General features: G+C 33.6%; 4 protein-coding genes and 2 long non-coding RNA genes across 7 annotated transcripts; 1 reads left to right on the plus strand and 5 right to left on the minus strand.

Annotated features, from left to right (window-relative positions):
• Positions 1-1,665: 1,665 nt before the first annotated feature.
• On the minus strand, positions 1,666-45,900 carry LOC140450248 (uncharacterized). Its single transcript, XR_011951994.1, has 4 exons — positions 45,669-45,900; positions 44,693-44,790; positions 17,503-17,799; positions 1,666-8,185 (listed from the first exon to the last, which is right to left on the minus strand). It is a non-coding gene; the product is annotated as an uncharacterized lncRNA (long non-coding RNA).
• Positions 36,131-37,829, minus strand: LOC140449935 (uncharacterized). The gene is made up of 8 exons (XM_072543351.1): positions 37,810-37,829; positions 36,787-36,852; positions 36,665-36,730; positions 36,571-36,609; positions 36,491-36,517; positions 36,369-36,434; positions 36,275-36,313; positions 36,131-36,221 (listed from the first exon to the last, which is right to left on the minus strand). The coding sequence occupies exons 1-8, from the start codon at positions 37,827-37,829 to the stop codon at positions 36,131-36,133; spliced, it is 414 nt and encodes a 137-aa protein (XP_072399452.1).
• A 246-nt stretch (positions 45,901-46,146) lies between the features above and the next one.
• Positions 46,147-98,228, plus strand: LOC140450249 (uncharacterized). The gene is made up of 7 exons (XM_072543768.1): positions 46,147-46,363; positions 46,715-46,909; positions 51,542-51,710; positions 66,473-66,638; positions 79,106-80,419; positions 88,535-88,660; positions 97,795-98,228. The coding sequence occupies exons 1-7, from the start codon at positions 46,262-46,264 to the stop codon at positions 97,907-97,909; spliced, it is 2,187 nt and encodes a 728-aa protein (XP_072399869.1). The 5' UTR covers positions 46,147-46,261; the 3' UTR covers positions 97,910-98,228.
• On the minus strand, positions 55,675-59,459 carry LOC140450251 (uncharacterized). The gene is made up of 2 exons (XR_011951995.1): positions 59,176-59,459; positions 55,675-55,912 (listed from the first exon to the last, which is right to left on the minus strand). It is a non-coding gene; the product is annotated as an uncharacterized lncRNA (long non-coding RNA).
• A 10,162-nt stretch (positions 98,229-108,390) lies between the features above and the next one.
• On the minus strand, positions 108,391-124,172 carry LOC140450250 (uncharacterized). Of its 2 annotated transcripts, none has more exons than XM_072543770.1 (3): positions 123,876-124,172; positions 111,990-112,118; positions 108,391-108,569 (listed from the first exon to the last, which is right to left on the minus strand). In XM_072543770.1, exons 1-3 carry the CDS (start codon positions 124,115-124,117, stop codon positions 108,413-108,415), a joined length of 528 nt encoding a protein of 175 aa, XP_072399871.1. In that variant the 5' UTR covers positions 124,118-124,172; the 3' UTR covers positions 108,391-108,412. The 2 variants fall into 2 exon arrangements, with proteins under 2 accessions (XP_072399871.1, XP_072399870.1); XM_072543769.1 differs by having other exon boundaries at positions 111,990-112,121.
• Positions 124,173-128,834: 4,662 nt separating this feature from the next.
• Positions 128,835-140,898, minus strand: LOC140450252 (transmembrane protein 223). Its single transcript, XM_072543771.1, has 2 exons — positions 140,258-140,898; positions 128,835-129,189 (listed from the first exon to the last, which is right to left on the minus strand). Exons 1-2 carry the CDS (start codon positions 140,622-140,624, stop codon positions 128,891-128,893), a joined length of 666 nt encoding a protein of 221 aa, XP_072399872.1. The 5' UTR covers positions 140,625-140,898; the 3' UTR covers positions 128,835-128,890.
• Positions 140,899-144,179: the final 3,281 nt, after the last annotated feature.

The raw sequence follows: 144,179 nt of genomic DNA on the forward strand, positions 1-144,179 counted from the left end.
GGGTTCTGATCACTAATGGATCGAAAGTAGGATAAGAGCCAAATTTTAAACGTTTAAAATGGAAATAGTTTATAAACACGAACGATATAATGTAGAAGGACTTAAAAATACAAACAAAAATAGAGAATATAAACATCAAACTAGAAAACAGACTAAAACACAAATGAAGAGTGCAGTAACATCATGAAATAAGCAGCTGAAGAATTACTAGGCATGGAAAGTAAACAAAGAAGAACAAGAACGACTGACTGTTTTGACGAAGAATATAAGATTATAATAGAGAGAAAAACAGTAATTATGTGTTCATAATACGTCATACGCTAAATAAAAAATAAACTCTCTGCTACTGATACGCTTCTTGGTAAATTCTTGGACTCATTTTATTATTTCTTTGCTGGAGTATAGGAAAAATTTAAGGTGGGTATGCACCATGATACTATGAATAACAAGATAGGATCTTCCCGTAGCACAAAATCGGTCGTGTTCGCGCATGCCGTCATTGGAGAGCAGAATTTGAATTCTTGTTAAAGTTAAATGGGATTTTTATGCATTCTGTGATGAAATTATTCGATTAGCAAAATAATAATATTAAAAAAAGGTTTAATAATTACAATAATCGTACACAAAAGGATATCTCCAAACTATTTATTAAAGATTATTTATTGACACATACAAAAAACTGACATTACGAACGTGCCAGCTCTCCAATTACGTCACGACTTATGCGCAATATCTTATCTTCTTAATCATAGTATCATGGTATGCACTAGCAACAGTACGAAATGAGAGAAATATATTTAAAACGACATAGCAATATTAGTTGTCTAAAATACCTTCCCAAAGATTTTTATTAGTGGGAGAAATCGGCTAACATTCTTGACAAACTTATTGTTTTTATTTGACCCTCTTGTCTTTGTGTAAAGACAATCAAATTTGATTTAAACGGCAGCATCGCATTACAAAGAACTCACATTCGTTTGGTAGGCGAAACCACCAAACGAATAATCACATTTAAAGTTCGGTCACAGTATATTGCTTAAAAAGAATAATTCTTTTTAAGCAATATACTGTGGTTCGGTATAACGTTTTATTGTGGGCGTTGATGCAGAATGTGGAGGAGTGACTAAGGGGAAATATAATTTTGATCTCTGTCTAATAAGTGGAAACATAATGTTATTATCTCTCGCTAATTTTTTAATGCGAACTATAAATTTTTTTTTCGTATCTGTATGTGACAATGCAACTTTGCAAGTAAAAATAGAAGAAAGAACAGAAAAGATAAAATTACAGCATTTTCGCCCAAATTTGATTGTCTTAGCACAGTATAGATAACAACTATGTTGTTGTTGTCTATACTGTGGTCTTAGTATAAAGACGACAGCGTCAACTAAAACCAATAAGTTTGTCAACAACGTTAGCCGATTTCTCAAACTAATAAAAATCTTTGGGAAGATATTTTAGGCAGCTAATATTACTACGTCGTTTTAAATATGTTTCTCTTATTTCCTACCGTTGTAAGTGGATATCCATCTTAATTTTTTCCTATACAGTATATACTTAATGATTTTTGTATATCGGTCATTAAATCTATTGTTACTTAAGGCATTGAGGATTGCTTCAATCAAATCTATATAGGTATAATTGTATTTCTCATTCAGAACACCTTTAAAAAATCTTTATTTTCTAAGTTATACAATTACAAAACAACTAAAGTTAACAATTACTGTCGAATTCTAAACTAGGAATGAATACATAATTTTTTAAGTAGTCTTTATTTATTTCTAGATAACAACTTAGTCAATAGTTTTATTTGTCCGTCGTCTGGGTGGTTTCGTTTTATCATATGGTTCTTATCTGTGCATTATGGTTACATTTCTCCTCCTTGCTTAGGATTGAATTCCGTGCTCGGAATTTCGAGTTGTATCCCTGCTACTTGGTGTTGTGGAATTTTGCGTCCAAATACTTAATAGTTTGTAGATTCTTTTTTCTTGCGAATTACAACGTTTGCAATTATATTATGAGGGTGATACTGATGTGGGTCTGTGATGGGTTTTTGGAATTCCAAATTTTTCCAATGTGTTTTGGATGAAGTTTCGTTTGTATGATGTAAGGCAATTGTAGTTCTCGAATGATTTGTGGATTTATCATTTGTCCCATGATATATACTGTTTCGTCCGTGGCAATCACGCTAGAGTGGTTGACAGTTTTTTTTGCCGATTTAGGGGGTTTGCTATTCCTAGTAGAATTACGCGATTTGTCTCTAATGAAATTTTCTGTAACATGTGCAGTAAGGCATCCTTGTACATCTAGAATTTGGCATTTTAAGTACACACTGTTTTGGCAGATGATGATATTATCGTGTTGTTTACCAACCATGTGTTGTTTACGTAGTATTTTGCAGGTGGGATTATCATTGCTTGTTTATTGTTGGGTGTTGAATATATTTTGGAATATGGGTAACAATGGACATGGAGAATAGGAATATTTAGGATTATAAGCATATTTGTCTGAGTTATACATACTACTGAGTGTGAGGCTTTTAAGAGTTCATAGGGGTATTCTTCATTAAGTTAAGTATCTCATGTAATGTAAGAAGTTCGATATTTGGAATATTGGAGTGAGAAATTGTTATCGGCCTTATTAATTTTTTGATATATTCATTTATGCTTTGTAATTCTAACATTTCATTGATTATGGTTCATTGTCTGGAAACATGATCTAGTTCGTTTGATAATAGATCATTATTTTCATTCAGCTTTTTAAGGAGTATATAGAATATTTTGTTAAATGTTTCGCTAAAAGAGATTTGGTTATTATACTTTCGTTTTGTTTAAGTTGATTGCAACGAGGTGAGATTTGAGGAGTTCGAAGTCGTCGGAATTGCCGGTAATGTACTTGATGGTTGTACCTAAGAAGTTAAAAGGCCTCGCTTCTGTAATCTTTCTCGGGTGATTTTGTGTAAATTATCTTCTGCTTCTTTTAGTATGTGTGTAAATTGGTTTTTTAGAAGTTGTATCATAGATATGTTCGGTAAGACGTTGTTGATGTCGGTACTGTTGGTTAATCTTTGTTCGAGCTTGTCTAAGTTAATCTACAGTATGTGTTTGTGGCAATGAGTTATAATTTTTTATTTTCCTATTGGTTCTGTGTAGAGGCCGTTATTGGATATCTCTTGAATTTTGACTAGTGCTTGCCGATGTTGAAGGGTCATCCTGTAAAAAGGATTTTTTGTAGTGTTTTTCTTTGCATAAACTTTTTGTGTGATTGTAGGTATTTCTTCTGCGACTTGGTTGGCTTTTTCTAGGGCTTTGTATCTTTTTTCTTTTGTTTTTGTGTATATGTGGTCAATGAACGGAAGTAATTGGATAGGTAGGTTGAAGTGAATGAATCCACGTTTTTACCTTGTTTAAGCTCTGTTGCCTCTTCAAGGGTGAGTTTTTAATTTATTGGATGAACGTGAATCTGCATATTGCCGCTCTCCGGGACTAAGTGGAAGCTTTAAAGCAGAAGTGTCAGAAGAATTTCCTACATTTTGGACGCCGGTTGGACCAAGCCCGCCACTAAGTACAAGTTCTATTGGAAAAAAGGTCTTTTTCAGATTGTTGGCCTCTTTGTTTTGTTCGGTTAAACTTGTGGAGGATAGTTGTGGCTGTGTCTTCACCTAGGATCAGGTATAGTTGTACAATGAGATTGGGAAACCACAGAAAACCAATCTCCCCCTGTCCTTGTGATTTTGAGTGCGACTCTTAAGGAGTGGACGGGGTGCTCACTGTTTAGTGTTTTGTGTGTGTGGATGTGCGAATTTGTGTAGTTATTTGTTATGTGTTGTTGGCTTGTTTCTTTTTGGTGTTTGGATGTTTATGATTTGTGAACTTGGTGGAGGTAAAGTGTGTGTGTGTGTGCGGGTAAATGATAAGTGTATATATGAATGAGTGTGTGTGTGTAAATGAAAAGTATATATATGAATAATGAATGTGTATTGTGTTTTGTTTTTATGTGCGGAGTTGAGTGAAGGTTTGGTTTATGGAATTATTATAATAGGAGGTTGGTATGGCGTACCCATACAATGTATTGGACATTTGATTTAAATAGCGAATTGTGTCACACCTCTTTTCAGGGAAGACATTAAAATGGATCACGGATGTAAAGTGGATTAGGGATTTTATGTCCGAGGATAGGTCGTATGAGGGGATTCGTTTGGGAGTGTGTACGGCTTGTGTTTGTTTTGTGTTTTTTTGGTTGGATTCTTCGGTGTGGGCATTTGTAGGTCGAAGTCAAAGTTAATTTAATTTAAATAAGGTCCGTAGAGGATTGAAAATGGTGAATAATCGGTAGAGCTGTAAATATATTGATTGTACACAATAACGACTTGTGTAAAGGTGTCGACTAAGGAGTTTTGTGGATTTTGAAAACGTTCGACTGGGGAGTTGGATGAGGAATTATTAACTGTGGTTGTATGTGTTTCGATTTCATGCAGATTTAAGAATTCTTTGATGACTGAGGAATTAAATTCTTTTCTACTATCGAATACAATTTTCATGGGATGGTTATAATAGTAGTAGTAATAGATTGACACGGAGGCTTCGTCTGTTAGTTTGTAGGATTGTGCGTATTTTGAAAATGAGTCAACCAATGTTAGGTAATAAAACTCGTTGCATTATAGTATGTCTACATGTACAATGTTATAAGATTTCTGTCGTAATAGTGGGCCTAGCTGAGGTAATTTGTACTTGTACTGGTGTCGTTCGTATTTGTTCTGTAAACATATATCGCATTATTTATCGTCATAATCTTCTCATTTGAATCGCCATCTGTCTAGGCGGGATGTGGAATCTCTGATTTTTTAAATCCATACTAACGGGTTATGGTCAGTTTCGACTATAAAATGGGATCCGTAAATGTAAGGGCGAAAATGTTTGCATGACTCGATGAATGCGAGTAATTCACGTTCTGTTGTACGGTTATTTTGTTCGGCTATGTTTAGAGTACGGGAATGGTATGCAACGGCATGACCGTTTCGTGTTAAGACAGCGCTTAATGCGATATTGGAAGCGTAGGTTGTTAATGTGAATTGTTTCGTAAAGTCGGCATATTTTAACACTGGTGAATTTTGTGGTAGTTTCGTTCTTACTCATGTATCGTGTGAAAGGAGAAGTATTCTTTGCAAAATTTGGAATGAAACGTCGTAATATCCCACTAGTCCTAAGAAATATTTAATTTCTTTTAATGTTTTTGGACAGTGAGTATTCTATTATTGCTTTGAGTTTTGCAGGATTTTGTTTGACCCCTTGTGAGATAAAAACGTGGAATAGAAAGGTGATTTCTTTTGTTAAGAATTGTGATTTATTAAGTTGTTTCAAATAGCTCTCATGAAAATTTTGGGAAATTTGCGAGACGTGGATAAGTTGTTCTTGTAGTGACTTTGAGAATATGATTACGTCTTCATGTAAACGAAACGGAATTGGTGTAAGAAAGAGCGTAACCTATTGCCCATTCATTTTTGAAAATTTTGCTGGACTACACTTCAGACCGAAAGAGATTCTGAGAAATTCAAAATGATCATGAGGTACACTAAATGCTGTTTTTTTCTATAAAGTCAGGGTGGACATATATTTGATGGAATCCTCGGGCTATATCTGAAGTTATGAAGTATGTGGCTTTACTAAGTTTTATTTCTGATGTGAAGGTTAATTTATCTTTTTCGTCGTAAAATATTTCTTTATATTTATAGCATAGTTTTTTTTTTCTTCGAGGTCCAAGTGTTGTGTGCGCATTGTGCTGGATATTTTATTGTTGTTTAGATTTTCTACATGTATGTCTTTCATTTGAATTGGATAATGAAGAGTGATATTGTCGATGTAGCAATACTTTGCCTTGTTCTGTGCCAACGGGTTTTTAAAAGAAAGTGTTTGAAATGGTATGAGTCTAAATAAAAATTTACTAATAAAATGTCGAAGTATTTACTCCGGTCAACGATGCGTGCATCCATGAAATCAGGTATATTTAAATCTGAATATTTAGTCGTTTTTTTCATTTATTTGTAAATATGTTAGGGGTTGAAGAACTTTGAAGCTTTCGGTGAGATGATTGTGTCAGATCCTCCTGTATCTACGGGGATTTTAAGCCTACTTTTAAGTAATATAAAAAATGGGAGTCTTGGATGGTTTTTGATATTATTTAAATCAATTGGGGTGGAGGTTGTTTTTGCAATCAGGTGTTGTGAAAATTTCTTCTTGGGGAAATTCTTGGGTATTGTCAGTGTCATTGTAGTATTATATCTCTTAATGATTATAGTATTTTACTTTATGGTAATTTTCAAATGGTTCAGAGCAGTTCTGTGATTCAACGTTAAATTTTGAGTTAATCTAGTCGATGTTGTCATCAATATTGTGCTTCTGTTCCTACATTTCTACCACTTTCTACCACTCATTGGTCGAGGTATGTAAGTTTCTGGTGTTCGAGGTACATTCGCGTTTTGGTACTTATTCGTCGTGTTTTTGTAATAATTTGTGTTTGGAGGATATACATACAAGTTTTGACTTATTATTGGCTAAATTTATTGTTACTGTTGTTGTGTATAGAAGAATTTCGATTAAAATTTGCGTTACTATGTTGAGGAATTTGTCAGTTAAAAATTATGTTAGTATTGTACTCTAGTCGTCAGAGACGAAAATGCCACTGAACCACTAAAAATCATACAAACAAGCTCAATTTTGCTGAGAATGACAATTTTGGGACAAATTGGGATTTTAACGCTTTCTAATGAGGAATGCAAAGACAAAGATAATATTTTATATCGTTTTTGGAGGAATATGAACATCTGATTAGTCGTGTGTCTAAAGCATGTTTAAGCTCATTTAGTTTCAGTCAGTCTGTTTGATGTTGATTACCGGATCGTCGTTTTGTGTCAAAACATTTCAATGTACGCAGGCGCAACGTGTTTTTGGAATTCCCTTTTTGAAATCGCTCGAGTAGTCAACAAGAAGCACATGTGAAAACAGCGATATTTTGCTTGTTTATATTGTGTGTATCATGGAAGTGGACGCAGAAAAATTAATTGTACTGATTGAGGCTAGACTTCCTTTATATAACTATCAATTAAAAGATCATCACAATCGAGATTTGATAGAATCTCTTTGGAAAGAAATTTCAGAGGACATGGAAGCATCAGGTACGAAAAATATTAATAAACTTGACTATTATTAAATATATTAATATATCAGCAACAGCCTGATGTGTGCGGATATTAAATATTATTTTCATTTATTGGCTCATTTATAAAAGCAAATTTGTTTTGCCATGATACAGTGCCTTCTGGCGAATTAAAGTATTGTATAAATAAAGTGCATGTTGCTAGGGTGATGTTTGATTCTCTTCGCCAACTATGCGACTTGCTTTTCAGTCTTCCGTCAAGTGATAACAGTTTTTCGTAAATATCACGAACACTGCCCTCTCTTTCTCGAAGCATGTTATGAAGTATAATACACAGCAAGCTAATGTAACTATCACAGCTTTTTCTTGAGAAAGTAATATTGTGGTTTCAAATACACGAAATTTTTTAGTCCGTAATCCAACGGCACATTCAACTATTCGACGAGCTCGTAAGTGGCGGTAATTATATATTCGTTTATCAGGAGTTAAGTTGATTCTACTGAAAGGTCTCAATAAATTTTTTGACAGCGGATATGCTTCATCGCCGACGAAAACAAAAGGAAATATGTTATTATTGTTTAGGGATATTTTTCGGGGATGTGGAATGTTTAACTCATTCTTGTAAAATAATTTTCCAAAATTTGATACAGAGAATACTCCACTATCACTATTTCTGCCAAAATCACCAACATCCACAGCTATAAACTTCGCATCAGCATCTGCGACTGCTTGAAGAACAATGGAATTGAAATGTTTGTAATTATAGTACGTTGAACCAGCATTTATTGGGCATTGTATTCGAACGTGTGTCCCATCTATGGATCCTATGCAATTGGGGAAGTTCCACAGATGCTCAAATTTCTTTGTAACTTGTAGCCATTTATCTGTTGTCGGTTTCTTCATATAAATCGGAGACAGAATATCCCAAATCGCTCTGCACGTCTCCATTACTATTACTATATATATTACTATCGTTGCTCCAACTCGAAAATAATAATGAAATGACTGAAAGCGCTCACCTGTTGCCAGATATCTGAAAAAGACAATAATTTTAATTTCTTTTTCTTGAACTTTTAAATTATTTTTTTAAGTTCTCTTTTCTAGTGTTATTTTCAATTAAACATTATTTTAGTTGCACATTGTAAAACAAAGTGGACTTCATTGCGCAATTCATATGCTCGACACCTACGGGAACTGAAAAACACAGCCAGTGGCGCTGCTTCTTCCAAAAAGAAGTATCTTTGTGATCAATGTCTTTTTTATAAGATTTTATGGGTCAACACAAAAAAATGGCAAGTAATTACGATCAATCAGCAGTTATAGAAGTGAATACAAAAAATCATGATCTTAGTGAAAGTGTTGCTGATTTTGAGGATAGATAGATAGATGGTTTATTGGTAATAAATGAATACAAAAGTATTTTTTACAAGTCAAAGAAAAAAAATATATGTCAATATAGTTAATATACACATACAGTTCATCTAATTTACTTACCCTTGCACGTTATTATCATTGACCATCGAGTTAGAATCTATGGAGAAGCTATGAGCATATTAACGTATGTACTAAAAACGGCGTAGGTAGGCGTGGCTAACTGTGAAACCAATATGGCGGTGGGATCAGGGATGCACTCAATAATATTCAAACTACTAGAAAAATATGACTAGTTATTTAGAAGATTTAATCATAATCTAAAAAAGTGCAATACATTTTTAATAAACTATGATTTATTTATCCCGCGGTAAACACTAAAAACACGATATATTATACATAAAGATAAATTAATACAGTCAAATACTATTAATTTATTCTCTGAAGTACGGGCCATTACTTTGTTTACATATTTGTATACTAACATGTAGAACGTTATTCCTGAAGATTTTTTATTAACATTGCTTCTGCTACTGCAACTACGTTGAGAACAAGAAACCATTATTATGCACTATCACAATATACTATTACAGTTTCTATAAAAGTCTTATAAAACTAAAAATATTCGAAAAACAACCAACGTAAATAAACATATACGATCTGTCAAAAGTGGCAACACAATATGGCCGAAGTGAGGTCGTTTTTAGTCACGTGATGCCCTCTCTATAGATTCTAACTCGATGTCATTGACAGATCGAAGTTGACATAGTTGCCAAAGTATAAAAAAATCCTGAATCCATTTTAAATCAAATAGGTCACATAATTATTGCAAAAGTGGATTATACAACAAAACAAATTAATATTTAATGTAAATAAATAGAAACAAAACAAGAGTTAAAAACAATTTGATGTATGCCTCCTATAAAGATGTAAAATGGAATACTTAAACAAAAACAACACTTTTTTCATTACTTATTAACATTAGTCAACACCGCAACTGTCAAATAAGTGTTACCAATGTATGCCAAAATATCACTTGGTATCACCTTCGTTCGATTACAGTTACAGTGTGTTCCGAACAAATGTTCTTCGTAAAAACGCTTTATAATGCATTTATACAAATTAAATGAAACATATTATTGTGTATTTCTTTAAATATTATTTCTACGCGTATATAATTAAATATGTCTAGTGGCTGTTATGCCAGTGTACTCAGCAAAGTGATTTTAAAAAAGAACACACCTACCGCCTAAATATTTCGTGTTGGTATCATGTGACCTCACGGGCTATAACGCGGATGACGTGCAACAATAAGTAAATTAGATGAAGTATACGTAAATATAAATATAAAACATAGATACAGTGTTTTAACTTATACTATTGACAATTACAACAAATTAAAATCGGAAGTAAAATACTCCTCATATCTAAAAAAGGCATTCACTATAAGGTAACTCTTAATTTTTGCCTTAAACTGATGAAAATTAAGAGCTTTTATTCTAGCTGGCACTAAGTTGTAGAATTTTATGGCTAAATGTTGATGAGACCAATTCACAACGTTCTGTCATATCTACGCCTTCCATTAGGCCAGATTTAAATCCACCTAAGTAGATGTACAACATTTGGATCACTATAGAGATAGGGAAATCAATGTGTTAGAGAGAGAAGTACCTTTTAGTGAGTAAGATGATGCACATTATGTCGAAGGAATCTACTACCATAATTCAGCTATTGTCCGCTAGTTGGCGTTATGTTAAAATTAAAATATTAAATAAATAAATAAATTGTTAAAAAAATAAAATAACCAAAACAAAAAAGATTGTAGGTATGTAGTGCCTAAGAACGCTCTTCTTCTTTTTGTCAACTATCTATTCTTCTTCTTATTCTTTCCGCAACTGCCAATTCTTCTTCTTTGTCCGTAGAGTCATGGACAACAAAGATTGTAGGTATGTAGTGACATGGACAATAAAGGTTGTAGGTATGTAGTGCCTAAACGGCTTAACGTAGAGAGATATGAGAGGTATCATGTGACAAGTCGGCACCAGTAATTCGCCATTTTTACTTTAAAAATATTTCTGTAGTTTAACTATTATTCAAATTAATATAATTACAAATTTTCGATCATAATGTATGAGGGGTCATTGGAAAGGAGCAAAGCCAAGAGGTACAATCATGTAGAAGAATTAAACAAAGCGATGAACCATAAAGGCCTTAGATAGGTAATGCCTAAACAACTTAACGTACCGGGATGTGCAAGGTACCATGTGATAGGGGTAAATAAATAGATTTAGATACTATAGAAAAATTAAACATAACATCATGCCATAAAGGCTTTAGATATGTATCTACACGCTTATTGGTCCGATCGTTATGTATTAGGGGTCGTTCGAAAGGAGAGAAAGCGAGAGGTATAATCGTATAAAACAATTAAACATAGCAATGAACCATAAAGGCCTTAGGTATGTAGTACCTATACGACTTAAAATAGAGGGATGTGCGACGTATTATGTGATAGGGTTTAACGAATAGAATTGATTGATATAGAAAAATCTACCATAACATTGGCATTGACAAAGGCATTGAATACGTATCTAACGAATGTATTTAGATAGAAAAATAATCAAGGCGACTACAAAAAGGCACTATGAAAAAAAATAGATTAACTATATGACAAATTTTGATTTATTTACTTAAATTTGGAATCTGGCTCAGCACCAAATAAACAACTGATCGAATTCTAACATGCAACATACCAAATGAATGGGGAGGATATAACGAATATATCAGGATAAAAAAACAAATAAGGCGACTACCAAAATGACACTACATCCGTGTTTCGACTACCACTCCAAAGGTCACAAGCTAACGTACGTACACAAGCGTTAATATTGTAAATCGAAATTCATATTTAGGATAGGAGTGAAAAACCAAAGATTCTGGTTTAAAGAATATATTTTTACTAAATAAGTACAGACTTAAATATAAAACATTATTTTTTAATATCAATGCTACAGTAGCTACAGAATGCTAAATATAAAATACAGCTCGTTCCTTATTTTTACTCGGTAAATAAGCTATAATAATTCTAGCTATAATTCCGTTTCATCGCCGGCTAGGGTTTCGTATAAAAACCAAGGATATAGCTGAGCGAAAGATACATATTCCAGTCCCGCAAAGTACCGACATGCTAAAATAAGCTGTTGTTTGGTATGTACTAATACAGGATTGATGATTCCCATTCTGAAAATTTTTTAGAACAAGTCTGTAAAGAAAATCAATTCAAAATCACATCATATTTATACTGTATATTTGCAGTCACATATTTATGAATTTATATTATCTACAAAACAGCAATTTTTCAGCTAGATTGAAAATAATCACAAGAAAACTAAAATTTAACAATCCATGCTAAGAGACTCATAAAAAAACAAACAAAAATTTTAAATCAAAAGTCATAAAAAACGAGATATTAGAAAAGAACTAATATGTATGAATAAAACTAAAACAAAATGTGTGGTGAGGGACTCTAACCTGATGCAATGAGACTTGGGGTAAAAGAGAAACAAAAAATGTGTCTAAAACAGAAGGTCTGTAAGAGAAATAAGATCGTAAAATTTCAAAGCAAACATATAGTTTAGAATATTTCGACAGAGAAAATTACATATATACCTATAAACAAGTTACAAATATAAGCGAAAATGGAATGAGATATTACAAAAGAACTAGTATGTATGAAATAAACTAAAAAATGTGTCTTTATTGCGAGACTCTAACCTAATGCAACGGATAAGAAACAAAAAATATCTAAAAAGGTTTGTACGAAAAAACAATCACAAAATTTCAAAGCAAAAGTCTTTTAATTTAGAGTAATTCGACAGAGAAAATTTATACAAGTTACGAATATACATAAGCAACAATAGAACGAGATATTAGAAAAGAACTAGTATGTATGAATAAATCAAAAACAAATCTACTAAAACTAAAAAATGTGTCTCTGGTGCGGGGCTCGAACCTAATGCAACGAGACTCGGAATAATACAGAAACAGAAAAATGTGTCTAAAAAGAGGGTCTGTAAAAAAGAAAATGACATATATACGTATATACAAGTTACGAAAAAAACAAAAAAACCAAAAAAAAAAACAAAAGTAACTATGTATATACAAAACCCTAATACAACCAGTGTTGGCATATGGGTCGGAGACATGGACCATTTCCAAGGCAGATGAAAATCTCCTGCTTATATTTGAACGAAGGATCCTGAGAAGAATATTTGGTGGCATCTGTGAAAATGGTGTTTGGAGAAGGAGGTACAACTACGAGATATATCACAGATATAAACATATATTTGGTGGTAAAGACGTAGTATCCTTTATAAAAATAGGAAGACTAAGATGTGCAGGACATCTGGCAAGATCACAGCAGAACAACCCTCCTAGAAGAATCCTTATGTCACAACCTGTGGGAAGTAGAAGTAGGGGTAGACCAAAACTCAGATGGAGGGATGGTGTAGATGAGGATGGTAGACAAATAGGCGCAGCAAACTGGCAACAGTTGGCAATGGATATAACTGACTGGCGTAATAGACTTGGGAAGGTCGAGGCTCTTTTATAGGGCTGTAGCACCAATGATGATGATGATGACAAGTTACGAATGTAATAAAAAAATGCAAGACATTAGAAAAGATGTATAAATAAACCTAAAAAAATGTGTTTCTGATGCGGGATTCTAATCTGTTGCAACGAGACGCGAGATAAAACAGAGATAGAAAAATTAGTCTAAAAAGAAAGTCTTTAAGAGAAGAAACAACGCAAAATTTCAAAGCAAAAGTCTTTAGTCAAAGCAAAAATTTAGTTTAGAATAATTCGACAGAGAAAATACATATATACGTATAAACAAGTTACAAATATAAGCGAAAATAGAATGAGATATTAGAAAAGAACTAATATTGTCTTCGACGCTTGTGCCTAACCTCACGCGCAAAGTGAAGTTAGGGGCAAGTCAGCGTCATGTCAGCCTCAAATCAACATCGACTTATGTTCGAGTGATGTTATGTTCAAACTGTTTTTTATTTAGAAAATAAGATTGAATGGATGATATTAGAATATTAATTAAAATAGAAAAATGATCGTCGAGAGAAAAACCTGGAAAGAAATGAAAAACGTTAAAAAGGATTAAAAATCGTCTTAGTAACAGAAGTATTTTGCGAGTATACAGATGCCTTTGACAATATACCTATTTAATAATATCTTCCTACACGCGACGCAGAGGGATGTTCATTAGAATAACATCAGTAGATGAACAACACGGCCATGACTACCAACATAGGGAAAACAATGTGTTAGAGAGAGAAAGGCTGTCATGACTATAGGAATAGGGAAAACAATGGGTTAGAGAGAGACGTCGCATTTCGTGACGTATTTGCTGGCGACGTCCGAGCGCGTTGCCGGTGCGCGATCCTATTTTTAGGTGGGTCGTACGGTGCGCGAACCAGATGTGCGGTCGGTACCTTAATTTTTCACGCGATGCATCGGGATTCCGTAGATAAAATGGGCGCGGCTATTTGACAGGCGTCAATTGAAAGCGTTGGTGGGGGACAGAAGGCAACTGTTAATTCTTCTTCTGTCAACGTTTAATAGTAACTATCAATTCGTCTTCTTTTCCGTATGGTGCCTAACAGAACGTGACATTCGACGCAGGACGTGCCAGTCGACGCAGAACGAGACATTCGGCGTGAAATGGCACGTGAAATGACGTGAAATGTTACGTGAAATAACGTGAATATATGTAGCTAGCATAGAATTCAGTATAATTGAAATAGGCCTCATTGTAATCAATTTTGCTAAAATCCAACTGCATTCTCTCGTTCGGCCAATATTCTCCATTTAAGGATAATCTGATACTTTGAATATCAACATTGTCAAATAAGGTGGGATCAGCTGAATTCTTGTCACGTTTGTTGGTTTGAAAGAAAACAATGACATAACCTGGCCCTTCAACTGATGTGCTAGTTTTAACGGCCCAAACTTCACGTCTAGCGCCTTTGGTAATGGCAGGTAATTCATGTAATTCCCACTTTCTAAATGGAATAACTATAAGTTGATCTTGTTGAATGGATTTCATAAGTTCCAATTTAATATCATCATTGGGAAATAGGTGCTTGACTCTGAGCTCAATGTTAGTGATGTTAATCTTAACAGTTGTAACATGGCCTGGAGTTTTTTCTTTGACAATTATGCAATCGTTGTCGTTTCGAGCTCGAACTAGTCGTATTGTTTGACGACCACACGTAATCATTGGATAATCATTGACAATGTTGAATGTATGTTTAAGAGGTATCTGTATGTTGAATGAATGATCTGCAGCGTGTAGAATGCTGCTAAAAGCACCCACATTATTTGCTAGTTTGACGTCGCCAGTTCCATTTATTGCGAGCGATAATTTAATGCATAACAAGGTTTCGCTCATTGCAAAGAACGAGTCGACTTGATTGATGCTAAATTCTACAATGTCATTGCAGTTGAATGATTTGATGAATGGTGCATATGTTCGGTATTCGGCCTTTCGAATCGACTCGTTAAACATCGGCTTTCGATAAATATCAAATATTGGGGGCATTATGCTATTTAAACGTGATCGTTTTCCATACATAGTTGTCATGTTTTCAGTTTAAAACCAAGTGATTGTAAAAACAATTTGTTTGCAAACGTAAGATGTTGCCGCTTAGACGAGGACGTAAGATGTTGCCGCTTAGACGGCTGCATAACTAATGGTATACTGTGGGCAGTAGATTGCCTTATTACTAATCTCATTTCCCTCTTGATCTAAGTTCCAACACCAATGTGCTCTAAAAAAGAGGTTTAAATCTTTGTATGTAGGTATATTTAAAAAACCCTTAGAAGAGCTACATAAAAAAAACACAAACGTTTTCGGAATAATAACTCCATCATCAGGTTAAAAAGCAGGTTAACATGCCTGAGCCACCAAAATATTAGGGTACAACCCTTTACAAAAAATTAAAGTTACCAAAAAATGTACATATTGTTTAAAAGTGAGTGATGTTTAATATTTTATTAGATTTAACTTCAGGCAAAACATCACTCACTTTTAAACAACATGTACATTTTTTGGTAACTTTAATTTTTTGTAATATATATTTTTCTGCAGTGAAACCGTACACTAGAAATTAAATTTTTAGCACCATACCGCCCATTCCATGATCTGACTAGTTTTACTATTCGACGTTTCCGTCGAAGATTTTTTTAAAATTTAAATTACATGCCTGGTGGGTGAAATTTCTGAACGCTCCTGTAGAATGATCGTGATCTTTGACAACGATATCTGTAGAAGAAAAACATTTTTCACATATGTGACACACTGTAGCCCCACAAGTACTCGGTTTTTCCTCCATTGGTATAATTATCTTCATTTTTGAATAAATACTTTGAGCTAAATTTGGCATTTTATTAGCAAACCAATCCATGCAGTCAATGCCTATATAGCTCTTAAAAAAAGACAACTTTTCATCATAACTACATTTTACATAGTATCCGGCACTATACGGAATATGTTTTTGATATTTTTTAGTAGAATGAGATGTTTGGCGATCTGTAACTTTTTCTAGAATGCACTCAAAATCTGCATATATGACAAACGGCGTTGTTTGTTTATAAGTATAATTTTTAAAACTAACAGCTTCATATTTAGGAAATGACATTTTACAATTATTAATATCTGCACACATTTTTTCATGTTCAGACAATTTCCCTTCAGTTGAAAAATAATTTAAGCATCTATTACAAAGAAATAATTTGGTCTTTCTTTTATTTACTTGTCTAGAAATTAATCTAGAAAAGTTCGTAATGTGGCAGTAATGGTACTTAATTTCAGAATTATCATTATCTACTGGAGGTGCTTCATAATCGTTTAATTTAGGAAAATACTGATTTTGAATTAAAAGAAGATTTGCATGTTTGGAAACTACTGTTTTAGTTAATCTTGCTGGATATACTGCGAAAAATGACTTTTCATTATTTTCTATCAATTCTAAAGCATATACATTGACGGAGACATTATTTAATTTTTCAAATTTTGAAATTTGATGTAACGGCATTCGTGCCTCCAAGTCTTCTGTTTTTAATACTGTACTGTACCATGGATATGAGGACGTACGTTCTTTATGTACTTTAGCCAGATAGAGGGCACTAACTATTGCCCAATAAAAACATACCTGATCTGAATTTTTTACGTTAATACAAGCACGCTTTTTTTGAATAGACTCTGGGAGTTTAATATAAGATGAACCATTTCCAATTTCATATCGATTAATATTTACTTCTTAAGATACAATTTTATTTAATGCAAAACCCGAGTCCTTTTCCTGAAATTCGGATAAATTATTATTTATTTTATCTTTAACATTCTCAAAAAACCATCGCTCTGTATCGGTAGATACGTCTAGTATAGCATTTTTTGTATTAAAATAATTAAAAGTTAAAATTTCCTCCTCCCCAGATTTTTTAATAGTCTCCACAAAAACAAACATTAACTTTAACAACTTTATCTGCTTTTAAAATTTTTCTGACTTTATTTTTAAAAATAATATAACAATCATTTAGGAAATGTGCTAGGTCCTTATGATATAAATTAACTATAACTCCAGTTTTAATTCGATTATTAAACGCGGAAACAACATTTTCCCATTTAACTCTATGTTTTAGTTTGTTGTCTAGCTCCATACCTGCATGCCTATTGAAAATAATCTGTTTAAAATGCCCTACATGCGTTTGCAGTTTTCTAATTGTACCTATCGACAAATTGCGTTTTTTTATTACTTTATTGCAAGTTTTGATTTGTTTCGTTAAGCGTTTTACCCAAATTTCTTTGTCTTTAGCCGTGAATTTATCAAAAACTATCTTTCTGACTCTTTTGATGAATAACAATAAATTTTCACATTGCTTACCAATATCCATAATGCTTACCTCTCTCTCTTTCTCTCAGTATTTTCAATTAGAGGATTTTAAATGATGACATCGGTTGGTACTTGCTCCCGATGTCCACCTGGCCTTGAAAAACTAGGGAATATTTGCCGCTCGCAAACTCTCCGATGACGGCACTGTAGGTCTCTGTAACTCTTGGTGGTAAAACAACCACTTCTTCTCCCAAATCTAGCAGAACGACTTGACCAAATGTTGTCTTAACAATTCGGGCTTCCTTAATTGGCACCGGAATGTTGATAGGCAAGTCTTTCAGTTTCTTAACTGGTTTTCTCGCTGCAACTACAGATGACGAATTAATTTTTGTTAACTCCATCTGAAATGAAAGAATAATATACTAGCAGAGTAGAAAAGTTGCAAAATCAAAAAATAAACACCGAAAAGATTTACGACATGAATAAGAGGAAAATAAACAGTAAAACAAGAATAATTGGCAATTATTTAATGCAACTACAGATGCTGAATTGATTTTTATATAGAATACGAAAAACACAAAAAACATAAAAAGTAAAAAAGACTACTTCAAAATGCTAGCGTCTTTTTTGTAAACAGTTATTTATTGCAACTACAGATGCAGAATTTTTATCAAATTCGGAATGTTATAAACAGCAGAGCAGACAACATCTAGTTGTATTCAAAAAAGAAAAATCTTAAAAAATTTGTCACAGAATAATTACGAAAAACCCAAAAAAGATAAAAAGTAAAAAAGACTACTTTAGCCGCTATTTCCTGTGCACGCGGTATGTAAATGTTCTGCTAACATTTATTTTTCTTCGTTATTTTCAACGTTTTTACTTTAAATATTTCTTAATAATTTGTATAAATAACTTAATTAAAAATTTTGGGGATTAGTATAAATCAAGATGCTTGTCTGTTTACATGTCTTATTCTTGCTCTCTGTAACTGTGTGTGCAGAAAATAGCACCCTGGAGTATGCTAGTTCTTTTCTAATGCGTTTCGGATATCTAAATGCGTCAAGTAATGCTATTTCTAGTGTAGATATGGCCTCAGTTGAATTTCAAGAAAGATACAATCTTCCGGTGACCGGAACATTAAATAATGACACTATGAATATGATGAATAAGCCTCGATGTTCTGTTGACGACAATAACTATGCAATTCAAAGTGGAATAAATCGAAATTAAGTTGGTATTTTCCTCAAGCTATTAGTAATCCTATTTATATAAATCTTGCTGCAGAAGCTTTCGCTAGATGGGAGAAAATATCTAATTTAAAGTTTAAATGATTAATAATACCTTCTTCAAAGCCGGATATTACTATAACTGTGGTGCCAAATAATCATAATTTTCGAGCAAGTTGTCAAGGAACCTCTAAATATTCATTTAATTTTGATGGTCCTGGAAAAGTATTGGCTCACGCATACTATCCCAGCGCAAACGGTGGGTGTACCGAAATTTATTTTGATGCTAATGAACGGTGGTATATAGGAAATGGCAGAGCTCCTGATGGTGAAGCTAATTTTTTGGCTGTCCTAATGCATGAAATTGGTCATTCCCTCGGACTGACTGAATTAAGTACGCTTGGTATCAAGAAGATGTGACAAGTTTTGGTGATGATGATAAAAAGGCAATGAGCATGTTATATGGACAAACAGAAGCTCCCTCTTCGGGACCACCAACACCAGTTACGCAAGCGCAAACAACAATTTCGCAAACCAGGAGCTATATGCCGAAAACACCTGCACTAAAAAACGGGGCCTATTTGCTGAAAACACCTGCAATAAAAAACATATGTCTAATTCAGTATCCCGATTTTATGTCTCTAGCCACATCTCCACAGTTTCCAAATTATCGAATGTACGTTGGGTCTGACAAATATTTATGGAAGTTTGATTTAAATGGGATGCGTCTTCCAAAACATCCTGAATTAATTACCGATTATCTCCCTAAAGAGTTGAGGTCTATGCAAGTTTCACATATTTTTCAGAATTCCGAGGGACACCTAATAACTGTAAGCAATAATAGGTATTACGCTGCATCTTTGCCCAATTTAAAACTTCAAAAAAGTTTTACGTTAAACAAACAGCGGTCAAACATATTTATTGTACAATGATAATTCATACACTGAATTTAATGAAAGTGGAGATGTCTTAAACCGTGGTCCAATAAATTATCTGTTCCCCAGAATACCAGATAAAATAACATCAGCATTCAGGTACACGGATGGGTTTATTTACTTTTTTTCAAAACAATACCTATTATAAGTACAGCGAATACACACGTAAAGTTGTAGCAGCAGGAACGTTCAGTTGGTAACTTTTTGGGATACCCTTGCCCTGAAGACGGTCTATTAAAACAATTAAAAACTTTGTTAAACAAAATTGTAATTATATACGAATGAAGATTGCTGTGTTCCTTCTTAGTGATAGTTCTTTTAATAAAAAAATTACTTTGTTTATATTGTTGTTTTATTTAAATTCCAAAATTCAAATGGTCAGCCGCGCCCTTCTTATCTACGGAATCCCGATGCATCGCGTGAAAAATTAAGGTACCGACCGCACATCTGGTTCGCGCACCGTACGACCCACCTAAAAATAGGATCGCGCACCGGCGACGCGCTCGGACGTCGCCAGCAAATACGTCACGAAATGCGACGTCTCTCTCTAACCCATTGTTTTCCCTATTCTTATAGTCATGACAGCCTCTCTCTCTCTCTAACACATTGTTTTTCCTATGTTGGTAGTCATGGCCGTGTTGTTCATCTACTAACATCTGTGATGTATTATTTGATCGACTTTAAATTCGATGTTGATTGAAATCGAATTTGATTTAGGAAATAAGATTAAATCGATGATATTGGAATATTCATTTTCGAGTTCATTTAGTATTAAAATTAAAACGGAAAATTGTTCGTCGATGGTTTGTTTAAATTCTAGTTTAAAATGGTTAATTTTGAATTGTTCCACATATTTTTGCAGTTTGGAAAAGTTTTCGTCAATTATTGCCCTGTTATTATTTAAGTCTGTAATTGTTTTATTGAAATTAGTGATTATCAACTGAACAACTTGAATTTTTTATTTAAAAAAGATCAATCATTTGTTTTTCTTCATTATTTACCTTTATCATTGCTTTGTCATAAAATTTAGCATCATTATTATCCAGTGTTCCGAATAACGTTTTGAAAGCGGAGCTTATAATATTCAGTAGTCCTCTTTTGGAATCTGTTATGTCCAATGAGCGAAGACTTAGCTTTCTTTCAAGCTAGCCAATATTATTTGAATTATAAGTTTTAAGTTAGTTTTATAAATAGATGGATGTGTATCTGAAGGATTTTTTGAACCATTTTTCTGTAAGTGGTTTCGAGAAATGATAATTTTTTCTCCAAATATAATTAGGTCTAATTAATTTATTGTATCCCATGATTTTTCATAGAAATAAACAGGTTGTAAATACTCATAATATATACCTGAAGATTTCGTAATAGGTGTATTCACGTATAAAAGACGTGTCCAAGATGAGGATTGAAGCAACTAAGCTGACACAAATGCTGATTTTAAGAGATTAAAATGAACTACTTTGCGGCTTTTTTTTCTATTTTATCTATTACTTTATACGGTCCTTTGGGATGCAAACTTAATTTTCCTAGATTTTCCTATCTGTTTTTTATTTATTAAGGAGATAAACATTATCACCAACATTGTGTTCTATTTCTTTAATTTTTCCACCGTAGTATTCTTTGTTTTATATATCTTTAAGGCTGATTAAATTTTATCCTGCTAATTGGTGTGACTTGTGATTTAGAATTAACTGCATCTATATAATCGTCATAGGTGTAGAGAAATTTAGGATTTTGGGTGATAGAGCTTGGAAGGTTAGTTTTGTTACCAACGAGAAGTTCAAATGGAGAGAATTTGATTGAAGAATGTATTGTCGTATTAAAAGAAAACGTTGCGCAATTAATCCAATCATCCCAACTGGCCTGACTGTCTTTGATATAGTGCTTTAGATAGTCTACTAAGGTAGCATGATATCTTTCCAGTGCATCATTAGACTGTGGGTGATAAACGCTACAGTTTAGTTTCTTTATCTTAAAGAATTTTGCTACATTTTTAAAACGATTGGAGATAAAGTCTGATCCTTGATCTGATACGATAGATTCTGGAATACTAAATGTACAAATGAATTTTTCTATAAACCCTCGTCTTAAAGTCTCAGATTCGTGGTTCAGGAAAGGGAATGCACAAGAACATTTTGTAAGATCGTCTTGAAGAGTTAGGATAAAAGATTACCTTTTTCGAAAATGACTAAGGGACCTACAATGTTTAGAAATATTTTTTCGAAAGGGAATGAACTTGTAGTGATAATTTCCATCAGATGTTTCATTTTTTTTTCTACTGGTTTATACTTTTGACATAAGTTACAATTTAGTATTTTTTCTTTAATTCTCTTATTTGTACGATTATATATTCTCAATTATCTGAAATAGGATTAGAATGATTTTCTTGTAGGATTTTGTCCATCGAAAGAGTCTGGAAGATGGATCTTTTGCATTAAATATATCTTCCTACAAACGTCGTAGATGGATGCTGATTAGAGTAATATCTGGGATGTATTATTAACAAGATTAATGTTGATTGAAATCTAATTTGATTTAGAGAATAAGATTGAGTCGATAATATTAGAATATTAATTTTCGAATTTATTTAGCATTAAAGTTAAAATGGAAAATTGATCTTCGAGAGAAAAGCCATGAAAGGTTTTTTTTGTAAGATTTTGTACATCAAAAAAGTCTAGAAGATGGATTTTTGCATTAAATTTCATAATATACATATAGCGGCAGAGAAAAGCCATGAAGAGAGAAGAAAAAAAACGTTTAAGAGTGTTAAAATCGTCCTAGTAACAGAGATATTTGCATGTACACAGATAACTTTAACAATAATTTTTTTTAAATATCTTTCTACATACTTTATGATCAATGGTGATTGAAATCTAATTCGATTTATTGAATGGATTATATTAGGATATTAAAAAGGGTTTTGCTACATTTTTTAAAAGATTGGAGATAAAGTCTGATCCTTGATCTGATACGATAGATTCTGGAATACTAAATGTACAAATGAATTTTTCTGTGAACCCTCGGCTTATAGTCTCAGATTCATGGTTCAGAATAGAAAATGCACAAGAAAGTTTTGTAAGATTGTCTTGATACGATAAAACATTACCTTTTTCGGAAATGAGAAAGGGACCTACAACGTTTAGAAATATTTTTTCGAAAGGAAATATGTACTTGTAGTGATAATTTCTATCGGATGTTTAATATTATCATTTTTTTTTTTCAGTACCAGTTTAATCTTTTCATTTTAGTTGTAATTTTGTAATTTTTCTTTAATTCTCTTATATGTACGATTAAATCCTCAATGACCTGAAATAGGATTAGAATGATTTTCTTGTAGAATTTTAACCATCAAAAGAGTCAGGATGATGGATCTTTTGCAAATATCATAATACATATAGAGGCAGAGAAAAGCCATAACAAGCGATGAAAAAACGTTTAAGAGTGTTAAAAATCTTCCTAGTATCAGAAATATTTACGTGTATACGGTTGCCTTTAACAATAAACCTATTTAATATATCTTCCTATAACCGTCGCAGGTGGCTTTTAATTAGAATATCATTTGTGATGTATTATTTAATCCACTTTTTACGATCGATGGTGATTGAAATCTAATTTGATATAGAGAATACGACTCAATCGATGATATTAGAATATTAATTTTCGAATTCATTTAGCATTAAAGTTAAAACGGGAAGTCGTTCGTCGATGGTTTGTTTAAGTTATAGAGTGAAATGATTAATTTTTTTGCATTTGGAAAAGTTTTCGTCGAATATTATCTTGTTATTATTCAAGTCTGTAACTTGAATTAACTGTTTGTTAATAAAAGTCTGTAACTTTTATTGAAATATGAATTAATCAATTAATGTTTCACTGCATACGTTTTAATTGCCTTTACCTGTCAATTATTGGGATATAAATTAATGTCAATACGAAAATAATGTGAGTGTTACGTACAAATGTACAGATATATACATATAATAGACATGCAATTTGGAAAAATAAGTATACACTAATAAAATAAAAATTAATTCATATTATCTACAAAATTTCCCTCAATATTGGGAATAATCACAAGAAAACTAATATTTAACGATCTATTAGTAGAATGTTAAGAAACTATTACTACTATTTAACGTTTGTCTCTGTAATACAAGAGATACCATTTATTTTTGCGACATCCGCAATATAAAAAAAAATTATGGTATATTACAATGTCCCCAGGGAAGTGTCTTAAAGGATTCTGGTATTAAATATCGTTTATAATCATAAGGACTTAGGGCTGTTTTTGTTTGCTCTATGCTAAATACTGAATATTGATATGGCCGAATACACCTTTGGTTTGTGCTTTTAATCTTATAGTATTTTAAACAATTTTCAAAATCTTCAAATGTGATTATACTTTTGACTACATTATATTTTACACCTTTTGCTTTTTTGGTTATACCTAAATTTCGAATATCACAATGAATTTGTTCTTTATTTAGCTGTTTCCGTGTTAAACGTTGTCTCTCTTTTTCTCTCTCCTCCTCAATTGTCTGTAATTTAAATGTGTACATTTTTGATCTTAGACCAATAAAATGCGTAATTATTTTTCCATTGGCTTCATCCTTCATTAGATCAGGGATTTTTTTATTTAATCGTTCTATCGTATATGGGTTATTTTCTGAATAGTCGGATGTATCAAATTTAGAGTTGTATGCCTTTAAAACCTCCTTATATGCATCTGAACACCGTAATTCATATACAAAACTGTCTGTATCCATGTACAATAACACACAATTTTTTTCTCCCATCGTTGGAAGCATGAAGGAATAATGAAAATCATACATGCATAATTTTAATATGTCTAGGATTGCTGCTTCTATAACAGAGGTTTATTAAAGCTCACTACTGATTTGGTTAGTTCGATGGCCACCAGATTTCACCAGATTTTCATTAAAGATAGTACGACTCTGAAACCGAATACTTGCAATTAAGTTTTTGGCTCCATATCTTCCATTACAATTTTTTACTAATTTTACAATTCTGTCTTCTTATATTCTCCATAGTCTTACCAAATACAGCATTGTTCATCATTTTATATAGATTTTTCTCGAAGCTACTCTTAGCTGCGGCCCGTAAGTTAGTATTGAACTCGATATAGGGTCGCAGCCATGCACATTGATTAAATTTTAAAACTTTGTGTATTTTAGTTAAAATTAATCCGTTAGATAAAGCTTGCTTTAGATTTCTATAGTGAATAATATATTTTGACTTATTAAAAAGAGTTGGCAATAATTTTGGTAGTTTTGAACCGGGAGGTATGCGGTGTACGGCAGCATATGGAAAATCTTTATGCTTGTCATGTAATTCATGTGGATACTTGTAAGTCAACTTGAAAGAAATAGCCCTCCTTCGCATCATTCGGTATTGACATAATATCAATATGACCCTCGGGAAGATTAGTGGATTTTGATGCGACACCAAATTTGTTAACATCTTCAATCCATTTAAATCATCCAAAAGGTAAATGCTCACTCATGGCCCAACCATAGAGATTATTTACATCTAAATACATAATGTACTTAGATGGTTGTGTGGGATCATATGTCGACATGTATTTATTGTTAGCTTCAGAAAATCGGTTGCTACACACAGATATTCCACCTCTTATGTCTTTTTCAATAAACAAAATCATATCCACATCTTTTAATATCTCTAATTTACATTTTGTATAAATTTTCATACAGTCCCATGTATATCCTGGTATGGTATAATACCACGCAGGATCTAAATGGTACGTATCCCGACATTTTTGTCTAAATTGTTCAAATACATCAGCAAGAAGCAAAATATCTGTTTTTAAATACAAATCGCTGTACTCTCCCAAATTTTTACACTTAAATGTAGACTAAACTCTCTGCGCATGAGCATACTTCTCTTCGCTAATATGTTCATCACATAATTTATTATAAAAATGACTAATTGTTGGTAAAGAAGTTTCCTCAAATTTTTCCAAACTATCGATATGATCATAACAAAATACTCCTTTACAAGTTAATAAACTAAATGTATCATCTAAACTATCAAATTCTTGTTTTAAAATCTTCTTTTCTGAAGTATCTAAAAGTAACTTTCTCAACTTTGGAAAATATTTATCCTGAATTAAAAGCAAATTTACGTCTACCAAGGTTTTTCTGTGTAATTCTAGCAGGCACTACTTCGTAAAATTGTTTTTCCTTAACTTGATTTAATTCCAAAGCATAAACATTCACTGATATGCTATTTATTTTTTCAAATTTTGTGATTGTGACTTAAAGGCATTGGAGAATCCAAGTCCTCCGTTTTCAAATCAGTACTAAGTAGAAAGGGAGACACTATACTCCACTTTGACCTTTGACCCCTGACGTCACAAACCCCATCTGCGCTCCGGTCACGCCCCGTGATGACGTCATGAACGCTAGCCGGCACGGCCAGTAATAATTGGTTATTTTTAATATGAATTAATGTACATACTATTTTTGTATTTCAACTATTTTTATTATCTACTACTGATAAGACAATTTTAATCCAAATTATTAAATTATTATTAAATAAAAAATTTCTACCATGTGTAGGACTCGAACCCGCGACCCATACATTGATGACTAGACGCCCAGACTACTACGCCAATCGGTCATTTGAAGTAGGTAGGCGTCAATAGGTATAAAAAAAACAAAGTCAAAGGTCGTGGTCATGACGAAGCAAACCGTGTACAAACCGCAGAGGATAATGCAAAAGCGAATAGTTTGACGATATGAATATTGCAATTATATTTTTTAAACTTGTGTGTTAAATATAAAAAGCCGCAAACATAAAGTACGATAAAGAGAAAGTATTTTTAACAAAAACAGTTTTTAGTTGTAAAGAATTATGTTTTGAATCGAGTATCTAACTCTTGACTTGAAAGTATTTACAAATTAGTAAAGATTAGGTTAAATATCAGTGTTGCAGAAGACCGCAAAAGTTCTGTGGTATTGTAAGCGTAATATAAACAAATAGTTCATATCCCTATATCCGAAATGCAATACTTTTATTTATGAAAAGCAGAAAAAATACATGAAATTGATAAAGTTGTAAGCAGGCTGTGATATCGCCAAAACCGCAAACTGTTATCTAGATGTAGAACAACAGCGAAGACTTCATCGTTTCATTTTAAATAATATTTTTCAAAGAAATGTGTGTGTTATATAGTACCTATAGTGTATAAATCAGAAAAATGTGACAAAATGTAAAAATTTTGTGAAAAAAAAAATATGTAAATATACATTTATATGCCTGTAAGGACCTACCAAGAACAAGGATTAACAGAAGAAAACAGAGGTAAGTAATAAGAACTATTATTTTTCAATGACTGACGCCTAAAATGATTCAAAAACGTAAGGATAGTAAAAGCGCTAACATGTTGTTTTATTTTGTAAAAATGTAGATTTAATACACATGGACAAAATGGAGGTTGTACCGGCAAAATATTTCAAAACGTGGTAAAATAATTAAGAGATTAAAACAGTTTTACTTTTGCTTACAAAGTATACCAAAGGGATAAAAAGCCCATAAAGTTCTAAATTGTCAAAAACTAAGGCGTAAAGACCGACAGGAATAGACGAAGTATACAGATGCTAAGGTAAGATATTGTTATTTTGCGTTAAGTATGCCTATTTTTTAACAAATACCGTAAATGTGCCTGGTTTTTTTGACAAGCATGTAAATAAAATGTCTACGAAGGTTTTTTTTGCAAAATGCCCAATATGCAGATGTCCCAAATGCCTAATGAACATACGCAACAAAGTCTTTGTATTTGTTGAATAAACAATTTTGTGTATCAAAAATTCTTAAATGTAACATAAAGAATACATGATTACCTAGAAAAAATATTACACAGTACAAGCATTGTACAAATTATGTAAACTTATAATTTTAGATGAGAAGCCGAACATGAAGCATCAGTGCCCTCTGTAATTAATATTTGGAAATCAACAACAACAACAATTGACAACGTTAGACGCTGGCTAAGTAAGGGTAAGCAAATGTTTGTAAATTTTCTGCTTTAAAGAAAAGAATATAAAAAATGTGTAAAATTTTATTGTTTTTATTTATAAGCAATTCCGGTTTAAGTATCAGAAGTCATAAGTTTGGACAATATGCAGACAAAATAATAAATTTATCGTTTTCACCGGTTAGATAACAATTTCCTGTTGTTTGTTTGAGAATTGTCGATCTTCTAATAGTATCAATTTATTTTACATAATAATTAAAAGAAATACCAAATGTTTAGTAATTGTTTTTACATTAAGAATAAAGAGATTATAAATAATAGATAAATAACAAAAATTATTATACAGGGTGGATAAAATGAAGATTTTACATATAGGTTTATCCAAAATGTTCTTGTACAGGGTGTTTATAAAACTTAAGTAATGTTACATCTCTTTCCATGGCCTACCCAGGAGGCAATACGTCAACATTATATGACATATTCGTGGATATATCAAAGAATATTGAAGTATTGGAGATGCTTACGGCCTCGTTAAGATTCCCCGCCATATGTCTCAATATACAGAGCATAGAAAAACATAAGACAGGCCTACGGTATTTGGGCCCATCCGTGCTTTGCTTATGTAGAAATCACATATAAGTAGTGTAAGGCCCAGTAAATATCTTTTAGTGATCGGTGCAGAGTATCTTTTAGGTATCAGGCAGCTAACGAACACATAGCTCCGGAGTTAACCAGATCGTTTCATTAAGTAGCCAGTGACTCATAACAGATATCTTTTGGTGATTTATCTGAGCATCTTTTAAGATTTTTTATTACACAGAGGTGTGGTCAGGGCTTAGTTCAAGGTAAGGCTCAGTAAATATCTTTTAGTGATCTGTGCAGAGTATCTTTTGGGTATCAGGCAGCTAACAAACACATAGCTCCGGAGTTAACCAGACCGGTTCATTAAGTAGCCAGTGACTTATAACAGATATCTTTTGGTGATTTATCTGAGCATCTTTTAAGATTTTTTATTATACAGAGGTGTGGTCAGACCTTAGTTCAACGGCTACTACTTTGGGGTAGTCTACCGCTGACTAAATAGTACTGACTCTTCGGAAGGTTATCAGGGATTAAAGCTAAAAGGATTTTACACTTAAATATGTAGATATTCTTCGTAAACAAAGCATGGATGTTGTCAAAATATAACCTATGCAAAAAAGTACAGTAGCTCTTAAATATTTTTTAAAAAATGGTAGATAGCATTTTTTAACATTGAAAATAAGATAACATTCTGAAATTTTTAATATTACCGATGTTTTTAAATTTAATGATAATTTTCAAAACAAATCATTTTACATAAAAAAAGTAATTAACGAGGCATTTTTAAGATTTGAATGTCGAATTTAGTGTCTTTAAGTTGTATGTAAGCATTGGAACTGGCTACATTTTCAATTTGTTCTAACATTTTTGCCATATTGACATCTGCACTAGTTGTTGTCGAAATAGGATGATTGAAATTGTCATTTAAAGCCACAATACGGATTCTGTCACCCTTTTTGTAACCAATTTGTTTTTTTATATCGTTAAGAGCAGAGTCTAATTTCTTTTTCAAAGAGTCTTGATTAAGACCACCACCTACATAGTTTCACAGCATAGTTGGAAAGTGCACTGATGAGCATTGAATTTTTTAATTTCTCGTTGATTTATAATATTTACAGACCACATTTTGATACGTGTGTACTCTACGAGTGTTCAACTGTGAATGAAGAGATTTTGACATGTGACACACTATTAACAGCAATCTAAGAGGCCTTGTAGCCTAGAGGCATGGTATCCATACACTCATCATTATGTACAATTTTTCGTTTTTTGTAGTCCATCTTGAATGTCTTCGATACCCTTTTTTTCGTCACTATGTCTTTAGTGTGGACATCGCGGCATATTTGGTCATATGTGAGCTTGATTTGTTTGGTGGGATCGTGTATGATATCATTCATCGCTGAGGTATTGAGTACTAGGCTGTTCTCGTAGTTTAAAGTAAAGCCTTTGATTTTAGTCACCTCTTTGCCCTCGACTGTTTTGTAGTAATAACTTTTTGGTCCAGTAGCCTGCCATTCTACAATATAATCATCTGACCCAAGCTCATCGCTCCAATCGCCCAACATTTCACCTGTTTCGACAGTGTTTAGGCCATCATCAATATAAACAACGGAGTCTGTGTCGAAATAAGCTACAGCCTCTCCTAACCTATCAATCATATCGTACAGTCTCAGACGAGCGTTACTTGTCGTAAATAAAGCCACAAAAATATTTGTAGATGTGGGGTCTTCTACAAATACGTCCTTGTAATCATATGAGACTTGGGCTATATGATCGTTAACAAATATCACATTAGTTATGTTAATCTTATCATCCATCAAGAGCTCATACCATCTTTTGAGGTCCACAACATACTCTGTCTGTTTCATATTCATTCTTTGCCCAAACTTGCCCCATAGACTATTCAAGCATAGTTTAGCGACTGCTCGTTTACCAAGATTTGGAGATATCTTCTCCAAGTCTAAGTCTATGCCCATTTGTTCTTTTACAACCCGAGCGTATTCTTCGTTTGAGGCATATGTATGTGGACTAGTTTCTAATTTTATTTTCATAAAATCTTTGATATAGGCCTTAAATAAATCCGTCGAAGTTTGTTCAACATTCCACACCTCGTACACTTTCAACATTTTATACCCCTTTTCTAGGGCTTTATTGATCTCTAGAGTCGTCCACGTACCTTTTAATGCGCGTTCTGAGTCATCATGATCACAATGTTCGCAATCTTCCAAGGCGCATTGATTACACAACGGAAACATTAATTTGTCAGTTTTGACAGGTAGGACTGGGTGATATAAGTTGGTAGGTGGTAGTATTTGACAATGTACTAGGCCAAACCACGAGGGGTTGTATGATTCAGGTGCATGTATTTTAACAGGGTGGCCAATGGGGTAGCGGTCATAATACTGTACAGTAGGGTAAAGCGATACAATATCTATATATCTAAGCTTTTTACCAGTCACATTTAGTTTTATGGCGTTTGTTCGTCCTCCAAAGAATGCTTCACGAGGCTTTAAGGATTCAACAATTTGAGGGCTCGGTGCATTTTTACATTCTTTTGATTTTAACCATTCACATTCCCACATTTCTACTAGTTTGTAACCAGCTTCTTTTATTTGTGCGGCTCTCCTCAGTGTTCGTTCGTACAAGTCGCTCATTGACTCATTGTTGACATGATTAATTGTGTTGGGTGCAAAACACTCGGGGTGGCCATGCCAGAAACAACCGTGGTACTGGTACACAGTATTTGTACAGGCATCATAGCCATCCACTTTTGCACCACAGATCGTAATTTCGCCTCCATTAAGAGCATGTTGTACGTCTGGAAACTGACTGAGCCACTTTATGGATGCTTCACTGTACGTATCCTTAAGATCCTGTTTTACAACCCCAATAGTATTTGGTTGCAGATATTTGGTCCTATATATAGCCGTACAAACACTAGCAATGGTCAGATATTGGAACGGGTCTATGTTAGCGATCCCCAAAAATTCTTTACGAAATTCCAAACAACCTCTTCGTAGAATATCTACATCTGAATCGCAGTAGTTATGTAGCTCCCTCTGAAAATCAAACTCATCGTTTTTATGGTCCTCATACCATTCGAGGAAAGCTGTACGTTGCTTCTCTTTCATGGTATTGGGACCATAATATTTAGGGCTTGGTAAAGCCCCAACATATTGCTGGTTCTCAGGCACATTAAAAAAATGTGGAAAATACCCCTTCTTCAACTCTGCCAATCCAAACGTTTTGGGGAATTCTGCCAGAGGACCGCTCACGAAATTCGAACTATCAATTATTTTTAATTTAATAGCAGGTACTTCTAGCAGCATCAGTTTTGACCCGTTGTAGATGGTGTACGGTTTTATCGTGTTTTATACACAGTATTTCAAAATAAAATACGAGTCGTAACTTTTCCCGTTATGGGCAATTGCTGTATAACCCCTGTGTTTCTCAGAAATTAACCATTTACAGAACTCATCATTGTCTTTGAAAACAAATTTATTACCATTAAAATCGTGGGCTATCACCAAGTTCGGTATGTGTATACCTGTGTCTTGCATTGCTTCGTAATCGAAAAATAAATATTTTTCTGTATATGTGCAACGGTTTATGGGTGTGTTAGAGAGGCCGTTGCATTGACATGGATATTTACATGTAACAGTTGTTTTATAATGCTTCCGACAACCCATATTTTCTTCATTACTACGATTATTACATACACACGGTACTTCGCAAATTCCTCCTTTGGCGGGTTTTTTCATCATATAGCAATGATGCGTAGCTATCTCTACGAAAGTGTTACAATTCCTGCACATCGAGTAGCCACACACATGCTCATTGGCTCTTTTACATACTTTATTGCACTTTTCACATTTAAATACTTCTTTGCACATTGCTTCGTGATTATGCAGGCATTCAATATTAAAGCAGAAGCGGTTACATAATTCGCAAAGGATCTTTGTGTGCGTCGACAAGTCGTTATACTGGCTGCTTGCAGATTGTACACAGAGGTGCTTTCTTGCACTTGTGCTTGCTTTGATAAGGTGTATCGCACTTTGTACAGTAAAAACGTGCGCCATACAACCCTTTTAACCTGTTGATTACGTCGAAGTGATTCCCATTTTTGTATAGATAAATTTTGTTTGTTTTTTCGGGACCCTCGTATATGATTGTGTTGAAATTTTCAGCGCAAATTATCTTTATTTGTACATCCAGTAGTTCTTCGACCTGTTTAAAATCATCCAAAATAAAGCCGTCGACATAGCAACCACCCAATAGACCACAAAGTTTTTCCGCCAAAACCGTCTGTAATGTTCGACCTATACGTATGTTATGAACATCACTTTTGATCAATTTGTGACCCAAAATCTCGTTTGTGATGTATGTAAGAGCCGTTACGATTGCTCTAGCCCCACAAAGATTATCAGTATTAACAATCCGTGTAATGCTCTTTTTGGTTCGACGGTCCTCTGACAAATTTATCATTCTACGACGACCGCTACCCCTAGGCATCTTGAAAATTTGAATATCGAATTTCGTGTCAGCCAAAAGAACAGTGTCGTTAGATGTCAATATGTTTTCAAGATGCTGTAATAAACTGTCCATATTGGTATCTGCACTAGTTGTTGTCGAAATAGGATGATTGAAATTGTCATTTAAAGCCACAATACGGATTCTGTCACCCTTTTTGTAACCAATTTGCTTCTTTGCATCAGCCATAGCATCCTCCAACAGAGCTTTCAAGTTCTCTTCGCCGCGGCTAGGAGAACCCCCTGTCGCAGAGAGTCGAAAACTATGTAGGTACGCACAAAATGTTGTTATGAACCTACGCGCTAAAACCTTCAATGACCAATTTTGAACCATTTCGAAAATTATCAAAATTAGAAACTTAAAAATCAAAAAAAAACTTTACAATTTTTCAAAAAAAACTAAAAATTCAAAATGTAATATCTATTTTTCAAAAAAAAATTGCACACTTACAGTAAAGGATGATAAGAGCAAGAGTTGATAAGAGAGAGAGCACGTCTTAACGTCAGAGCTGACTGATAAGAAATGAGAGTAAATCTTGTTGTGCGCCTTTTATACATTTTCACCCTAGGTCACGTGACACTTTATGATAAGGAAAAGGGTAATACTGTTTGAGAAAAAACAGGGGTGTTTATTTTCAATTTTACATAAAAACAGCTGTATAAAGTATTTAAAACATATCAGTTAGTCTTTTTACGAAATCCCGGTTGTAAATTATCTATATTTTCGAGTTGCGGCTTACACGCTATCATATTGTGATAAAGCAATTAAAACCGAGTTTATTCAAAATAATAAAAGTATGTACATTTATAATTAATTATTAGAACAAAACAAAATCTATTTTGCCAAAAACGACGATCATTTTTTCAGAAAATGATATTAAAATTTAGGGCGTTGTCCCGCTTCGGGAGAACTCGTAGCACTTCGGCTAGAAAATCTTTGCAAAATTAACAAGATCTTACCTGTCGACGAGAATTACGTCATCGCTACTTTTAGGCAAAGATAGTGCCGTGTGCATACTTGTTGTGTTTTATCAAGGTATTATGTCAAACGGTTAAGATAGGTGATGTCATTGATATTTTTAGGTAAAGATAATGACGCGGGCGCGGCGTTTTGGTTATGTAGAAAATAAAAAGGCATGCTAAATTCCATATTATTTTATTTGTTAAATTAATACATATTACATGATATTCTTGAAGGAAGGCATCGGTTAGTGGGATGATGAATTCTAAAGTATTCTGTTTCCTTAGTATCCACTAGGTGGAGACAATTAATGAATAAGCTCTAGATAGCGCAATTTACTTATTATGTCTTCTGCTTCTTTTCCATTTAGAGCATCGCTTTTCGAAAGAATTTTGAGGCCTTCTACAAGTATATTTGGATCGTTATTTTCGTTATAGAGGGTCCATATTTTGTTCAATTCCTCGTACAGCTGTCCACTTTCAGAACTTGGTCTCTGATTTGTTTTTGACTCGTTTTCGGCTGTGCTGCTTTCCAAATACTGTTTTGTTGTTTTCGCTTCAATGTTTTTATTTGAACTTTTCGTTACCCGTCCCATGCTTTTAGTTGATAAACAATGTCTTGACGAGGGTTTTCTTCTTCTTCTTTCTGTCTCAACATACATGGGTTTGATAATTTTCTTGAATTTTTCTGGGAACGCTTGATGTCTCAAATATCCTCGGGAATCTCGATGAATACATGTGACTTCTAATATTTTTTTATAGTTAATGCAATCGTTTGGCGTAAAGTCTTGTGGTTTCTTGTAAAATATTAAATTATATAATCCATTAGTAGCTTTATACTGATTATTGTTAACCCATATATGTTTAGGAGTAAATTTTATCTCCTTATCGCCCATTACCCATTTATTAGTTGTCCAAACATACTGTGGCCCATAACTTCGGTCGATATCTGTCGAATGATGCCAATATTTTTGAAGGCGTTCGGATCTCTCTTCATCCTTCTGCGGTGTATTGTTTTGATGTTCGCTAGTGTCTTCATGATTCTCCGATTGATGTACAGTTTTCTGATAATTGTCGCTAGTGTCTTCATGCTTATCCAATTGATGTGTAGTTTTCAGATAATTGTTTATTTCTGTAAGAGGTTCAGTTGTTAAAATTGTTTCGAGATGTTCTTGTTGATCACTCTGCATTCTTTTGAGAGCTTTGTACTTTGTTCCAATAATTTTAGCAAGCTGCTTAATACGTTGTTCTCTGTTCAACATCCTACGACTGAATGTCGATTCTGAAGTTAACAGCTCTATTTATAACCGTTGACTCGACGCTGACTTGACGCTGACTTGACGCTGACTCGACGCTGACATGACACTGACATGACGCTGACATGATGCCGTACGTAGCATTTGTGTCTGAGTATATGATGATTCGACGCTGAGTCAACGCTAACATGACACTAACTCGAAGCTTACTTTACGTAATACCTATTTGAGGCAGGCCGTTTCATTTATACGATCTTCAATGTATGGCGTGATGTTATTCAACTATTTATTAATCCTTCTTTTCACTTTCTCTCTGCTATCCTCTGCTAGCATGTCACTGTTGGCGTCTGCACTGTTAACTTGTCACTGATGGCGTCTGCTATGCTCCGGTACCCTCTGTGTGTCTCTGCTACCCTCTGCTATCATCTGTTATGCTCTGGTACCCTCTTCTACCCTCTGCTTGCATGTCGCTGATGGCGTCTGAACTGTTAGCGTGCCATTGATGGCGCCTGCTATGTTCTGCAAACCTCTGTTACACTCTGTGTGTCTCTGTGTAAGTCTGCATCCATCTGTTAGTATATAGACATGGGCCTATTAACACTTTATTTGATTCTCTTTTATGATTTTTCTTTTAAACAATACCATTCTTATCTGATATCCTTTACAAAATGACTGCGGTTTCTTGTTTGTTTCTACACAAAGATATAAATTTCGAATTTCGACCTGAAAATGTAACAGTCTTTGATATTCTTTTATCTTTATTGGTTGCTTGAACATGGCTGAGTGCGAGTTTCTTGTTCAAATTAACATTTTATCTGAAAATTTTCAATTCGTTACCATAAATCTGATTCAATTCACACAAGATCTTGACTTTGTGTTGATTACGTTCGCAATAAATAATTTCGTCTACAGTGGTGAGATATGGCTAGGTAATAATTATGGTGAGGGCGACTTGCTTCAATTGCAGTTTTCTATAGATGGACAGATATTTTACATCGAGAACTTGTATGTGAACGAGGGTGAAACGATGGAAGTATTCGTAGAAGATGGTTATTTTACCTTTGGCACTGTGTACATTGTTTTCACACCTACTACCAGTAATGCTATAATGATTCTCTAATGATTTAATGGTTCTATTATATGTAGTTTTTACTGTAAAAGTGTAAAATAATAAACACATGAAATTTTTAAAATTTTTATTTAAACGTCTTTTTTTTTTTTGGGGGTGGTGGCGTTGTTGTTTGATCCTCCTCATCCTCCTCTTCGTTACTGTCTAAACCATCAATCCTGAAACAAAAGCCACATTATATTATACATATTGCAACACGATTAATACTTACTCATACAAAGACTCCTCGCCTAAAATATCCAGGATAGCTCTGTAAATCAATAAAACAATAATTCTATATGTAATAAAATGTGGTATATACATACTCTTCAGCAGCTGCCTCCCCCTGCTCCTCGCCCTCCTTTAAAGTAACGTCTATTAATTTATCTATTCTGTAAACATAAATGTCTGTTAGTATAAATATCAGTATTCATTAAAATTTACTTACTCTTCGTTACATTCTAAACCATCAAGCCTGAAACAAAAGCCGCATTATATTATACATATTGCAACACGTTTAATACTTACTCATACAAAGGCTCCTCTCCAAAAATATCCAGGATGGCTCTGTAAATCAATAAAACAATAATTCTATATGTAATAAAATGTGGTATATACATACTCTTCAGCATCTGCCTCCCCCTGCTCCTCGCCCTCCTTTAAAGTACCGTCTATTAATTTATCTATTCTGTAAACATAAATGTCTGTTAGTATAAATATCAGTATTCATTAAAATTTACTTACTCTTCGTTTTCTTGAGGTCTTCCGCCACAATGAGGCTGTACCAGAACCCCATTTTTTGTGTAATAACTATAAAAATAATAAATAATAAACAATAATAACTAATAAAATAGAATTTATATATGTATATTATATGTATGTATATTATATAGTAACTTACTCTACTGTCTCTTGACAAAAACAAAATAAACATTTGCAGTTATTCGCTCCGTGCGTGACCATGGTAGGGGTACCTTGAAACGATGCCAGCGTGCGTAGCGGCGAAATATGACACAATTGGCCCTACCTTTTTACGCATAAATTTTATCAAAAATGTGTGCAAATACATGTTGCGTATTTAGTTGTGCTAATAATAGCAAAAATAGTAAGTGTAGTTTTTATAGGTTCCCAAAGATTACATATAAATTAGAGAAAAGAAAAAGATGGATCCGTGCTATTAATATGAAAAAGGAAATATCACGTAACCTCATTTTTATGCAATTGAAATATTTAAATAATTTACCTTAAATGATATTTTATAAGGCTTCAAGCTAACTGCAGAGTGCCTGATGACTTTAGCTTTTATATCACAACTTTTACTATTACTGTTTTTAATTATATGCTTTTTCACGTGAAAAACTTGATTTGCCAGTACTAGATTTTTAACTTTTCTTTTCCGTTTGGGCGTAAAAAGATATATTATGATGAATTTTGAGAAACCCAGTTTTTAATACTACATTTATTTTGTACATAAACTGAAAAAATATAGTTAAAAAGTTAATTATTAATAATTGTCAATTTCGCCTGTATTTAACAATGTCAAACATATGTCATTAATGTCATATGTTTAACCTGAAAATTGGTAGACTCCAAAACTGTCAGATGAAGGCGGTAGGTGTCGCGTCAGTCACGCACGGAGCGAATAGCAGAACATTTTGTATGGTTGTGAAACAGCTTGGTAGGCCTTATATACATTGGAGTAAACCACTAATATTTTTGTTATTGTGTATTTTACGAAAAACAATCTTGGTTTTGTATCGTCCTAACCATGCATTTGTTTGCTGCATTTTCCTATTATATGAAGATAAATCAATACTTTGATAAATAAGTGGTTAAGGTGTTACAAAAATCTTTTAAACAATTTTTCAAAGTGCGGGAACGTTTTCGTTATCGTTATTGTCCTTGCATTTGTTTGTTGCACTTTTCCGTATTATCTGCGGTGTGTATCAATACTTTGATAAATAATTGGTTAAGTCATTATAAAACTGTTTCAGTTATCACTATTGTTTTTCCGCTTTGGTAGGTTTAATCAATGCAGAAGCTTGCATAACCCGATCAACAACAGATTCTGTGGTTAGATATACGTTTTTAGAAAAACAAGTCTTAAGACCAAGCCTTGATACTACCCCACCATATACATACTATAAAAAGCCTGCTCGAGAGTATTGAGTACTATTTAGTGTCTACAACCTGAAGCACCAACACGATACCTCCAGGTATGTATATTCTAAGCAAAATAATATTTCTTTTTTTTTATTTTGTACATGACTTTTTATACGTGACTATGTCTACTTATAAATATTACTTAACCTCTTTACTGTTTACTACTAATTTAATGGAATTGATTGATGTTTTAAGCTTTCTGTTCTATACTTACTTCTTATTTACTTATTATTATTTATACACGTTTACTTAAAAATAAAAATTGATCTATTGTCATTAATGTCTTTACCCTTGTCATCTGTTTAATAGTGGAAACAGGTGTTTGTACTTCTGTTGGTAAATACTTTCGATAGTTATCCTTAGACTGCCTAACCTTTGTACATTTTCACAAGAATGTTGTTGTTGTACAATGAAATACGCGAACTAGGAATCTGTGATAGCTACTTTTGTTGTATACAATTTAGATCGGAGCCCTATGTAGTCAGTCATTATTCGGCCTTCATTCTCATCTTTCATCATACCCAACACCTTCTTGTTAACCTGAGGGATACCATAAATATTGTCTTTACGTTAGTCTGAGGTATCAAAATATCGATAACAAACCTTGTTTTGTGTTATGGTATAAACATGGTGCTTATCTGACTGTATTAGATTCTGTGTGGCCGTCTTTGTCGTAAAGTTATCTAAACACTCTACGTAGTTCTTGATGTAACTTAAATATACATTATGTAGTCCATAGTTGTAAACGTTGAGATCTGTGTGGAAAAGTCTAACGAAAGGTGGTGTCATGTGTAAGGAATTATGTCCTCGACCATCCATACAAATTATTAACAACCAAATACATCATTTACCGGTTTTCGTTGAAGCATAATTGTTCATATACTTACGGCGGATCTTGTGATCTTGCTCATCAGTATTAGACTTTTAGATATATCCACTTATTTTTAATCATTATATAGGGAAATTTTTATGGCCATATGTTGGTTATTATTTGCCTGAGCGACACTGTATATTCCTCGAACGCCGTTTACCTCTGTAATCCTTGACGGATAGTTTGTATTACGTTTTTCGTTTTTTTCTATACGACTAAATTATATAGATGTATCATAAAATAATAATAATATAAAATTATGTAGTAACTTAATCAGGCTCTTTTCTGTGGTTCTCCTGATTTGTTGTAATACTCTATGGTATTACCTGTACGAACCCGTATAAAACATCTCGAGGATTCATCGGTCAAGTTGTCATTAGATGTTGAATCTCCATATTTTACATACCCTAGGGTATAGCGGTTAAATATCTACGTATATTATTTTTAGCTGTTCAGCCTGAAGAATCGCAACGGCACCTTCCGTATTCTGGAGGCTTCAGACGTTGTTGTTGTTTCTGATAGCGGAAACCTCAGTACTCTATATATATATATATATATATATATATATATATATATATATATATATATATATATATATATATATATATATATATATATATATATTACAGTTTTGCTTTAGGTATATTCGGACCATACTTGGCTTTAGAAACTGCTAATACTTGGTTTTTTAATTAGACCCTATCAATACTTCCAAACGGTGCTTCATGGTGGGCTGTATTACCTTCTGTGTCACAGCTAAGTACTTTATTGCTGAACTGTTTACATACAAGTACATATTATACTGAATAGCTTTGTTTAACATTATTAAATACCTCCGTAAAACATATTTGTCGCTTATAGGAGGGTTTTTCGCTGGTTTCTTTACTTTCTCCTGTGAATATCAACTAACTATATTTAACCTATTTTTGTACGAGATGCTATAGTGCCGTTTTAAATGGCACGGTTGGTTGGTGCGAATACCTTTGTTCTGTTCCTTTACCAATGTTCTTTTTCCTTCTTTTCTGTCGTTTAATCAAAATATTCGAAACTATAAAACGTGGTGTTTTCGTTGATCCAGTAAGACGTTCAGAAACTCTGTCACAAGCGCCTGTAGACGTTATGTCAACTAATTACTTTTTGCAAAACGCACCTCGTTTCGCAATGAGTTGCGAAACATAAGAAAAGTGCCTGCTGAAGTTCGAGTCCATTGGTTACTTTGGTCGAAATGGGGTGATTGAAATTGTTATTGTGGGCAATTATTCGAATTTTATCGCCCTTTTTGTATCCGCTTTGTTTCTTTGCATCATTCAGTGCATTTTCCAACAAATTTTTCAAATTCTCTTCGCCGTGACTAAGAGAACCCCCTGTCGCAGAGAGTCGAAAACTATGTAGGTATGTGTGATTTTTTTACTTTCAGCTGTACCGTGACCATGCAATATCGTCGACCTTAAATACTGGCTTTAATTTTATGTTAATTGTTTTTAATCCTATATTTAACCTATTTTTGAACGAGATGTTGCAGTGTCGGTTTAACTGGCACGGGCGGTTGGTGGGAATACCTGTTTTTCTGTCTCCTTTACCAATGCTCCTTTGTTTCCACCTTCCTGACGATTGTAAATTTTTTCTGTAATCATTGAAGTTAGGACCTCTTATGTTTTTCCTGTGGTTCTTAGCGTTGTCTAAAACGTTATCTGTTGTCAAAAAGCGTTTCTCACAAATATGACACACAGTTGCTCCATTTGAGCTAGGCTTTTCAGAACCGATATAGCTGGCTATATATATTGAACAATATTTGCTTCGTAAATACTTCTTTGTTACTTTACTATTTTCTGTTCGTTTACTTCGTGTTGCATGAAGTGAAGAGGGTTATCACCATTTGTTTTACCTACTTCGTGTAGAATGGTATTACTTTCTATAGGTAGTGTTATGCTTATACTCTTTCTAATATGTAGCCCTGTTTTCATGTTTATAACTATTTTTGTGGCGGGTATTCTTTAAATATCATTGTACGAAATATTTGACCTTTAGCGATGCCTTTTGTTTTAGCGTCTATACAGAAATTGTACACTTATTTTGCTGGATATTTGTTACCTTATTTTACCTATTTTTGGTACGAGATGTTGCAGTGTCGGTTTAACTGGCACGGGTGGTTGGTGGGAATACCTGTTTTCCTGTCTCCTTTACCATTGCTCCTTTCTCCTTAACATCCTCGTATGTATATATTTTTTCAATATTGTTTATGTTCTTCTTTACTTAGCTGTTTAGAGAGTAGGCGAGATAGGCTTTTTATCACCCACATAGTGGTATCTAATTGGCCCTTCTACGTCGTTATATTTATCTTGAATTAATAATAAGTTTACATGTTTACCCTTCTTTTCTTTCGTTAAATATGCTGGGGAGGGTCTTAAAATGTTTATCTGTATTAAGGTAATATATGTTTATCGATATGTTATTCTGTTTTTCAAACATAGGAATCTGTTTGATGTTCAGCGGTGCCTGAATAGTTTTTAATTTCAATACATCAGAATAATGAGGATACTTGGATACTCTTTGTGCATGTTCTTTAATAGGACACAAAGCGATAAAAGCATGTCTGATCAAAATTATGTACACTAATGCATGCTTCGTTTCCTCTTAATCTGAGGAGGAAATTCGACGTGAGAGGAGCCAAGGTGCGGTGTAACATTCTCCCGTTTGTTCAAATTAACATTTTATCAGAAAACTTTCAATTCATCAACTTAAATTTGGTTCAATTCACACAAGATCTTGACTTTGTGTTGATTACGTTCGCAATAAATAATTTCGTCTACAATGGCGAGATATGGCTAGGTAATAATTATGGTGAGGGTGACTTGCTTCAATTGCAGTTTTCTATAGATGGACAGATATTTTACATCGAGAACTTGTATGTGAACGAGGGTGAAACGATGGAAGTATTCGTAGAAGATGGTTATTTTACCTTTGGTACTGTGTACATTGTTTTCACACCTACTACCAACATCTCATTGTATTCTATGCTTTGCAGTCTGCGCAGTAGGCATGAAGCCACCCTCCTTCTTCTGCTCACCTTTTAGTTGGTTTCTTAATGTTTTTATCTACCTTTGAAGAGGGCTTTTTGTACCTTGTTGTTTTCAGGACCGTCTTTAGCTTAAGGGCTTGGTTGTATGATTTTTTTTGTATTGCCATCCTGCGTTCAGTTTTGCAAACTAGCCAAAGTGCTACGCGTTCTCCCTAAGTGGGACAATGCCTTATATTTTAATATCTTTTTATGGAAAAATGATCGTGGTTGTTAGGGAAATAGATTTTGTTTTCTTTAAACAGTCCTGTAAAGCAGACAAACATATTTGGTATTTGTGAGAGGGTTTTCAACGGTTTTTTACTTTCAGCTGTACCATTACTAAGTATAATCATCGAATTTTAAATTTGATTCTTATACCGGTTTTTTGTTAATTGTTTTTGATCCTATATTTAACCTATTTTGTACGAGATGTTGTAGTGTCGGTTTAACTGGCACGGGTGGTTGGTGGGAATACCTATTTACCTGTTCCTTAACCACTGCTCCTTTTTCCCGCCTTCCTGTCGTGTATATTTTTTTCAGTAATATTTGACGGTTAGGGTCTATTATGTGTTTTCCTATATGACTAATGTGTGCAGCGTATAATAATAATAATAAAGAAATTATATAGTAAATCTATCGCCTCTTTCTTGGAATTCCTTTTTTGAGAAAATATTATTTTGCTTAGAATATACATACTGAGTCTTGCTCACAAGACGCTTCAGTTTTAGGCATGGAAAGGTGTGAATCGCCTGCCACTAATGGATTCCTTGCGCTGTGTTTGAAAATTTTAAACAGAGCACGGATCATGACCTGTTACTGGACCCATTGGCGTTGTGGCTGAATTTTTTAAACATACACACGGATGCATAGATCGTAAGTTTTTACCATTAAGTATATTTACTTTAGTTATTACTATTTATTTTGAACTCTTTATTAAATAACATGTCACCTATAATTTTCTACTTTTCATAAATAATTATTGCATTCCGAATATGTGCATTGGGTTATTATGAACTATTTGTTTATATTACGCTTACAATACCACAGAACTTTTGCAGTCTTCTGCAACACTGATATTTAACCTAATCTTTACTAATTTGTAAATACTTTCAAGTCAAGAGTTAGATACTCGATTCAAAACATAATTCTTTACAACTAAAAACTGTTTTTGTTAAAAATAGTTTCTCTTTATCGTACTTTATGTTTGCGGCTTTTTATATTTAACACACAAGTTTAAAAATATAATTGCAATATTGCAAACTATTCGCTTTTGCATTATCCTCTGCGGTTTGTACACGGTTTGCTTCGTCATGACCACGACCTTTGACTTTGTTTTTTTTATACCTATTGACGCCTACCTACTTCAAATGACCGATTGGTCTAGTAGTCTGAGCGTCTAGTCATCAACGTATGGGTCGCGGGTTCGAGTCCTACACATGGTAGAAATTTTTTATTTAATAATAATTTAATAATTTGGATTAAAATTGTCTTATCAGTAGTAGATAATAAAAATAGTTGAAATACAAAAATAGTATGTACATTAATTCATATTAAAAATAACCAATTATTACTGGCCGTGCCGGCTAGCGTTCATGACGTCATCACGGGGCGTGACCGGAGCGCAGATGGGGTTTGTGACGTCAGGGGTCAAAGGTCAAAGTGGAGTATAGTGTCTCCCTTTCTACTGTACTATAATATGGATATGACGATGTAAGTTCTTTATTTATTTTAGCTGGATAGAGAGAGCTTATTATCGACCAATAAAAGCAATTTTGATCACCAGTTTTGATATTTCATTATGCTCGATGCTTTTGAATTTGCTCAGGAAGTTTAATGTACGATGACCCGTTCCCAATTTCTACTTTATTATTGATATTAACCTCTAATGAAATTACTCTAAAGAGAGCGATACCTGAATCTTTTTCTGCAAATTCTGACAGCTTTTTTAAAATGTTATCTTTAACATTTTCACTAAACCAAATGTGTAAATCGATTGAATAACTATCTATAATGACATTTTTATTGTTAAAATATACCAAATCTAAACTCTCACTGTCGCCTTTTTTTTTAATAAATTCCCCGCACAAAGTAGTATTGACTTTAAGTATTCTATTAGATTTCAAACAGTTTTAATTTTTTGTTTAAATACGGTAAAAACATCATCCAAAAACGGTCCTACGTTCTTATGACATAAATTTATTATAACCTCTGACATTTTCCCATTTTACTCTATTCCGTAATTTTAAGTTTTCCGTAAGTCCTAGACCAACATGTCTATTAAAATTTAAAATTATTGTTCAAAAATGTTTAAAATGTCCTACGTTAGTTTGTAACTTTCTAACAGTCCCAATAGGTAGCTTTTTAGATTTAACGATGTTATTACATTTCCAAATATGTGCATTTACCCGTTTTAACCAAATTTTAGCATCCCTTTCACCAAATTTATCAAAAATTATCCTACGAAGTTTTTGAATCGCCACTACCAAATTATCTGACTGTCTAACAACTTTATTATGCATTTCTATATATGGCTTACAAGAAAAAACAAAATCACTTACCCTCTTTTTTTTATTCTTATAATTATTTTTCAATAATCTCGAATGATGCTGATAACCTGTGTCAGTTAGTCCTCTAAACACTATTGAGTATTTTTTTGCTAGAAAAGTCAGAGAGAAATGGAGTATACATATTTGTTACTCTTTCAGGAAGAAAAATAATGTTTTTCTCAAATTCCAGTAAAACCTGCGTTCCAAATCGGCCCTTTACTAACTTGGATGAAAATATTTTAAAAGGAGTATTTTAGACCAGATCTCCCAATTTTAATAATCTTGCCCCTGGTGAGGTAATCTGATACAAAGTGACTCGAGATAAAATAAAAACAAAATATTTACAAAGATCTGGAAGAGAAAAAAGATTGCAAAATTTTAAAGCAAAAGTCTCTTAGTTTATAGTGATTAGACAGAAAATTTATACAAATCACGAATATAAGCAAAAAACAGAATGAGATATTAGAAAAGAACTAACATATAAATAAAACAAAAAAAAAATCAAAATAAAATTGTTTCAAACAAAAACATTTTTGACTAAAACAGTTTTGCTCTTTCTGTGTGCGGCCACCCTAAGGAAATATGTTGTAACAAGTCATTTAAATGAGTAGTGATTCTTTGATAGTGTTCATCATGTGTGGTTTTTGGACTGTTGCAGTTAGTTATGACTAACTTGTATTCAGTGCTAATGCTTGAACATCAGTAGGATTTTGGCTTAGTAGAAATTCTATTAATGCATCGACTGATCTTATAAAGATAGACAAATGTATACTCAGGGAGAATAGCACACAAGCTGGAAATATCGCTATTTGAAATTGGCATTTTATCGTCTAGAATCAAGGAAATTTCTTTGATAATGGGAAGTATATTTAAAGGGTTTCTATCACGAAGATGATGTCTTTGAAAATAAGAAAGGATATTAGGTTCTATTTCAGCATACTCAGAAAATGGACTCATATAAAAATAAAATGTAGAAGGAAAGACTTACAGGAATACAAGCAGTGTCGCTGATCTATTCTGCATCGCTTGGGTCCGTGGATTCAATACCAATTACCAAATAACTAAAGTTGACAAGGAATTTCTGCAATTCTCTGTAGTATAATTTTATGGTATAATATATGTCTATTACAGCAGCTTGTGTTGTTATTTATTATGTTTATTGTTTATACTGTGCGTTTATTTTCGTTGCTGTTGCTTTATGGACTTGATATGCCCTGTGATGTGTTTGGCCTAAATTTTGATGACAGTTGACAAATGGACGAGCGGTCATGATTTTAGGTTTTCTTTTTATCAAATAGAATCTAGGTTTAAGTGAGTTTGGAAATATGTAAAATTAATTTATTTACTTTGTTTTATAATTAACTCTTAAACATATCAAATTTGACAATAAAATTTAACTTGATAGTTATATTTGAACTACCGAAGTTTATCTTTATCCGATTATTCAAAAAAGAAGAATCCGATTTGTCAAAACTTTTAAATATAACGGAAAAAGTGTTTATAGTTTATGTACAATAAATATAATATAAAAGTATTAAGATAAAGTAATTAAGTAGCAAATAATGAAATTGATTTAGGATTATGGAATCTAATGCAGAGTTTGTAAATGTTGCTATAAGGATCAAACCTAACAAATCGAATGGTGAAAGTCAATGTTTATGCATTATAAGCCAAGAACCACCAGTAAGTTTCATACTTAAACGTATTGGCAAAGAATATCTATATTCTTTGGTATTGGTCTGGTATTAATAATCTGCTATACATTAATATTTAGAATGATATTTATAAATACAATATTTTCATATACGTTTTTTTTTAAATTATGGAAATGTAGGGTATTTTTTAATTCCTACCAAAAATTATTTGTTTTTTTTTATATTTAGTTACAAAATCATAAAAATTGAGCTCTTTAGACTATGCAGGGAGTGATCTCTAACAAAAGATAGTAATAAAGGATTTCATGTTATGTAGTTTTAAAGAGTTTTTTTTTAAATTTACCTCTATATTGTTTAAAATCTATTTTTTTAATTTCAGGTTTTGTTATTGGTAGATCGCTCCCAAACATTTTCATTTGATAATATATTTTCTGAGGATGTCTCCCAAGAGACGGTTTACAATAAAACTGTGAAACCTTTAGTTCACTATGTTAAGAAAGGATATAATAGCACTGTTTTTGCCTATGGGCAAACTGGAACTGGGAAAACTTATACCATGGGAACTGAACCTAATGTAAATATAAAATGTGCATTAATAAATTAAATTATACTATATTAATAATTTATTTGTTATATCATGTGGTTATATCTTGTATGTTCTAGATGATTCTAATTTTATAAATTTCCTTTAAAGCTAAAAGAAATAAATTAGACTTACTCACAATCAACTTAATTTAACTAATTTTACCTTTTGGAATGGATTCACACAAGCAACACATTCATGATTCCTTTAAAGCATTGATTTTCACAGGTTTTTTTAACAAAAATTCACAGGTCAATACGGTTTCTTATTATATTAATAAGAATACAATTGTTAAAGGATATGAGATTGTTAATGTATACCACATACATCATATGGGACATTTAATGTCACTCAAATGCAATAAAATTTACATGATAAGATTTGTCTCGAAATTACAACCATTTCATGTCATTACACCAGCTATGAATTTTGATTAATAATGGCGTAAATTGTAATTGAAGTTAATGGAAATCCACTTTTGAAGTCCATAAAACTCTAATTCATAAATACTGTTAGTCTAATTGCTATTGAAAACAGCTTACCCAATGTGGGCTAAGCAGATTAGATGAACTATGTACTTTGGTAATGGTACCTTGACTAAATACCTGCAGATTGATTTATGAACTAACAATTAACAAAATCTCTTTTCTCACTCTAACCCAGTTACATATCCATTTGATTTTAGATTTATTCATATCAATTTACATTGTTATTAATCAAAATTCGGAGTTGATGCAATAATATGAAATGATTGTAATTTCAAGATAAATCTATTCATGTGAATTTTATTGCATTTGATTGACATTACAGAAAATGTGTGCGATCTCCTTTGCTATTCCTAACTATAGAATATAGGAATGAGTAGTTTAATGAACTGTAGAATATGTAGATCAGTCCTTGTATATTCAAAATATATTTAGTCAGCCAATTAAGCATGTCAGAATGTACAAAATAATTATTAAGGTTCATTTAAATTAAAAGAATAATTTATTTTATTTTTATATACATACCTAATGCACATTATATAATTTAGACTTTTTTCCAATGTAAAACTAACTTGTTTTATAAAAATGACAATCAGTTAGATTTGTCAAGTAAGTGTAGATTGTTTAAGTAACTTTGATACTCCAGTTGTTAGACGAAAATGACACTGAACCTCTAAAAATCATAGAAACAAGCTGTATTTTGCTGAGATTGTCAATTTTGGGACCTCAAAAATATACAAAAATGTTTGTCATTCCTACTTTTGGCCTTTCTCCTAAACCCTCCCCCCCCTATATGGTGCAAAAAACGGAAAACATTGATTTACTCATCGGTAAAAATTCGATATCTTTTGATTAGAGGGTCCTTTCAACAAAAATCAAGTACCATTTTAAAAGTGAAGAGTGTAGCTTTCATATGCAATTTTTACATTTTGCCACAAATGAAGTCAGTTTCTATAAATTTAGAAACTAAGAAAACTAACCGGTGTTGGTAACTAAGAAAAATGGTTCCACAAGGTTCTGTGTCGACCACAGAAGATTAAATAGTGTCACCAAGAAATACAGCTACCCACTGCCCCATATTGACGATACCCTTAGTGACTTGGCTGGATCAAAATGGTTTTCTACTGTGGATCTCAAAAGCAGCTATTGAAAAAAAAAAAATTTTTCTTTCAAAAGCAATTTGAAAGAAAATTTCACCATACTTAGGAACTCTCACCTACAAGTAAATGCCAAGAGCAAACTGTGTTTTTATTGTAAAATATTACGAAATTGGAACAGAAACGCAGAGGAAACTTCGATTGGGATGGTCGAAGCCCTCTGCAAATCACCTAGGAAGCAGATATGGGTTAATTCTTGCCAAGACCCAAACCTCCTTATGGTGACATGGCGCCCAACCAACAGTGAGCCTTGCGACCCAAGCTCACTTCGACGAGCTACGCTGAGCATCTTCCAGAACGAGAATGGTTCCAAGAGCTCAATACCAACCCACGCCGGCAGCTAACCTAGACCGTAGACCATCATAATATTCTGCAGTTTCTGACGATGCCAGTGCCGAATGTTTCGTTGAAGGAGAAGTTCACGAAGCCCAGAAGCAACTGACGCCCCGAAGCAGCCTCAGAGTCAAGCCTTGTCCTACCGTATGTGGTTCAATGTCCACGTAGGCACAAGCGTACTCCCGGGCGATGATAAAACCGGGCTATCAAATGACTATGGGTTTGATCTGGTGGAAAGGAGGGCGAATTAATCAAACAAAAAGCACTTCGACCGAGGATTGTACCTGCAGAAGAAGATGACAACAACTTTGTGGTGTGGTGACCTTTACAAACATTCTCTAGGACAATCGTTAACATATAAATATGGTATGAAGATTACTTTAACCTTTTATAAATATTTTAATTACATTTCGAATTTTTATGAGCATTTTTCAACTGTTATAAATATTTTTGAATTTTAGGAACACTTTTAATTTTTTCTCTTTTCGTGTTACCATTTTTAAAACATTGTATGGACATTTTTCGAATTTTTTGTGAACCTTTTGTAAAATACTGTAGGAACATTTTCGAATAAACAGTGTGAGATTTGTAAACATTTTTATATACATATTTTAAAACTTTTATGTACGTTTGTGAATATGTATGTACAATTTGAATCTTTTATATGTAACTTTTATAAGTTTTCAACTCTTTATAACTGCTTTGTGTACTAAATAAATTTTTTCTAGCAAAAGAGCCTTCAAAGGGGGATGTAATCGTGTGCCTTAGTCTGTGGACCAATGAGTATGTCGATGCGCATCACCCTGCCTTTTAACTTCTACACAATTTACGATTGGCCAATTTCACTTGGAAATGCACAAACTTCCTTATGGTGACAAGAGACACTCCCCGAGTATGTCAGCGGCCTAAAGGATCGACTGGTTAAGGTTCACGGTTTCGCCAGGAATAAGCTACAATTCACCAGTGACCGGATGAAGGTTAGGTTCGATCAGAAATCCACTCCTGTTAGTTTCGCGGAAGGTGATGCAGTTTGGCTCTACCAACCAACCAGAAGGAAAGGTCTAAGTCGCTGGTTGCAGCGGTCCTATAGAGCGTTTCACGTTAAGAAAATAACATTGCGGAGATAGAGCCGCGACGGATGTATTTCTTATGGACGATAGAAGTGCAGCGATGCCACGATGAACACAAGCGCGATTCAGGGTTGTATAATTTGTATTTTCGTTTTCACAGACATGAATTAAATTAATGTTTTTTAACGTAATTGACCAAAAGTGCCCATTCGAAACAAGAGATGAAAAGTAGGGAAAATGATTTTAATTAAATAAATAGTATTTACAAAAGATAATTTTACTTTATCTTATTTTAATTATAGTAACGATAGTTTATTTGTTTTTCGGTAAGAATATCATATACCATGAATCATAGAAATCAGTAGAAAATATTGCTTAGTTAAATCATGCACTTTGCCGGCTATTAAAGATTTAAAAGCAAATAAACGGACCGCTTGGAATGCATATATCTAATTACTAATTGCAACTTAAAATAATACGGTGTACATATGTCAGCGATTTTATGTCGTTCTCTGAGACTACATAATGATAATAAGGTTTTGTGGTTCTTCAGTTGTTATTCTGACTTTACAGTTAAATGTTAATTGAAAATGGAAATTCGAAAAATATATCGACAATCTAGTAAACCGCATGCCTGAGAGTTTTGGCAACACTGATCTCCATAAGCCTAATGTTATTTTCTTAACGTGGAACGCTGTATAGGAGGGAGCAGTCCTGGTTACTAAGAAGATAAACGACCTTGTGTATATTGTGCAACTGACGCCACCAGCAAGCCGAAGGTCGTCAACCTGGAGAGACTGTGTCCTTATGAAGGTCAGAATCCACCAAACTGGTTCACTTAGATACTGTTCGGGGACAACAGCCTGAAAGAAGAGGATGATGTTATCAGTGACAATGCTCTAATTCTAGAAGCTGAATTAACCACTTTGTCAGCAAAGTTCTCAAACTCTTTATCTGTATTTTTCTGGAATTTCGTGTTCGAAGCTCGGAAGTGTTGATTCGGCATTCGAACGTTCGATGGAACTTTAGAACAGATGTTCGTGTATATAAACTGCTCGGTTTCTTTGAATAGACAGTAATTAGATAAGTGTGTTTGTAGCGATATCCAGATTATTTTACGCGTAAATTATTGGTGCATTTATAATTCTTAATGAGATATTTGTTATTGAATGAGTTTTTTTTTGTAGTTAAGTGAGTTAAATAAAGTTAGTTAAACTACTTTTACTTCACTTAATTCCTGAACCCAAAGAAAAACGTATCAATATTAACAATTTAAAAAAATCTACCCACCACGTTTAAAATACTTGTTTAAACACTTTGACACTTCTGAAACTTTTATTATTTACTGCTAGCTTCTACTAGCTAGTGAAAAATACTATTACAGATTTTGTTTAGTAGGTAATACTTGAAACTGACTGTAGGAATATCAAGGCTATATTTTCCTGAGAAAAAAAACTGAAAAATTTGCAGTTGCACAAATGTTTTTACAAAATTGGAATCCTAGGAAATATGCATTTCGCTTTATATTTAGGGATCTTGTTTATTAAATTTTACATATCTTCTTATTCTTTTTAGGTAACAGACCAAAAAAATGTCGGTCTTATTTTAAGAACATTAAATCAGTTTTTTGAATATAATGATGATGATGAATCAGAAGTTGAAATCTATTTATCTTTTATCGAAATATATAAGGAAAAAGCTTTTGATTTGTTACAAAATGAGTCTAATCCTCTTAAAATTAAAGGTAAGTATTATTTATTTATTTAGATTAATCAACAAAACTTGGCGGCTGCTTTAAAAGTTACAATCCCAATGATATAAAACAGACTGCATAATTCAAAAGACAAAATACATCTAATAACATTCATTTAGATCCAGTTTAAGTTGACTATTATATATAAAAGCATAAATAATCTGGCTCCATCTTGCTTTGATGAATTTGTTTCTTTTAATTCAGATCTGCATGAAAATTTTACTAGATCAACCATATACATATTTAAGTGATGGATTCGACCGTTACTTGATGGAAATTCACTTTATCTAACAATAAAACATTGAAAACTTTTGTTTTCAACACTTCCACAAAATTTATTTTAAATTATTATCACTACAGCTGTTTCGCTCAGAGTGCCTTTCTCAAGTGATCTATTTTTGGTATGTGTTTACACTTTATAGTCTTTAACTGAATAAGTTGAGGAGGGGAAAACTGTTTGTCTCAAATTGGTCATTCAGAATTATGTCTGTATTTTTTAATTTGTTGATTTCCATAGATTCTAATATAGACTTTATTTTGAATGTGAAGAATTTGAAATCCCTCATGAAAGAATGATTATGGTCTAGAAGGGGAAGTGCGTACGTAGACTCTGTTTTCATATTATTGAAAGCCCTTTTATTATGTTCTGCTATACATTTGATAAAAGTTCTACCAGTTTGAACGATGTAAGTTTTTGGACAGTCGTCACATTTAAGTTTTTATACACCGCTGTGTAATCGCTTTTTCTTTTAACTCTTGTTGTTCTTAATATATTTGCCTAAGATGTTATTTCAGGCCACCAGAACCAGAGTGGACCAAGTGATAGAAATCAAAACTAGAGATATGGGCCAAAATAGTTTAGTGACATTTTCGAGTTAATGTAGAAAATTAAGTAAATATTAAACACATTGCTTAGTTCGCAGCATAATACTTTAAAAATTACAAATATTGTAATGGGCTATAGCCTGATGCTAATTTTGTAAGTATTTGTAATTTTTTTTAACCCTCTACTGCATGAATTATGTTTTAGATAGAAAAAAATTTTTTTTGCAAAATTTAAGATTTTGTTATTATAAAGAAGTACCTATATTAATTTACCAAAGAATTTACAACAATTGTCTACTAATTAAGAAAATAAAAAATAAGCCATATATGGCTTCCTATGCAATAAACCTAAAATGTACAAAAATAGACAGTTCCAAATATGGCTCCTTATGCACTTAAACTAGTTATTGTTTTTAGGAGTGAAATTCTACGAAAAACTTTCTATCTTTGTTTAAACATAAAAATACGTTACATTTAGTACATCTAACAAAAGATCTAAATTTACAGTCATTATAGCACAACAATCTTGTACCGTTCCACTGGGGAAAGTGGCCAATGGCGTCTATACGAACTTCATTGCTTGGATAATCTTGACGCAAAGTAAGCCGCTTTTTGGATTTGGGAGTTTCTGCTTCAGTTATGGAACTGCTTGGTGAATTAACATTTGATAATGGTTGACTCCTTTTCTTTGGCAAACTATTCTTGCCCACCTTGCATAAATTTTCTGCAATATATTGTTTGAAGTCAAATAATGGCATATAATTTACACTCTTTTGGCGCCACATGATCCATGCATTCGCAATGCACATGTCCAACAGGTGAAAAAATATTTTCTTGTACCATTTTTTGGAACGTAACTGAATCCTAGCATGGAATCAATAGATCAACTCCTCCCATATGCTTGTTATAAACATCTATTGATTTAGGACAAGGAATTTCACGATGTTCTTTGGCTTCTCGAAAATAGCGCTCTCTGGAAGTAATAGGAGAACTACCTACGTATGTTGAGAGCATGATAACTAGTTTTTTGTCGTACCAACAAACACAAGCGATTTCTACTCCCATCTATAACAGCAGTTTTCTCTACCATAGTACCTCGACCATGTTTTTTTAACTCTTTTGGTGTAGGCATTTAGCAGTTTGCTACTCTGTTAATTCTAGCTGTCCCTAAGGGCAGCCAACCATTTTGTGAAAGATAAACTTGTAGGTTAGGGCTGTTGTTAATATACCAGAAATAAATGTAATATACCAAAGATAATGACTTTTATTAAACTGAAAAATTACAAATTAAAACTTATTGCTAGTTTTTTTACTTAAGTTGTAATCAAACATTCACTTTTATTGTTTTTAAATGTTTTCATCATACACTACTCCACTGAAAAATTGCTCATTGCTTCGTCTAATTCATTTCTTGCAGTGTTACATTCTGCTAGTTGGTGGTAGAATTGATGATAGATGGGCGGAATATATTCTAGTAAACACAGAAGGTCCTTCTTTTTTTTCAGGGTTGATTTTTCTTCCATCTGGATAGACTGTTTCGAGCTCTAGGTTAGCAGCATCTTGAGAATTCCTTTTACTGAAGTTAACTTCAGTAAAAAGGACTTCTGGATTATTCGAATATTTAAAATGCATGGAGAATGGATGCATCCTACTATACAGCATCCACTGCATTTTTAGCCACTCTACTTTAGATCTATCAATGCTTATCTTTCTGTTCGTAATGTTACTTCCTAAGGCTTTCGTCGATATGAAATCGTCTCGTTTCATTTGTACTACCTTGAATGGATTCTTTTTTCTCGCTGCTGTTATCACGGTGTTCCAATGCTCCGGAATGTATATGTTTGAGAAATACCTCTTCTGCTTTTCTATCAAGCCGAAAGCTCGGTCACAAGGTGAGTAGGAATGGCCGCTCACTGTAAATTTGTGATCAATCTGTTCCATAGTATAAGCTGGATTTGATACAATGTACATACACAACACCGCAATTTTTATATTGTGGTTCTGACCGCCACATTGGTCACTATGATTTTTAAAATGGAGTATAAAATTACAATGCCAAAACAATACTAGTGTCGCCATCTCTTATTTTCGGAGAAAACTAATCTTGGGCCACTGTGGCTTTGAAAATATTATTATGTCACATCGTTTTTTGTGATAATGAAAAAATGTCACTTAGCCACTCTGGTTCTGGTGGCCTCATTTGTTCTAAATGCTGGTGTTATTCCTTTCTTTTTTATTGAGACAAACAGTTCTAACCTCCTCAACTTATTCAGTTAAAGACTATAAAGTGTAAACACATACCAAAAATAGATCACTTGAGAAAGGCACTCTGTCCGAAACAGCTGCAATGATAATAATTTAAAATAATTTTGTGGAAGCGTTGAAAATAAAAGTTTTCAGTGTTTTATTGTTAGATATACATATTTATATAGCATAAGATCCCACATTTAGTTGCCAATTGTTAAAAACACGAGATATCAAAGATAAAATAAAAGATAACTAGCGCGCAACGCTACTGGTTTGAAGTGTCAGTTGTGTGAGTTTTTAAAGCATATGTTGATAGAAATGTTAATAATTATTATACATATTATCACTTCTCAAACCAGTGTCGTTGCGCTTTAACCCTATTTTACTTTTTCTTTGATACCTCGCGTTTTTAATAGCTGGCAACCCTAATTTTCGACTATTTTTTCTCAGGCAACCTTATATCATCATATTAAGAAATAATTAGTTGTAACTTGATATAAAAACATGCATATACGTCATGAGCAGCGTATTTTATTTAAGAAATAATTGAACGAAATAAAATATTTGTCAAAAATTAATTACTATTAATTGAAATAAACATATTTGCGGCCACTTTTTGACTAGCAACCTATTATCAATGTATTCTCCTAGTTTTAAATGTTGTAACGATATGGCATCCTTCAACCTGTAAACAGGCGTTGGGTACAAATGTGTAACGATAATCAAAGAGAATTGAAATACTATTATAAAATAATACCTCAATCAACTATGTGAGCTTATCGTCTATGCTTCGCCTAGCTCAGTCTATCAAGTGTGAATCCGTCTTGTCTTAAAATATGAATTAAACAATGAAAATTCAGTTGGTAACAAATAAAACAATGAATTAACTATTCATATTTATTTAGCATAAAACAAAATAACGATACTTAGTTTGCACAAGCAAACCCTGCCTATAGCTTTACAATAAAATTAAATGATAATGACACTTATGGCATCGATGGGTTGCTTGCGTCGCTTGTATAGGATGTTGTTGCCTCCAGATTACGTGGGTAGGTCTTAGGTGTTTGTCATTTGAGTGATCTTGAAGACAACTGCAGTCTTAGTTGGTTGGTTTTAATAAACTAGAATATAACACAGGGTGTATGTTAGAAAGACATCAAAGGGGGTTAACTTCCTTGTCAATTATTTTACAAAATCACAATTAAACACATAGTAGATGCCAAAGATAAAGTTAAATAGAATTATTATTAAAATTATTAAGTTTTGTAAGATTCCTACATGCATAAAATCGAAAACGTGGCTTTGGAAGAAGTGAGATTATAAATGTTGAAAATACTGTCAGAATTTAAAATATAGGTTACAATGAAAGTACTCAACCCAAAGAGATTTCTGCAAACCATAAAATGAACCTTATTTCATATTTCCTTCATTTATAAATTTTAACTACACATAAAAAAAATATTCCACCACCTTAGAAAAGCTGATTGACTGAAATAGTGGGGAGTGACTACAATGAAGTATAGCACAGATATGATAGAACATATGTCTATGATGGAATTAGCTCTTCTGTCAAAATAGAACAGAGTATTTAGTCTACCGGACAGAAAGTGTGAGGGCGCCAACTATTTTTTGAAGAAAAAATAGTAAAAAAAGAAACTGAAGGTTAAGGAATTAATAAATTAATAAACAAATTAAAATAAAATAATTATTTAAATATAAATTAATAAAGATGTGACGTTTATAACGTTACAATGTATGTTAAAATGTGAGTTTAATGAACTACGTTATAAACGTAGTGATCCTGCAGTGCGATCTTGTACTAATAGAAGCAATAGGTATAGTTGAATGAAATCTCTTGTTTTTACAAGTTTTAATGACTTAAGTAAGCTACAGGACCATATTAAATATTATCCAAATATTTTTAATTTTAAGAAGAAATTCATGGACCATGTTAAGTTAATTAACTGATATGTCACAGATTTTATGTAAAATTAATTTTTTTACTTTAAGATTATACTGGTATTGTACAATTTTTATTAATTAATTATTAATAATTAATTAATTCTGTGTAGTGTTATGTAATGTAATGTTTCTAATATTTTAATATTAACGTCTGTAGTATGTATTATGTTAATGTCCAAATAATGTATTCATCATCATAAGTGGCTCGACAATCCGTTGTGGATCTTGGCCTGCTCACAAAGAAGTCGCAACTACTATCGAGTCCTGGCAATTTCCCTCCATCTTTTAACCCTTAGTATTACTAATAATGTATTACTTATAGCAAATGTAAAATATTAGGGTTTCCTAGTTAACAAAGATTTCATTCATTCATTAAGTTTAGATTAACTATACAGAAAATGTTTCAATGACAATAAAAATGCTCGAACCTAAGCTATCTGAATCATGCAAATAATAGTTCCAGAAATGTAAAAAAGAAGTAAAATAAATTGCAAATTTAAAAATAATAATAATTCCTAAAAACTCCGAGAAAATCAGTCTCTTTAAGTTAGACTTAACAGGTTGACTGCTACGGCGGGCGTATACGCCCGTTTCGTAATTTTTTCAATATGTCCCACCGGGCGTATACGCTCGCTATGCACTCGACAAAATTTTAAGTGTATATTTGCCAACGGTTGTATTTAGAATAGTTTTAGATACAGTATACGACCGCTGTGGCATACAAGGCTCGCATATAATTGTGAGTTAAATAATTGATAGACAAATATTGAAGAAAACTGTAATTTTTATTTTTTAATAAAAGATTAAAGTACTTCTATTACATACAACAAGAAAAAGGCTACAGTATACTATAAACAAATAAACATAACTATTTTGAATTCATATTTTAACAATCTAATCAAAAATGAGACCGCCCTCATTACAAAAGGTCCCAACTTTTTTTACATGATTTTTGGATATCTCCCCACAAAGTTTTTTTGCATAAAAGCCGTTAAAATATTTTCTGGCTTTGTTAAAGGCCCTTATTTTTTAAGAAACTTATGAATTTGTACTGACTTCTTTTATGTCGTTTGTGTTGTTTCATTTTCATCAGTTTTCTCTCATAAGTTAGCAGGGATGTCACTAATTCTTCCCGAAACGCTGTAGTTTGTACTTTTTTGTCAGCAAGCTGGTTGTATACTATGTGAGAATTTACAACGGCTGTCCCCAGAATGAATTCTACCACTTCAGTGATTTTCGTAACGATGAACTATAAGAGGTCATCTGGTAGGATTGATCAATAGATACCTTTCCTTTGCTATATTCAATTATTGCCTTCGGTTTATGAACCCTACCACTGCGCCGCTGCATGGCTACGGTTTCTGTAGTGTGCTTAGTGGTGGTGAGAAGAAGAACGTCCCTTTTATCTTTCCACTATCTATGACTTCTTTCGGATTTCCAGGCCGGTTAGCTCTCAATGTACCAATATAATGTGTTCTATTTTCTAACAAGACTTGTATAATAGTTATCAGCAATAATAGTTCGTCCTGAATTTAGTAGCTTCTTTGAGAGGTTAATGACAATGTTAGTTAGTACAGAAGCTTTGCCCTCCGTTTTTTTCTTTCTGGCATATATTCGTAGATTCCATGTGTACCAATTGCCACCGCATAATTTAAAAAGTTTTAGTCCGTATTTGGGCATTTTATGGGGAATATATTGTTTGAATATCAATCTTACTTGAAATGGAACGATACACTCATCTATACAAAATGTTCGACCTGGAGTATAAACCTTTCGAAAATTTTTTTTCTACTAATGGCTGCACCTTCTCTATCTATATCTGTAGAGTAGAGGGCGAGTTAAGTTTCACAGCACTTAGGCCACAATTGACCCATTGTGCATCCTCCCAGGGAGCTGTCACCCTTAGCTCATTGTCCATCCTGCCATTTCTAGGAAGGTGGATAAGTCACCAGGTTATATCTCTCTTATGTGGGCAGGTGTGGGCCAGGACTCGCCAAACGCGTACTCTCGTATTAACGATAACTCCGGGTATTCACATAGGACATGCTCTACAGTTTCGTCTTCTCGTTCACACTTCCTACATAGAGGTATGTCTACTAGCCCCAGTGTGTGGAGGTGTTTGCTTAGTTGACAATGACCAGTTAACCACAATGACCACATAGAGTTGTAGAGCCAAATGATGATGATGATGACATGGTTTTTGGTATAATAACATATTTATATAGTAAAAAATTTTGAATAAAATCCTTTATAAAAAGGTATATAAAAAACCCAGTTGGGCTATGTTGCATTGACAAAACGTTTTCGGAATAAATATTCCATCATCAGTGTCCTAAAATAGTATTTAACCACTTAATTAAAAAGAACATGAAAAGATTTAAGTTTTGACTAAGGTTAATGTAAAAGTGTGGTTAATACTTACAAGTTAATACATGGATGTAGCCACTAAATATGTGGGTAAAAACCCTTTAAAAATTATTAAATAAGATTTGATTTACATTATGTCTAATTTACAGTTAAGATGTTAAAGTTACCGTTGGATTGGTAACAGGGCGACATATGACTCTACATTAGTTGCGAGTCCTGAGACGGTATGTCTACGAGGACTTTGTCAAAGCAACTGATTGAAATGACAATCTTGGCAGGTTAAGACGGAAGTTATGACAGAGCAGTCAGTGTAACTGTATATGTCTATTTAAGACAGAAGCCAACGTTGTTTAAAAATTGTGAAAGTTGAAATAAAATGAAATTATAACAGTATCAACCATCAATGTTATTGTTTTAAATTATGTATGTGAAATGAAATTGTGGTGAGAAAATTATGTGATTATAGTTAGGCAACCAACTGTACAGTGTCGAGTGGTGTGATGAAAAGATTCTTATATAAGGCCCTTTATGTTTTAATAACATTTGGTACCTGGAAAATGGAAACTAGACACTGGTGGAAAGTTGGGTTCTTGAAAAAATATAGGAATTGATATATTTAATATGTGAGGATGTTGTTCAATGAATGAAATAAAACTATTATGATATAAAGTTCATGTAAAAATTAACTTACAACTCAATTATATTAGGCCCTGTATGTCAAAAAACAACATTTGGTACCTGGAAAATGTAAAACTTCTTGAGTTGTAAGTTCATGAATATGAATATCTGATTGGATGTTGACAAACTGAGTGAAGTAGTTATATTTTGTGTGTTGACTCGTATGAAATGGACAAAATTTGATGGTTGAAAGTGGTTTTGTAATATATTGGTCGTAAAGTACTTAACTTATAACTTGAGAAAAAGCCCTATCTGTTATAAAGCAACACTAGGTACATAGGAAGATAAAAGATTAAGTTATAAGTTGGTAAGTTGAATGAACTATTGGTCTATATTGACTATAATATTAAAATTTAATTGTTGTATGTGGCTTTGTTAAATTTGAGTAAAGAGAATGAAAATTAAGGTGTTTTGAGAAAATTGTGATAAACGGATAGACTACGAAAGGCTGAGGTCCCCAGAGAACCGAAGCCAAACCCTGAGGGAATTGTGTAGAGAAGTAAAATAAGAATTTAATAATATGGAATGGGTGGTGGATGATGGATGATCTGATCTGAATTTGGGAGTGTCGAAATAGAAGCATGGAAAGTATTGGTTATAGTGATTAAGACATGAAGTTTGGGTTGAAAAGAAAAGAGTGGGATAGATAGAAAGTAAGATGTATTGGAAGAAAGGTTTTTAGAGTGAACTAAGGGAGATGAGTATTAGGTGAACTAATAATTAATATGGAATTTAATTGTAGAAGTAAATTGGGGATGTAAGTTAGGAGAATAGTTGGCGATGGAGAGGGAGAAAATCTCGATTGAATGAAACATGACGATTAACGCAATTTGGGCTTTTTTGTTTTTCTTTAAGAATTTCAAGATCTTCGTATAAATCTAATTTGAGGAAATTTTTTTGGGAGATATTGTGGATAAGTGAAACGTCTTCTGGGATATTGAGGGTGTGGTTGTGTTCTTTGAGATGTTGAGAGAAAGTGGAAGTATTTTCTCTTTTTATGTGCTCTAGAGAGCGTGAAGAAAGAGATCTGCATGTTCTACCTATGTAGGTGGCATTGCAATCTGAACATTTAAGTCTATATACTCCACTCCGGTTCATATAGTTGATAGGATCTTTGGAATTAGAAATGTGTTGTCCCAAGTTGTTGGGTACTTTGAAAGAAACATGGGTGTTTTCAACCGAACGTTGGATTAGATTTCGAATATCTCCAGAAAGACTTTCATGGTAGAAAGGGAGTGAAACATAGTTGGGTTTGGTGGTAAGGTCTCTGGGGAACGCAGTCTCCCGCAGGGTCTTAAGGCGTTTTTTGTGGATGAGTTTGTTGATGATGTTGTGATCATATCCGTTGTTGACTGCTATTTGTCTGAGTATATTTAGTTCTTTTTTGTAGTTTGAATCTGACAGTGGAATGCTTTCTAGACGATGGATGTAACTATGAAAAGCTGCGTATTTATGTGACATGGGATGGTTGGATGAAAACGGAATTACGTGGTCAGTCTGTGTGGGTTTCCTATAGATACTGAAGTCAAAGTGGTCATTTAATCTGGTAATGGTTAGATCAAGAAAATTAATTGACATGGAAGATTCTAGTTCCATGGTGAACTTGATATTGGGGTGAATTTGGTTGATTTTGGAAAGTAAAAGTTCAGCTGAATTGGAATTACCTGAAATGAAGACTAAACAGTCATCAACATAGCGAAACCAGTGTAGTATTTCAGGGTTTTTCATGATCTGAGTGGATTCTAAATGATCCATAAAGACATTAGCTAATAGAGGGGAGAGACAGCTGCCCATGGCTAAGCCATCAGGTTGTCTATAGTAATTGTTGTTAAAAACAAAGAAATCTTGATCTAAACAAAGTTGTAATAGTTGGATAATGTAGTTAGTGGTAGATGAGGTAATGGAGTTGGCTCTTAGAAGTGAGTGAACCAGATTAATTGTTTCTAGTTTGGGGACAGAGGTCCCCATTAGCAATCTATTCACCTCTGTCCCCTCTTTAATATATGGTATACAGCCAAATACAGGAACTTTGTTTCCTTGTGGATATTTATATAGGTCGTCCTTGCTCCAATACTTTTCCAAAGAAGGCATTTTTACCAGACCCATGTAAGCTACTATACCAATAAATCTAATCATTTCGTTTTCTTTTAAGTTTGTTTGATCTACAATCTCGTCAGTAATTTCATCATCAACGAAAGTACGAAAACACACTAAGGTGATATATCATTTATAAGTATTGCAGCGTAATTTCGACATAATCCATCTTCTACAGAGTATTCAAATTCATGATGATTTCCAATTGACTGCGTCCACGTATATTCTAGAACGCTTTGATAAGCTCCAACCTCATTTTCCTGAATATTGTCAGTATCTGCTAATTGAGTTTGAGCTAAAGTTTAAATATTAAAGAATTCTTCCAATTGTTAAGGTGAAATATTGTTCCGTTTCCGTTATAAATCTTTCGATAACCTATTGTCGTTTGTTGCTATAGAATCAAATGTAATGCTGGCTGTAGCGTCAACATCTTCTATTTCTTGCTGTGAGGTATCATCTGACAATAGTGATGTAGAACAGCTTGGTTGATCCAAAACATTCCTCGTAATCAATTTCTTTGAAATGATTTTAGTTGGTTGCAATTTACGTTTGATGTTTGCTTTGGGTTTGGACAATACTATTTTCTGAGAAAACATGTCTGAAGATGCTTCTATGTCTGAGAAATCTGAACTGGATAATATTTCTTCATCACTAGTTGACAAAAAAATGGGATCAAGATCGGAATCAAGCGAACTAAATGGGTCAGATTCGTCACCTGAAATAATAAAAAATACGAAATATAGTGAACTACGAAAAAAATTAAAAATCAGTAGACTTCAAAAGATTCATATATCTATTTCAAAAATGAATATCATTATTACCTGATATTTCAGCATCTTTCAAAGCAAGTTTGACAATTTTTCTGCTTCGATTAATCATTGTTGCAAAACAAACACGCACATCAAACAACAGTCAAAGCTAGACTGAGTAGACTGACACTTCTCTGCTTGACAAGTGCAGACTCGAATAAAGCGACCGCTAGTACGACGACCGCTGGTACTATCGGCATAAATATGCCGCATGTGCCAGGGCGGGCGCATACGGCTAACCGTTTTTTTGAAAAATTTTCATTTCTCTGAAATTTTTTTATTCAAATACATATAGAGTAATTATTTTAAAAAGGCATGTTTGTAATTAATATGTGTTTGGCGTTTGGGCCATTTACATATGGACCGTCAACCTGTAAAGGATGTGGCACGTAAATTCATTATGAGTTCAATAATCTTGTTGAATAACCCCTCCACACTCGTAATAATAAACTTTTTTGACCAAATGCTGTCCTCAAAATGTCGTACGGTCGGTTCATCCTTCACAGTATCTGGAGTTACTGGATGGTTACCAGCCGTTACTCGAGAAGAGGAATGAAGACTCTTCTGTTCCATCTTCTTATTATTTGAGAAATTAGTACAGTTCTGATTAACACTGACGAGGTTTACCGGGAATCTGCTATCAGATGCTACTGGCAATATAGAGTATGTACTTTAACAGTTCGAAATTTTTTACATTCAAATGTATATCTTACATAACAAAGGTTTGGAAGTAGTCTATGCTCAGAAGGTACCTCGATTGTTAACCGATGTCGATCCTCGAGATCGATATGCAATTGATACTATTTTTCCCAATGCGTAGGAATACCGGCAGAGCGTTGAAACTTTGACTGTTCATGAATTGCGAAATAATTCCAAGTCCTTTTCAGACTTTTATTTCGACAATAACGATTCAACAGCAAATTACTTACTTTGGATCGTTACCTGTCGTGAAATTAGGTCCATTCAGACCTTTATTTATTTCTAACGGTATAACGGCAAAGTGCTACTTCAGCTCGTTCACCAATTCGAGAAATAAGTCCCTACTAGCTTTTATTTATTCCTAACCGTCTGTGATACAGCGACAGTTCGACAAGTTGTGAAATAATTGTAAGTCTCAGACTTTTATTGAACTATTTATCGAACAATTGATGTCTGAACGGCGAAGTCTTCACTTCGAGCTGTTTAGTTATTTGCGAAATAATTCTAACAGCAAAGTGCCGAATTCCTTCACTTGTTATTTGCGAGATAATTTCAAAGTAGTGAGACTTTATATTTATCTCCAGCAAATTTCTAAATATCGAGAATTCCTTCTTTGACGAAGTCTTGAAGTTCGATGATTTGGAATAGGTGAGAAGTAAATCGTACAGATTCGTTGAAATGGTCTACTCAGCCAAAATAGGTCTCACTCGTTAAGATTAAGAACTAGCGTGTCCTCCTACTGAAAGATGCGCTGCTTTTATGCATTTTCTAAATTGCATGTGTGCAGCGATCTTCCGCCGGAGGGCAATCTTCGCTCTGATTGGTCTACTCTGGCGACAATAAAAGGTGTCTGGATGTGGTATATGATTAGTCAGTGTTGAATTGAAATTAACTCCAAGATTTAGAGTTCTGCATCTTTCGATCAGTAGATCTCAAAGCTCCTTGGTCTTTGGCGTTGAAACCTAAATAATTGTTAGCCTCTTCGATCCAGTTTACCAAAGCCTCCCGTTTTGATAATTTTATCTGTACTTCCATAGTTCGTGATGACTGTTGAAATCTCCAACATAAACTCAAGGGATGTAGGTGGGTGCGAAGAACATGTGGAGGCCACATGGCGGCTGGAGGTTTATAAATGTTGCCCACAGTGATTTCGCCAATTTATGTGGTAACCGCAGGAATGTTATTTTTGTCTGATGAAGAACATATGTGGGCATTTTCTGTTTAGTTTCGAACATAAGTTGCTACCTCTAGAAATAATTTGTTTTTCGTTTTCTACATGAGTTTGTATTGTCACTGGGTTTTAACGACTTCACGATCGCTACCTTCATCAGAGATTTTTGTTTTATGAATAATGTAATTGTTTACCTACCTGAATCTTTCTAAATTGAAATTCGTTTAAATAGTACTTTTGTTTGTTCTGTTATAAGCTGTGCTATGGCATGTATTTTGGGTTGGTGCTAATGGTTGGAAGTGACCAGAGTGTGATTGGATGTTTGGACTACCTTGATCCGCTGATACTGAACGTGAATAAACAAAAATAAACAAAAACATGGGTGGCGAAGCAGATGATGCAGAATTCATATTCAGTAAAGAAGATGAGTCCGAGTTCCCACATAGTAGATGAATCATTTGAATATAACTATCTCCAAGCATACCAGTTTTGTCCTTCAACTCGTTTTTGAAAACCAGTTTTAATCGGCAGTTTCAAAATACTTTAGAATGGAACAAACCTACTGTCTTCAAGATGGTATACGGATGGTTGACAATGATCACAATCAAATTTCAATTTTCTAGGGCTAGGAAGTTGTTATTTCTGTAGAACTAATACCGAAACATGGCAGACAGAACATCTAATAATATATCATATTTAATTTTTCCATTTAATTTTTCTTTAGACATATCACTCTTACATATAAAACAACTTATAATTCAATTAAAATAAACAATTAGGTCAAAGAAATAAATATTAGACTTACTAATATTTGTTTCTTTGACCTAATTGAAATGGACTCATGTGCAACCCAGTCATCATTAAAATAAACAAGTACGGATCTGAAGTCTTCTACATAAATAATCTTCGAAATAAACAGACAGCAGCTCCAAAAAATATATTTTTTTAATTTTTATTTTGATTTTTTGAGAAATAAAGTCAATATAGCTTCAGATTCTTTTTCCTCCTCTAGTCGCGTGTATTTAATTTACATATGTAAGTCAGCAGTTCATCTTCTCCATAGGTACATTAACAATTTAAGGTTATTTTATTCTGCCTGCTGAAATATGTCGTAAGTATTCTAGTACAACAAACGATGGAGAGTGTTTGAGGCACACAAAAAGGCAAAAACAATGTCGCTTTGCTTAGAATCGGAAGATGTGTGGGCGTGGTTCTTTAGATCATTCTTACTAGCACATAAACAAAACAAAAATTGAAAAGAATAAAAATATGATAGCTACTATAGCTAAACCATATATATGGGATAGACAATACAAAGAAAAATCATAAATAATTTGACAAAAAGGACAGAAAACAAGTTATAAAAAAAATTGCCAAAGAGGGCGCCACTTTATCTTTTTGGTGAGGGACAAAGAAAACTCAAAATCAACTTACATATATAAACAAATAACAATAAACAATAACCAATATACATATATAGACAAGCTGTACCCATGCTTTCTCTTTTTAATACTTATTTGTTGGTAACACTTAATATTGGTTAAACTCCATCCATGAAATTTGTAGTAACCTGCTGATAGGACGTTATTACTTTTCACGTGCATGCAATTATGATGCAGTATTCCTAAAAAAAATACACACTGAGAAACCAATTCAAGGTGTGATTTTGAAATTGTCACAAACAATGGAAAATAACTTTTCACTTGTAAATAAAAAGTTGCTACTAATACACAAAAATTTCACATCAACAAACTTTGTACTACTTTAAAACAATAATACAATTATCTAAAAGGATAAGCTAATAGGTATTATGTCAGCCTTCCAAAGACAGTACCTGTTCATTCATATATCTTAAAATTAAAAATTATGAGTTAAGAATTTATGATTTTGTTTGTTTTTAGGTGTAAAAGCAGAAGGAGTTAACAAAGAGAAAGTTTTTAATCTTCATGAAGCAATACATTTTTTAAAAATGGGCAACAAGAATAGACATACACGTGGAACCAACCAAAATTCACAAAGTTCAAGATCTCATGCAATATTCACAATTTATTGCAATACAAAACATAAGTAAGTAAAATTAGAATATAATGCATATTATCTGTTAACACCTTAATCCTCAATGGAGTTACTCCGTTCTAACTTTAGTTTGGCATTTTTGTAGCCATATGTGGCATTGCGTTAAAAGCACATTGTAATTCATTAAATGTTGCTATATGAAAAATTCTTTCATATGGCAATATCCACTTTTAATGTAGTGGAAAATTCTTAAAACAGTGATTTAATTAAAACAAAAAAACTGTAAAAATACGTTCCTCTTAAAGAAGGTCTGAGAGATATTATGATGAGCATCTCAAATTTTCTTTGTTCAGACTTCAAGAGGATGAGGTTAGTTAGGTTTAATTTGAGAGGGCGCTTAACCACCTTCCCACTCGACTTAATAGGCCTATTATGGCCCATCCCTAAGTTATAGTTGTCCTTTCAGCCCAGCCTTTTTAACAAAGTCAAATTATGGCCTTAGGTGAAACTTCAACGAAGTCGTAGGAATCTAGTTGATTAAATATATTGAGCCTTATTCCGTCCAACGCTGGTAGTTGCACATAACGTATTCCGCCGTCTCGTCATCAGCCTGACAAAATCTGCAGCTCAGTCACATTTTGTTCATGTGTCCCTTGAGGCGACAGTGTCCTGTTAGTAGACCTACGATAATACGCAGATCACTACTATTCATATCTAGTAGATCTTTGAATCTTTTCTTCTAGATATGTCATGTATAAAAGCCTTCGATTATTTAAGACCTTTTTGTTCATGCCAGTGGTTAAGTTTCATCCGTTCCACCCAGTCAGATATGGTTCTTTTGGCTGTGTTTCTTGCCATGCCTATGAACGTTTCTTTTGCCTCTCCCCTGGCAAACAGCTCCGCTTTTTCGTTACCTTCAATACCAGTAAGTCCGGGCACTTAGAGTAAACTCTCTTTGTTACTTTTTCCAATCGAAATCAGATTCTGAAGACAATTCCAAACTAACTTAAAGTCAATCCGATTCGATTCCAGTGCCTTTAATGCCGCCTAGCTATCAGAAATTATTTTTATAGATTTTTCCCTACAGTTCTTCGTGACTAGTTCCTACAGGCTCATCTCTATAGCATAAACTTTCGCATGGAAGATAGTAGAATGATTACCTAGGCTTTCACTAAAGCTTAGCCTTGGCTTTCCTTCGTATACAGCAGCTTCCTTCATCAGTTTTAGAGCCGTCTGTATACCAGCATTGATCGGCCATTATGAAATTTGTTATGAGACTCCCATTCGTCCTTTCCTGGAAAGAGAATGGTAAACGTTTCCAACAGCTGAAAATTGTTGATCAGGACGTCTTAAAATTGTAGGTTTGTCATTGTTTAAAACGGTTAAATTTAAATCATCTGCGACATTTAGAAGTTGTGACCCTGTGGTATCATTATTATGACAGCCCCTTAACATGCATAGAGTGGTATGCATTAAAGTCACCACCAATAGTTAAAGGCCTCTCAAATTCTTCAAAAATTTTAACCCAATCGTCATATATTGTTTTTATTTTGGAGGTTTATAAATAGATAAAAACTTTAACGATAAAGTTTCAAATTTAATTTGGTTATGACACAATAAAATATTTTCATTGTAATTTATATTGATTTTATGTTCCACAATTCTAAGAGATTTGTGTACCAAAATTTATTGTTGATTTCTTTTAAACCACGTTTCGCTTATAAGAGCAATGTCGTTATTTTTATCATAAAGAAATTATACCAGACTATTTTTGTTAGCTACAACAGAACGTGTATTCCATTGTATAATATTTAGATTGCGTGGTTTTAGGATTTAATTTTATTGGTTTTTCAAAGTATATCCTCCAACATGTGTTCTCTACTATACTAAAACAATTTTTAATTGAAGGTGATTAATTGGCAACATCGCATTTAAAGCGACAAAAGGATATTTCCCTTATCAACTTTGCAGAGGCGTACCAAAATAAGATTTTAATTATTTATTTAAATACATACGTAATTACGTAAAAATTAAATCTAAGACCGGTATAATTATTAAATTATGTGTGTTTTGACATGTAAAGTAAAAGCCATATAAGAAGACCGGTTAGTAATTAGGCGATGATCAATGGGCATCAAACAATTTTTAAAATTTAAAATTTAATTCCAATCACTTGTAAATTATTTAATTTCATATATGTTATGTTCAGTAAGAATATTTGATTTTGTTGTCTTAAAAGCAAATGAAATGAATATAATATTTATTATTACACACAATAAAAGTTATTTTAATAATGACATTTTAAATATAGAAATCATTCAGTTTACTGTACTATACTATAACTCATTATATAATATAATCTCTCTTCTATGACGTTACAGTCCACATCAGGCCCTGTCCTCTCCCAGCATCCGCCTCCAAGAATCCCTTTCCTTGGCTACTCTCCTCCAGTTATCCACTCTCATTATCTCTTTAGCATTGGATCTTACTTCGTCTATCCACCGCCTCCTTGGATTTTATACTCCGACGTCCCACTATAGTTCCACTAAGTGTTCTGCTCCTACTAGGTGTTGTATTATTATCCAAAAATCCAAAGCCTAAAATAAGATGGAAAGACCAACTACTAGAGAATATATCAAAGATGAGAATTGCAAACTGGAGATGAAGGATTCAGGACTGATGAGAGTGGAAACAGATAGTAGACAAAGCAAAAACACGATAAGAGTCATCGGTTCATTTATATATGTTACGAGCAATGTCCGAAATTGGAAAATCCTAGCATTGTACGGAAAATCTTGTCCACTTCAGGACACTATCTATCAGGACTTGATCAGACACCAGCATATTCTAGTCTAAGCCGCAGATTCATTTTAGAATTTTAAACTGCTGCGTTAGGCTTTTTGTTTTTCTGTACACCGAGCTGGGGATCGAACTCACTTCCATTGAACCACTCGCAATGAAGCGAATGAGAAACCGGCCGCCCAGCCCGCTTGGCTATCTGACCGACATAAAGTGTATTTTAAAGGATAATAATAACTATTGTCTCTGCAATTGGAAGAAGTCTGTCATTTTTGACTGCTTTAAATTGTCCAGTATCATTGTATCTATCATATTTTCTAAAGATGGGAAACAGTTGTATTTATTGTAAAGAAGTTTATTGCGGGCGGCAATTAAGTTTATTGCGGTGCAGTTAAAAAGGGTATTTATTTATAACCACGGCTGGGACAAAAACGTAAAAAAACACTTTTTTCGATCTTATTTTCTCTCGTTATAACCAAATTTGCCTAGCTATAGAGGGTTATAGTTCAATAGAAATTTCACGGGACATCTAATGTACCTCGTTATAAGCGAAACCTCGTAATAACCGTGTTCGTTATAGAGGGAGTATACTGTATATATAGTGATCCTTTCCCAAGTTAATATACTCCTTTTCTAACTTGGCTGCACCGTACTGAAGACGACCAATAGTTAGAAATACGTATATACGGCTGCCTTCCATCGATATACCATTTTTGGTTTTCTGTTTTGCGAGACATGCCATTACTTTTTACTTACTTATATATATATATATATATAGAAAAGAAATTTAATCTTTGCAGATTAGTTAAATAGTAAACTCTTAAATATTGGGGAAATCTGCAAAGCAATCTTTTTGCAGATTTCCCCAATATTTAAGAGTTTACTATATATATATATATATATATATATATATATATATATATATAATTTTCAAAAAAGAAAGAATGAATAGTAGAAAGTAGAGCGTACAAAATTTCCAAATCCACTGGTAACCTTAACATTATTTTTAATACCATACAATGTAAACTAAATTTAAGGTTGATCTTCACCCACAATTAATTTGTTTCTTATCCTAGAGATGGCTCTACTGCTGCATGAGCTCTGGTAAATTTTTTAACTTAATTGTAGATTTCTACATGATGACTCTGTAATATTTTCAAACCCTAATATAAATTACAGTTTTCTATGATTATATCCATTGACTGAGTTGCCAAGTTGTGTAGACAGTAATTTTATCAAATACCTAGTAGACCAAGTAATCAAAGATATCTTTAACAACATCTTTATGTATAATATTTTACTGCTCCGCTGTGTCAATCGGAATATATTATACCAAATAAACAAAGTTACGCATTTGCAGGAACATAAAGTTTCATCCACACATATCATTGAAAAATGATACATATTTATTATTTAAACATTTTTATCGACAAAGAGGTACTTAGCGGCGCTATCTGTGAATATCGTATTACCATTAAATTTATACATGCAATCTTTGTTGATAGTTAAAAATTAAATTATCTGGTATTATTAAATATTTTAGTGGGAATTATATGAAAAATGGTCAATCGTCAAAAATGTTTGACGCATTTAAAACATGCGAACATGTCTTTCTTTTGGTCTGTTTATTACTGGTTTCAGGTTTGTTATCTTCCGAATTAGTGCGTCTTTTTCTCTTCTTTGTATGTGTCCAAACCATCTCAGTGTTTGTGGATTAATAAATTTCACTATGTCTTCCCCTTCGGTTATATTTCTATTTCTTATTTCATGCTTCATTAGTCTTCTATATTCTCCTTGTCCGGGCTTTATTGGGCTGTTTATTCTTATCATTTTGCTTTTAATAATTCTTAATTTTTCTTTATATTTTACTTTTTATTTATATTTTTATCTATTTTCGTAAGACATATTACTTTCGCTCCGTATGCTATCACCGTTCTAATTGCTGCTCTATATATTTTTATCTTTGTTTTTTGCTGTTTTTTTATCTTTAAGTAGTGGGTGATATTTCCAAAACACAATGTTCTTCTCTCGCCTTGTGTGCGTGGTAGTGTCATGCGTTGGATGTATGATTTGTGGTGGTTGATGCGTATTTAGTTATCACGGTTCTATTTGGTCTAATTAGTTCTTCAGTTTCCGTATTCGGCCATTTTATAACGCCAAATGAGTATGTGAAAAGAGGTATTGCGTATGTGTTTATTGCTTTTACTATGTGCTTGGAATTAAGTTTGCTTTTGAGTATTATTATCCCAGATTTAGCCATACGGCTCACACTCCCTCTAAGGGGAAAATTCACTCATCCCAGATACCTACGGTATCAAAAGGATTGAGCCCTGGTGGGACTCTTTCCGTGTTATCGAGCCCTAGGTGACTTGGTATGTTGGAGTATCTCCCAAAAATTTTCGTACACATCTGGACGTTGAGAGTAGTACAGCTTTCTGCATGGTCTTGTAGAGATGTTCATTCAGACCTAGCTTTTTTATGTTTTCTATGAGGTTCTTTGGAATGACTCCAGTAGTAAAGAGAATAATAGGTATTGTCTGGGCACTTTCCATTCTCCACTGTCTTCGTATTTGAATTTCCAGATCCCTGTACTTGGCGATTTTTTCGTTCTGTTTAATACGAAGATTATTGTTGTTGGGTATTGCCACATCAATTAATGTTGTTTGTCTCTTAGGTTTATTAACTAGTATGAGATCTGGTCTATTATGTGCCACTGTTTGGTCTGTGAGCACAGTGCGGTCCCAGTATAGCTTGTAGTTGTCATTGTCAAGTATACTCTCAGGAACGTATCCGTTCCTTATATTCAGTTGCAGCAAATGCCTGACAGCCCCCGGTAAGATGTTGGATGGTTTCCTGAGCTTAACATCCATATCGGCATTTGTCATTCTGGACCTGAGGGTCTTTGACGATATATTTCAGGTAATTTTTGATTGGTATAACCTGATCCTGAATGGCCAGTAGTGAACCTTCTATTTCAGGGAACATCTTTCCTGATGTCAGTCAATAGTTCGACGCTATATTGTCGACATGGTCTTGACTCACCTCATTGGGATGTCGCCCTTGCAGAGGTTTACCCATCCAGGTGCGCATTTTTTCGTCCTTAGTAAGATAGTTTATGCACATTTCTGGTTCCCTCAGTTTGATCGGTGTTGTAGATCGCACGATGTAGAGTAGATGTCTCAGCCTGCACCTGAAAATAAGTTCTTAAATTAGTAATTTGTTTTTCGAGTTGCTCACTTATATCCATAAGTCCTCGTCATCCTAAATACTGCGGTAATGTCGTTCTTTCTACTGCACTTCGAGGATGGTGTTTTTGTGCCTTTGAGAGGTGTGTTCGTACTTTTCGCTGAAGATTTTCTATATCCGTTTTTGTCCACTTAACAATACCAAACGAATAGCTAAGCGCGGAACATGCGTCGGTGTTTAGTGCCTTAAACAAATGTTTACTGTTAAGGTGTCAACATTCCAGGGAGTAATGGAGAACGTACTAAAAAGACTTACAGGCGAAATATATCTAGTCTACATGGACATTTTCAACCTCTCTTTAGTAACATATGGTAAATCTTAAGATTTTTGAGAAATTAAGGGAAACAAGATTTAAAAGACAAGTTGACAAATGTGAATTTCTTAAGAAAAACTAATGCTTATATTAATATAAAAATTACCACTAATGTTATGCAAGCAACACTATTGTTTATAAATATTAAAATAATTAACTAAAAATGCCTAAATAGGTTTTTAAAAACTAATTACGTTTTTTATAGATATATTACTTGTAGATAGAATAGTACAGTATCTATTATTCTGTAAGTTTCAGCATGCCAGATAAAATTCATTCAAACCGATAACATTCTTATTGTAATTTGCCAAAGTGTTGTACAAAATAATTGATATGGCAACCCTGTTAGTATGACGATTCGCTTGAAGAGTTTCGAGGCCGAAAGTAATGCAATCTATCGATGATAAATACTACCAACGTTTGAGATGGAGCCATCTCTCTAGTATAAGATTTGATGGCGGCAGTTCAAGGTATAATTCTTGTTTAACGAGATTTTTCATATGTTTAGAAAAAAATATTCAACGTTTTATTGCAAATATTTTCCACTTTTACAGTTTTATATATGTTGTTATTAAAATTTGTTCCGGTTTCTTACCGGTAGCTTTATTGTAAGCCGGAACATATTATTTTTTCCCATTGTGACAAAACTGTAAATTCAAAAAGTTTCAAAAAATTCATAAGTATTTCTTAGGGTTATATCTTTATGTTTTAAGAAAATTAACAAAATTGTATGTCTGAAAAAAGTAGTTTTTTAGAGTTTTTTCGAAAACGAAAACATGAAGTTTGCTCAAAATTTGTCAAAATACTTATAGTTGTCACAAATACCTTCTCAATTTTTTTCAAATTTTTTGAATTTGTAGTTTGTCTTTTGGGAGGTGCAGATCAACCTTAAACCAACAATTTTTAACGGGTTTTTACCCACATATTTAGTGGCTCAATACATGTATACCTAGTGCACTGATGATGGAACATGGATTCCGAAAACGTGTTGTGATATAGCCCGATTGGGTTTTTTAAATTATATACCTTTTATAAAGGATTTTTAATAAATTTTTTTGTGATATATGGTTACAGCCAACTACAGGAACTTAGATTCCTTGTAAACTTAATACAGATTTACAATAGTCCAAACTCTGAATGAGGGAGATACTTCCGGCTGGTTTCTTAAAGTTGTCCGGGAATAGTAAGGTCAGATCTGGACCTCTGGGGGAACAGCTAAGACTGAAAAGAATCAACCCTGGAACCAGGTGTAACTCCGATTATGTAATAACTTAACTCTTCTCCTTTAAAACCAAAAATATCCAAAAAAAAAAACAAAATAAAGAATTCTTCCCCTTAACTTCTGCTTGACTTCTATAGTAGGCTGAAAAGAACATTTGTGTTAGAGTTCTTTCTTACTCTTGATAAAACGTAGGGAAAAACAAGGTTTATTAACCTAGAAAGGTAGTAAAAAAGTTACTTATGAAGTATGAAAGCAAAAAAACATTAATGGTTTTGTAAATAATGTGACCTTCGTATGGTTTGACAATATTTTAAGTAAAATGGAAAAGCATGCTATGGATATATTTTAGAATATAAAAGAACGGAATGAGACAGAATATTTTATGTCATTACTATATTTAAATCCAGAATGTATCTTAATGAAATGATGTGAGAAAAATCAAAGGAAAATTGACAATATTTAGAAATTAACAAGGCGGATGGTTTTTATATTTTTTTATTGATAATTGGATACACCCGGCTCAGAGTGGCTACAAACCAAACAGGACACTCAAAAAAAAACCAAACCAAAACTTTCTGCTACTTCTTCTTCCCAAAAAAACTTTAATATTCTAAAAAACTTCTAAGCCATCCCTGGCCACCTACTTTTAAACCCAAGTGTCTTTAACCAACGTAAGAACAGAAGTGCTCGATAGCCACTCGTTTTGATTCAGCTAAGCATGCTTGTCAAAATTTTCGCTTGGTGTCGCTGTTTAATACTAACTTAGAATTTAAAAATGTTATTTAAGGTGATTAAAGAATTATTGAAGTGACGGACTCGTTACAGTTGGTATGTTAAATGTGTTTTGTACCCGTCTACAAACATTATAATCGGAAATGTAACATTTTGTTTTACTAAATAAGGATATAATATCTTAGATACAAATATATATATATATATATATATATATATATATATATATATATATATATATAAATATATATATATATATATATATATATATAAATATATATATATATATATATATATATATATATATATATATATATATATATATATATATATTAATAACGGATTGATTACGGCTATCGCCGCTTCTCCGCCCCCCAATTTCCATTTTTTTCTGTCATATGCAGTTACTCTTCTAAGTCTCTTGCCGCCATTGCTTCATCAATATCGTTGCGCCAACTTCTCCGTGGTCGTCTTCTCTTTCTTCTTTCAGGAGGGATCCATTCCAGTACTCTTCTAGGCCATCTGTACACTGGCATTCTTTTAACATGTCCGAACCAGATTAATTGTTTTTTTTTCTATGTCATCATTGATATTTCGCTCCATTTTCATTTCGTTTCTTATTTGTTCGTTTCTAACTCTCTCCAGTTTCGATCTACCTCAGCTTCTTCTCAGATAATCCATTTCTGTCGTCATAAGTTTGTTTCTATTAGCTTTGGTGACGTCCCCTACTTCCGAACCGTAAAGTGTAATACTTTGGACTATACTACCGTAAATGTGATTTTTGGTTTCTCGTCGAATTGTTTTTTGCCAGAGAAGAGAGTTTAAGGCACGGGTCGCTGCTCTGCCCTTGTTTATTCTTTCCCTGATTTCATCTGCGCTATTTCCCTTTTTGTTGAAAATGACCCCCAAATATTTGCAGGATTGCACGCCTTTGATTTGATCGTCTTCCAAGACTAGGTCACATATTTCATCTGTTCCCACTGAGAGATATTTACATTTTGTCATATTCATGTTAAGACCTGCCACCTCATATTCTTCTTGCAGTTTTCTTACCATATAGCTAAGATCGTAGCTGCCTTCGGCAATTACTACCTGGTCATCCGCAAAGAAAATTGTATATAGCGTGTTTTCTTCCACCGTTATTCCCATGTTTCTACATTTTTTTACCCATTTCACTAAGGATCTGTCCAAATAGATTTTAAATAAGGTGGGTGACAGACAGCAGCCTTATCTTAGTCCCTTTGTTGCTTGAGAAGGAGAGGTGATTTCTTGTCCCATCTTAATTCTTGCAAAGTTTTGTTCGAAAATATTATCCATAGTGGAGCGTCCGGCCCTAAATCCCGCTTGTTCTTCGGGTTGTTTGTCTTTAATATCATTTTCTATCAGGTTTCGTGGTACTTTTGAGTATAGTCGGCCTATAGTAGCAATCACTGCGATCCCTCTATAGTTTTTAGGATCCGTCTTTGTGCCTTTCTTGTGTATTGGAGAGATATACGATTGTCTCCATTCTTCTGGAACTTCTCCGTTTAAGCATCTTTCGAATAATTTTCGGATCATTTCAAATAGTTATGATGATCCATACCTAATCAACTCTGGATGTAATACGCCTGGACCTAGAGATTTTCTTAATTTCATTTCCTTAACTGCTTCTTTCACTTGTTCTATTGATATTTCTATTCTTCCTTCTACTTTCACTTGTTCATTTGTTTGTTTAAACCTTTCTCTTCTCTCTGTTAATAAGTTCTCAAAATGCTCTACCCATGTGTTCTCTGGTATTCTATTTATTATGATCTGGTATGTTTTTTGTCGTTATTCTCGTCGTTTTTATAGTTCTTCAGGCTTCAGAGCTCTTTGTTCCTCCTATATGGTTGTCTAGGTATTGGCATTTTTGTTCCAATGCACTATTTTTCTTTTTAACCCCTTCTCGTTTGACTTCTTTATTCAAGTTTTTATATTGTTGTTTTGTTTGTTCGTCTCCCTGTTGTAATGACTTTTGATATACTTCCTTCTTTCTTTTTATCTTTTCTTCCACTTCTTTATCCCACCAATATGGTTTATCTACTCTCCGTAACTGTGGCCCTAACGCTTCTAGCGCTGCGTCTTTCATGCAGTTTTTATATGTTCGTATTCATCCGTCGTTGATCTGTGTGATTCCTGTAGTTTTTGTGTTAGTCTCCAGGAGTAAAGTAACTAACTATGTGCTCTCGTTATCTAGATTGTCTAAGGTGTACGTAGTTCTTTCTATTTTTTCTCTGTGTTCTTTGTTGATGTCTGTGTGGTTCCTGTCTACGAATGGTGTATATATTTTTCCTATTATCAGGCAGTGGTCCGAGCCGCACTCTGCTCCTCTATTCACCTTTACATCCTGTACTCTTAACTTAGTTTGTTGTCTTGTTATGAAATAATCTATTATCGATTTTAGACCTCTTGTGTGCTGATACCAGGTGTATTTATGTATGTCCTTGTGGGCGAAAACCATTCAAAATCTTTAACTCATATTGTTGGCATATATTTATGAGTCTGTCTCCGTTGTTGTTAACAGTTTCTTCTAAATGCATGCCTACCACTTTACTTTGTACTTGTTTTCGTACTCTGGCATTAAGGTCTCCTCCGCATATAATCTCATGGCTGTTAGCAATTTCGTTCAGGATTTTTCTAAAGTCTTCTTCAAAAGCTTCCTTTTCTTGTACTAAGTAGTCATCATTTACGGCATATACCCCCAGAATTGTTATTTGTGTTCCCCTTAGGAGAATCGTCACTTTAATAAAACGTTGGTATGTCTTCGTGGACATGAAAGTAGGATTTGCTGGCAGAGCTGAGTTTTATTCCTAAAACCTCCAACTCATTCGTTGGAAAAAAGTGGGCATTTCTTAGAGTTTTGTTACGACAAAAGCATCGGCAGCTTCATGTCGCCTCCAAGACCCCTTACCAGCCTTTAACCACCATCTTAGATATATAATCATGAAAAATATCTGCTTACATCCAACCTATTTCACTAGTAGCAATACCCCACCCATCTGGAACACCTTCTGCGATGTTTTTGGGTCATCTTTTATAAACGATCATCGATGGCGTTGTAACTCCCGCCGCAGAAAATGTGAACATGATGGTAATATTTGTTTTCGATGGGCCTTGCTCTATCTGATAAACATTTTTGGCACCTTTTGGTGCAAGAACCCTATCTTCTTTCGGACAAAGGGTAGAATAAGTTTCATCTCCGTTGTAAACTCTGCTAGGATCAGAAAGAATGTCAAAATAGTTCTTTTCCATTAAATATTCTTGTATATTATTAAACCACTTTCTGAAATCATTTTCTGACACGTTTCTACTGGCATTGTTTACAGCTTCAGGAATTCTATTTGTTAAATTAGGGTGTCTTCTTAAAAACGATTGATACCAATGATCCCCAGGAAGATTGTTTTTAAATGGATTTGGTCGGGGGTTCTGATCCAAAAATGACTTAACAGAAGTTTGGATGTCGTCGTTTCTTTTCGGAAACCCATTTCTGTGACAATCTACTACCCATTTTTCTAATACAGCTTCTTCTGAAATACTTAAATAAGTATTTGGACCATGTGCTACTTTTTGAAATGTTTCGCCTAGTCTAAATTGCAGAGTAGCTCTGGGTATCCCATATTTAACTGCTGCCGTCGCCTCTGGCATGCCATTATTTCCCATTAAGCCTCTTGAAGAATTTCTTGATTATATTTTTTTATATACTTGCTTTTCTTTTGTACCTTAGGCATTTTTTTTCTTCCTGAAATTAAAGGTGCAAATCACTAAATGTAAATAAATACCTCGGCTACCTAATTATTGGCAACACTGCCAATCACTAGCATTTGCTATGACATCCAATTGTTGGCATTAACAAAAATAATTATGCGTATGTACAAAATAAGCATAAAAACGAGAAAACGATACAATGTAATCTATTGATTCTAGTTATCACAGCCAATATTACAATTATAAACTTACCTCTAACACCGATGATGCCTTACTGAAATCAGGTAAAATAAAAATAAAGTGTCCACTGCCAATAATTGGGCTAGTGCCAACAATTGGGTGGTTTACCCTATGTATTAGCAAAATTTTGAAATTTGAAAAAAAAATAATTTGGGCGTTAATGAGTTAAGTTGAGTAAATTTTGTTAATTAAGAATTATAGGAAATTTTAAAATATTTGCTAACAATGAGCAATTTCTTTTAGGGACATAGAAACCAGTGCAAAATTAAACTTGGTAGACCTAGCAGGATGTGAAAGTGTCAAAAAAACTGGAACTTACGGCAGTTCTTTCCAAGAAGGGGTCAATATCAATAGAGGACTTCTGTCGATAGGTCAAGTAATGACAGCGCTGTCAAACAATTCTACGTTTATTCCTTACAGACAGTCTATAATTACTTCAATATTGAAGGACTCCTTGAACAAAAACAACTTCGTCTCATTAATTGCTTGTGTTAGTCCCCTTACAGAAGACACTACTGAAACAGTACAGACCTTAGAATTTGCGCAAAGAGTAAAGAAAATTAGGAGTAGACCAGAAGTTAATGAAGTCATATCTCAATATAAAAAGGAAAATCCCTTTATGTTCCAAATGAAAATGAACACCCCCTTTAAGAGGCCATTATTTATGAACACTCCTAGACCACCTAAACAACAAAAACTATCAACTATAAATGAACCTTCGTACTCCTCAATTATAACAGACCAAAGTCAAAGTCCTAAATCATTATCGTCTAGTGTGGCATCTTCAATAACAAACACTGTAAGATCGTCCCTGGACTCAATTTCTGCACCACAGGCTCTAAGTCCTATTATTAGGAAATATATGAATGCAATGGAATCCTCATTGATGAATAAAATAGGCAGTGTTATTCAAAGTACTTTAAAGACAGAGTCTAAAGAGCAGGTCATGGAAAAAGAAAATGATAGAACGCCAGGAGTAACGTGGGCTTTAATTAAAAATGAGGTGTCAAAGATTGTTAAGTCAGAGGTAGCTCAGTTAACTGGTAATAAAGTAAGAGCTACGAGCAGTCCCCTTGGAGAGCATCTGGATGATGTAAGAAAAGTTTTAAATTATGACATTAGTCCATTAGCTTTGCCGGAACGTGTTACCACAGAATATGAATTTAAAGTACCTGAATTACCGGTAGAAAAGAACAGTACACCTGTCGCTTTGTCTCCAATTGAAAACATCATACCGAGACGAAGTATGCGTCTATCCATGAAAAGAAGATCTAGATGCAGTATAAATAATAATCAGAATAGTGTAGTTGATTTAGAATTGTCGATCGAATCATCACTTACATTCAGAGAGGATATTAAGCTACTTCAACAAACTTTAATAGATAACATTGAAAATTCCGAAGAATGCAGTAAATGGAAACCAGCAGTTGTACCTAGGAGAAGTATGAGGATACAAAAATCTGACAAACCGTTACAAAATAAAGTACATGGAAAGACGAAAAAGGGATTAAATGTATTGAGTACTCCTGTAGGAAAAAGGCTTTTGAAAACAACACAGTAAGTATTTTTAAACATATCTCTTTAGTTTTGGGGTTTTTTAATATGCATATTATTCGGAATTTTTTTTAGGTACAGTAAAGTACCATAATTGTAGCGACTGACTCATGTTTTTTTGTTTTTTTCTAGTCCAGTAAAATTGGACGTTTACCCTTAAAAAAATATTTTTGTCCCGACAAAAGAAGAAAATTTAATTATTATTTAATAAACAAATTAGTGTATTAACTGGCAAAATGTAACGTTGTCAGCGTGTATGATTCAACTTGAAGTTATCTGCAATGTTGTAGTATATATCTTTCTCTAACGGTAGATAATGTCCGAGATCAACAATATCATCGCAGATTAAGGCGATGTGATTGGCAACAATACCATTGTTAGGATAGTTATTTTATTTTATGTTATCTGCAAGTCAGTTTTATAAGCGCACTGACACGGTTTTCATAATTCAGATCAGAATTGTTTGTAGTATTATTAGTGAAATGCGGCTTTACGTTTACTTTATTTAACACCCGAAGAATCAACTATGATTGGAAATGTGTTTGAAGGGCTTCGAGCCAAAGAACAAAATATGGATGTAGACGATGCAGTTATGTATGTAGTATTTTAACAAAAGTTTCCGAAGCTGGCGTGTAGCGAGTAATTAAAACAGACGATGAAACAAACGATAATAATACTTTGAAAGTTGAGACAAGAGGAAGGAAACAAATAAAATTTGATAATATAACCAAACAGGCCATTCATTGTGCAGTACATGTGTTTTATTTCAAAAAGGAATTATCAACTATAAAAACATTAAAATGAAAAAGACAGTAAAGATTCCATTTCACGTACAAATCGTCTATGTATCTGTTTATACGTATTTCGCTTTAATAAAGCTCATCAGAACAGTTATTCATAGGCGTTCTCAACGTGAAAAATAGATCTTTCCTGTCTTTGGGAAGCAACGATAAAATGGCTTCGAAACGGACGCAATAGCGACATCTGATATTAAATCCGTAAAATAGTATTCAGATTTCTGCTTTAATCTGAACCTTCTATGCAAGGTATAACAGACGTTGATAAAGATGTTAATAGAGACATGGGGAATCTAAAATTTGCATTCCACGACATGTCTCCTCAACTAAGCAGAAATCGTTAGCGAATTGGTTTCTTGTACTCATACAGAGTAGATCCAAATAAAATGAAAAAGACAGTAAAGATTCCATTTCACGTACAAATCGTCTATGTATCTGTTTATACGTATTTCGTTTATAAAAAAATTGTTTCTTCTCTTCAACCTAATGAAAATATCGCAAAAATAATATCGCCTCTATCTCATTTGACAATAGGAGTTAAATTTAACCTTTGAATTACTCTGATTACTGAAGTTTGTTAATTCACAAAGGGTTTTTTACAAAAAAATATATTTAACAAGGCATAATATATTTGACAAGCATCTATAAAATAAGAAAATAATTTTTATGACAATCGTTGATTTCCTTTCCCCTCAGACCTGCAAAGATCAACATTGAAAATATGAGTCACTCGCTACAATTGTGGTGCTATGGTATATATATGCGTTTTCAATGATAGGAAGTAAGAGGAACATATTTAAAATGACATAGCGATATTAGGTCCACGAAATACCTTGTCGATAATTTAATAGTGGAAGTAATTCAAGAAGAGAGGTTGAACATTGTTGTCAAACCCACTGTTTTTATTTGACCTGTCGTCTTTTTAGCATGTATAAAATGTGCTGAGACAATCAAATTTGGGCGAATTGATTTAAATGGCAGCTTATTATTTCTTATTTTAAATAAACCACAATTTTACTTTAAAATAAGTTTATTTTAACGTTTTGATTTCCACTGCGGAAATCGTTTTCAAAATACAGAACATTAATAAATAAAATTTATTAATGTTTTGTTACTAAATAACTTGTTTTGTGGCTTATTCTCAATAAAAATAGTAAATTGTATTAAGATGTAACAAGAAAAAGCTTGGATGATAAGTTAATGGTTAATTAAGATTAAAATGGTCGAAAACTACGTCTTAATTTAATAAGATATTTGGTATTTTTCAAATAATATCTTTGAAATCATATTTTTGTTTAGATTTTTTTGAAGTAGTAGGTGTGAAAATAAAATTAGTTTTATAAAAAAAATAAAAATTAATTCCAAAACTGCTTAAATTAAAAATAATTCCAAACAATTAGACGTTCCAAACCAAATAAAATTCTTAGCGAATTAAATGTTCAAACAAACCACCACTTGTGCCAAACAAAAACGAAATCTGTTATACAACGTTTTTCATGGCGTTGAGTTTGCTTGCCAATGTTTCGGTTAAGTTCGATTATCTTTTGTCTTAATTGCTCCAAGTTGGTGGCTCGCTCGAATTCCTGCCTGTACAACTTGGTCTTTAGCATCCAAAAATAAAAATCTATGGGAGCCAAGAGGAGTGACCGAGGAGGCCATTTTATTGTGCCTTGTGTAGTAATCACACATTATGGAAAAATTAAAGCTAAATAGTCTCTTACGATCTGTTGAATCTGTCTTGTTGAAACCAAATTTCGTTTAAGCCGATTTTAAGATGTTGAAGGGCAGGAATAATTTGATTTCGCAGTAATTAAAGATATTTTACTGCGTTTAGATTTTCTTCGATGAAAAAAAGGGCCAATAATATGATCTCCCAAAATTACAATCTAAACATTCAACTTTTGTGGATACTGCGTACGCACAGACACACTCAAATGCTTATTTTAGTGAGATGAATAACGTAAAATGGATGGATTATGTTTCTTGTGAATTGTGAAGGAGGTCTCATCTGTAAACAAAATATTCTTCAAAAAATTATTCGTTTCATTCAATTTCTCCATCATAATTTCACAGAATTCCATCCGATTTAAAAAATCATGAGGCGAACTCCGCCTCTGGTAGTTGCTGAGTGAATTGAGTAGCTCTATAACTATCAGTGCCGGTCCCAAGCCCGGATAAAAGAGGGTTTGTCTTAGGCAGTAAAAACTTTAGTTATTTTAGAAAATAGTTCAGAGGTTAGGGCGTTCAAACTAAGAACAGAGCTAAGAAACGTGAACATCATGTGCCTACGCCCCACAGGTAGGGTGTGAAGAACAGGAAAAGGAAGAATTTTGGAGGGTCTTTGATTGCGAGATGCTGGAGATTTCTGTAGACGAAAAGTGTTTTATTGGAAGTGATTTGAATGGGATGGGAATAAGAAATTATGAAAGAAATAGTGTGATTGACTTTGCAGTGGCATAGGATTTGACTCTAGTTAATACGTTCTTTATGAAGACTGAAGACCAGTAATTTTGTGGTGTGTAAAAGTCAGCTAAAAGAGGTTACCAACTGTTAAGTGATGAAGGTTAAGTGTGTAGCTAGTCAACATCGACCGGTGATAGTGAATACGGAGATAAAGGTGAAGCGGAAAGGAAAGCGAGTAGGTCAGGCAAGTAGCAGGAAAGTAAAGTGTTGGAAGTTAAAGGATAAGGATTTGGCAATAGTCTTTAAGAGTAGTGCTGGAAGAGCTTGAGGAAAAAGATACGGTAAATGACTGGTGGAAAGCCAACAGTAAAGTTAAAGTGCGAGGATGGGGAGAGAAGAGAGGGCTAGGAGAAACATCTGATAAAGGGCCTCCTAGAGACAAAGAAACTTTGTGGTGGAACAACGGAAGTGTAACAGAAGGTTAGATAGAAGAAAGAGATATGACAGGTCTAAAAGAGAGGAAGATAAGAATATATACAAGGTAACAAAGAGAGAAGCAAAACACGCTGTAGATACTGCTAAGGAAAGATCATCTGCACAGCTGTATGAAGATTTGGAAACACCCGAGGGGATGAAAAGGTTATACAGCATTACTAAAGCAAGGGACAAGTCATCTAGACTTGACCCACGTGCGGAAGATTAAGAGTGCGGATGTAAGAGTGTTAAAAACCGTTGTTAAAATAAAGCAAAGATGGTATGAGTACTTTAGAAAGTTGCTAAATGAAGAACACCAGAGGAGATACAGAGGATGCAGGATCCCAAATAAGAATTGAATACAGGAGATAGCTAGGTTGTCGAGGCGTTAAATAGGTTATTAAACAATGTTAAGGCAGTAGGACCTGATGGAATATCTGTTGAGGTTTGGAAGGCTCTAGGAGAGGAAGGGGTTGATGTTTAGTGAAAAATAATGAGTAGGATATATGAGGAAGAAAGGATGCCCAATGCTTGGAGAGAGAGAGAGAGAGAGAGAGTGATGTTATCATTGTATAAAGATAAAAGGGACATTCAGGATTAAGAACTATAGAGGGATAAAGTTAATGTCGCAAACAATGAAAATTTGGGAGAGAACTATAGAGATAAGGTTAAGGAGAGAAAAATCGATAGGAGAAGAACAGTTTGGATTTATGCCAGGAAAGAGAACAACGAATGCCTTGTTTGCTTTGAGACAGTTGATAGAGAAACATAGCGAGAGGGAAAGAAAATTTGATATTTATAGATCTTGAGAAAGCGTACGACATAGTTACTAGACACGAGCTATGGAGATGTATGAGAGAGAAATGGGTTCCTAAGAAGTACGTAAGGCTCGTGAAGGATATGTATGAGGAAATGTACACCAAAGTAAAGACTGCTGTCGATTTGACCGAAAGTTTTTCAGTGACGGTTGGTTTGCATCAAGGCTCTTCACAAAGTCCTTACCTATTTAATCTGATTATGGATATTCTGACAGAAAAAGTTAGGGAAGGGGTGCCTTGGTCAATGCTCTTTGCTGATGATATCGTGTTAGTAGAGACAGCAAAGAAATGTTGGAGGAGAAGTTGGAGTATTGGAGAAGGGCTATTAAAGAGGGAGGACTTTAGAGGAAGGTTATCAGGTCGAAAACGGAGTATATGTGGTTGGGAGAAAGAGGAATGGTTGGGGACAAAGAATTGCTTAAAGAAAAACTAGGGCGAGTAGGAGAGTTTAAATACATTGGGTCCTAAATAATGGAAAATGAAACACTAGATTGAGAAATTGCCCACAGTATACATACAGGCTGGTTGGTTTAACTGGAAGCAAGTGAGCAAGCTACTTTGTGATCTAAAAATCGAGGAAAGGCTGAAAGGAAAGATATACAAGAGTATAGTGAGACCTGCGTTAGTGTACGACGGTGAAGTGTGGCCTGTAAAGAAGATTCAGGAAAAGAAAATGGAGGTAGCTGAAATGAAAATATTGTTATGGTGGATGTTGGATAAGACTAGAAGGGACAGGATCAGAAACGACTTGATTGGGGAAAGAGTCGGGATGACTAGTCTCTAAAAAGATTCAAAAACAAAGACTGCAATGGTTTGATCATGCCAGACGTAGAGATGAAAACTATGTGGGACGAATGATAGAGATGTTAGAAGTTAATAGAAGGACTGGTGACAGAGGACTTAAGAGAGAAAGATTTAGGTGAAGAAAACCCGATGGATAGAAAATAGTGGCGACGAATAGTAAGGAACAGCGATCCCTGAAAAGGGAAAAGCTGAGGAAGCGGAAGAAAATGATCATCAGAAAATATTTCTTGAGTGATCTGTACTTTATAATAATGTTGGTTGTTTGTTTTCAAAATATTCCTCACTGTTTTTTCATTCAAGTCAAATTCATCGGCAATTTGTTTACTTGAACACGGGCGTCCATTTAGCCAATGCACAGATCTGGATTTCTCCAATTTCTCGTTTTTGACTAACTTTTAAATTTGATGAATAATGGCCAATCCAGTTTTCTCTACAGTTATTGGCCTATTTTAAAAAGCTGTAATAAATAAATTAATAGGTTCTTGTACAGAATGGCTCCCAAAGTACTATTTTATTATTTGTACTTTTTCTGCTGTTGTGTAAACAGTCGGCATATTGAATTTTTATTGGCACAACTAGCTACTTCTGAAATAATTAACAGATTTTACTTGGAAGAGTGTAATTGGATCGAAAACAATCGGGTTTATTGTTCCATATAATGCTGTGATGAGCGTTTATGCACAATGTGGAGGGGAGACTAGGGAGAAATATGCTGTGATCTGTGTCTATTAAGAGAAAACAATGTTAGTATCTTTGTTAGATATCTCGTCAATTTTGTAATACTTACCATAATTTTTTTTCCGAATCTGTATATCGAATCTAATATTGTTCTCCCCGAAGTAAAGCCTGTCTTAAAGTATATCGTTTTGGGTTTAATATTTTAATTATGTATTTAACGATTTATTTTCTTACCGCTCTCATCATTAGATAAACACGTTTCAAATTTATATCCTACCGCTGAGGATGAGTTTATACGTCAACCAATGATATGCGAATTAAAATTAATCAGTAGTATCAGTCGCTAAGAACACTCTTAACTATATGCGTTTTATACTCGTACAATAGTATAGTTTGTCCCTTATAGTTATGTTTCCTTCGATGCAGTGTTAGGTCTTTAGGAACGCGCCATATTCAATTTCAAAATAACATTGGTTACTGTCATGCCAGGTATCGGCGCTGTCTTGTCGCCATCCATATAAGGGAAATGGAACACAAAGAAGTTCACACTTGGCAAATTATGTCTATCGCCTTCATTAACTCCAAAACATTAAATATTACACTCAAATTTCGCCTCTATGCTTAGTTTAAGATAACCACAATAATCGCTAGTCCTCCGTAAATCTGCTAGTGAAAAAATTGCAATGTAACGAAAAAACAACGGCACTTAGTATAATCATCTGACAATCGCATCAAAAACCGAATTTGTCAAATAAATGTTGATAGGTGAGCGGCGCACCTCCAAAAAGATGCCGTGGCCATGCTTAATATGGTATTACTACCTATTGCAGAGCCGACATTAAATATATCAGTACAGCTCACTTTTACTCGACACAAGAGATTTTCATACTTGCGGTGAAAGTAGACGAAATTGTCAAGATAATGCCTTTATGTAAACTATATAGCAAACATATAATACAATACAAACCACCGAATGTTGGATGGCCACTAGGCGTTCTACCTACTTTTCCTCACCCGACAATGTACACTGTAGACTTTAAAAGCCACCATTCTGCATGGGGCTATAACTAATGCAACGTACAAGAAGAACACCTGGCCGAATAGGCTTAGTTTCAACATTTAAATCTCTTACACGACGCAAAACAAAACTTTCGCTCTGCAAGATGACAAAAGAGCTACAATTCCAATCTCACATTTATATTTTCCAATGAAGCTAGAAGTTCTGGAGAACTTTACTAAATCCCAACATACGCCAATAGTTACAACATTGGGCACACCTATTCCCATTATTAACTTACTTTAGCTGACAAGATTGAATATTCGAAATTTAAGGTGGAGAGATTTGCAATTCCAACTAGAAAATAATATGAGACATGTCAAGCCAGAGGTCGAAAGATTCACGGCAAAGCATAATTCTCTAGAAGCCACTCCTAGAAGCATTAAACACCGCAAGAATCACAAGGTGGAGAGAAACTCTAGAAAATCTTAATTTCACACAGTAGCCGCACTTCATAGAACCTTAGAAAAATAAATTCTGGTTCAAACAATCCTACAACAAGCTCGCAAAAAAAAGACATAGCCAAACACATATTCAGTCTTTCAAAATCAGTCATAAAAAAGTTCGGTATGAGTTAAAAGAAGTCAATGTTGTTGTCACAACAACAACAAAGCCTACCAATTATCATAGCTTATAAGGTCTGCCGAACTAGCACTCGCACTGAATTTAATTAAATGTCGAAAATTCACAAAAGCTGTCAAAGTTTATTTGAAAGTGAATTTATAAAACCCACAAGTGGCTTTTGCCAATGACCAAAAACATGTAAGCCTTTAAGCTTTAAGGCTTCGCTTTTCATGAGTAGTTTTTTCCCATTGGGAAGAAATGTTTTATCAGCACAAAATTTGCAAATTTTTTTGAAAATTACATCTTAACCACTATAACTTGTAAACTAAGGATACGATTGAGCTCAAATTTTTATAGATCGCTTTTGAAAGTTAGTGGGTATTTATAATGTGGATTTGTTATCGTTGGCGACATCTATTTGTTAGCTCCGAGACTTATTGATTGATGCGGTCCAATAATAATGTATCTCAGTGTTGAAGTAAAGGACTGTCGTAATTAACCATACTTTTGTTTTATCATTTAGGAAGGATAGTCCTCATACGTCACATACCAAAGCCGTGTTACATACTATAAATTATGGAAGTAGTAGAGAAATTGGAAAGTTACAATCTGTAGGATCAAAGACAGCACAACATATTGCCCTTTTTAGGTAAGCTCTACATCTACTACTATTCTTAAACTAAAACTTGTTAGAAGCTTTTAGCTATTATGTACAATAAAGACTTGAGTCCCATTGTTTAATAAAATACCCTAATCATAAAATACGCTACTGGGTAAAATTAAAGCATCACTTTATAGTTATGTAAGTTTAAACTCGATAGGCAGTGAAGGCTACTTTTTATTTAGATTTTACTTTTAATTAACATTAATAAATTAATGCCTTGGATGAATCAGAAGATGTTAGACAGAGTTCAAAATCTCGTGAACATGACGCACTCATTTGGTGACGTCAATCTACGAACGAAACGATGAAATCAGACATTGCTAAAAAAATGTAACTCTCTTCGGTGTGTTTTCACAGCAAGTTAGAGTCGAAGTAGTTTTTGCATTAGTAAAATAGTTGGAGTATTTATTATTTTTCTTCTAACAGTAGTTTTTAATACTTTATATTGAATTAAGTATGAAATTAAAATAGGTAATGTTTTAGGATTCATTCTTTTCGAGCATGCGTATTTCCAAGCTTTTTGGAGAAAATAAATTGTAAGAAGACAACAAAATTTTAATTTTGTTTCTTATCGATTCACTGTAGTTTTTACATTCTGCAACGTCTTATTTTTGTGTATTGGATATGGCTTACTTCTCTTGCTTGTGTATTTGTTCTTTAAACCACACTTCATATATTAATTCAGTTATTTCTTCTTGCAGCCTTTCGTCACCTTCTTTTAGAAATGTCACAGCAATGATACATTTTAACGCATGCCTTATCGTTTTTCAAGTTTTTTTTATTATAACGCATGTTCCTAAAGTTTTCGGAAAAAATAAATATGTATTTTCTAATTGTAAATAAGTTTCTTTTATTAACTAAATACAGGAAATTAAGTCTACATATTTAATCTTTATAGTGTATTTTTATAGAACAGAAAGGGGTCAGTGATCTTCGATGGCACGTAAATTTAGTCTTGATGTGCAATAAGCCTTTGGACTGTTTCTAAGTAGATCTCACGAAATGTTTGCAAAATTCTTCGCCTCAGCTGAATCTTGGGCTTCCTAGCCATTATTATTCACCATTCGACTCAAAACAGCCCAAAACTCTTCTATAAGCCTCACCTGAGGCACATTTGGAGGGTTGTCGCGCTTGGGAACCAAATTTATATTTTGAGCAGTTAACCAATCCGTCGTTCTCCTGGCGTAATGGAATGACTCTAGATCGGGGCAAAATATGATTTCATCATTGGGGTGATGAGTGTTTATAAATTGAACAAGCTTTGTAAGACACCTGTCAACGTAATTATCAGCATTAAGAGCTTCACCACGAACACGCCCAACAAACGGCTGTGAAATACCAGCTTCTGAGATGGCACACCATACCAAAATTTTATCGACAAATTTCTTTTCCCTTAAACCTAACTTCGTCCGGTGCATTACAATCCGTCGTTGCCCTTTATTTTGGAATTGGATAAAGTAAAATACTGTTCATCATCAATAATGAGAATTTTACCAGGAAAATGAATACGTCTCAATGCACGGCAACATCTAGGAATTTTTTCTAACTTTGCTGGTGAGTACTTAGGAGCTTTTTTTCTTTTATATCGTTTTAAATTATTTCTAGAAATTGTTCTACTTACAGTCATTCGTGAAACATTATATCTTCGAACAACATTTCGCTTTCCTAATTGGTTATCCATACTCTAAATTCATCTCTGTTCCCGAGCAGGAGTTATAACTCTTGGTATTCCACTTTTGGGCAAATTAAGGCATGATATACCATTTTCGCACTCTTTAATTGTCTGTTAAATCTTTGACACAGAAATATTTTGAGCACTAAAAATTCTTACAATGTCGTGTTTTGGTACATGTCCAACTAAACGATAAATACTACCAAGTTCCTACCAATAATACTTTTAAATCTAAAATTTTCCGAAAACTTTAGGGACATATGTTAGTTACAATTTCTTTCTTGGTAGGTGCTTCTTCATCATCGTTAGCAAGCAAGCAATTTGATTTAACCCAATCAGAGAGACTTACACACCCCTTAGAATGATATTTGGGTGTTACAATTCATTGGAGCGAGGTGTGTTGATTCGCGTAATCAGGAACCATTCCACCGCGCTCTAATGCTCCAGACCATCCCTTTCCTCCCTATGAACTCTGATTTGCGATAGGGGCTCACTATCAGCGAAACTCCAACACGATATCCTAACCCGATCAATGCAGGCTGGCAATACATCCAGAAAGGCTGCTTCTGTGTACTATTTGTCGTTAAATCCAGCTGTTATGTATTCTGTCAGTCCAAGTACTTGTAATTCGCTGGAATGCTCTGCTCTAAATCCGAACCGAGCTTTTGGGATTAGTCCTATTTCGTATGTTTCCACTTGTAGTCTGCTTAGTATTATTACTCTTTCTACGATCTTGCTGACTACTGGAAATAATCTTATCGGCCTGTAGTTTTCCGGAAACGTGGTATTCTTTCCTGGCTTCGGAATCATGATAACGTGGGCTTCCTTACATCGATTTGGGAAGAGCCTGTATTTAAGGATTGCGTTCGTTATGCTGGTTAAAAATAATATCACTTTTGCTGGTAGATACTTCAGAGTTCTATTTAAAATATCATATAGACCAGGTGCTATTCTCGGTGAGCTATTTTAATTAGTTTGTTTATTTCTTGAGGAGATGCATGTGTGATTATCTCGTCCGGTTCTTCGGGCATTTCTTGTTGTTCTTCGACTTCTTCGATGAAGTCTACATCTTGGTCTCTCTCTCTCTCTTGAGAGAGAGAGAGAGAGAGAGAGAGAGAGAGAGAGAGAGTCCTCCTCGTCACCTCCGATTTTTCATCTATGGAGTCGACAGGTTTTCTACCCTTGTACCTCCATTTCTTGAACGTGGTTATCCCACCGTCGGCTTCTATGTTCTGCTAGTGCCGTTTTCACTTCTCTGTTTAGCTGATTTACCCTGTTTTTGTCCTCCTGGTTTCTTGTCCTTCTAGCTCTCTTTTTGGCTCTGCTCTTTTCTCTTATGATGTCCTTTTATTTCCTGGTTTATGTCTCTAAACCTTCCCATGTGTTTTCTTCTTTAGTGTGCTATTTCTGAGTGCTTCTTGTACGATGTTTTCGAACTCTAGGACTCTTTCTTCTATTTCTTGTTTATTGTTTATCACTGGGACGTTGTTGATTTCAATACTCACAGGTCTTTTGTAATGTGTCCACTTTGTTCTTTCTTTTTGTTGTTGTGTTGTTTTATTCCCATGTTTATATTTTTATATGGCGTTGTGGTCCTGTGATCGTTCGTTTAATGTTCTGATCACGGTCTGTAGTCCTAGATTTTTAACTAAACTACTACTGTGTAGGTTCGATGGGCACTCTTACCATTGTGCCTTCATTGTTTGCTAGATAGTTGTTCAGTAATCTTCCGTTTCTATTCGTAGCTGTATCGTTCCAGTTTGGAGATCTCGCATTTAGATCTTCTATTATTACGGATGGTTTTTCTATATTCAGGAACACCTTCAGGTTGTCAGGAAAGAATACATGAATGTAGGGACTGTAAAGTAATAGTGAGATAGTAAGCCAACAACATAAGTTGCTTGTACTGGACGTGTGACTGGAAGTAAAAAAGCGAAACCAAACCAAAATATCGAAAGGGCGACAAAAAATCATGTGGTGGATGTTAAAAGTTGAGAAAGAAGGTCTATGGAGGGCAAAAATAGTAGTAAAAATATGTTGGCATATGAAAGGAAGTTCTAATACAAATTGGAAGACGATAGCCAGTATAATTAAATATACTTCAATTGAAATACTTGGAAAAACAAGGAGACCTGGTGGTGGTCTAACGAAGTTCAAGAAAAATAAGAGAGAAGAGAAGATTATATAAACAGTGGCAAGAAAATAGGTCGGACACAGATCTTCAAAACTATACGGTCGCCAAAAAGGAGACAAAAGTGGCAGTAGCAAAAGCTAAAGCAGAAGCGTATAATAATGTATACGATCAAATTGATACCAGGGAAGGAGAAGCCAATATTTATAAAATAGCCAAACGCGGAGCAAAGAAAGTAAAAGATTTTAATCAGATTAGATGTATCCGAGATAAAAATAGTAAAATACTAATTCACGAAAAGGATGTCAAAAAGAAATGGAAAAAGTACTTTGACAGGTTATTAAATGAAGAATTTGACAAATAACCAGTTGAGTTAACGGTGACAGTAACAGCAATGGTGACCAAAATAACAAACGAAGAAGTGGCTCAAGCAATACAAAAAATATAGAAAGGAAAAGCAGTTTAATCAGATGATATTCCTGGGGAAGTGTGGAAAGCATTAGGAGAGACAGGAACAAATTGGTTAACACATCTATTTAATAATTATGGAAGTTGGACAAATGCCAGACGAATGGAGAAGCAGTGTATGAGTACCTGTCTACAAAAACAAGAGAGATATACAAACTACAGGGCCATAAAACTACTTAATTACACCATAAAAATATGGGAGAGAGTAATTAATAGACGGATACGTGAAGAAACCGAAATATTCGATAATCAGTTTGGCTTTATGCAAGACCGATCAACAACCGTCGCAATTTTCATTATAAGGCAGTTGATGGAAAAATACAGGAATAAAGAAACAAACGCTCATATGGTATTGGTAACAACGCGTTCTTCTATCTTGAGAAAGATATAGTTCCTCGGGAGATTGTGTGGTGGGCACTCAATAAGAACGGAGTCACTGGTGAATATGTAAAGATTGTGAGAGACATGTATGAGGGAGTAACAACTAATGTTAGGACAGGTGTGGGAGAGACGGATAAATTTCATGTGGAAGTAGGATTGCACCAAGGCTCGGTGCTTAGTCCTTATATAAACCCAAATAATCGTTCATCGTATCAACTGTTGAAAAATACGTTTCCCATTTATGTGCAGAAATGTTTTTTGTTTGTAATTAGTTTTTTTTTTTCATTTAATGGTTCTATTTCCTCCATACATTGTGTATACATATTTTCTAATATCCAACCTTCGTTACACTTTACCTCTTCCCTTTTCCAGATCTCTTAGTTCCTTTTATAGTTCCTTCAGATTGTGTTAAATCACTTTCAATGAAGTACTGCGTTTCTGTTAGTTTATTCTTATTCTTCATAATAAGTTATTTATCCTTCGTAGTATTGATTTTTTACTATAGCGTTAAAAATTAGTTATTTTTATTTTCTGAACATTCTTTACTTCCACATTTCAAATTCACATACAATTTATTTGCAATAAAGTTGGTAGCATCTTCAATTTCTTTATTATCATTAAAATTATATCCTGTGATTACAAAATTTTGTTTTTCCATTTGTTTATTCATCTTTACAATCCTGATTTCCCGGAAATTTGATTAATTTGAGTTTTATCTTTTCTTTTTGAAAATTACATATTTCATCTTGAAAATTCTTTTAATTTTTTCGGATTGATTTAACTTCGTTCATAAGCTCTACTATCATTTCTTTTAATTCGGTATCACAACCTTTCTTAATTGGGGAACTAAATATCTTTTTACATCTCATGAAGGGATAATCATTATTTTCCATATTTTCTAATATCTAATAAGAAATAAATAAACTAATAATGCATCATTATCATCATCATTCTGGCGCTTACAACATTGCGTGGGCCTTAGCCTTCTCAAGAATTTCTCTCCAGTCATCACTATCTATCGCCTTCCTCCGCCAAGCACCTATTAGCATATTTCTCATGTCTTCATCGATGTTATCAAGGAACCTTGTTCTGGCTCTTCCTTTTCTTCTCTGACCAATGGATCTATCAAGTAGCGTTTTTCTAGTTGGGTCATTTTGTTCCATCCGCATTACATGCCCTATCAACCTCAGACGTCCTATCTTAATATGTTTTACGATATCTGGTTCCTGGTATATTCTATAAAGTTCGAAGTTGTATCGTCTTCTCCACACTCCATTTCATTCACTGCTCCATAGATTCGCCTTACTTTTCTTTTGAATCATTCTAACATGTTTTCATTACTTGTTGTTAGCGTCCAGGTCTCTGACCCATATGTTAGGACTGGGCGTATTACTGTTTTGTACAGTTTTGTTTTTTTATTTCTCGATATATTTGTGGATTTAAGGAGGAGATTGAGCCCAAAATAGCATCTTGTGCAAATTCTGCGGTAGTATTATTTTCAGTGTTAAGGAACGCTCCCAGGTATACAAATTAGTTCACTGCTTCGATGACGTCGTTTTCTATAACAAGTGGTCGTAGGATTTGTGGTTGCGTATTTATTTTCTTATACTTATTTTGTTGGTGTTTACTATTAAACCTATTTTTGTGGCTGATTCTATTATTAATGCCACATACGTCTCTCGTACAGCGTTTTCCGTTCTTCCAATAATATTGATATCAGCATAGGCAAGAATTTACACCGATTTATTATATATTGAACCAATGTTTGTGATTTGTGACATACATATTACCTTTTTCAGGGCCAGATTAAACAGTATACAGGAGAGAGGGTCTGCCTGGCGAAGCCTGTTATTTGTTTTAAAAGGTACAGACAGCTCCCCCTGAATTCGTACTCTACATTAATTTTTTCAAGAGTTAGTTCTGTTAAATTTACTAACTGACATGGTATTCCTCGCTCTTTCGTTGTTTTGAACATTTCTCTTCTATTCACAGAGTCGTAAGGTGCCTTGTAGTCTATAAATATGTGATGAGTATCTATACCATATTCCAGTGTTTTTTCGAAAATTTGTCTGAAACCAGCCTATTTTCCTACTATCCGCATATGGCGCCATACGGTGACATAGTACCGTGAAAAATATTTTATACTCTGCATTTAGAAGCGTAATTCCTCTGTGGTTAGAGCATTTAGAGATATCTCCTTTTTTTGTGTATGGGGCAAAGTATTCCAATGTTCCAATCATTGGGAGAGATTTCTGTCTTCATATTTCTTTTATAAGCTGCTGTAATTCCATTAGAAGAGGTTTGGACAGAAAGAAGAAATCCTGGCTGAGAAACTACGAACATAATACATGCGGCACAAAACAGAGAAACCTATCGTTTGATGGTCGCCAACCTTCGGTAGAACCTTTTCGTCTGTTCCCCTTGCCTCATCTCTTTCGTCTTCCAGTTTTTCTTCTTCTTCATCTATATTAAGTGCCGGGTTAAAGTATTCCACCCATCTATTCGATACATCTTTCCTTGTTGTTAATAGGCCGCCATTCTGACTTCTGCATTAACTTATGGTTGCCTCGAATTCTTTTCTGTCGATGTTAACTTTCTTATAGAATACTCTGAATTCTTTCTCTCTGTTGAGATTTTCTATATATTTAAGTTCCTCATTTAAGTGGTTTGGTTTTTTTCTTTTGTATATCCTCTTTTCTTCTCTTCTCTTTGTCTGGTAATTCTCTAAAGTTCTAGTTCCTAGGGTAAGCATCTTTCTGTAGGCTTCATATTTTTCTTTTGTTGTCTTCTTGCGTTCATCGTCAAACGAATGATTTTTACGGGCACAAATTTTTGTTCCTGTTTCATCTTTTGCTGCTGCTTCAATGTCTTTATTCTGGTCTATATCTATCTGTCCTTCTTCATTTACATTTTGATTCCTTAACCTGTTGGTGATGGTTTCCGAGTATCGTTATGCAATTGTCACATCTCCCAACTTTTGCATATTCCATTTTTTCCTATCCATTTTATTTTCTTTACTAGTGTTTAAAATTCTAGACCTCAATGGTATGATCACTAGGCAATGATCTGATTCTATGTTTGAGGCTCTATAACTTCTGCAGTTTATTACGTCTGTTCCATGCCTTAAATCTATTAAGATGTGATCAATCTTTGTTCTTCCATGCTTCCAAACTAATAATGCATAACAATAAAATAACAGAATTTCAATGTTTTTATTCCTTGGTGTAGTTTCGTTGCACAGTTTTTAAAAGGATCAATTTTAGAGGCATTGATCATTGAAGTAAATCGTAAAAATAAAACAATGAAAGACGCAATTCTGTCTGAATAGCTTAGAACACATTAGTAACTAACACGTTACAGATACGCCACTTAGTTAATGCTGAGCTTCCGATAGTTTCGCCAGTTGTAGTAGTCCGGTAATTCGAATATACATAATTTCACTTACGTCATAATAATTGACATTTGTGTGTATGTGTGTGAAAGATATGGCACGGAAATAAGTCCATAAGCCACAGAATGTTGTATTTATGTTTAAAGATATTTTTTTGTTCTTGTTTGATACTTTTTCTAGATATGTGTATAAATCACTAAAGTTATACTGATTTACATTTCTACTTTTACATATTTAATAAAATTTATTAGCAATTCTAAGGTTTCTGTATTAGCAGTTGCCAAAATGTGTGATAGACTTAACGTAATCAAATAGTTCATTTAAGTAAGAGTTTGAATTAATTTATTAGATTTTTCTAAATATTTGTTGCATCCAAAGAAAATATGGTTAAGATCTCCGTAAGAACTTATATCACAACTGCAGGATGGTGCCGGTAATATTCCAAGCTTAAATAAATGCGACGGGAATCGACCATGATTCGTTATTAAGCCAAATACACTTGCCGAGAAGAATTTGGTAGTAATTGAATATGTATTGGGGTGAGAGTAGTAAACTGGGGTGTATCTGGAAATATGTATTTTGCGAGTTTTCAACAATACTCTTCCATTGCTGTTCCCATTTCAGCCTTATTTTATTTTTTATTGAGTTAAATATATCTCTTACTGTATAAATATTGCAAAATACTCCATTCTGCACTGCTTCCTTAGCTAGTGTATCAGCTTTTTCATTCCCTGGTATACCTACATGGCCTCTAACCCAAATAAATGTTATATTTAAATTTGCAATCATATTTTTTAAACAACATAACATAGGACACTTCAGTCCTTCAAATTTTGTATTTTTTTTTTTTTTAGAGTCTAATGCAGATTTAGAATCTGTTAATATTACTCCTTCGAGTATGTTATTGGATGATCTACGTATATACCATATTCCACAAATTATAAAACTGTAAAAATAGTAATTAGAAGTAAAAGTGATAAGTTAATTTTTTTCCACGAATTTAATAAAAGAATATATTCTTGAAGCGATGGCTTTAATAGTTTTTGCTATTGTTTATCATTTGTTTATTTTTTTAGGGATATCAAAGGTAAATTGAGTACGCTTTCCGATTTGAAACAAATTCCTGGATGGGGAACGAAAAAATTTGACAGATTTGTTGAACAGAATTTATTGAAAGAGGAGTTACTTTAACCTTAGTTCATTAATATGTAGAATTAATATGTATCTTTCTTATGATTGGAACTGCAGAGCTGTCATTTATTTTAGAGATTTTAATAATGTAAAAGAGAAGCGGAGCAAATCGATGCCTTAGCGCGAGGATTCTGAACTGGCACAAGTTACAATTTTAACTGACAGCTCTTTGTATTTAGAGAATTCTTATTTTGACCGTGGAGCCAAAGTTTTTCGTACATTTGTTGAATTTATATTTACAAAGGTCTTTTAATTAAGGCTAATATTTTATTTTAAGATGTATATTAAACAAATGCAGAAATATATTTTACAACAGGAACCTAAACCTTTTTTATCCTTCAACACTGAAAAATTGCCCCGGCATAGGTTCCAAATGACGAAACTGTACAAGAACATATCCAAACAGTACTCAGACAAAACCACAATTTTGACGAAAATTTTCATCTATGGGAATTGCATCGAGCTCTTGAACAACGAAATAATACTTCTCCAGGTATATACCATGTGTCATATTCGCTGTTATACAACTTACTGATAGAATATAAAATTTCACTAGTAATCATTTTCAACAACATTTGGACAAATAAGACACCAGTACCAAATGTTGGAAAGAGTACAAAAAACCTGGCAGACCAGAACATGATCTAAGTTCTTACCGACCTATCTCCTTATCTTCACGTCTTTTAAAAACATTCGAAAGAATAATTAAATAGATTTGAACATTGGCTAGAGCACGATGGTATACTTTCAAGTTCCCAATATGGTTTTCGCAAGTTTAGGTCCACTCAAGATGCAACTACAGCTCTAGTTACTTCAATTCAGCTTAATTTTACATTAAATAAATCTACAGCAGCTGCGTTCCTTGACATTTCCGCTGCTTTTAATAATGTCAATTTAGACATTCTTTACAAAAAAATGTTTTATTTGGAATTCCTAGATCGTTTGCTCTCTTTTTAAAATCTTTGTATTCTAACAGACTAACTTTTTTAAAAATTACTAATGAGGAATTTTCATACCTGCGACTAACTAATATTGGATTGCCACAGGGAAGTATTTTAAGCCCGAGTTTATATATCCTGTACAACATAGATCTTGAAGTTAGTATACCCAACCATACAAAAATTCTTCAATGTGCTGATGACATTATCTTATATACAGCAGGAAAATTGTTAAGTACCTGTAAGGATAATTTGAAAGTCACATTAGAAATCGTAAATAAGTACTATGAAGAAATAGGATTATCAATTTCTGACACAAAAACTGAGGTGTGTTACTTTTCACAAAAACATAGAGTTCCACAAGGCAGTCTTAATGTGGGAAAATTTAATTTCCCCATAAAAAACTGTATTAAGTATTAAAAGCAGATCCAAATATTGCTTTGAAGTTTTACCGGAACATGATCGGGCCGATTTTCGACTATAACTGTCATTTATTTGGATCAGCGGCCAATATACATCTAAACAAACTTGAATTTCAAAAAAATAAATGCCTGAGATTATGCTTAGGTTATTTAAAATCCACTCCAGTCCAAATAATGGAAAATGAAGCGGTGGAACCTCCATTGCATTTACGCCGCCAATTCCTTAGCGACAAATTTACAATCCGAATTATGTCCAAAAATTGTAAATACCTTCAAGATCTTCATGAGCTATCAGTTTTAGACCTCACCCATAGGTACTGGAGAACTAAAAAATATATACCTTTGGTAGAAAGCTATCTAATTACGGTAAAATATAACGATATTCTCTAAAAACCAAATTCCGCCCTACTACGGTGAAATGACAAAAACACTATTTTATAAAAAGGTTAAAATATGTTACTTAAACTCATATGTACTCCCAATTAAAGAAAAATGGACAAATTATCAGTGCATCTTTACTGATGGGTCAAAAGATGCAAGTTGGACGGGCTGTGCAATGTTCCACGAAAATAAAAATTACCATCACCAGTATAGCTTACCCAGTGAATGCTCAATATACATAGCAGAATGCTGTCAGTAATGTTTGCTCTTCAGTATGTAGTACTGAATCCGACTAGCAACTATGTTATATTTACTGACAGTAAATGCGTGGTCGACAGATTTAACACCAGTTAAACACATAAACCACATTGAACTGAAAATTCTTAAAATACTGTAGGTAACTATACAATTAGAATTAAATGCAACAATTGCATGGATCAAGGGCCATTCGGGAATAAAAGGCAATGAAATCGTTGACAATTTGGTTAAAGAGCATATATGCTCGGAGAAAAAGTAAACAAAAATTTAATTCCAGCGACCGATATTGACACTGTTAGTAGACAAAAATATTTGGCATTTACATTACAGAGAATGTAAGACTGGCTTAAACTTCTATAATTGTAACCCTAGGATACCCTCAAAAAGATGGGTTTAGACAGAATCTAATCGACATTTTTTAAAGATCATCATTAATCGGATGAGAACAAATCATGCTCTTACGCCATCTTACATGCATGGAATCGGCTTATCAAATACTCCCAATTGTACTTGTGGCAAAATAGGCGATCTAACACATATTATATTAGAATGTGATTTACAAATTATTAATATAAACGAACTTTATAAGGAATTAATAAATTCTAAGTGTCGTTTTCCAACAAACCTTAATCTTTTAATATTGTCAAGTAATATGGAAATTCTTCATTGCATTTACAAACATGTTAAAATATGTAAATACAAGTTGTAAATAGTGTATAGGCATAATCTGTTAATATGGTTTGAAAAAAAATGTATACCACAAATTAATAAAAAAAACATAAAAGAATTAAGAAAATAGACCAAAAACAGAAGTATAAAAGAATAAAAAACAAAATAAAAATATATCAAAACAAAATTTATGTACTATCCATAAAAATATTAGGTATATGTAGGACTAACATACTGATAACAATAGAATTTTGACTATGAATCTGCAATTAATAATAATTAAAATTCTGTCGACTTTAACAACAAACAAAAACAAGTCTGGGTAATTGGCTCTGCCAAAGCCATTTTTCAGAAGAAAAAAACACACTTGAAGTTAATGTTTTCTCAACAAAGAATATAATTTAGTGATTTTATAAGCATAAAGGTAAACTTCAGTACTATTAAAGTTTATGTCCAAGTTTTAATTGCATCAGCCATATTGCGATATTCACCAAGATATGTTAATGAATTAAAGAATATAAATAGAAACAAAAATAAGCGTTTAACTTAAGTATAGTGAGAATAGCGAAGAAGTGAGTATATTCTGCAAAGATATTGCAAGTGAAATCAGTATCTCAGAAGTTTAATGTATGTTTCTATGCTATTTGCAAATTTTCTATACAAAACTGTTTCTAAGCAAATTTTATTAAAATGTTAAGAATGTTTTTTAATAAAATGAAGGGCAATAGTAAATTAACTATATACCTTTAAAAACCCGACATAGTTTTTTCTTGGTTTTTGAGATAGGACAATTTTATGCTGATGAGGATCACTGATTGAAGGATGAAGAGCGAAAGGATCAGATCACTGATAAAAACATGAATGGATGAAAGTATCATGGATAAGGACATTAAGATAGGGAATAAGGATTTTTAGTACTTCAAATGGCAAAGGATGTGCCAGTCTATTTTCTCAGTTTTGTGCAAACTGGATATGTGGGATGTATTTCAAGATAAGGAGAGATTAAAAAAAAAAAGAGTGCATGCAGAGTGCAATGTCTTCAACGACAGAATAAAACACCACGTTAGATTTAGAAAATATGTCTCTCTTAATGAAACATAGGACTGGTACCATATGGTGTAAAATACCTAAAAGAGTACCTAAAGTATTGAAAGAATATATTTCTTGTAAAAAAGGCTATTTCAAACACGAATGAAATGAAGTATATGTATATAGTGTTTATTTTGTAACATCCCATATAATAAGCCCTATGAGCACCGTATTATGGTTACAATAAATTATTTTTCTCAATTCTCAATGTTGAATAGAAAACTACAACAAATTACAGATTATAATAACAGAAGAGAGACTAGAAAAGTTTACAAGGAAACCAAGCACTGCACCCAAGGATACATGACAAGATCAATGGTTTGCAAGGACAAAAATGGGGCAATTATCAGCGAGAAAGAGGAAATAATGAAAAAGTGGAAGGAGCATTTTCAAGAGCTGTTAAACCCAGAAAAAGAACAAAAGATGAAGAGATAATTCACCACACAGCAGAACAACTAGTTGAGCAACCAACATTGGAAGAAACGATAAACGTCATAAAACATCTAAAAAATAACGAAGCACCTGGCACAGATGAAATAACTGCAGAACTGATAAAGAATGGTGGACATGCGCTATGGAGGCGTATCCATAAACTAATCGACCGTATGTGGACACTAGAAGTCATCCCAGAAGATTGGAAAGGAATCATACTTCCTATGTAGGGGGAGACAAACGACTCTGCAAAAATTATAGGGGCATAACAGTTTTAAATGTCATCTACAAGATATTATCAGAAATTATATACAGCCGCCTGGAATCGTTTTCGGAAGAGATTATTGGTGAATACCAATGTGGCTTCAGACCAAAGAGGTCAACTATAGACCGAATACATATGTTAAGAGGTATACATGAAAAATGTGTTGAATATAACATACCTATTTACAACTTGTATATCGATTTCAAACAGGCGTTGGATGGAGTAGATCGACAAAAGATGTTAAAGCAACTATCTATTTTAGGGATACCCAATAAGTTGGTTAAACTTATACAAATGACTCTGGAGGATTCCAAAGCTATGGTGAGAATAGATGGAGATATGACGCAGAGATTAAAAAAAAAGAGTGCATGCAGAGTGCAATGTCTTCAACGACAGAATAAAACACCACGTTAGATTTAGAAAATATGTCTCTCTTAATGAAACATAGGACTGGTGCTATATGGTGTAAAATACCTAAAAGAGTACCTAAAGTATTGAAAGAATATATTTCTTGTAAGAAAGGCTATTTCAAACACGAATGGAATGAAGTATATGTATATAGTGTTTATTTGTAACATCCCATATAATAAGCCCTATGAGCACCGTATTATGGTTACAATAAATTATTTTTTTCAGTATACAAAACGAAATTCTTGTTGACATACATCTCACATTCTCCATACATAGAAAAACATTATATTTTTTAAAAATAATGTAAATTAACTTAACCAAATTAATAATAATAGCCAGTAATAATTAATTACCAATTAACCAAAAATTGGAGGTATTCTGTATTTAGGGACAATCAGAAATTCATAAAATGTGTTGCAGAATTACGCTGAAACGGAAATCCAAAGATAAACAAATAACCCAATCTAAAGTACATTCGTTAAGAAAATTCCCAACTGTCAACAAACGCATGTGTTGATAGTCGCCCTCTCATTCGTCAAGAGGCTATTAAATATAATTTATTGCCTTAAGCCAGGCGGATTCTCATTTTACAGGTCCAAACTTGCCAGTCTGTTTAAATTCAAATTGTAGCGTGTTGGTTTTTAAGTTATTATATTGTGTGTTATATGTTATAGTTATTGTTAAGTTATTTACTTGTCGTGTTATTTTTTAGAGTTTAGTAAAGTGTGTAGTATTAAGTTTTATAGTGTTTAGTGAACTTATAGTATCCAAAAACAAAGTATTTGTTAATCAAAAGTAAAAATAGCTTGCGGTAATCCCTTTAATAAAGGTAAGAGAAACCAATATTTTAATTTATTGATGTTTCGAAAAGTTTTATTTTCTTTTTAGTCCATTTATTCACGGTTTTTGCTGTAAATATTAAAGAACAGCTTGGATTGACATGAAATTTGGCATTAGCTAACAGCAAAGAAAAAAAGTGATATTGGCCGATCGGACGAAACTGACTAATTCTAAGCAACTTATTTTATACAGTTTTTGCACAAAGTCAAAGTCACAAGTCAATACTTATCCAGTTATTTGCGAGTGAAGATCATTTTTCAATAAAAAAAAACACGTTTTTATATACAGAATGCTGTTTCATAACTTTACCGATAATTTCGATGATGCTGGTTTTATTACAATACATATTATTTTTCCCTAGGCTATTTTGACATTCTCTCAATCAACTAACTACATTAAGTTATTGAAGATAAATAGAATAACAAAAATGTCAAGCACTGATACAGCCGTTGAACTCCTTGATATTGATTTAACCCTCACTCCACCTAAAAAAAGACCAGTAAAGGGACATTTTGACGTTAAAACGAAGGGAATGATTCTAAATGTATTTAAAACGGAAATGCAGGAGAAACCTACAATGTCGAAAAGTGCGATTTCTATTAGAGTAGCAGATAAAACAGGTACTGATATTCTTCTTCTTGCAGTACCGTCTCCTATCGGAGGTTGGCTACCATCACAGCAATCTTTACTTTGTTGGCTGCAGCTCTGAACAACTGTATTGAACTGCACCCATACCACTCCCTTAAATTTCGCAACCAGGAAATCCTCCTACGTCCCACATTTCTCTTTCCCGAGATTTTTCCTTGGATTATGAGTCTAAGCAGAGAGTACTTTTCTCCTCTCATTATGTGGCCCAGATATTCCAGTTTTTTCGTTTGTATGGTTTTTATGACTTCGCATTCCTTCCCCATCTTCAGCAGAACATCTTGATTTGTTACTCTTTCTGTCCATGGTATTTTCCACATTCTCCTGTAACACCACATCTCGAATGCCCAATGTTTTTGATGTTTATCTTTTTCAGTGTCCAGGCTTCCATGCCGTACAGCAGAACGGAGAAAACATAGCACCTTAACATTCTCGTTCTTAAGTTTATATTTATGTCCCGGCTGCATAGGAACTTTTTCATTTTGACAAACGATTGTCTCGCTATCTCTATTCGCCTCTTGATTTCTCTTGTCTGGTCATTAGTATCAGTGAAGCAAACCCCTAAATATTTGTAGGATGTAACTCTTTCAACTGGCTGATTATTTATGGTTAAATTCACATTGGTGTATAGCTTCTTTGTTACAATCATGAATTTAGTCTTTTTGATGTTCAGTTTTAGGTCATACTTTTTGGTATGGGTGTTTATGTTTTCCATCAAAAACTGTAAATTTGCTGTACTGATATTGTTTCTCCATTATTTATTTTAGAGTGCGCATTTTCACTTTATTTAACAAATATTGTTACTTGTATCTAATCTAATGTAGGCATGTGTAGCCGTAGTGTACGCAGTGTGGTTCATGACTATGAAATTACGGGAACATTGTCGACACCAAAATCAGTTGAGCTTCGTAAAAGTATTGTTACTCGCTGGATGAATTTGACAGAGAAACAATAAGAAGAAGAATCCATCAATTCTTTTTTCGAAATGAAATACCCACAATAGACAAAGTTCTGAGGGTTGTTAATGAAGATCCGGTTTTGCCTAACTTCAAAAGAACTACGTTTTTTAAATTATTGAATGAATTAAATTTAAAGTTTCAACGTCGTCAGCGAAACACCATTTTGATGGACAGGGACGAAATTGTCTTGTGGAGACGAGAATTTCTGATAAAAATTAAGTCCTACAGAAATGAAAACCGCAAAATTTACTACTTAGACGAGACTTGGCTAAACGCTGGGTCGACAATTGGGTACCTAACGTCTTATAAACAAGCATTTTTAGATGGACTTTCTACGGGGTTGAAAAATCCTGCAGGTAAATGTTTATATGCTTTTTCACTTAAAGTAAATTTTAAAATAATAAAATTTTCAGGAAAAGGAAAAATACTATAATCTGTCACATTGGCAGTGAAGATGGGTTTGTTCCAGAAGGGCTGTGGGTGTTTGAATAAAAAAAAGTGGAGACTACCATGAAGAGATGAACGGGAAATCTTTCGAAAATTGGTTCAAAAATATACTGCCCCGATTAGAAGATAACTCCATCATCGTATTGGACAACGCGTCTTTCGACAACGTTCCAGAAAATTGGAAAGAATTCCAACTACTGCTTCTAGAAAAGCTGACATCCAAGCGTGGCTGAAATCAAAAAATATAGGGTTTGAGGACTCCATGTTAAAAGTGCAACTGCTGGCTATCGTTAAGGAGCATAAAGGACAATATAATAAATATATCATTGATGAGATGGCAAGAAGCCAAAACAAAGTAGTCTTAAGGCTGTCCCTATACCTTGTGAGCTCAATCCGATTGAGCTTATCTGGGCAGAAGTAAAAAATTATGTAGCAGCCAAAAACACTACTTTTAAATTTGCAGATATGAAAAATATTTTTTATGATGCAATAAATAATATTAGTCCGACTACGTGGCAGAAATGAGTCCAAAATGTGGAAGTTGGACAATATAATAGAGAACCATATCGAACCCATAATAATAAATTCAGACGAAGACAGCAGCACATGTAGTTCCTCAGACCCTAAGTAATTTAAATGGTATGTTTTTATGCTTTGATAAACTTATGACAATGCTACTTTATTCAAAATGTTCACTTTGTTATGTATCTCTCAGTTAATGAATATTTTATTTTAGCACATTTTTCTTCAATGGAACATTCAATTTTGCTCACAATGATTAAATTTCAAGAAATTCTTACACTACTAGTTTCAAAAGTAAATATTTTTAAAAATCATATGATACACCTCAGTACAACCCTGTTTAGCTTTCACGTGCGTTTGTTGACAGTTGGGAATTTGTAAAATTAATGTTGTTTAAAAAGCTTTTTAACTTTTTAAAAAGTAGAATCCAAAATAGGATTTATGAACATTCCATTTCTGTTCAAAATCTCGCTGTCAGAAATGTTTGCGCCAACCTCTACCCAAACCACGTCACCATCGACGGTATAAATGAACCGTCCGCTGTTCCCAGTAGCAGTAGTGCATTGATTAGTGATCAGTGTACTAGTGGGGACTCACATCATAGAGGCTGCCGAAAGCTCGGCGCAATAATCGACGCGGTTCAACTCGGAAGTCTGTTGAGTTTAATATTAATTGTTGTAATAGTATTAATTTTAGGTTTAGGTTTAATATATACATATATATATATATATATATATATATATATATATATATATATATATATATATAAATAGAATTTAATGCTCGACGTTTCGGCACCCATTTTGGAGCCATTTTCAAGATAGATACGGTTCCGTTCGAGTTCGGGGTCTCAATCTGCCTACTCCCTCACTCGTGACGTACCAGTATCGTGTTCTGTATAAATACAAGAACCGTCAAATGGCACTGAGGTCTCAATCTGCCTACTCCTCCTGCAAAGAAAGAAAGGGAGGAAGATTTTTGGTTGATCCGGCGGCAAGGTTTCTTTTTTGGATGGAATGGGGTTTAGATGTTTTTGAATGATTCTATTGTTTTGGGTTTTGTGGTAGCCGTTTTGTAAGAGTGTTTGGCTTATTGAATTGAACGGGAGAGAGGGGGGGATCCCATTAGGGCACCTTTGATTTGACGATAGAAATGATTTTGGAATGGAAAATATGTATTAGACATGCAATGTTTTATAAGAGATAATGTGTCTTGGGGGATATGATATTTAGAGTTCAAGATGGAAATTGTTTCATCGATGGGAATGTTGGTGAATAAAGAAACGATGTCAAAACTAACTAGTATATCTGAGGGTGAAATAGAAATTTTTTTCAGAAGATCAATGAAATGAAAAGAGTTTTTGACAAAAAACGAGGCGTTTTCGGCTAATTCATGTAAGGATAAAGCGAGATGTTTTGCCAATTTCTGAGTGGTTCAGTTGTATGCAATGACGATGGGTCTTCAGGGAAGATTGGGCTTATGGATTTTTGGAAGGCCGTATATTTTAGGAATTTGAGATGATTTTTCTCTGGGTATAGAGATTTTTTGATGTCTGGAGGTAGAGTAGAATTATCTATAATGGATTTGGTAGTTTTTTCTAGATATGTGGTTGGATCGTTTGGGACGCGTTTGTATTCTGTGGAATTGAGAAGTTCGAACATGTTGTCGAAATAATTAGAAGAGTTGAAAATGCCGGTGGCATTACCTTTGTTGGCCGGAAGGATGACAATGTCAGGGTTGCTATAAAGTTCTTTGAGGGCACGTCTTTCTGAAAGACTGATATTTGACGGTGAGGGTTTGGAAGTATGGAGAATTCTGGCGACATCTTGTCTGGCAATTTCGGCTTGGTCGGAAAGAAGATGAGAAATAGCTTCTTCAGTTTGACAAATAATTTTCTCTGTTGTGATGGAAAGAGGAGTGACAAAAAAATTGAAGCCTTTTGAAAGAGCTTTGGTAGCTAAATCGGATATGTGAATATCTGAGAAATTGCCAACAATAGTAGAGAGATGTTGATGAATGGGCTGGAATGGGAATGGGCTGAAGATTTTGCTAAGAGATTTGTTGGTCCAGTTTCCTTTTTTGTGAATTAGTTTATTTCTAATTACTATAATTCCAATTCAGTTTTTCTTAGTATTATTTCCCAACTGTTTGTGATTTTCCTAACAGATTTTTATAAGAGGTACAAAAAAGAAAACTGATAATATATAACATAATATTTTATTAAATTAATTAGATGTCCAAATTGTAGGAAAATGTTTAAGCCTTTTAGACCACTTTTTTTCTAGATTCGTACATTCCTCCTTGAGTTTTTCACTTAGTGTCGAATTTACATCTGTACTTACTCTTTTTGTATTGATTTTAATTTCTAGATCGTCTGCCAATCTGAAAACACCAATAAACTATTTTAGAAAATTAAGGACATATCTACAAAAAAAAAATAGTCGAGTAGAGAACAATTTAGTAACTAAACGTTTAGCCAAATGGATTAATTAGTAATTTAATCGAGTCAATCCATTTTATTTTATTTGAATTAATGAATGAACTCTATGGTTCACCAGGGTAAAAAAACCGAACTTGTTTTAGTCGAGTTCATTAGAAAAGCCATTTGAAAAAATTATTTTAAAAAGCACTAGTGTCAGGTATCTACAAACCGTAACAGATCTATTACTCGTATCTCAGTATTAAAGAGCATAACAGATAGAAAAGCGTACATTAGCCATAGAGCAAAAAGGACGTAATAGAAAAAATCGAAAGGTGTGTTGAAGCTATTTTTGAAGCGAAGCTTCTATACTGGCGTTGTATTACTAAAAAAATAGGCGCAGATACTTTTATCTTATATAATTATGTATTTACTATTTCTGGGGTGCCAAGAAATTGACCAAAATTTATCAAAACTGTTCCGTAAATTAATTAATAATAAAAAAAACTCAACTTACCACCAGTATTTACTGCTGATGTACTTGAAGTTTGTTATTACGATTTAGTATCTAAAGTCTATTTACAAAATTATAAGAATAACTCTATTCCAGTATTTACACACACAAATTTGTTTAATATCAAAATCCACAAGGAAAATAAATTCCTGCAGCTGGCTGTATACCATGTGTCACAAAAAGAGGTTTAAATCATTGTATGTAGGTATATTTAAAAAAACCCTTAGAAGGGCTACATCAAAATTAACACAAACTTTTTCGGAATAATAATTCCATCATCAGGTTAAAAGCAGGTTAACATGCCTGAGCCACCAAAATATTAGGGTAAAACCCTTTACAAAAATTAAAGTTACCAAAAAATGTACATGTTGTTGTTAAAAATGAATGATGTTTAATATTTTATTAGATTTAACTTCAGGCAACGTATAACCATGCCTCACGTGAGTACCAGTTACCAGCTGAAGTCCGTTTGAAGAGGTCTACCCTCCGGACGCTGGTACTCACGTGAGGCATGGTTATATGTTGCCTGAAGTTAAATCTAATAAAATATTAAACATCATTTTTAACAACAACATGTACATTTTTTGGTAACTTTAATTTTTGTATATTTTGGTGGCTCAGGCATGTTAACCAGCTTTTAATCTGATGATGAAATTATTATTCCGAAAACGTTTGTGTTTATTTTGATGTAGCCCTTCTAAGGGTTTTTTAAATATACCTACATACAAAGATTTAAACCTGTTTTTGTTTAATATCACTTTTAAAGTTTCCGATATGTGAAGTTCATTCTTCTTTCTTTTTTGGGTGTAAGTTTTCAATCACTTTATTATTAAAATTATCAATGCCGTTTACAAAATGTTTTTCTGAAGATACCATATTTAAAGCACTAAGTCGTTCTTCCTTCATGGTATTTATAAGGAATGTTTTAATTCGTTTTAGCATCGTAAAACAACGTTCTGCTTCAGATGTTGACAGGAATGGTAATTAATATAATTAAAAGTTTAATAGTTTCTTCAAATGTAGGTACATTTTAAACCTTCATCATTTAATAAAACTGATAAAGGAAGAGCCCCAGAGGTAGTACTTGTATCGTCTCGCTGATGTAGTACTTGTAATTCAGTTTTAAGCCGAGTTTCGTTTAAAAATAAAATTTGTCTGCATGTTTCATTAAGAAATGATTCGGGGAACTGATGCTGATAAGCAGAAAACTTCTTTGACATAAATAAATTAGAAGCAACTAAATGTCCGGAGAAGGTAAACCTTGTTTTTATTTGTAACAAAACTGCATCGCATATCTCTAAGGCTTCCCGTTTTCTGCTGGATCTGTCCTTTTCAATTCGCGACTTTTTTTATTGGTTCATCATTATCATTATCCGTTTATCTCTGAGACGTATTTATTTCTTCTTGAATGTTATCAATAATGACGTCCATTTGCTCCCTTATACCTTGAATTGCGGCTTCAAAATTCTTCAAATCTTTTTTCAATTTAACAGAATCAGTGCATACTTTTTGCAATTGATGAAAAATAATTTCAGCGTGAGGCATTATTTTATTAAAAATAAATAACCAAAATACAAAATGTTTATCCTGGAGCTTTAATTTAAAACCATTTGCTTGATTAATTGATGACAAATCACGTGAAGTACTTTGTATAATGTCCATAACTGGTCTTTTCTATTTTCATGAACAGTATGAACACCCCGTGATTGAAAATTCCAACCTGTTTGGGAAGATTTTGGCAACCTGCGATTAATGACCTCGTCCAAAATTTTTGGTCTTTGAGGAGACGTAGAAAAGAATGAGCAAACCAGATAAATTAGAAAAGAATATCTTAGCCTGATTATTGATAGAACATGCACTTGTCATAATTAAATTCATTTGGTGTGCATAGCAATGAACGTAATTTGCAAGAGGATATGTCTCCTTAATAATTTTTTGCACACTATTTAATCCACCACTCATAACAGATGCGCCATCATAACTTTGATCATTATTAATTAATTTGTTCGGAGTATGTTTTAATAAGAGATTTACTTATAATATTACTAATAAGATTATTATTAATTAATTTGTTCGAAGTATATCTTCATAAGAGATTTAAAATATTTAAAATGCATTCAGCGATGGACTTCATCTCCAAAATTTCTCAACTGATCGTCCTTTACACACATATAGGAAAACTATAAATAATTGAAATTCACTGGCAACGTCTGTCGTTTCATCGACAATCACTGCAATATAATGAGAATTTTCAATTTTTTTTTAATTTCCTCGAGCTAAACATCCAACATGCATTCAAGGAGTTCATTTTTGGTTGTTTTTGAGGTACCTTTAAAATATTTGGAACTTTGAATATGAACCTTAAGTCGTTGTCCAATTCTGCTCTAAAATTGAACAGCTCCTTAAATGTGCTTCTGTTTTCTGAATTTTTGGTTTCGTCGTGATCTATAAGAGCAGCTCAAAAGCTCCACAAAACCTTATACAATTTATGATTTGATTCAAGACAAATTGATTCCTATCCATCTGTTCATTGTGTTTAATTAGAGTATCACGATAAACTGAAGTTAATTGGGTTTTTATATTTATATATAAATTATTATATACTATACCTTACAAGTGACTAACAAGTACTACAGTCGGAGAGCAAAGTGCTATACCTTACATGTAGCGACTTTTCAGGAAATAACAGATTTTTCCATCACCAATGCGATAACACGGCATTTATAGAACCAAACATACAATTTACAAGAGAATGTATATGTATATACAATAGTAGAATATGATACAAAAAAATTAAAAAACAGGATCACAATCATTCTACATTGTTGCTGGATAAATAAAACAAATATACCTACTTTATTGTACTTACGATTTAAGTTTGGTTTTGTTGTGTTTTACATAAACGATGACCGGAACTATTCTGACTATTTCTTCTTTTTGATCGTATGAAGTACTATTTTTCTGAGAACCCTTTTCTTTTTTGATCGGCACAATTGAACTGCTAGAGCATAAAGACAAAAATAAGTGTATTCATTATTAAAATTGATACACTAAATTATAAATAATAAAAAAAAGCTTCATCTTATGCCCATAAGATAAACGAAAATTTTGTAAATATAATAAGAAATTGTTCTATGGTACATTGAAACAACTGAAATAAAAGGAAGCACCCAAATAGATTAAGATATATAAGAGATAAAGAAGGAAATATGTTAAGTACAGAAAAAAAATAATAAAAAGATGGAAGCAGACTTTAAAAAGCTAACAGAATGAAAACAGGATCTACAAGAAACACCACTTGATGTACGCTCTATAATTATTAATGCAGGACTATCTGATCACGAAGCAGTATGTATATACCAAGTTTAACATTCTTAATAAACCATCCTCGAAAACCTAACCCAACCCAGTTTAGGTAGGACTTCTGGGGGGCACTTTTCCTCTGTGGACGTGGACTATAATTTCAGTGATTTTTTAGATACGTTTGTTTGTATTTTTAATAAGGATATCCTTTAATTACAATTAAGTCAAAACATCACACACCCTGGACTACCACAGGTATCCGCATATCGGCCATATAATGTACCAGTGATGCTATGTTTTCTGTATTACATGAGGTCTATCAAGCACTAAACAATAATCTTTACACTGACACCGTTTTTTGTGACTATGCCAAAGCTTTTGATTGTGTAAATCATGACATTTTAATAAAAAAAACTAAATTTCTACGGAATTCAAGGTATTTCTTTGAATTGGTTCCAATCTTCCTTGAGGAATAGGAAACAACTAGTTCGAGCTCTAGTCACAAAAGCCTTGTATGTGGAGTACCACAAGGTTCAGTATTGGGTCCTTTACTCTTCCTTATCTTTATAAATGACATCACTAACTAATCGATGAAAATTTTTTCTTTTTGCTGATGATACCAGTATCACCTGGAGGAACTCTAATATTGCTACTTTTCATGCCACTATAGCTTCTGATCTACTTAAACTAAAAACCTGGTCGGACTCTATTTAACGAGGATAAGACAGTAGCATTATCCTATAACGGAGCTCTTCAAACCTTTCTTCTTAATAACAGCCAGATCAGTGTCGTTGATTCTGTAAAATTTCTTGGCATTTTTATAGATAGCAACATTAAATGGTCCCTTTATATCGATTTGTTAAAGTAAGAAACTAGCCTCAGTCTGCTATGCAATAAGATCTGTTTCGAAGGAAATCAATTTAGCATCTTCCAAAATATTATATTTTTCTTTGTTCGAGTCTCATCTACGATATGGTGTTCCTTTTTGGGGTTCCAGCACAGCTGTCCACGGGATTTTAACTCTTCCCTCTTTACATATTTTAGAAACTGTTTGCTTAGTTCGTAAACACATACATGTTTTTCCAGCAAGACCTAATCATGACTACTCCACCAGAAATTCAACCTTTGATGTGTATTTACTGATCGCGTCCACTGAGTAAAGAAATCTATAATATATTCGGCAAAAAAATATACAACCATCTCCCTTTGCAACTTAAATCTGCAACTTCTTATTTGGATATCACATGTAGCAATTTAAACTTATTAGTTCGTAAAATTTGACTATGCAACTTGCAATTTATTTAAGTTTTGCAAATGAATTGTGTATTTTATTATCTATTATTTTGTGATATTGACGATTTATGTAATTTCAGTAAATTTTAAATTGTTATTGTTATTTTTCTGACTTTTTGTAAGCTTTGTCCATAAAATTGTACAATATTCAGTGACAATAAACCATATTTCCATTATATTCTAAACAAAAGAGGAAAGGGTAATCGAAAATAGGGACGTAATTTAAGAAATAACAATAGACGAAATTACAGAAGCTGTTGATTAATTAAAATTAGTAAAATCTCTAAAACATGAAGTCATAGCTGAAATGTTAAAATATATGAGTGTAAAGCTAAAAAGAAATATCATGGGATTAGAAAACAGATCAATTTTTTAAGAAGAGAGATGCAAGTAATTGCCAAAAGTATAGAGGTATTACACAGACAAGCGTTCCTGCCAAAGTATTTAATAGGATAACTGAAAAAAGGCTGAAGAGAAAACTGGATATAAAATTAGAAGGAGTACCTAAGATCTTAAGTAGGAAAAATATATTAAAGAAAGGAAAGGAGATCAAAAGAAAGAAGAAAGGAGAGAGATAAAATAAGAAAAAACACAATACAAATGCTTAAGTTAATAATAAAAACAATTATAGGTGAAAAATAGGTAAGATAGCTAAAGGAAAAGAATAACAAAAAAAGTATACGAAGTCAGAGTACGAGAGAAAAATAAGGTAGGACGTCCAAGAATAAGATAGGAGGATCAGGCTAGTCAAAAAGCTATAGAGTAGGTCAAATAGATAATCACAGAAAATAATTATTAGAGAAGTGACCTGGGAAAGTAGAGCCAATCGCGAAGATTTAAAGACTAGTTTCTGTATGCATAATAGGTGCAATGAAAATATGTCCAACGGTTACCGCAGAACTACTCCTTCTATCTCATGACTTTACAAATTATCTAATGAAGAACATGGAAACAAAGATCATATAGATAATGATCATAGAGATAATCATTTTAGACTCAATTACCAATTTAACTTTAATGAAAGTTAGTGCAAAATGCAAAAATTGGGGAAGGTCGACGAGGTCAGACTGTAGATCCTTATGGTCTAGGACAACCTCACGATCGAGGACAGAGATTGTATGAATTTTGTAAAAAAAAATTTTGTATGATCATTGCAAACACCTGGTATAAACTACCCAAGCGACGACTATACACTTGGAAAGCCCCATTGGATGATGGCAATAACCCTGAGTGCTCTAGAAATCAAATAGACTATATACTTGTAAATGAGCTTTTCCAAAATGCCGTCAAAAAAGTCACTACATTCCTGGGGCAGATATTAAACTAACTTTGACGATATAAACATAACACATAACTTTAAAAAAAAATTAACAATAGAATAAAAAACATCGGAGAACAACTAGAAGATCCAGAAGAACTATGGAGTGAATTTAAAAACCAAGTTAACGAAATCTCCACAAACAATGATTATATAAAAAAATTAATCAAGAAAAATAAATGGATGACAGACGACATCTTGAAATTAATGGAACAACGTCGACTGATAAAATCTAATGAAACAGAAGATAGACACCTGCAGAGAAGAATAAAAAGGAGATCAAATTAGCCAAAGAAAAATGGATGAGAGAAAGGTGCGACGAAATGGAGGATGTAATATCTAAACACGACTTATTTAATATGCCCAAAAAACTAAAAGAAATGAGAAAGGAGTAACATATTTAAAAATCTAGTTCCCTCTGTACGCGTTGACAATAATAACAAAATTATTGTAAATGAGCACGAAATAAGAAAATAATGGTAGCTGTGTATATCAGAGTTGTTTGAAGATGACGGGAATAATATTGCCAAATTCTACCAAAACTGTACTGACGGCCCAGAAATTATGAAATGCGAGGTAGAACACGCTATAAATAATGCTACAGGTTCAGATGATACACCAACTGAGTTGCTGAAACTAATAGAGGATGATAACATAAAAGTAGTAGTAAGACTTTTTAATTCAATATACAACACCGGAGTGATTCCCACAGATTGGCTCAAATCCATCTTTGTCGCAATACCTAAAAAACACTATGCGAGAAAATGCTCATAATATCGATTAATTAGCCCAATGAGCCATACTCTTAAAATTTTCCTAAAAATACTTCACAACAGAATTAGACGCAAATGCGAAGACCTCGAAGATACCCAATTTGGTTTTAGAAATGCTATGGGAACCTGGGAGACCCTTTTTGCGCTTAACATCCTATTAAAAAAACGCCGTGACCAAAGAAAAGATATATTTGCATGTTTCATGGACTTCGAAAAGGCATTCCATAAAGTACAGCATGTAAAATTAATGCAAATGATGAAAAATATCGGAATAAATGACAAGGATATTCGTGTCATTAAAAATTTGTACTGGAATCAAACTACTATCGTAAAAATTGGAGATAACTACACCGATGAAATCTCCATACAACGAGGAGTCAGACAAGGTTACATTTTGTCGCCAACATTGTTCAATGTTTACTCCGACCAGTTATTTAAAAAGGCACTTGAGAGACAACCATATGGAATAAAAATCAACGGGAAACTACTTAATGTGATTAGATATGCAGACGATACAGTAATTCTGTCAGATAATATTGAAGGTCTCCAAATTCTGCCTGATCGTATTCATGAGGTAGGAGAGGAAATGGGCATTAAAATAAACTCAAACAAAACCAAATTTTTAGTGTTTAGTCGTGACCCACATCCCGATGTAAAGCTTCAATTAAACGGAGTCCAAGTTGAGAAAGTTCACAAAATGACATATTTGGGAACTGTGATAACAGACCTACTTCTGACCAACCTCTCTTTCTAACCAGACATAGAAATAAAACGTAGAATAGCAATGACTAAAACTACTTTTATGAAAATGAAGTAATTTCTTTGCAATAATCATCTCAGTTTAGAACTAAGACAAAGAATGGCTAAGTGCTATGTTTGGTCCGTACTTTTGTACAGTGTAGAAGTGCGGACGCTAAAAGTATCAATCATGAACAAAATTGAAGCATTGGAAATGTGGGTTCATAGACGAATGCTGAAGATGCCTTGGACAGCAAGGAAAACTAATGAAGAAGTACTAAGGAGTGTCAACAAAAATAGAGAACTGCTAAAGACTGTTAAACATCGAAAAATGTCTTATCTGGGACATATAGTAAGGGGAAGTTGATATAAAATATTACAACTGATCCTTAAAGGCAAAATAGAGGGCCGTAGAGGTGTAGGAAGAAAACAAGTTTCTTGGTTAAAAAACATTCGTGAATGGACTCAGGTATCAAATGCCGGACAATTATTCCATATTGCAGAAGATCGAGAAGCCTTCGCAATGGTGATCACCAACGTCGGATAATTCTGATATGGCACGCGAAGAACAAAAAAGTTAGTGAAAACATGATACCAAAGAAGTAGAATTATATAAATGAATTAAGTGTAAAGTTTTTCTTCTTTTGGTGTAGACATCTATTTTTGTTTTCATGATGTTCCATATGTTTTCATAGTCTTCCCACACTGATCTTCTTCCTTTTGGGGAACCGTCTCTCGCCGTCTTTACTACTCTATTTGTTATCATTCGGCTTATATGATCATTCCATTCTACTCTTATCTTTCTTAACTAGTCCTTGATTTTCTCCACTATGCATCTCCATCGTATATATGTACTTTTAGCTCTGTCCCATAGTATCTTACCATTGATTGTTCTAAGGGTTTTCATCTCTACTGTTTCTAGTATGCTTTTTGTTCTCTTTCTGTCAGTTCGTGTTTCTGCCGCGTATGTCATTATTGGTCTGATGACTGTTTTGTTAATTCTGCCTTTCATTTCTTTCTCCATATTTTTGTTTCTCCATATTGTTTCCTCCAGCGGATTTGTTTGCTCTATTCACCTAATCTTCCACTTCTGCTTCGAGCTTTCCATAGTTGGATAGTATGCTACTTAGATATTTAAACTCCATCACTTGTTCTATTACCTGGCCTTCCAGCTCTAATTTACATCTTAGGAGATTTGCTGTTATAACGATGCCTTTTGTCTTTTTTGATGAAATTGACATGTTAAATATTCTGGCGGTTATATTAAATTGGTACAGCATACATTGTAAATTTTAGAGGTGAGGAAGACACTTCAAATGGTGGAGTAGGATTCATTATAGATAGAAAGCACACACAAAATATAGTTGAAATTATCAGCATAAGCCCCAGGATTGTATATCTCATCTTCAAACTAAATGCAAGATATAACCTTAAGGTAATCCAGACATATGCTCCAACGACTACCCACTCGGATGAAGAAATTGAAAAAATTTATGAGGACCTAGAAACAGCGTTACATGCCACACCAACATATTACACAATAATTATGGGCGACTTTAATGCGAAAATGGGGTTTATACAAGATTATGCAGAAGTAGCAATGGGTAAGTATGGCTATGGCGAAAGAAACGTCCGAGGGCAAAGATTGCTGAACTTCTTACACCAGGAAAATTTATTCATGATGAACTCTTTTTTCGATAAAAAGCCTCAGCGTAAATGGACATGGATCAGCCCAGATGGCAGTGTCAAAAATTAATTAGATTATATCGTAACAAACAGAAAATTAATAATCAAAGACATCGAAATACTCAACAAATTTTCAATAGGAAGCGACAACAGATTAATCCGAGATAAGATACTATTAAATATCAAATTTGAAAGAACAACGATGATCCTTAAACCAAGAAAAAAGAAATGGATTCCCTCAGAAAACAACGAGCTGTATGAAGATACACTAACCAGACATATCCAAGACTTGCAAGATGAAATAGAAAATGCAGATCAAGCAAATGATGGCATAATGAAGGCTCTAAAAAAACGGAAAGAGAGTGCAGCCCGGCCGTTCTGACCCATAAAGAAAAACTAAGCCAAAATACCAAAAAGCTAATAGGTAAAAGTAGACAGCTGACGGAAAAATACGGCTCCAACTTCACAACAATGAAGAAATTAAATAAAGATATACACCGGTCAATCCGAAAAAACCTAAGAGAGAACAATACAAGAGAAATAACTAAAATAATTCAAGAAAACAAAAATTTTGAGGAGAAATACGAACAACTTAGGCAACAAAAATATGTACAAAATAAAAAAAAAACAAAGTTGGAAATATTACTACTACTGATAGAACCAAAATCCTTGAGGTTGTCGAATCATTTTATCGCGAAATGTATGAGAGCACCGACCAAAGGCAAGATCAGCCCCTGCCCAAAATCACAAACCAGGGATCAGAATGAAATTAAGAAATGACTCCATAAGAAATCAAAACGGCACTTTTAGAAATGAAAAATAACAAATCTCCTGGCGATGATGGAGTAGTGAGCGAAGTGATCAAACTAGGTGGAAATAAAATTATCCAGGTTTTGGCCAAGCTTTTCAACGAATGTATCTACCAAGGAAAAACTCCTCAATGGAACAATGCAGTCATTATTTTATTACACAAGCAAGGAGATATAACAGATCTAAATAAAACTATCATCCTATCAGTTAGCATTCACACATATATAAACTTCTCTCAAAAATTATGAAAAAAAGACTGGACGCTAAATTAGACTTCTATCAGCCTAAAGAACAAGCTGGATTTAGATCGGGATACATCACTAACAGTCACTTACTAGTGATAGAGAAGTCTGCAGAATACAACAAACCATTGGCACGGATATTTGTCGACTACGAGAAAGCATTCGATACCATAAGCCATCAGAAAATGTTAAAAACATTGACAGAATGCCGAATAGACTATCGCTACACTAATATAATCAAATATATCTACCAAAATGTCACAGCTAGCGTAAGACTATCTGAACAAGAAACAAATAAATTCTGTATACAGCGAGGAAAGGTAAAAAATGTACAAAATTCTATATACGGTAAAGAGACACCGTCTCTCCAAAGCTATTCACGACGCTTTTAGAACATACTTGTAAGAAGGTATATTTGAACGAGCATGTTATCAATATAAATGGAGAGAAACTCAGTCATTTGAGATTTGCAGATGACATCGTCCATATAGCCAATGGAATATTGTGTAGACTATATCGTATTTAGGACATGAAATTCGGTTAGGCCGAGATAACCAGACATGTGAGCTCACACGTCGCATATAATTAGCCTGGGCAGCGTTTGGTAAATTAAACTATGTATTTAAATCGGAACTACCCACATGCCTCAAAAGGAAAATCATTGACCAATGTGTGTTACCTGTACTCACTTATGGAGAGGAAATATTAACACTCACAAAAAAGGTAGTGAATAAGATTCGCGTTACTCAGGGGGCTATGGAGCGCCAGATCTCTGAGAGACCGAATCCCAAACGAAAAAATACGTCGTAGAACAAAAACAACAGACGCCATCGAAAAAATCGCATCGATAAAATGGAATTGGGCAGGACTTGTCGCCAGATTATCAGACAACCGAGACCAAGACAATAAGCAATAAGGAGCAGAGGACGCCCACCAACTAGATGGACTGAAGACCTGAAGCGTGTTAGCAATAACTGGATGCAAGCCGCACAACACAGAGACAGATGGAAAGAACTGAGGGAGATTCCGTTTTATCCCATTGCCAGCTTTAATTGGGTTATTTAATTCTCCTTCTACTTTTATGGTGTTATTCTGGTAGATATTTTCGATCGTTTTGATTATTCCTAGAGGTATCTGTCTTGTGTACAATAAGTGGATTACGTCCTTTAATTTGACCCTGTCAAATGCCTTCTTACGGTCCAAGAAACATAAATATGCCGGTTTGTTGTATTCTAATGATTTCTCTTGCACTTAACTCATTATAAATATAGCGTCGATGCATGATTTTCCCGACCGAAAACTTTGTTGTTCTTTTGCTGATGTATTACTACAAAGTTAAGTTACAAAAATGAATAGATCAAAGACACCATTTCATATCATCAAGTTGTACACAGACGACTCTCAAACAGCAAAGAAATTGAAATAGCAGTGTACGGTTCTTAAAGTAAACACTCAGGAAGCTTCGGTAAAATGCAAAGCATCTTTTAACTGCAAAGTAGCGCAAATTGGAAGATGCATCCAGTTAAACTTGGACAAAAAACGGAGACAAAGTGATATAGTGATGCTTACGAAAATTAAATTAACTCGTCAATAAACTAGTAACACTTCTACTGATTCAGGTACATACCGGAATGGAAGGAAAATAAATTGACGACGAATTAGCCAGAAGAGGTACAAAAATATTTTTTTAAACTGGAGCTCTTATGCAGGATTAGTAACAACCTAATACTCGAAAAATTCAAGAGGAAAATAGATCGCAGCAGATCAAAACATTGGGTAAACTTAAAAGGAATGAGGCATCAAAAAAATTTCTAGGGAATTATAGCCATAGCAGATTTAACGATTATATTAATTTAAACAAAGAAAACATATCTATTTTGACAGGCCATTTTTAACAGAAAACGCATCTGCAAACATTGGAGAAGCACGTGCACGTGTGTTAGATTGCAAATTATGTGAGATAGAGAATGAAAGATGTCAAAAGGAAGAAATATAAAAAAGTGAGAACAAGCATTAAAGAAAATTAAGCAGATGACAATGCAATAATATATAAAATAAGAAACAAGGTTCGAATGTAACGTGATTTAAATGGGAAATGAATTAAAACAAAAATAAAAAATGTTAGTAAGAATGACTCTGAATAGCACACAAGATTATGTAGTATGGAGAGGATTCTCATTAGATGAATTTGACGTGAACAGAGGTCTTAGACAAGGAAATCCTTTATCCACGCTGCTTTTTAATTTGGTATTGAAAACAATAATCCTGGCCTTCGCTAATGAGCTTACTATTCTAACAAAAACAAGAAAATAATTAAGAAATCGTATAAAAAGATTAGAAAAGGAGGCAAACTATTTTGACCTAGAAATAAACTAGGAAAAGTCAAGTACACGATATTCGGAAATACAGAGCAAAAAGAAGAGGGGCAGATTACTTTCATATCTAATTAATCAAGGGAATATAATTTCGAGAGAGTGCTCATTTTACTTATCTGGGGGTTATTCTAATAGAAGAGAAATGTCAGGAAGAATGGGAACTGAATGACAGATTGGCAAAACGAAATAAAAAGATAGGAAGCCTAAGACCACTGATCAAATCCAAATATGTATCAAAAAAACAAAGTTAAGGATATATAAAATGGTAAAAAGGCCCACAGTGACGTATGGTAGTGAAGTATGAACAATTAAAAAAGCAAATACGGAGAGATTGGAAAGGAAAATGCTCAGAGTTATATATGGAGATAAAAACACAGTCGCTTTATAAAGGCACAGAGAGTGAGATAGATGGGACATGTGATGGGAGTGAAAAGGAAAGCCAAAGATAATCCTAAAACGGGGCCCAATCACGAAGAGAAAAAAAGGATGGTTTGATAGCGTACAGGAAGATCTTAGAAAAGAGGGAATTGATGGTTGGGAAGACAGAGCAATAAACAGGGATGAATGAAGGGGAATAGTAAGCCAATTTAGTAGGCAAGGAGCATAGTTGGACAAGAAGCCACCCCAGTTAATAAAAGTTTTGTAAAATTGTAAAATAAGTATTACATTATTTGTATTTTAGCCCTAGGCTTCAAGGCCTGTTGAGCGTTGTGAATAAATAAATGAGAAAAAATGGAATAAATAAAAGATTTTAGCCAGAAACAAATCACCCGGAATAGATAATCTCCCACCTGAACTATATAAAGAAGGTGGCCATGTTACCATAATGGCATTACAGCAGTTTATAAAGAAATATTGACACAGAAATCCTTCCACAATGATTGGAATACTTTGCACCATACACAAAAAAGGAGATATCTTTGAATGCTGTCACCACAGAGGAATTACGCTTCTAAATGCAGCGTATAAAATATTTTCCAGAGTACTATATCATCGTATGGCACCATATGCAGAAGGGATAGTAAGAAAATACCACAGGCTGGTTTCAGAGGTGGTAAATCGACAATTCATCAGACAAATTTTGGAAGAAACACTGGATTATGGCGTTGATACTCATCACATATTTATAGACTACAAAGCAGCCTACGACTCTGTGAATAAAAGATAAATGTTCAAAGCAATGAAAGAGCTAGGAATACCAAATCACCTCTCTCCTGTATACTGTTCAAATTGGCTCTGGAAAAAGTAATACGTATGTCACAAATCACAACCACTGGTTCAATACATAATAAATCAGTGCAAATCCTGGCCTATGCTGATAATATCAATATTGTTGGGAGAACGGAAAACGCTGCGCTGTACGAGAGGCGTATGTAGCATTAGAAGAATCAGCTACAAAAATGGGTTTAATAATAAACACCAACAAAACGAAGTATATGAAAATAAGCACGCAACCACAAATCCTACGACTACTTGTTATAGAAAACGACGTCATCGAAGCAGTGAACTAATTTGTATACCTGGGAGCGTTCCTTAACACTGAAAATAATACTACCGCAGAATTTGCACGGCCAACATATGTTATTTTGGGCTCAATCCCCTCCTTAAATCCACAATTATATCGAGAAATACAAAAATAAAACTCTACAAAACAATAATACGCCCAGTTTGACCTTGACTCTAACAAAAAATAATGAAAACATGTTGGGATGTTTCGAAAGAAAAGTACTAAGGCGAATTTATGGAGCAGTAAATGACAATGGAGTGTGGAGAAGATGATACAACCAGAGAACTTACAAACACAGTTTTCTTAAGTTCTCTGATACAACTTCGAACTTTGTAGAATATACCAGGAACCTGATATCGTAAAACATATTAAGATAGGAGGTCTGAGGTGGATAGGACATGTAATGCGATTGGAACAAAATGACCCAGCTAGAAAAACGCTCCTTGATAGACCCATTGGTTAGAGAAGAAGAGGAAGACCTAGAACAAGGTTCCTTGATAACATCGATGAAGACATGAGAAATATGGGAATATATGCTTGGCGGAGAAAGGCGATGAATAGGGACGACTGGAAAGAAATTCTTGAGGAAGTTAGGACGCACGTAGGGTTGTAAAACCAGAGTGATGATGATAAAAGACCTTATCTTATTATCAATCAAAACTATTAATGTAGGTACGATGTGAATGTTTCTTAAATACTAATGTACTAACGTTTTAATTTTTTTCACAGCAATTTCTTTTTCTTCCTTGATAGGAAACGAATAAACTTTCTTGGCCATTTTTCTACCAGGATTCAACATGCTGATAGGAATCGGAGGTAAGGATCTGATTCTTCTGGACCACCTCTGTGCTATGGGTTCCCTAGCTCTTTTAACTCGGCTCTTCGAAATTAACGTCATTGCTGGTCTAATCGTATGAATAACTTTTAATTTTGTCTTTAACTTCCCCTGCATTTTCTTTTAAAGTGACATAAATGAAAAATATAATCAACAAAATGTCAGACTGGTTGACAATATCAATCTAGATTTAGTCCATTGAAATGTTACATTTTTTATTCCTTAGTGCATTTCTTAGAGGACGCAATTTTATTTTTTTAATGTGTTTGGAGGGTAAGTATAAGCGTAAGTTCTTGGGGTAAGACATAAACGGACATTATTTGTAAGAAATTAAATTGTCTACAACTTTATTTCGATTACTTTTAATAGTAAAATGGAAAATAAAAAAATTATAAATAAAAATAACTGAAAATTTTGGAATAAATTTTATTGAGCCTTAGAACTTTTTTCTGGTATAAAATGACATCAGAACAATATCAGAGAGGGATTTTCATAGAATAATTTTCACTACGATTTTACAGCGCTCCTAAGTTGGCCGGGTTCTTGAATACTCGCCATCTTAGAATAACAGGTGCAAAGGGTTTTCGCGCTGTATCTGGTAAACTAGCAACCCTACAAAAATTTTAATAAACTTGTTTATTGTTTATTCATATCATTTTAAATCAATTTATTTTTTTCTTAATATTCCTGTGTTATTATTGACCCATTTCGTCACTACAAAACTTACTTCACCTTATGCGCTTGCGTCTCACGAAAAAGCACCAATGGACAGAGATAAAGTTTAATAAGAGCACCATACTAATATTATTCCAAGATAAATTTCTTGGTAATGAAAAAAACAAAACAAACTTAATAGACCTTCTCAAGACAGCTCTATAAGAAGTGGGTTTTAGTGTCGACCAGGCTGAATATGATGCAGATACAGTCATATTTCGTTCTGCGCTTGCTGCATTCCAAGTTTATGATTCTGTGACTATCGTAGCAGAGGACATTGACATTCTTGTCCTGCTCACGGCATTAGGAAGAGAGCAGTTCAATGTTGTGTGTTCAAAATGTCCAATTTTGGACACAATCCAATTGATTTTAAATAATTTGTTTGTGATACACGGTATACAGGCCTTTGGTCATGGAATCATACATGTCCATTAACCCGGCTCACGGAGCACAGAGCCACCTTCTCTGTCGCTCACGTGGGTAACTCCAATCTGGCGCGTCCATGTCGCGGGGGTGGGCATCTATCATTTCAGTAGGCCGGAGTGAATAGATGGCCAAGTCCAGATCGGGACCCAGTTCTGTGGGGTATAACACGGACCCCTACCTAGGGATACAGATGAAGACCACAACGGTAGGCACGGCGGAGAAGAAGATCTTCGGTACGACGTGGATGGCGGAAGTGGCATCCCTGGATTTTAGGGATGGTATAAAATCAAACCAATAGCGTCTGACCCATATTGGACGGTTGTCAACAGCGTCTGTACCCATAATGGGCGGCTGAACTAAAAACTCGTCAACACGCAAAGCAAGCGTGACGTTTTAATTGCTATTACCCCTTTATTATGTCAGATACGAATACAAAAACGGATTTACCCCAGGTGAGTAGAAAGAAAAATTCAGAATCTCACACTGATAGACTATCAGTCAGTCCCACGGATTCTGGGGGGGACAAAATTCTGACATATTTTAGAAAACCATCTAACAGATATATATCTCTAAAAATTGCAACTTTCAATGCAAGAACCCTGCTATCAGAAGAAAAATTCATAGAAATGGAATCTGAACTTGATAAAATCAATTGGGACATTGTTGGAGTCGCTGAAGTCAGAAGGAAAGGAGAAAGCCTAACCACTTTAAAATCACTCGAAGCCATTTTATCGTTGCTTCCCAAAGACAGAAAAGATCTATTTTTCACGTTGAGAACGCCTATGAATAACTGTTCTGATGAGCTTTATTAAAGCGAAATACGTATAAACAGATACATAGACGATTTGTACGTGAAATGGAATCTTTACTGTCTTTTTCATTTCACTTTAAAATCCTTTAAAAAACTAGCTGAGAATATCATATCAGTAAAAGCAGTTTCCACAAGAGTTATACTTGCAAAATTACAACTAAACACCCGTTACTCCATAAAGATCATTCAAGTCTATGCACCAACATAGAGTCACGCTGACGAAGAAATAGAACAGTTCTATGATGACTTGTACACAGCTGTTTCAGAAGACCAAGAATATTTTACGGTAATATGTGGCGACTTTAATGCCAAAATACAAATAAGCACTGACCAAGCTGAAAATGCCCTCTGAAATTTTGGCACACCAGGTAGAAACGAAAGGGGCGAAATACTCTTAAATTTCTTATTAGAAAACAATCTATATTTAATGAATAGCTTCTTCTATAAGAAGATTCATAGAAGATGGACTTGGAAGAGCCCCGATGGTAAGACAAAAAATGAGATGGACTTCATCATCACTGACAAAAAACATATAGTCAAAGATGTTACAGTCTTAAATCAATTTTCGGTTGCAAGCGATCATAGAATGGTCCGAGCAACTGTAGAAATCAATATTAAGCAAGAATGACTGAAGATGATAAAAAGTAAAAAATTCAAACCTTGGATGCGCCCAACGAATGAACTTGACTTTGAAAAATATATCACCAGTAACTTACTCAGAAATACAACAAGAGAAGACGTAAATAACCTAAACGAAGAAATAGTAGATACATTAACACAAGCTCAGGAAAAATTTGGCCCTAAACATGGAAAAGAACAAAAAATTAGTAAAGAAACGAAACAAAAAATGGAAGATCGTAGAATGCTGAGAAGTCAAGGAAATGTTGACTCACAAGATATAAACAGCATCAATAAAGAAATCTCTAAAGCCATCAGACGGGATATTAGAAAATACAACGAGAAAATTATAAAAACTATAGAAGACAACAAAAGCATGAAAGCATTGACCAGAAAAATGGAAAATGGCAAAAAAGAAATCTTCCAACTTAAAGACAAAAATGGAAATATTATCTCAGACAGACCAAGCATATTACATATAGTGGAAAGTTTCTATGAAACATTATATAAAAGTCAAGTTATTCCAGAGATCATCGAACAACCAATACAAAAGGTACATAATGTAGGATCGGAGGATATACCAGATATATCACGAGAGGAAATTCAACATGCCCTCAAAAATATGAAAAATAATAGAGCTCCGGGGGAAGATGGTGTAGTCATTGAGACAATTAAACTAGGAGGTCCACTTTTGATGTCCCGAATCCAAACACTTTTTAATCTATGTCTGCATAGTGAAAACATTCCAAGTAAATGGAAGAATTCGGTTACAATCCTCCTCCACAAAAAAGGGGATAAATCAGATCTCGAAAACTATAGGCCAATTAGTTTGCTTAACCACCTATACAAGCTCTTTACTCGAATACTGACAAACAGATTAGAAGCAAAACTCGATTTCTATCAATCAGAAGAACAGGCAGGATTTCGAGCGGGACACGGAATAAACGACCATTTGCAATGTCTTAAAACTCTAGTTGAAAAGTCTATCGAATATAACAGACCCCTTGCTCTTATCTTTGTCGACTTCCACAAAGCATTTGACACAGTCGAAACAGTTGCTATCTTAAAAGCACTATCAGAATGCAGAATAGATCACAGGTATGCAAATATTATTCGAAATATATACGAAAATGCGACAACAACCGTTAACCTCCATTGCATGACTGAGAAGATAAAAATTGGCAGAGGGGTGCGGCAGGGAGATACCTTGTCGCCAAAATTATTTATAACAATTATGGAGTACGCATTTAAACGGCTAGAGTGAAAATCAAAGGGTATTAGCATCGATGGAAAGATATTCAATCATCTCAGATATGCCGATGATATTGTTCTCATAACAGACAACTTAGGAGAAGCCAGAGTTATGCTACAACAACTACAGCAAGTAACCCAGAAAGTCGGTTTAAAAATAAACTATGGAAAAACAAAAATGATGACCAATCACGTCCCCAATGAGCTAATAGAAATCGAAAAGTCGCCTATAGAACTTGTGGAAAAATATGTGTATTTGGGTCACGCAATAAGGTTAACGCGAGATAACCAAACATGCGAGCTACTCAGAAGAATAAGTCTGGGTTGGGCTGCATTCGGAAAAATGAGAGACGTATTTAAAACCGATCCATTTAAAAAGAAAAGCTTTTAAAGAGTGCGTTCTACCAGTCCTCACATACGGAGCAAAAACCTTAACTCTCACAAAAACATCAGCCGAAAAATTGAGAAGGACACAACGAAAGATGGAGAGATCAATGCTTGGAATAAGCTTAAGAAATAGAATAAGAAACGAGGAAGTTCGTAGACGAACCGGAGTGGAAGACATTATCGAACATATTACAAGGCAAAAATGAAGATGGGCAGGACATGTTGCAAGAATGAAAGACGACAGTTGGACAAAAAAATGCTTGAGTGGAGACCACGGGCTGACAAGCGAAGCCGAGGAAGACCCCCAACGCGATGGACCGACGACCTCAAAAGAATCGTGACCAATTGGATAGCAGAGGCGCAGAACAGAAGCAGATGGAAAAGTCTAGAGGAGGCCTATGTTCAACAATGGACAACTCAGGGCTGATTGATGATGGTATACAACCAGCTACAGGAACTTAGTTTCCTTGTGGATTTTAATTATAAAATAACTACGGTATAGCGATATCTAAAAACAATTAAATTGCATGAGACAACAAGACGTAGTTATACCTGAAGTGACATCAATTCTAGATTATAGTGATGGATATGATTATGATGAAAGAACATGCAAATAAAAAAAGTATAAAAACTAACAAAATAAAATTTATTTTTCTTTAAAATTAATGTTTACACAATAAAACTTATTTCTTCAAATTTCTTCGAATACCCACAGTATGGTCAAACAGCAAGGGATTTTTAAATTCTCCTTTCATATCTATAATATAATACATAAAATGTCCTTTCACTTTTAGAGCCACATGAGTTTTGGCTGTAGATCTTGAATCAACAGAGCTAATATTATTTAAGTCCAGCGTAAACATTCTACTGGCTGCTACAGGAGTGTATGTAACTATTGTAAGTTGCTTGCCACCTTTCCTGAGGATAAGATACTTTACTGATCGCAATGAATACATCCAAACCACCGCCAGAATTCCCCATCCTAGTACAAAGAGAAAATAAACCTAGTTAGACATTATTACAATTTGTTACCTTTAAATTGAATAAAAATGATCTTTAACTAACTCTAAATGAAAAAATAGATATCTCTTGTTTCCAGGACCATAATAAGTGGCACAAGAGCTTTCAAATAGGTATTAGTTGTCACATGATCACATTTAAAATAAGGTTCTGGAAATTTTTTTCTCGCGATTTATAATGAGATTACTGATGAGAGAATTTCACTGTCATGATTGGGCGTGTTTGCCTTTTTAAAGATGTATCATCATTTTTTTAACAGGTATTTTCAAGAACGCACCTTAAGGTTGATCTGCACCTTATATTAATTTGTTTCTGATCCTAGAGATAGCTCTATTGCGGCATGTTGCTGTGGTCAATTTTTTAACTTATCCCAACATAAATTACAGTTTTCTATCGTTATATCCGTTGGCTGAGTTGTCAAGTTGTGTAGACAGTAATTTTATCAAATACGCTTTACCATTTAATGCTGATAACTTTATTACTATAGTAGACCAAGTAAGCGAAGATATCTGTTCCAACATCTTTATGTATAAAATTTTACTGCTCTGCTGTGTCAATCGGAATATAAAATATGGTATTCATACAGTGAATTTATTAACAAACATGTTTTAATGATTTTTGTTTAATTTTTTGTGACGTATAATGTAGGTTTACCTAATAATCAAAGTTACGCCTTTGCAGGAACATATTTTTATTAGAAAAATAAGGTTCCATACACACATATTATTGAAAAATGATTTATGTTATCTAAACACTGTCATCGACAAAGAAATACTAAATACTAAAATAATAAACTAAAAACGCCTAAACAGACTTTTAAAAACTAAACTTTGCAGATAAGTTAAATAGTAAACTCTTAAATATTGGGGAAATCTGCAAGAAAGACTCTAATGAGTATCAATTGTTTCGCCGAACGTTTTCGCCAAAGAGAATTAATTTGGCTTCTTCAGGGTGAAAGAGAATAAATTATAATTAGCTACCATATATTATCTATTAAAACATTAAGATCAATAATGTTTTAATAGATAATATATGGTAGCTAATTATAATTTATTCTCTTTGAGCCCTAAAGAAGCCAAATTAATTCTCTTTGGCGAAAACGTTCGGCGAAACAATTGATACTCATTAGAGTCTTTCTTGCAGATTTCCCCAATATTTATATATATATATATATATATATATATATATATACACTACCGAGCATAAAATTAGGGTCGCCCCGTAATTTGAATTTATTTTAGAAATTATTATTCTGTTTTAACTATTTTCGGTTGTAACATAGTTTACTAATGGATTTCTTGAAAAAAAAATTGTTGTCGTTGTTGTTTCGACAAGCGTTTGAGATAAAAAGGGCCCCTTAGCCTAATTCCTAAAAACCGTTATCAGCACAGTTTTTGTTTCTATGGTTTTAACGTCAATTGTAAATTGTTTATGTATTGTTATCACTGTCAGTGTATTGCAATGAGCATAAATTCTGTCGCGGCGGCGTTAGAAGATGGCCACGGTCAGCGCGAAACTGCGAGAAACGTTGGTGTAAGTCTCTTGAGTGTGCAACGAGTATGGCAACGGTACGAAGAGACCGGTCTGCTTACTCGAAGACCTGGTTCAGGTCGAGGCAGGATTACAACAGCTAGAGATGGCCGCTTTGTCGTTTCTAGTGCTTTGAGAAACCGAACGGTCACGGCAGTTTCTCTTCGAAATCATCTGAAAAAAGTGAGAAATGTAAACATAAGGGAATGGACAGTTAGGAGACGACTTCATGCTGCTGGTTTATCTTCTCGAACTAGAGTAACTTGACCGCCGCTTTCCCGTGAACATCGAATTGCCAGATTGAATTTTGCACGAGAACACTTGGCTTGGACAATGCAGGATTGGAGTCGTGTATTGTTTTCCGATGAATCGAGATTCTGTCTTACGGGTTCAGACAAACGTGTAAGAGTGTGGCGACGTCCAGGCGAGAGATATGCTCAAGCATGTGTTGCCGAGCGTCTTCCATTTGGTGGAGGGTCAGTTATGGCATGGGGAGGCATATCGTTTGATGCTTGCACGGAGTTAGTCTTTATCGAGAATGGGACATTGACAGCGCATAGGTACCTGACACAGATTCTGGAAGACCATGTTTTACCGTTTATGGTTATTGTTGGAGACGACGCAATATTTATGCATGATAATGCACGGCTCCACACTGCTAGGATAGTTACTGAGTATCTTGACGAGGTTCAAATCACACGATTTGTTTGGCCTGCTCGCAGTCCAGATATCAATCCCATAGAACATGTTTGGGATGAGATGAAGAGACGTTTACGGAGTCATTTGCCGGCCCCCAGAAATTCGAGAGCTTCGCGACATATTGGTGCAAGAATGGAATAATCTTCCGCAGAATGTGATCCAAAGCATGCCTCGTCGTTTGCAAGCTGTTATCACTACCAGAGGAGGGAATACTCGCTACTGAAATTCTTAAAATTTCTTTTTTTCAACAAAAAGCACATCAAATTAAAATTGTCCCTTTTCAATATTTAGTATATCAAAGGAAAATCTTCATGTCCATTATTTTTAATAAACTTTAAACGACAAAAACGGTGTTTTCTTTAAGTAATCCGTTAGTAAACTATGTTACAACCGAAAATAGTTAAAACAGAATAATAATTTCTAAAATAAATTCAAATTACGGGGTGACAAAGTAATCTGCCAAAGTGTTGTACAAAGTAATTGATATGGCAACCCTGTTAGCATGACGTTTCGTTTAAAGCGTTTCGAAGCCAAAAGTATTGCTATCGATCGATGATAAATATTACCGATGTTTCCGATTGTACCTCTCTACAACACAATTTGATGGCAGTAGTTCAAGATATAATCTTTGTTTACCGAGATTTTTCATATGTTTAGGAAAAAATATTCAACGTTTTATTGCAAATATTTTCCACTTTTACAGTTTTATATATGTTGTTATTAAAATTTTGTTCGGTTTCTTAGCGGTAGCTTTATTATAAGCCGGAACACATTATTTTTTACATTGTGGCAAAGCTCTACATTCAAAAATTTTCAAAAAATTCAAAAGTCTTTCTTAGTATTATATTTTTAGCGCTGTAAGAAAATTAACAAAATTTTATGTTTGGTTTTCCCGCTTTATACTTGGAAAAAGTAGTTTTTTGAGTTTTTTCGAAAAGAAAGCATGAAGTTTTCTCAAAATACGTCTAGTTATCACATATACCTTCTCAAATTTTTTGAATGTGTAGTTTGTCTTTTGGGGGGTGCAGATCAACCTTAAAAATATTGACATTATCATTTTAAAATAATCTACTTTAAAATTTATTTATTGCAAATAGATGTGGAATCCATTCCTAGTACTTCCAACTCACCTACAACTTCAAAGATACGACTAAATGTTCAACAGTCAGATACATTAAAGAAAAACGGTGACATTGAGGACTTTCAATCGCAATCAATTATTTCCACTTCTTCACTCACTATGACTGATGTCACATTTCCAGTTGTTGCCAGAACATTAGATCGTTATGGGGTTTCAGATCGTGCTGGAGCTGCAATCATTTCTGCAGCTTTCCAAGACATTGGTCTCATTACTGAAAACGATTCATCACGGGTTATAGACAGAAGTAGAGTTCGACGAGCTCGTTCTAAAGCTAGGGCTACATTGACAGGTGAACCTACAATTTTTGGTGCTATCATCGGATTATTTTACGATGGTAGAAAAGATAAAACTTTAATACACGAAGATGGTCGTAGAAGAGTGATTCAGGAGGAGCATATTACCATATTGAAAGAACCGGACTCTGAATACCTAGGCCATATTTCTTTGAAAACTGGTGACGCCAAAACTATTTGCAACTCTATTCTGACATTCCTTTCCTCCAAGTCCATCGATGCAAATCAAATAATGGCTATTGGTTGTGATGGGACTGCCGTGAACACAGGAATCAAAGGTGGCGTTATTCGTTTATTGGAAATCAAGTTTCAATGTCCCCTCCAATGGCTCGTATGCCAACTACACGCTAATGAACTGCCATTGCGTCACCTTTTTCAACATTTAGATGGCACTACAAGTGGACCAAAAGGTTTCACAGGTCCCATTGGCAAGGCAGTTACTAACTGTGAAGTGTTACCAGTTGTTCCGTTTGATGCAATTAAATGTGCGTTACCCGATATTATCAAATCGACACAAGAGTTAAGCACCGATCAACTGTATCTACTACAAATATGTCAATATATCAATAGTGGACATTGTGATGAAAACTTTGCGAAAAAAAATCCTGGTAAACTAGTTCACTCTAGATGGTTGACAATGGCGAACCGGATATTGAGATTATATGTCTCAAGTGAAACTTCGTCAGAAAACCTAATTATACTAAGCACATTTATTTTAACGGTCTATGCTCCTATGTGGTTCAGGATCAAGACTGAGCCAATGTGTATTTTTGGTGCCAAACATTTATATGATACGATAAAACTGTCGCGCTATTTGCCAAACCATTTGAAGAATATTATTGACCCAGTCATACAGAGAAATGCATTCTTTGGACATTCAGAGAATTTACTACTAGGAATGTTAGCCGACAACAGACAGTACGTCAGAGAACTTGCACTCCGCAGAATATTGAAGATCAGAGAGACATCAAACATCGGAGCCTTGCGTATTTTCCAAGTACCTACTTTAAATATGGATGCTCATAATTATATCGATATGATAGATTGGGAAACCAAGACAGAACCTCCACTAACGAAGAGTATCAGTACCGAAATAATATCTCAGGCCATCATAGAGCCACAGCTTGTCGAAAATGGCATCCTGAAGAATATTAGAAAAATTCCGTGCCACACACAATCCACTGAAAGGTGTGTCAAATTAGTTACAGAAGCAAGTGCTGCCGTCTGTGGACCACAGAGGAGAGATGAATTTATTAAGAATAAGCTGAAATCATGCCTTTTGATGCCTAAATTTGACAGTAAGAAAGACTATCATTCATAATGATTTTTTATGTTATTCTTGAATTTGTAAGCATATTTTTTTTATTTTGTATTAACTATTTTTTCTTTTTTTCTTCGTATTATTTATAATCCTAATAGCTCAAATAAATGAATAAAAAACATTATCATTGACTCCAAACTTCCAAAATTTCAATCACCTTGGGGCACTTTTCAGACTGAAAATACGAAAAAATGTCATTTAAGTTTTTCATTCGAAAATGGAAGACGCATCAATTCCGCACCCCGCAAAAATGAAATTCGAAAAAATAAATTTGAGCTCCACCCTAATGCTGAAGCAGATCCCAGTAAAACTCAATCAAGGCGGCGAAATCCCATATCATAAGATATAAATATATGATTTGGAAAGACTATTATGGGTTAAAACAAACAGTTTCTGCAAGTACGATGGTGTGCGAAATAACGATTATCGACTCCGTAGTAGTTCATAAAACGTATATTCGGACACAAAAAAAAACTGGAGAAAATCAAAAAGGTAGGTAGATAATAAGAATATATTTGTTTTCAATCTAAAGCACCAAAAATTAAAGCTTCTGCCTCTTCATCAGACGCTCTCAGTCGCTGACTATGCATGCACCGATATACATCCCCCCTCTTGACAACCTGCCTATTGGCCAGTTGACTCGAAAATCCCAATGTCACTAGAAACGGGCCCAACTCCGGTTTTACAAAAACGAGCGATTTTAAGTCAAGTTATCGAGCGCTTCAGGGGCTCCTCTAGAGTCACCTACACTCTGGGAGCCCATCCTGCTCAGATTTCATCAGAATCTGCAGCTTTTGCAGAGCTGAAGAAAAAGAAGGCAATGCTCGATCTATGGGTTCAAATTTATGTCAAGATACTTTTATACAGTCATCATCAAGTATTTGTTGTTTATCTACAGGTAAAAAAGCATGATGAGGCAAAGAAAAGCGCAAAATTGTTATCCATATCAACATTTCAACATGCACCATGTCAAAAGCAGTTGACAAGGTGCAACATCAAAAATTATTTCAGATACTGAAAGAATCTAGTATTGATGACAAAGATTTACAAATAATTAAAAATTTATACTTATAGCAAAGGGCAACTGTACGAGTAGACAATGAAACCTAACAAGAATTCACGATAAAACGGGGAGTACGTCAGGACTGCATTTTATCACCGACGTTGTTCAATACTTACTAGGAAATGCTGTTCAGGGAAGCTGTTGATGGTTTAAGAGAAGGTATAAAAAAAGGTTTTGATTGCTGATAATGCGGAGGATCTGCAAATATTAATAGACCGTGTAGTCGAAGCCTGTGACAGATACGGCATGAAATTAAACTGTAAGAAGACCAAAATTCTTGTAGTAAGTAAAAACGACGTAATACAGCACCAATTCACAGCTAATAATGAACCCTTGAAAATAATCGACAAAATTACATACCTTGGCTTGCCTCTTGCCTTACCAAAGGCGAGAGTTGTCTTCAATCGCCTCAGGAAGATTTTATGTAATATGCACCTGAACATTAATATAAGAACACGAGTCTTAAGATGCTATGTATTTTCTACCCTTTTATATGGAGTCGAGCCCTGGACCTTGACGGAGGCAACATCCAAACGATTAGAAGCCTGAGCATACTGCCGCATGCTCAGAATTTTCTATATTCATCATATTACAAACAACACCGTGATCCAACGTATGAATAAAGATCTGGAAATTATGCGTATCGGGGAAATCAGAAAGATGACATACTTAGGGCATGTGATGTGCAATGAGAAGTATCAACTAATTTTACAAGACAAGATAGAAGGTAAAATATGTCAAGGGCGCAGAACGATATCGTGGTTGAAGAAAATCAAACAGTGGGAGGGAATGACTACCATACATCTATTTAGAGCAGCTGTCAACAAAGTTGTATGGACCAACGTGATTGCCAACATCCACAGAGGATAGGCACCAAAACAAGAAGAAGATGAATCCACTCAATGGTGCCTTTTTATCAACTCATTGAAGTGTAACTTAAAAGCAGTTTTACCCCAGAAAGGTGGTTTCTATGATTCTATTCCGGTTGAACATTCTGTGTTCTTGAAAGAGACCCATGAGAACTTGGGAATGATTCTTCAAAAACTCAAATATTAAGATAATGGTTAGACAAATTATACCTGACTACTGCTGTGTGCTACAGAAGAACATTCCAGATAGTATTTATAAGTTAATGTACCAAGATGAGGCTCACAGTAAAGAAATGATTTTAGATAAATTCACAAGCTCATTTGAATTAAAAAATATATATTTAAAATAATAAACATGACTTCACATATTTTTATATTCATTACTTATATCTCTTTAAAGGAATACCATTGGAAAAACAGATATCCAATTTGTGAAAAAATGTATAAACATAATATGACAAAATGGAGATCATTTTTGTGATGTCAGATCAAAAGTAACATATCATGATTTGGTAATGAAGTTAATAGTAAAATTAAAATTAGGGACAAATTATACAAAGATTTTAAAACTATACATATATATATATATATATATATATATATATATATATATATATATATATATATATATATATAAAACATAAGTGATAGAAATGCCAAATGGGAGGATTTTAAAAGAGCAAGAAATGTGCTAGTTAATATGTTAAAATCAAAAAAGAACAATATTATTTTGATAAAATAGATAGGTATAAAAATAACTCTACACTTATGTGGAAAACGCTGAAACACTAATTAACAATAATTGTCAAAAATTCCCTTATCGCATTGAATTTAAGGTTCAGAATCAGTTATGCAGGCTGAGTGACAAAGTTGAAATGGTACGTCAGTTTGGTATTTCGTCTCTATTATTCAGCAAATTGTTAAAGAATTATGGAGTTATGATAATCAGAATTTGTATTCCAGTATTCATGAATTTCGGTTACTATCACTGAGTGACTTGGCAGTCATGATTAAGTCGAAATAATAGGAGTAACATTAATGAAATACTAAACTCCAAAATAATAAAAGAGTTTTTTGTAACTTGTGGTCACATTATCTTAAATTTTATAAATACTTCTCTTAGATCATCAAAAATTCCAGATTTATTAAAAATCAGTACAGTTGTTCCAATACCAAAATAATATTATTAAGGCGGATGAATTTACTTCCGCACATTGAGAAATTATTAGAATTGCTAGGATATGATCAAGTCATGGATCACATTGATAAAAATGAAATCTTAATGAATACTCAGTCAGGTTTTCGTAAAAAGTATTCATGTGAAACTGCATTGCAACTTTCACTTTGTAAGTTCAGGTCTGAATTGGACAATGATGATTATTTAGTAGTAGTATTCCTTGATTTAAAAAGAGCTTTTGAAACTATTGATCATAATATACTTCTCACTAAATTAGAAGGCTATGGTATTGGAGGAAATGTTCTTGAATGCTTCAAGAACATTTCCTCCATTACTTATTCTGCCAATAGTGTTAATATGGGGGTACCTCAAGGTAGTGTCTTAGGACCCCTTTTGTTCATATTTATTACAAATAATATAAACTTGTTTGTTAAATGTGATTTCTTTAATTTGTATGCAGATGACACCCTACTTGCATGTTTTGATTCAAACTTAGAAAATGCTGTATCTAAAATGAATTCAGCATTGCAGTCTGTTAATAAATATTTAAAGATCAACAAACTAAAGTTAAATGTGTTAAAGATGAAGGCTATGATAATAATAACTAATAAATACAAATAATCAAATATTGATATAAATACTATTAATCTTCAAATTGACGATGACAAAATAGAAATCATTACAACAATTAAGTACCTTGGTTTTCAATTGGATAATTTATTGTCTTTTAATGACCATTTTAATTACATATTAAAAAATATTTCTAAAAAATTATACTTACTTTGTTTCAACAATATCTAAAAATTTGTCAACTTCAACTAAAATTACAGTTTTTAATGCAATTATTCAACCTCACTTCGATTCTTACTTGTCAGTTATTTTTCTCTTCAATTTAAATCAATCGGCCCAGTTGCAAAAATTACAAAATCATGGAATGAGAATAATTCTTGGTGGAAGCAGATATACACCTATAATAGCAACAATGCTTAGCATGCTGCAGTGGATTTTAGTTCAACAAAGGGTCTTTTACCTTACAATGGTGTTCATTTATAAAATTCTAAATAATTTGGCCCCTGCTTACTTTTGTGAGTTTATTAGATGGAATTGTGATATTCACAATTACCCTACTCGAGGTAAGTGCAATTTACACATTGTGAAAACAAAAAGGACAGCTTCAATAAACTCTTTGTTGTTTAAGGGTTTTGATGTTTTTAATAAGCTTCCTCAAACAGTTAAAAGTTGTTCATCTGTACAAATATTTAAAAGCAAATTAATGGACCATATTAAAAGCACCAATAGTTAGGTAGTTGTTTTGTAGTCATGTTTTATGTTATATATTATTGTTTTATATTTTTAATAAGTTTAGGTACTATATTTTAAGTGTAATTGTTATTTTTATCTTATATATTAATGTTATAAATGGATTAATTTTGTATGTATTAGGGCTTTCCCTATTTTTGAATAAATAAACTTCTCCAAAACTATGTAAATAAGTTAAAATTATCAAAAGAACTTTTCAAAACAAAATTTTTTGCAGATATATGTTATTGAACAACAGGTTTATCAATTAGTTTTTGGGCAGAATGCTGTTTTTTTTAGTTTTGAACTAGTCCTTTGACAACAGTGGTAACATTTTTGGGACACAATAAGGACTTGCAATGAAATAGATCCTCTTATACAAATATTATAAAGCATAACCTAATACTAGTTTTGCTTGGTTTTGCTAGGTAGGATATATAAATTTTCATACACAATAAACACTTTTGAAATTAATCCTATATACTCAAAATGGGAGTGAAATAATTCATAATAATATTATGGCACTAAAAGCTGTTTTTGGCTCTACTACTTAAAGGAGTTTCTTCCAACAAACTCAGCAATTAACCCTTTCGATACTGTTGCCGTAAAAGTATGATTTTCATTTGCAGCTTTGATGAGCGAGCGCCATAATATTATGAAAGTTAATCTCCATCGTTCAAGTTTTATCACTGTAAATTTTTAATTATCTACATCTTTGAAGAGCTATAATCATAATAGTATGTTCTACATTCTCCATCTTGCTTACTAGTATCATTCATGTACGTTACGATTCACAAATACACCATACTGATGCCATACATACACGACAGCACATCACCCACCCTAGCACAGTACTTTCTGAATATCATTTTTTTGAAGTTTTATTAAAAAAAAAAAAATTTTACTACTTCGATAAAACAGATATAAACAAACTGCCGAAAAACGATTCAGTCACTTCAATATAAAGAATGTAAACTACTGGGTGGTCGTCTTGATAGCAAAGTGCAAAATTTTCCCAGTGCTGTATATGAGTAACGTGCAACCGATACTGGGACTGTATCGAAAGGGTTAAGAGTACAGAACAATACTACCAGCAATAACAATAAAATATATGAAAGGGGTAAGTTGATATTCAAATATAATCATTATATATGTTCTAAACATCTCTATTAACTTAATACATTTAATGCAATAAGGAAAATTCAGAATGTGCACAACAGGTCATACAGATATATAGAACTTTGAATATTACAATAAACCAATAAATATAAATGTAAGATGTGAACGACATATAAAAATTGATTTGTCAGTATAATATAATGCAAGATTGTAAGACATGACTTTGTCATTACATGTATTTAACCACGAAAATGTTTATAAAAATTGACAATTCTGCAGACACACTCTATTTGCAGCAGTGTATCAATACTATAGTTTTGAGAATGCTAAAGAAATGATTAGAATAGACAGATCATCTTTAGAACTGATAATAATATGTATATTTCTATAGAGCAAAATGAAGACAAGAATTGGAAGAAATAACACTACACTTTAATAAAGGAGCATAAAAGCTAGCTCTAAACTTTATTAACAAGAAAATTAAATGTATTGAGAACTTAGCAAAATGTGTATTTTTACCTATAAGGCCTGTGCAAAGGGCTATTCCATTCCTATATTTGTTTTCTCCCAAATTAATTTTTTCCCACCAATGTTCACTTTTAGAAGGGTTAACGGGAGCATCTTTTAACGTGGTATATGCTGTATATGATAAATAAGTCCAAAATCCAAATTGGGCAAATGCAAACAAGTTCATTAATTTATAATATCGAGAGTTATCATATTTATATAAAATTACATCTTTAACAACATTTGTATTAACATCTAAAGCTTTTTCACTAACATATCTTTGAGTTGGTGTTTGCCGCGGCGGACTATATTTATTAAATGTATTAAAAAGTGTCCATTGCCTGGAAGAATTTCGGCAAATACTTAAATATTTTAACATTTTCTTTAATCCATGTAAAAAGTAGGTTATGTTATATCATATTTTGCTGTACTTCATTTGTACCGGTACAAACATTACATGTTTGAACTATTCATCTACATTGTACTATTCATCTACTGGACACAGCAGTTGGTCTGTGTCGTCCTAACTGACAAGAATCACGTGTTAAAAACCGAGCACAGAGACATGTAGTTCCTCAAGTATTAATTTATCCATTGTCATCGACCTAGAGTCAACACATAATTTAGTAATACCAATTTATGCCAAAATATCACCTGACCTTCGTTCCATTACAGTTAAGACAGCTGCACAATTGACCAGAAACGGGAACGAGAACTGAAAGCACAGAATATGAAACTGAAAGCATGAAAGGGTAAACAAGATGTTTTGTGCTACGAATATTTAAATATTTTGTGTCACTGTCACATGTGCTGTTAATTATTTTTTTCTCTATAGAAAGCATCGCGTATGATGTCTTAGATTTTACTTAGGTATATATGTTTGTCTGGTAAAAGTCGTTTTGATTGTGAATCGCAGTATTTCTTCAATTTTTCTGTGAGGTCTATAAAAGGCTCTGACTGCCAACAACCTCACAGCTGTTATAGACCTCACAGAAAAATTGAAGAAATACTGCGATTCAAAATCAAAACGACTTATTTTTTCTCAAAATAAATTTTGTGGAAATCTTAATTTTATTAAAAGAGGATATCTGGTAACTCTGAAAATATGGATTTATTTAATGAGGAGGAACTTTTAATATTTTCGTTTTTTATGATCTTGCAACAATTTTACAGAATATGTGTGCAATCACAAAGGTTTGTCAGCATAAGATTTAAATATTTATAGAAAAGAGGGTTAGGTTATAAAATGGTCACTTACAATTTAAACAAATTTTTATTTGGAATTTGACTTAAATACTGCTTTCTGATTGGTTCCGGGAATATAACGGAAACGAGAAAGTTGAAACATGGGCAACTTTCCCGTTCTCCTAGTTAGCGGACGGCTTCTCGTTCTCGGTTATTATGCATCTAAACATTGATTTACGTAGAGGTTAACTTTTTTCCCGTTCCCGTTCTCGGGCAATTGTGCAGCTGCCTTTACAGTGTGTTCCGAACAAATGTTCTTCATAAAAACGCTTTATAATGTATAAAATAATCTTTAAATATTATTTCTACATGTATATAATAAAATATGTCTAGTGGCTGTAATGCCAGTGCACTCAGCAAAGTGATTCTAAAAAAGAACTAAAGATGGGAGTATTCGAATACTGGAATCGAGTAGTATCCGATTCCTTACAGAATCAATTGTACTCGAGTACTCGAACTGGAAACCGATTGAGTACTCAGTACTGAATTAACTGAATACTTGCCAAATATAGAATCATCGGAAATTACAGTAATGTTCGGGTCATTCGGAATTTATCTGTTCCTGGGACCTCGGTTCCATCTGAAAGAGTCTTCTCGAAGGCAGGGCAATTAACGACTGATCGTCGAAATCGACTATTACCAAAAAACTTGCGACACAATTATATTTTTAAACAGTCTTTATTCTTAAGATAGTTTTTGTTTTATTTTTTTGTGATATATTCTACAATGTTTTTTTATTTTATTTATACTTAATTTCTATTTTTAATGTTCATTTAATATTTAAACTGTTTTTTATTTTTAAGACAATAGTAGAATACTGAAAGTTTTGTTATTTGCTAATTAATTACTTTAATTATACCAAAAACTTATATGAAATAATATATTTAAACACTTTTTTATTAGAATAATTTTTGGTCTATTTTTTTGATACCTATCTAGAATGTTTTTATTTGTTTGCCAAAATTATATTTATTATAAAACAAAAAAAACATACGCAAAATACACACATATAATTGAAAAATCATAGATAAAGATTGGCAAACCGACTATTAATTCAAAATCTGATAGCCACAGTACTCGGTACTCAGTACTCAATAAAGTATCCGATTCTTTACTGTACTCGATTCATCGAGCAAAAAGACAAAAGAGGGAATGTAAAGGTAGTGGGGGCAAAAATATTGTTATACAGGAAGTGCCATCTTGATAGGCCAAATTAAACAAGGAAATAGAGTCTTTCCTTGTTTAAGAAATCAAATTTAGTTGGGTTATGTTATTATTTGTCCCAACTGTCACGTGAAATCTTATTTATATTGAAGTTTTTTAACAATTGTTTCACATTTTAGACTGTTATCGTTAATATTTAATTAAAATTTTCTCGTCTAAGACACATTCTGAAAACTATTTTATAGCTACTGTTAATAAGTGTCGGAAAATTTAAATTTGGCGCATTCGCATTTCCGGATATGTCCGCCATCAGAGGCCACTTTTTTGGTCGCCTTTTCATAACGATTAGATTCCCTCTTTTGTCTTTTTGCTCGATGACTCGATTCCACGGTAACCGATTCCCATAAGTAATCGATTCTGACCATCACTAAAAAGAACACACCTACCGCCTAAATATTTCTTGTTGGTATCATGTGACCTCACGGGTTATGACGCGGATGACGTACAACGGTATGTAAATTAGATGAAGTATATAACATGTAACTCCATGTTAATATACGTCATTCTGTTTAATGTCAAATTGTCATGTTTCTGTGGATAGATAGGATAGGTCATGGTACAATGAATACACAAGGTATGATATTGCGCATGACATTTGACAGCTGGCCCAGGAGTGTGACGTAGTTAAGATCGCCTGAACCACCTCGAACCCATTATTACAGCTTAACGTACACATTAATTTTGAAATTATGGTTAAAAACTGATCTAATTTTTTTTTTAAATGTTTTGTTTTGGTTATAATTGAATAAAAAATATATTTTAAGTAGCGTAAAACCTTTACTTCTCCTAGAGATTCAGGCGAAATATTTATTTTTGTTTTCATATATATATACTAATAATATAAGTACTCTTTTTGTATGCAAATCCCTTGAAATTTAAAAATTTTCTGCGGAGGAAATACTGTGAATAGGTAAATAGTAGTAGATTTGCTTATTCTGATTCACTGTCACTCGCTTCCAAGCAGTTTTACTGAAATAAAAACAAAATAGAGTACAATAGAGAAAAATCTGTTTTAGAATTCAATATGGTATTTTAGATGAGTTATAATGAAATTTAGTAAAATAAAAAATATACACATTACTATAACCTACCGATTATTATATGCAAAATTTACTTATCAAACAATATAATAATATGAAAATAAGACACAAATTAGTTCAAACGCAAAACACAATAAATATCGACTTCAGACGACTTTACACCGGCAAGACAGAAAGCTTGTATAAAAACAAAAGTTCAACAATAATATCGGTTATCAATGGTGACTATTTCAAATTGCAAGTTATGAGATAATAAATATATTTTAAAGTATCTCAATACTGACTGAGTCATCTATTTTATAATAGAAAAATAATTTAGATATATGCTTATATATGTGTCTTTATACAAATGGTGTTTAGTTACTATTTATTTATACTGTATAGTATTTTTTTGTAAAACTGAAAGTTTTTATTTGCCATTGTAT

This window comes from Diabrotica undecimpunctata, chromosome 9 (genome assembly GCF_040954645.1).
Source record: "Diabrotica undecimpunctata isolate CICGRU chromosome 9, icDiaUnde3, whole genome shotgun sequence".
Lineage (NCBI taxonomy): Eukaryota > Metazoa > Arthropoda > Insecta > Coleoptera > Chrysomelidae > Diabrotica > Diabrotica undecimpunctata.

Bases quoted from the DNA above. Each gene is read 5' to 3' on its own strand.
- LOC140449935 (XM_072543351.1), bottom strand. From the start codon at position 37,829: ATGCAGCAAACAAATGCATG. The intron at 36,435-36,490 runs GTAAGTAAATTT...TTATGTTTACAG, and splicing joins GGTTTAGAATGTAACGAAGA to AATAGATAAATTAATAGACG. The intron at 36,314-36,368 runs GTATGTATATAC...ATTGATTTACAG, and splicing joins GGGGAGGCAGCTGCTGAAGA to AGCTATCCTGGATATTTTAG.
- LOC140450249 (XM_072543768.1), top strand. From the start codon at position 46,262: ATGGAATCTAATGCAGAGTTTGTAAATGTTGCTATAAGGATCAAACCT. The intron at 46,910-51,541 runs GTAAATATAAAA...TATTCTTTTTAG, and splicing joins CCATGGGAACTGAACCTAAT to GTAACAGACCAAAAAAATGT. The intron at 88,661-97,794 runs GTAAGCTCTACA...TTATTTTTTTAG, and splicing joins CAACATATTGCCCTTTTTAG to GGATATCAAAGGTAAATTGA.
- LOC140450250 (XM_072543769.1), bottom strand. From the start codon at position 124,117: ATGCAGGGGAAGTTAAAGACAAAATTAAAAGTTATTCATACGATTAGA. The intron at 112,122-123,875 runs GTTAGTACATTA...TTTATGCTCTAG, and splicing joins GCTGTGAAAAAAATTAAAAC to CAGTTCAATTGTGCCGATCA. The intron at 108,570-111,989 runs GTAAGTACAATA...TGGTGTTTTCAG, and splicing joins AACAAAACCAAACTTAAATC to ATTGGCAGACGATCTAGAAA.
- LOC140450252 (XM_072543771.1), bottom strand. From the start codon at position 140,624: ATGTTAAAATATTTAAGTATTTGCCGAAATTCTTCCAGGCAATGGACA. The intron at 129,190-140,257 runs GTAAAAATACAC...TCTTTGTACTAG, and splicing joins CCTTTGCACAGGCCTTATAG to GATGGGGAATTCTGGCGGTG.